The sequence below is a fragment of the Ambystoma mexicanum genome, chromosome 3q (assembly GCF_040938575.1).
Source record: "Ambystoma mexicanum isolate Mex_15411 chromosome 3q, UKY_AmexF1_1, whole genome shotgun sequence".
Taxonomy (NCBI): Eukaryota; Metazoa; Chordata; class Amphibia; order Caudata; family Ambystomatidae; genus Ambystoma; species Ambystoma mexicanum.
Genome location: NC_090926.1, coordinates 172,808,388 through 172,952,566, shown reverse-complemented (window position 1 = coordinate 172,952,566; position 144,179 = coordinate 172,808,388). Strand labels below are relative to the sequence as shown.

The window sequence follows — 144,179 nt, the reverse complement described above, 5'->3', positions numbered from 1 at the left end:
GTTCAGTAGTATACAGGCAGTCATGTGACTCTTCGTCACCGCAAACAGTATTTTGCGGGAAAGGTAGGAGTTCAGCCGGATTAAGAACGCAGCACCTCCTAATTTGAATGTGGGGAACAAACAAGATTAATTCATATCTTGTCAGTCGTGCGGAATTGAGGTGTTGCGTTTGGGTTTTGTTCAATAGTATATCTACAGAGTGAGGCACCATCAGGGTTAAATCATGGCCTAGGACCATTCCCTCACTCTGTTTTACAGATGCAGCAGCAGCAGCGACAGCCCGCAAACATCTTGGCAAAGCGCATGCAACAGGATCAAAGGCGGAAGAGTAGTAACCGCATGGCCTATTCTTCCCTCCATGTTCCTGCGTTAATACAGCCAAAGCATATCCATCATATTCATGCACAAACAACACAAAGGCCTTCTCATAGTTCGGTGTGCCCAAAACTGGCGCCAAACATAATGCAGTCTTGAGCAACTCGAATGAATGTTGATGCTCCGTATTCCATGGCAATGGCGAAGAAATACCCTTCTTCGTCAAGGCCAACATCGGTTTTATCACTAGTGAGAAGTTTGGGATCCATAACCTACAGTAAGAAGCCATACCTATCAACGCTCTAACTTCCTTTTGTGTATTTGGGACAGACATGCCAGAAATGTGTTTTATTCTTTCAGGTGTCAATCTTCTTCCCTCCTTTGACAGGAGATAGCCTAAATAGGAGACCTCCTGGCAACAATATTGAAACTTTTTGAGCAAAGCTTTGTGACCATGCTTAGCTAGATGGATGAGCAACAACACAGTGCCCTCTTTACAAGAGCTCTCAGAGTCAGCGGCTAAAAGCAATTCATCAACATATTGAAGCAACGTACAAGTAGGGGGCAATCCAAGGGTATCAAGCTGCTCTTTCAAAGCCCTACTATAAATACTAGGACTCTCAGTATAACCTTGAGATGCACGAGTAAATGTGAATGAGCATCCCCCTAAGGTGAACGCGAACAAGTATCTACTATCCTCATGTATAGGAATACTGAAGAAAGCATTCTTTAGGTCCACAACACTGAAGTGAGTAGCCGTAGCTGGAATCATGGTTAATATTGTCGTCACATCAGGCACAATTGGAAATTGCGGAGCGACAACTTTATTAATGGCACGTAAATCAATTATAAAACGAAATGGAATTGCATTATCACCTTTTTTGTACATGGGTAAAATCGGACTATTGCACAAACTTCCTGCAATCTCCTCAATCACCCCACGATGCATAAAATCGGAAACAATGCTCTTCAAAGCTCGGTTGCCTTCATCTGAGATCTTATACTGTGGAATACGGGGCAGCTTAATTCCATGTTTCAAAACTATTTTAATAGGCTCAATCTGCAAAACACCGACATCATTGTCATCAACTGCCCACAAACACTCTGGTACATTACTGAATTCTGGCGGCAAAGGTCTAGTCAAGAATTGCGAAACAGAACATTGCTGTGGTGAAATCGTCAAATGCACTCCATCAGAAGAACAATGAATTACCGCATTTAATTCCTTCAACAGATTCAACCCCAGTAAATTCTCTCCACAATTAGAAGTCAAGAGAAATGGACAGTGGTCCGTAAAGGGACCCAAAGAAATAGGTACCGGTGAAGAAACCGGACAAACAACTGGTGTGCCAGAAAACCCTACAGAAACATTGGTTTGCCCTGACAGTGGAATGTTTGGAACCCGAGAATGATCAATGGAGCACTTCTGTGCTCCAGTGTCTATCAAAAATTGATGTTTCCTACTTCCCACTACCATTTCAACGTAGGGACCTTTCTGATTAACGGGAATAGGTGTAGGTTCCAAACCCTGCTTCGGGCAATCCTAACGAAACAAAATGTCATCAAAAGGAAGCTCTTCAGATAGATATGCAGCAGAAGGATGATCAAATATGTTTCTAGTATCCACACTCGAAGTCTGATTATCCTGTGAAAAAAGTTGTTGGGGATCCTGCGAAAACTGGCCTCTACCAGGGCCCCCTACACCCGGGCGACCTCTGGATCGTCTACCCATATTTCCAAATGTGTTATTCGACCTCTGTCGAAGGACGGGGCATTGTGCACGCCAATGACCCTCCTGGCGACAATAGGCACACTGGTTAATATTCACAGGACCCAAGGGCACATTCCCTTGCGGAACATACTGACCTCTAATCTGCGAACTACCCCCTCTGGGGCCCCTAACAATTTGCTGTAACAATACTTTAGTCTTCAAATCACCTTTTCTCTTCTCGACTCTATCTTTCTCATTATTGACACGGTTCTCGTAGTACTGAGCCATGTGCAGTACTTCTGATTGGGATTTCGCCTGCCAAGCGCTCTCAGAAGACATAATTTGTGACTGGATGTCAGGCAGCAATCCACGTACAAATTTGTCCACAAATAATCTTTTCCCAGACTCTGTGCCTAAGTCTTGTCCACTGAAATCCGAGAATACCTGTTCGAACCGATTAAAGAATTCGGTAGCACCCTCAGATTTTCCTTGGACACAGGCCGTAAGCTTGTCCCAAATAATTCTTTTTTCGGGGATTATAGTTTTCAGTTTTGCAATGATTCTGTCAGGCAAAGTTAGTATCACCTGAGGTGGTCTCTCACCTGCTGGCCTTTCCCCATCAAGCCCAACTATGTTAGCCCATTTATCTCACAACCCTGGTACATCGTCTATAGTTCTAACTTGTTTCCACAAATCTACAGGCAGGAGTACAGGGAATAGCAAATCAATGTCGCCTAGGGTAAACACTGAGGTCTGCAAAACGGACTCTACCTCTTTATAGAACCCTGTCGGATTTTTCCTAATGTCAGGAATAGTTTGTCTAATAGTATTCACTTCCTGTCGTGAAAACGGGACGTGAACAAACTGCGATACATAATGTGCAGGAATGTCCACAGCAGGTGTACCTGCTGCAGCATTAGCAGGAATCTCAACCTTTGGGACAAATGTCGGAGAAATCTCTCTCATAGGCAACTGAGATGTAGGCAACTCCGAACGCTTAATAAGCAACAGAGCTAAGTCGAGCGCTAAAGCAGTTGAAGAAGTGTCAAGTGAAAAAGCTCTCTTATAAATGCTCAATAACTCTGTGGGACAACTAACCTTTCTCTTTAAACATTCATCCTGCAGGTACTCTACCATTAACTGTATCACTTTCCTCTGCATTTCTAGCGTATATTGACTGTATGTGTCATATACCTCAACTGGAGTTATCGATATGTCTGAAATCCATCTAATCGCATCTTTTGTACAAATTCCCGCCTCCTCAGATGTCGATTTACGACACGGAAGAAATCGTTTCTGTACATACATACTTTCTTCTTCGTCATCCTCATTCCGTAACCTTTCCAACTCCTTTCTATACTCAAATATCCTCTCAACATGCTCATGTACCTTCTCCACAGTGTCTCTTGAAAACGCTAAAGTATTCAGGTCCCTCAACCCTTGTGGGAGGTCTGCATTATTTAATTTACCCCACATTACACATACATGAATCCCTAAACCTTCAATGAAAATATTTTTCTCAGGAAAATTATCCATATTAGAAAGTGTGGCAAGAATATTAGCTCGATCATCTTTCTCCATACAATGCTTAGCCCATGCAAACAAATCCTGTTTCTTTTCTGTAGGAACAGTACTACGAGTAACAATCCTCGACCCCGCACCCTGATCAACTACAAGCGGTACAGAACTACTTGGGAGTGAGGGTGCAGGCAAATTCAATGGAGGTACTATTACTGGTGTAATGGGAAGAGGCAGAGGAGCAGGTGGAGGAACAACAACCGGAGGAATAGGAACAACAGGTTGAGCAGGAAGAGCAGGAATAACAGCAGGAAGAGGTACAGCAGGAGGAAGAGGAACATACGGAGGTGGTGCAGAGGCACCAGGCCCTCGTTCATTTAACAATTTGTCGATAAACTCATCAGAAACATGAAGATCTTTAGAAGGATAGATTTTCTGAATACCGAGTGAGAAAGCCCTGTCCATATTCCTAACCGACTCAGACTGTTTGTCCTGATCATATAACAACGCCTTTTCAGCATTTGTTTTATGACGGCGCACATGTTTTTCCCTACTTTTAAGCTGCTGCAACGCTTCTCTTTTCCAATTTTGCAAAACATCAAATGCTGCAGGTCTGGCCTTCTTTTTTAACAAGACTGACTCTAAATATTCAATACGAGGGATCTCAAAACTACCATTGACTGGCCACTGAAGTTCGGAGGCATGTCTGGTTTGTCTGTGCCAAATTTTATTAAATACTACACTTCCAATGCCATGCTTACAGTACATAGTACATGCCGGTGACCCCTCCTGTGGTGCCGGATGGCTAAATTCCAAAGATTGTCTATCGCTGCGGAATAACCTAAAGCAGCTAGACAATTTCCCAGGCATTTCTCAAATACTCGGTGTTACCTGGTCAATAATTGTGTCTGCAGATACAATGCGCCAAATTCAAATTGTCAGGGTTGAATTAAGAGTCGGGTAACGACTCACCTGACCAAACCTAAGGAGGACCGAGCGGTTTACAAAGGACTTACCTAACGAATTTTACCTTGTGTATGGTGATTTCGGCAAATCTGCCCACCTCAAAAAATTGACCCTCGTCAAGATGGCGTCTCAGACCACACGGCTATCGTCCAGGGAACGGATCGTGCAGCGCTGTTGAGGTGTCGCGTCTCGTTCAGTCGGGCCCGTTATGTCACACCGTCCGATCCCGGTCCGATAGCGTGCGTCAACCTTCAATAATCCGGCATCAATCTTGAGGGTCCCTATTCGGGCGCCAACTGTCAAAACAAGGAAATAATATGAGGCAGGGTAACCAAAAAGGAAACACACCAAACACAGGTTACAAAGGAACATACAAAGCACTTTATTTTATACTGAATCCAGTTACAAAAGAACAGAACAAAATTCAGATAGCTATCGACCCTCAGTACAACACAGCGAACTCCGGCGTGGTTCGGTGTGCTCAGTCAGTGCAAATATTCATTGAAACAGTCCGGCTTTTATACATTTCCCCAGCCTGTTGTCCAGCCTTTCTGCAGGTTAACTATTCCATAAATAAGTTACTGCTCTAGGGTCCCTTGCCAGGTCAAATCTAGTTCATTTTAGGTTTATACATTAACAAGAAGAAATGGTAATAATGTATGCTCTAGGCCTAACATTACAATGCGGGACTTAATTTATACAATGTAGTTAAGCAGGTGTTCTCATTCAATTATAGATCAGTTTCGGTGATACAGGTAATCCATTGCACACAGGTCAGCAGAAGGACAAGGTCTCAGCTCATGACCCTAACAAGTGGCCTGCAGGCACGTTATACATTAGCTGTACAGAGGTCATGACAATCGAGTTCTGTTCTGAATAACATAGGCTACCATTTTAGCTCACATGGTGACTTTATAGAGCAAGAAAACCTAAAATGGCGGCTTGACCCAAAATGACAGTTTACATGGTTTCTAAGGTCAGGACCTTGCAATGCGAGTTTATTCACATGTAGTTTATAAGCAGCTTGTTAGCAGCTTGGCGTAGGCCAATATACATATATTCATAGCAATAGGATGCACGATATAATTTCTAGTTTGACAATAGGGCATAGTGTGGGGGTGCGGGCCATTGGGCACAGTTTTTAGTTGTGGGATTGTGTCTATGAGGCATAGTGTTCAGTTGGTGGTGGGGGCCATGGGGTATAGTGGCTGGTTGGGGGGTGGGAGCCATGGGGCATAGTGTTTAGTTGGGGGCCATGTGGCAGAGTTTGGTTCAGGGGTGGTGGCCATGGGCATAGTGTGGGGGTGCGGGCCATTAGGCATAGTTTTTAGTTGTGGGATTATGGCCATGGGGCATAGTGTTTCGTTGGGGGTGGGAGCCATGGGGCATAGTGTTTGGTTGGGGGGTGGTGGCCATGGGGCATAGTGTCTGGTTGCGGTGTGGGGGCCATTGGGGATAGTGTTTGGTTGGAAGGTGGGGGCCATGGGGCATAGTGTCACATGCAAGAGTGAACCCAATCATAAAGCTAAATTAGGCACAGTTAAGAGATGTACCTCCTTTGCCTTTTGTGGAAGCCTGACACAACAAAGGCCATACTCTCAAGAGTATGACCAACTCAAACAGCAAAGTATAGCAGTCCAAATAGCAGTCCAAAATAATGAGCTTGTGCCTTGCAAATCTAAAGCGGCATAATGCGTGAAATGTTTGAGCACAGTGTTTTTCCTCCGGAATGATTTATCTACTTTGTCTACTATTGCCAATATATCCTTATGAAAGAAATGAATTATAAAAATGGAAAATCTGTAGTACAAAATGTACGTTTGAAATACACAAAGACCGGCACACCTAAAAATGTATTTTTTCCATGTGTTTAATAATAATTGAGGGTTGAAGAACACTCCTGCCACTCCTTCACCTGCCGCTCTTCCCGCATTTAGTTTTCGGCCCACTATAGGCAGCATGTAGGATACATTCGGCCCTCTGGCATAATCAGCTGGACACCCCTGCTCTAAACATTCAGCAGCAACTTCAGAGACATCATTCTGAGAGGCTGAATTGCAGGAGGACTGGCCAGGATTTGTGTTCTTACCCTAGACAATGATTTATGCCCCACAGCCATGAAAGTACAAACGACCAGGGAGATGGAGGGCCATTCACACCTCTAAGTTAGGTAGCACACTTATTCAAGCAGGCTGCCTACAACCATTTTCTGAAACCTAAAATCACAATTTTGGTTCCGTAATTTAAAGTATGTTTTATTTTGTGGGAATGTAGTGGTTTTTCACATCATGCTTAATAAAATGGTTAACTATATCAAACAATAAATGACAGGTAAAGTTGCTTTAACACAGATCCCTGCAGAAGGTGCGTCAACTGACAGGGGGGCCTTACAAATGACATTCAAAGTATATATTCTGCTACATTAACTACTTGAGTATAAGTGAAAAGATAAGGTTGGTAGTGACAAAAATGTAATTCTGGAGGGGAGTGTAGTAAGATCAAAAAGTGATAGATGCAAATCAATGTTTGAATTAAACATTATCACTACCGTTGCTCTGCGCAACATTCCATGCCATCATTCTGTAGTATGTCTGTGCAATTAGAGCAAATGACCTTTGGTGCTGCCACCGAAAGGTGCAGTTCAATCTCAATTGCTAGGTAGTGTTGCATCTGCACTGGAACACAAGCAACCACATGAATGTTTAGGCCCTGTGGTTTAGCAGTTTTGGAAGGGCTTCTGACATTAGTGACAGGGCCAAGGCTGATATGTAAACAATGCAATGGAAGGCTGGCCAGAGCAATGACGGTGGTTCTAATTGATTCAGAGACTTTTTACCTATTAGGTACAAACAGAACTCACGCTGTGGAACACAGATTCAATGGCAATAAACTGTCAGGAGAAACACACATTCTATGGGCGTGTCTGGTCATTTACCCACATAATGACTAGCCATGGCAATAATAATGCCTCACCACCAAAACATAACCTTTGCAGAGCTCTTTGAGCAAGCTCTATCACAAAGTAAGAACAAACGTGTTACTGTACAGGGCCTGTCAGTGTTATATCTAAGCATTCTTTTGAGTGTTTAATTACTTAATTGCCTCTATAAATGATCTCCTATTGTAGTAAAATTCTCTTAATGTGTGTCTTCAGCAAGTTGATTTTATAAGCAATATATTTGTCAAGGCCTCTGACTTGCACTGAAGTCCTGTCTTAAACAAGCAATCACAAAGCCAGCAGTTTTGCCTTGCTTGTAGGTATTAGCAGACGTTTGCCAGGCAGTGCCATCATATGCCCAGTTACTGGCAGCATTTTCCAGCTGTTCCCATTTTATAGCCAGGTGGTACCCTTATGGCAGTACCTGGCAAATGCCTATCCATGCCTAATCAAAAGCCCAAGCTGTTGGCTAGGCCAATGCATGTTGCCTTGAGTTAGTCTCCCTAAGTGAACGTGTATATGCCCAGATGTGGGTGTCTTGCTTGCTATGCCTAGGGAATCAAGCTGCACCTCACTGAGCTGGTCCAACAAGGCCGTACCTGAAAATGATAAGGCTAGGTTGGCAAGTATTGACCAATTTCAGATCTTCTCATGCATACTTACCAGTGGGGCTCTGACCTAAATAGAATGTATCTTTGTTTGGAAGCCTAGTCTATTCTGCCAGAACGTTTCATGATTCAAAATGATAAGTACTGACTTGATAACCTCATTCTGTTTGAGTAAATTTACAGAGTAATGTTACAGACAAAGAATAAAAAGTGTACATCTTTTATACCTATAAAGCAGTTTTTAAATATTTTCTAAAGAGTGCAATCAGAGGTGGATTTAACATTTGGACAAGGGACAAATGCCAATGCCAACCCCCCCCCCCCCCGCCCTGCTCTATTCCCTCCCCTCGAATAAGAACAGCAGGGCTAAACAGGCCCTACCAGTGAGATCTTATCTTTTTAACGTGTCTCATAGGCAGATTATTTACAACAGGAAGTGATTAGAGATGGGAAAAGGTAAAAAGATAGTGACCATTGCTGTGGCACTTTAAAAAAAGTTATATAGGATTTTAAGAAGGTATTTAAGTGTGATTGTTGGGTGATTAGTAATTAAGGTGATACAGAACAAGCTGTGTGAAACAGTAACTTTTTTCATGCATTTCATTTCACTTTGTGTCTGTATGAGATTTTGTGTAGGTTCTCATTAATTGCTATGCTGGAGCTTGTAGGCTTCCATTCAGGATGGGGAAAATAAAGCTACAGTCATAGGGGATAATTTTCCAGATCAAGTGGTGTGGAAGAAGTGGCGCTAAATGCATTTAGCTCCATTTTTATTGAGCTGCAGGATTTTGTATGATTTGACAGGCGAAGTTGGAGAGCAGATCGGACTTAACAAGGTCCCCCTGCCAAAACCGATTGGTGTTCCACCAGCATTTATTTTTATGTTGGCGGAAAACCAATGGATTCCTATGGGATCTGCCTGACATTTACACCTCGTATAAGTGGGCAGAGTCCAAAGGGATAAGATGTGGATGGCTCCCACAATCGTTCATTGTGGAAGTGATTTACACTTTCCAGACATGTAGTGGTAAAGTAAGGAGCAAAGGCAATTTTTGCCTGTGTTTTACTCTTTACTTTTCCAGTACTTGGTGGAAACAATTAAAATTAATGAATGTGCAAAAAGGAGTATAACGCTCTGTGCAATATAGGATTCAAAACAAAATGCCTCCCTTAATCTTTTCATCAACATGTTTCTACAATGATGAATACATTGTGAGGTTGGTTTATCATGTGACTTGTGCATTTCTAAAGTAATCTGAATAACATTTAGTATTATTTTAGGTATACAAAGCCAAACTTCAACACGTATTTGTACCAGCCTGAGCTCGGAAGATGTGTGATCAAGTATCTAAATTTCAGGCTAGACTCAAATTATAGCTTTACCACTTGATCAAAGTGTGTGATCCTTGGCATATTTTTAATTTCACTATGCCTTACCTGTTAAAATTAGGTGCCCCTAGAAGTGATTCAGTTCGCATTATAAGCTATTCCAAAAAGCCTCACTCATGGTTTAATAGATGGACAGCAAAGGCATTAGGACACACACACGCACATCTAACTTTGAAAATGTCTGGGCCACATTTATTGAACAAAATTGTGTCATTCAATAGCAAATCAAAGGAAACGCATCAAACAAAGAGTCATCATGGACAATTGCATTTATAACCAGTGTGTAAACAGTATGTACCAGACAATGATGTACAGGGTCACCCCCCCCCCCACCAGGAGCGATACCAGGAGGCCTAGCACCCCCTTGCACTCTCAACTCAATTAAATAACATTTTGTGTTTAAAATGTAATTTTGGACATGAACCATTGATAGGCGACATTCAGAATGGGACTACTGTAGTGTTTCAGTTGGAAAGGAGGGGCGGGGGAGGTTGTGGAATGGGTGGGTGAAGGGAGGATTGTATATACATGTGTATGTTATTGGAGGATATGTAGTTGTGCTCAAAATATTCTTAAGATCAAAAGACTACCTGTGTTGATTGGACATTGGACAAATTCTGTTCTTGAAATTAAAAGAAGTTTGAAAAAAAATGTAATTTTGTAGGAAACAAAATCTCCTATTCCTTGCTTCAGTATTCTGGGGGGGCTCTATCTTTCACAACAAGTTGGAGGGAGCACAAGCATCGACTCCGGGGAATGCTGGGAGTAGCCACAGTTCTCAGGAAGGTATTGTTGGACAGACACCATCTGAGATGGTACAAAGACTGGGGGCCTCACTGCTCAGCCCTCTCAGAGGAGGAAAAGGAGGCATCACCCTCAATTCTCCGAAGCCATGCAAGGAAAGGCATGCTGGGTGCTGGTGTGAATAGGTGGGAGGGGAGGTAAATGGGAACGGTGGTTTTGGCAGCTAAGGGAAGGTGACTGGATGGTGAAAGGTGAAGGAGGATCAGATATAACAAAAAGGGGAGAGCAGATGGGAAGGGAAAATAGGTAGATTGATGTTGCAACACTATTTACCTTGCTTCTCTTTTGCTATGTACTGTTTTTTAGAGAGGGGTGCAAACATATTTTTGCAGATCTGGGAAGAAATGTTTTGCTGGATCACGGATCTAGGAAATCTGGATCAACGCCAGCAATTTGTTTAGGGTACTCCTAGACCCACACCCAATGGAATGTGGGCCCCCCGATCACAACCCTGGCCCACCCAGATGAAAATTCCTGGAGCCGGGCCTGGTTCTGCTTGTCAATTGCTGCACAGTTGGTATTCGGTAGCTGGCTAGGGATGCTGGGGATCCTAGTCCCAAACAGTGGGAATAAAGTGGTAGTTGAGGCGAGAGACACCACTTTTTGGGTGGAGGGGTTGCTACTCTGCTGTGCCTTCCTCATTGTTTTCTTTTTGGAGGCTAGCAATTCATACATCAAGGCCTGGCCCTGTGTTTTCCGCTGTTTTCTCCCAGTGACCGTATGGCGTACACCAATAGCCATGAACATTGGTTGTGAGGTGGCAGCTTCTGGGTGATAGATGGCGAATTAACCAGTGCTGAGGATTCGTTGCTGGAGGGGTTCATTGAGATGGTAGATTGATAGACCAAAGAACAGACATCTTCCAAGACTCACATCTGGGCAGCCAACTGGTTGTGTAGAGTCACAGTCAAAGCACTATTTTCCATGAATTGTTCCCCATATGCGCTCATCTTGTCCTCAATGGACTTACTGTCATGAGACAGGGACACCGGTGGTCTCTATTGTAATGCTGGAAGCAGATTGCATTGGTTTCTCTATTCCACCCCAAGCTGGCAACCAGCAGTGTTTGTACCGCTCCAGTCTTCCGGCTGCCTTGTATGCATTGGGCTCCGTCCCCTAGATCTGCAGGAATGCATATGGAGAAACGAACCAAGAGATGCTGCATAACTGCTCTCTTTAGCAAGCACACCGTAAATTCATTTCTGCCTTTCTGACATCGTACCTTTGTAGAATTGCCCTGTTCTTCCTAACCGGACCTGCACGGTTTTGTGGGTGTATTTGGCAGCGGGGGACCCCCAGTGTCAGTCCTGGGAAGGTTGTCGATCGGCTCTGCTGCCGAGTTGTGGGTGGAGGGGTGAATCAGGACTGCCAATCTGTATCCTTGGGGTTCATGGGCCAGGCGGGTTCTCCCCCTGGGTTGCCTCCAGTGATGTGGGGGGCAGTTGGCCGGACTGTAGATTATTTGGTGGGGCCCCTCTTCAGGTGGGGGGAATCGCGCATGCGCTGGAGGGCAGAGACGTGTCGGGTATTGTTGATGACCAGGTCAGAATCTGTAAGTGGGGCCCGCGACCCTGCTTCTGTATGTGGGGGTCGGGTGGTGGGTTAGGCCGATGGTGCGGTTTGGGCCCCCCCCCGTGGTGGGTGCTCCCCAGCTTCATGGTGCCTGCCCCCTCACCGCAGCAGCCAGCCACCACCCCTCTTCCCACTTTCACTTGGAGGACCGCTGGCTGCCTGAATGGGGGTTCCTGCTTGCTGCTGTGGATGTGCTCATCCCCTCCAGCGGATGTGAGAGCCACGGGGTCTCCTCTCCTCGTTGTTGGCCTGCGGCCCCCTGGGCCCGAGTGTCTTGGGGCTCCTAGGTGTTGGGTGAAGTTCAGTCAGTGGCTTCAGGCAAATGTGGCCGAGTGCTGGCTGATCCCTCGTGTCCCTGTATTCTCTTTGCTGCGGTGCCTCCTGGGTCTCCAGTTGCGTCGCAGCCCCTCAGCTGCGCGACGAGAAGGGGTAGGAGCCGAATGTGACATGTGGCACATGCCACAGCGTGCCACAGCATGCCACCAATCTCTGGACTGGCTGATGGAAAATGTGTAGTTTTAAGGACTTCAAACATATTGTACAAGTGAAAAATACCCTCTCAATCATTGTGGGATTGTTTTATATTGAAACACTTTCAGCAAATGCAGTTTAAGTACTTATCATGCCACGGCATGTCACCAATCTCGGTACTAGCTGATGTCAAATTTACTGTTTAAATGACTTTTAAGACATTAAACAAGTGAGTAAAAAGCCTCACAATCATTTTGCGATGTTAATAAATAAAAAATAAAAAAGTGGATTCTGAAAGCTGCCTAGAACTTTCAACCTCATGCACTGTAGTATGCACTTCTACAGTTGCACCAACGCTCTACATTGAACATCTCTGGTGCTAGTTCGTATGACCTATTCAAACAGCAGGGCCCAACAGTCCCTTTTCAGTGTCAATTCTAACATTGCATGCCACCTAGATATGTCTTATATCTCCTTCAAATCAGTGTTTTCATTGCTTCAAAATTACTTCAGGCATCTCACCTCTTAGTCTCTTGTCTTATGTTTCATACCTTTCAGCAATTTAATATTTGGAAGCACTTGGAACTCCAGCATGCCACAGCATGTCACCCCTCTTGGGACTAGCTGATGTCAAATGTACTGTTTAAATGACTTTTAAGACATTAAACAAGTGAGTAAAAAGCCTCACAATCCTTTTGCGATGTTAATAAATCAAATAAAAAAAATGTGGTTTCTGACAGCTGCTTTGAACTTTCAACCTCATGCACTGTAGTATGCACTCCTACAGTTGCACCAACGGTTTGTATTGAAAATCTCTGGTGCTAGTTCTTATGACCTATTCAAATAGCAGGGCCCGACAGTCCCTTTTCAGTGTCAATTCTAAGTGGCATGCCACCTAGATATGTCTTATATCTCCTTCAAATCAGTGTTTTCATTGCTTCAAAATTACTTCAGGCATCTCACCTCTTAGTCTCTTGTCTTATGTTTCATACCTTTCAGCAATTTAATATTTGGAAGCACTTGGAACTCCAGCATGCCACAGCATGTCACCCCTCTCGGGACTAGCTGATGTCAAATTTACTGTGTAAATTACTTTAACGACATTAAACAAGTGAGTAAAAAGCCTCACAATCATTGGGAGATGTTATAAATTAAATTTTTTTAAAAAAATGAACTTTGACAGCATCCTAGAGCTTTCTACCTTGTGCACTGTAGTCTGAAGTTCTACCATTGCACAAATGCTTTAGATGGGAAATTTCTGGTGCTAGTTCTTATGACCTATTTAAACACCAGGGCCTGAAAGTTCCTTTTCAGTGTTCATTTTAACGTGGCATGCCACCTAAATATTTCTTTATATCTGCTTCAAATCAGTTTTTTCATTGCTTCAAAATTACTTCAGGCATCTTACCTCTTAGCCTCTTGTGTTATATTTCATAACTTTCAGCCACTTGGAACTTCAGCATGCCACAGCATGTCATCAATCTCTGGACTAGCTGATGTAAACTGTACTGTTTAAATGACTTCAAAGACATTAAACAAGTGAAGAAATAGTCTCAAGACCATTGAGAGATGTTATAAATTAAATTTAATAACAAAAAGCCTGTACGTCACCTTGCGGCTGCTAGCTGTCTGTCTCCTGTGCATTACACAATATGGCCTGGGTATAGGTAGAATCCTCTGACAGCGAGTAAAGCAGAGAAGGGCCTTCAAACATTCTGCAGGACCCCTCTCTGGGACAGCTGAAGTACAAAGCAGCATGGGCAGGCATAGGGCCGCTATCCCATAAGCTGGACTGTCTCCTGGGCTGGGTCGCCTCCTTGCAAGGGCCGACAGCTGTGAGGCCCAAAGCCTGCAAGAGACAATGGCAGGAGGAATATAAGGCCAGTGGCGAACCACTGTCCGAATCACGCAAAGGACACACAAAAGAGAGGCATGCTAAGGGAAAGGTGTGATGGAAGGGACAAGGTGACATACTCCTTGCCCACAGGAAGACCAAGAGGGCACTGAATGGGATTCCAGCAGCACTGAGAGTTCTCACCTTTCTGTGAGCTTGGCCACTCCTCAGGAAGGAGAACCATGCAAAAGGCACAATAAGAGCGTTTAGAAATGCAGAGATAGTTCCCTGGTCGACCCCTTTCATCCAGACCTGCTACTCCACCCGAGATCCTCGGAAGGGAAGCTCTCACTTAAGGCCAATGGGTACTTGAGCAAGTGACTGTGCACGCCTTTAAATAAGGAGGTGAGAGGCTAATTGAAGGCACAATATTCCAGACCTTCTCTGCTGGATAAAGTAGCGGACACTCTGGAGGTGGACTCATTCATGGTGAAGCACATCAAGGACCTGAAAAGGGCATTGACCGCTCATGGATAGCATGCCAGGAAACACTCCCCGATTCCATAGGTCCATTGGCCAAGATCATTAAAATGGTGGAAGAGACCAAAGAGGCCCTGCCTATGGATGTGCATATTCTGGCTAATTGGGCACAAAGAGCAGTTTGTTTAATAAGTAATACCAACTGTACAATAGCAGCGGAGTGCAGACGATCGATTGTAGTAAAGATCGACCTGAAACTCAGGGAGTTGGCATCCTCTGAGGCCACTGCAGCAGCTAAAGGGCTTTTATTTAGAGAAGCATTTGTCAAAGACATGTCCAGATTTGTTAACACCTTTGCTGCTCTGGACAAAGGTCAGACATTGTTAAAAAAGAGTGTTTGTGCCCTGTGTATCTGCCAGGGCGGCAGAAGCAGAGGCGTCTCCGCTAGCCACTGAGGAGGCCAGAGGCCCTATAGAGGAAACAACTAGTGACAGCAGGAAGACAGAAGGCTGAATCCTTCCTTCCCCTCCCGTGGAAGAGGCAGGGGTCGGGGTTGGCACTGCAGCAGCATGTGAGAGTACAGTCGTATGCACACAGCGCAGCAGCAAGCAATGATATGATATGATATGGCATTTGTGACATGCCTATACACAAGTGTTTCAAGGCGCAATTGCCGCGATAGTTGGTAGGCTAGCGATGCACCTAAGCGCTTGGGAGGAGTTTACCGTGGACTCTTGGGTCGCAGAGACTGTGCAGGGGTGTTGTCTCTAATTTTTAAAGAGCACAAACTAAACTGCAGCACCCTTTCGAAATTTCAGAGTGTTAGGCAGAATCACATGCAGTACCCTTTGGGAACACTACATGCAATTAAGACTACAAGTGTCAGTACCATTTCACCTTTGGTACAAGCCTGTACTACTCAGTTATGTGGTAGCATTGGCTGAGCAGCCAGACTTATCTCAAGAGTTGAAGTGAGCAGTAGAACAAGTTACACAAAGGGACCAACAAATACAGTGGTTCAACTCAAGGTTTCTTGGTAAAAGAATACACATTTATTTACACAGTCAATTAGAAAACATTACACTAGCAAAAACAGCTTAATATCATACACTAATACACCACAATACACAACCAATAAGTGGGAGCAAAATGGCACTTCAGTTACTTTAAAAAGGGGTAAAAAGACAAGGTTACAAGAAATGCAGCCCAAATACATTCATAGGTAGGGCAAAGGGTTTCAGTTAACTACAACCAGCAATTAAATTCGATAGGCCTGGGTCAAAATCAATGGTTCAGAGTCTTTGTATAGGATAGCACAGTTCTGGTAGATAACAGTTAAGTCTTTGCCACGGTTTTTAGAAGAATTCGGCCAGGTGAAAAGTTAGACAAATTTTTAGGGAAGGACCAGCCTTCAAAGAGGGGAAAGTTTCACAAACTTTCTCTGTGGTCGAAAAGATTTCCGGACCGGGTTTGCACAGTACCTTTAAAGTGAAGAAGAGCTGTAGCTGAGGCAGTTGTTCCTGGCAGTTCGAGCAGACCTTGCTGGTCCTGTGCTTCAGTCGTGGGGACAAGAAGGAGGACGTCGGGAGGTTCCTGCACTGCCCAGGGACGAGGCCACAAGCTCGGCTAAACGTCGGTTTAAGGTATGAGTGCCTTAAAGAACACAAACTGGTATCCTTCCCACTGGCTATCAAGTTTTCCACAGCACTCTGTAGAAAATTCGACCAGGTGGGGACGGTTTCCAGGCGGCTTGTGAGTTGGTTGGTTCCACCAAATTCGAGGGAAAAAGTTAACCTTGAAGGGCTTCTCTGTCGATGGAGTTTCAGGCAATTTGGACCTGCAGCAGGGCTTCACCGGTCGTCCAGGAGTTGCAGCAGTCCTCTTCCTTCAGCTCGTCTTCGGTTCTTTCGTTCCAGTGGTCGACTCTGCTTTCCAAGTCCCAGAGACCTGCTTTTAAACAGTTTTCCCCCATTCATTCCAGCCTGGCTGTCACTCACACAGCAGGGTGGCTGTCGTTGCCGGACAGCCAGCCAGCCAATCACGCCAGAGTGCATTCAGGTCTCCTAAGAGACTAAGCACAGGGAGTTTCGGGCACCTCCCTCACATCCTGTCCACCCCAGACACTGAGGCGCCAGAGGAGGGCTTCAGCACTGAATCCCGCCAAAGGACAATGAACAAAGGGACCAAACCTGGTTAAACACAAGAAGGACCTTTCCTAAAAGAAACGGCGAAAAAAGTCGACCGGAGTCTGTTTTTACAGATACGTCTTCGGCGCCATCTTGAAAAACATGACTGACCCAATTTTTTGCTACCATTGTTCGCGGTCTGGTAAAATCATGGTAGTTTGATCTAAACCACTGCCACCAGCCATGGTAGGAAAGGGTAACATTTCACTGTTACATGACTGTTTTGATTCAGGGATGCTAGGCAACCCCTCCAGTACTCTATAGGAAGATAGTGCGTGCTGGGTCAGTAAATATAAAGAGACTAGTAAAGTCAATTTAACTTTACATGCTCTGGAGACAATAGTCAGTCCCAGAGAAAGTGTTTAAACCTTGGGGAGTCTGAAAGACACCCCTTTGCCACTACACTGAAGGTGTTGTGTGACACAAAGAAAAAGATGATGCCTATGGAGTTGTTTTAAAACACCATAACCAAAGAACACAAAAGTAAAACACACATCAAAATACATGGAAGAGTGGGAAAAAAGGCTCACACTCTTCCCAGGTAGAAAAATCAAATCCTAGAAATCAAGCAAAGTTGCTGGGGGTCTCAAAAGGTAAGGGAAATTAGCACATTTTGAGAATTCTCCCTAAACACAGAGGAGGAACAAAGCCTCATGGACAAGGAAGTAGGAGAGTTTCTAAAGAAAATGGCGATAAGGCCAGCGCAGCAGGTGGCGCAACGCTTCCTAAGCAATGTCTTACTGGTGAAACAGAAGCAAAAGGTCAGGCCGGTGATAATCTCACACAATTTAACGCCTTTCTCGTGTACCGACACTGCAAGATGGAGGAAATCCATCTCTTCAGGGACATTTTGCAGAAAGGGCACTGGCTAACCTGCATAGATTTGAGGGATGCCTATCTAGCAGTACCCATTCCTGAGATGCACCAGCAATTTTTAGAATTCCTCTGGTGATGGCAAAGGTGAGAGTTTATGTGTCTCCCTTTTCGGACTAACTTCAGCACATTGGTGCTTCACAAAGCTACTCAGGAGTCAGACTGATTTTATACATCCAGGATATTTGTCTCATGCATGGCGCAGGATCCGATGCGGCTACCAGAGCAAATGGTCCCAATGACGAGTCTCCTAGAGAAACTGGGGTTTCTCAACAATTGGGAGAAATCCGAGACCAGGCCACAGCAGAGAATGGAGTTCCTGCGGTTTATCACAGACTCAAAGCTGGGGCACTGTCTCTGTCCCTGTAGAAAATGAACGACCCTTTGAAACATCACAGCATTGACTTTCCATTAAAGACTAAACTTTACTTGACAGTCTTATGTTTGCTCAATCACCTCTTCTGTTTAAACGTTCTTTTAACTAACTGATCAATTTCCCATCAATCATATGTCACAAGTTGCATTTGTCAGTAATTTTACAGTCACTTATCTAAGAAGGAATCTGCTGAACCTCCAAGGGAACCTGACAGCAGGTGCGGACACTAAACAGGCAGACAACACACGGCAGATCCCTGCTGGAGTTGGAGGCGGTTCATTACAGGTTTTGTTCTTCGCTATACCCTGTTCGAGATGGAGTCATTCATTAGGAAGCTACAGCGAGACAGTGAAAGAAAGAGGAATTGGGGATGAGTAATTGTGAGGTGATAGGACCATAACGCTGTGATTCCTAAGTGTCATGCCTGAGGGCAATAGAGTTTCAAACTGCAAAGACTACATTGACACAGAAAATGTTTTTTTCTTTGATTTTTGTTTAATGTTTTTTTTCTTTTTAAGATTGCTGCTTGAGTTTTAATAAAGAAGAGTATGCATAATAATACGAGCCTCTGTGTCTTTAATAGAATCATGACTTTCCTGAAAGAAAGTATTGACAATCTGGACTCTACCACAGTACCAACTGCCTCAATGGAGTTTACCATCAGACAGCATTTCTGGCTAGTCCCTTTTTTCTGGCAATGTATTCCATATCGTGTCATGGAGTGCCCCCTACGTTATTATAATTTTTTTTTTATTTGTATTGGATAATAAAATCATCCTTTCAAATTTTTACATCATTGTAATTTCATTACTATACACATTTATGACATCATACAAGTCAAAATTCATACTATTCAAAACATAATTCATACTATTCATAATTCATACAAGTATAAGTCATAATTCATAATTCATGCAAGGAAAACACCAAATAAAATTTCAACAGCACAAAGCAATCACCCTCTAAAATCAAGGATGAATCAAAATTATATTATATTTGGAAAAATGGTCAATAAAAAATGAATGATTGCTATACGAACCGTTAGCTTTCCATTATTGAATAAAAGGTGCCACACTGTCTCTGGTTCCATGTTACTACATGAACTTACAAATTATTTACTGAAGTGTCTACTCCTCAGCTCTAGGTTAGGGCACTTAGGTAAAACATGTTCTAAATTTTCCTTGCTGAATTTGTTACTACAGAAGCGACAATATTCCAAATCTCTGGAAATCATCCTTCTTCTCACCAGGATTTCACGTGTTGGCCACAGATTCAGCGTGAACCTTTGGTATAGGTTACGCATTTGAGGGTTAGGGAATTTGGAGAGATAGTCTGCCATACTTCGAAAATGCTTATGTACAAATGGATTGGACTTAAAGTCAATATATCGAAAACATAAATTCCGATTTACAATCCAATCATTTTGATATATTTTGGCTTTTGCTCGATCAGGATTCTCAAGCAATAAATCCAATGTTATTGATGCATCGGCCAACGGGTGCAATACATATTCACACCATTCTTTGGTAAAAGCCTGATCACGAGCAAGCAGATGTTTTGCCATAATTCCCAAAAGATTAGAGGTTTTTAGACCTAAAATGCCTTTTCTCAGTGTGGCAGCCATTTTCCACTTCACTTGTACTTCGAGGGATAATAAGCCCAATTCATGCCTAATCAATGGCAGCGGGACGGATTTTGGTAACATCAGTAGCTCTTTCCAAAACCGGGATTCACATTTTTGCCAGCTTATGCTTGCCACAATTAGACACTCAGTTCCATATATCGTAGGGATGATCTTTTGTTGGTAAAAAGTCATTATATGACTTATAGTAAATTTCCCAAATTTCCCTTTTAACATTTTCGCTTGTTGTATTAGCGTCTGAAGTTTATTATATCTCTCAAGTTCATTAATTTTATTTGACACTGGGACCGCAAAAATTAGACCCAAGTATCGATACTGCTCTACCTTAGAAAGACTTCTGTTTTGTAGCTGCCACTTGTAATTTTTGACTTTAGTCTTAGGACGTGGACGACAAACCATAATCTGTGTTTTAGGTAAATTAATGATTAGATTGTTTTTCATCACAAAGTCATTCAACTTATCAAGCAACCGCTGTAACCCTGCTGGAGTTTGGGATAAGAGAATAAGATCATCCGCATACAATAAGGGCGAGATTTTTTCTGTCCCTAATTTCGGTTGGTCACATTTCAGAGATCTTATCTCCGTGCCTAATTCTAACAAGAAAAAGTTAAAGACTGATGAGCCCAATATACAACCTTGTTTTACCCCTCGGAATGGATTCAATTTGTCAGACAGTTTTCCATCCAAGGTTAATCTTACTTGTACTGTGGTGTTATTGTGAAAGCGCATAATCAGCAACCGTAAAGACTGAGGGCAATTGTGTTGTACTAGTTTTTGATACAAGATGTTCCTATCAATCGAATCAAAAGCAGATTGAAAGTCTATGTACGCTATATACAGCACTTGGTTCTTTTGAGCATATTTATTTTTTAGCATATTTAGTGCCATAAGATTTGGGATTGTACCCAACGTAGCTACAAAGCCCGTTTGAAAGGGGTCATGTAGCTCATTCTTCAATGTCCATTCTCTGAAGTCTCTCAACACCAATCTAGTAAAAATCTTGCCAGGCGCATCAAGTAACGCAATGGGTCTATAACTTGACGGGCTCGAGCGCTCACCTTTTTTATATATAGGGTTGATTCATATTGATTAACCTGAATATTTCAAAGAGTATCCTGGCCCATAGCTCAGGATGCATTTTGAAGGTCCTATTTGATAACTCATCAGGTCCACAGGCACCTGAGTTAATGATTTTATTTATGAAGAATTTAATATCTTCCAGATCATACTTTTGGAAAAAAGGACCCAGATCCTGCGGAATAGTCACTATCGAGTTGGAAGGGGCTGCATAATACTCCAATATATGGGCACACCACACCTGCTCGGTAACATTATTTTCTTGCATGATGTTTTGTGAGTAATGCGTTGACTTACTCAATAAGGCCCAGATTTGTGCTAGGTTTTTCGACTGTATTTTCGCCAGCATATTTTCACCATCCTGCTGCAGTCTAAGTCCTATAGTAGCTCTGAGCCAATTTGATTTTCAAGTTGATCTTTGAGCCATTTTAACGATCTCTCCGACCATCATAGCCTATTACCATTATTATTTACAACAAGATTTACTCTCATTAGATTTTTTTTGTCCGGTTGTTGGTTCGCCACTGACTGTCCATTGCATCACAAGTTGGTTGTGATCACTCTGTGTATTTTCCACAATGCAAAACTTATTGATCCCCTCAAACATATTCATATTCACATAAATAAAGTCAATTATGGAAACACTACCACCACGATGCCAAGTTGGATGAGGGGGAATATCGGAAGGAAAAGCACCATTAAACCGTATCAAATTATTTGATGAGACAATTCAGCCCATTTATTCAGTCTTGGATTATACTTTAAGGGCTGGTCATTGGTGCAATCCAAATTAAAATCTCCAGCAATTATAATTCGTGAAATTGATGAGTCCATTGCAATAAGACTACATAGGTCTCCAAATGATTTGATAAAGGGCCCTTCCGATATTCCCACTGGATTCCAGTAGACATTTATCAGGCCATACGATTCATTGTTGACTTTTACTTTAACCAGTTGGAGAAATTCATTCGGCGTTTCCCATGCCTACGCGCAGATCCCCCCTTTAGATTTAATGGCTATGAGTAGGCCAGACATCGGTCTTCCGTGCAAAGCCTGTGATGCAGGATTTAAAAAAAGATCAAAGCCATCCCACACAGGTACCGACATTAGCCTTGTTTCCTGTAACATAATTATGTTGAATTGCACTAGATCATTGTTGTCATTATTTAACAGATGGACAAAGCCCCTTGTATTCCAACTAATTAATGCCAGATTTTTATTTGCGGCTGATCGTACTAGTTAGGCTCGATCTTTTCTTTGATTACAATTACAATTACACACTTCACCCTGTTTAGTATTTCTTTTCTGCGAGGCAAGGTTAGAACCATTGAGATTGTAATTCAGCAGTACCTCATTTTTGATTTCGACATTTGCAGTTGTTTCAGTGAATACTGTAAATCCCAACAATGTCAAATCAGTTTTAGCAAGCCAGATTGTATTTTGCACCAACCTCGAATTCATCCATATTCTTACACATTGGCGATTCCCTTTGTCCGGGAATTCCTCAGCTCCAAGTCTGTGGAACAAATGTCCTCAAGACTTGGTATATCCGAGAATATGGCTAAAATAGCTCTTCTATTTAGTTCATATTGCACTGCCGGAGAGGCGTTACAAGACAGCGTCAATGAATAATTTGCCAGCGATTTTCTCTTAATGGTCGCGGGTTTAGTCACCGACCCAACTTTTGTAACCGCTGCCATTGAGGGCATGGAACTTCTTTGTCTGCCACCGGTACTCAAAGCATTTTGTATAATGTTTAAAAATTCTGGCGTAATCTGTGAGATCAAGGAATTCTGAGGTATTACAGGACTTATGTACTCTTTGGCCTTTTGGCAGATTTCTGGATTTACCATATGGTCCTCTCCCAGTCCCAAAGGCAAATTATTTAACTCTATTGTTGTAGGTATGTTTATGGGTGGGACAAAATTTGTTTCCACCCTTTGTTCTTTAAAACTAACACTTTTAATCTTTTTACATGAGGGCATTGGCTCCGGCTTATCCATGTTAACCACCAATTTGCTACTCATGTAGGCATCTACCGCCTTTCTTATCTACTGGCGATGGAAATCTCTTATATTGAGGCCCGGCACAGTGGTTCTCACTTTCCCAGAATTAGAGGATTTCTCAACTGGAGCTTTATCCCTCTTGGACCCAGTCCGGAGATTCTGATCTGTTACCTCATCAACCAGAGCATCAACTGGGGCATGTGCTAGTACTGGTTGCAATTAACCACTTCCCGTTCGATCAACCTTTGAGTAAGTATGCATGTGATATTTTTTTGCAATAGCTTGAGCAGTTGTGATTGTATTGTTAGTTGGAATGCTTAACCTTTTGATAAATGTTCGTATTTTAGCCCCCTTCTTATTTGTTGGCATTGGTTGATTCTTTGGTAGCTTTTTACTCATATGGTTACTCTGCTTTGTACCACTTTTTGCCTGTTTGGTGAAGACTGTATAGGCAACTTTGTCTTCCTTCATCACAGTGTCACTAGCGAATCACCTCCCTACAACTTCATTCTCTGTACACTTACCCTCCTGCGTAGCTATTTTGTCAGGCACATTACATTCCAACACCTCACCTATAATACAATCCATTTGTGGGATAAGTTTGTACCCCGCCCCAACACCCATGTTCCCTGCTATTGAACATGTAGTTAGATCAGGGCGTGTTATACTTGGATTATCACTTTTCAATTTCAATTTGTGCATAGCTTTCTTTTGCCATGAAAGCAAATGCTCAATTTGAAGGGCTTGCTTACGGACCTGTTCAGCCAAGGTATCATATAATTTAAACAGCACAGCCAATGAAAATTGAGTAGCTTTTGGCACAATTTCCATGAGTACAACAGTATTTGGGACCTGGTTGCCTATTTCTATTTTCTGCAATGGTTCCACATCATTGGGTACTGTTGTTTCCTGCCCTACCTCCCCACAGCTTGGTGCCTCCTCATCTACACACACATATGGAGTAACACATTTCCTCGGAGTTGGAGCACAATATGACACATTTACACTCGAATAACCAGAACCAATAGTAGAAAACATATCAGGTGTTTTCGATAAATTATCTGTGAGCAATTGTGCAGAAAACCCAGAATTAAGCAAGTTCTAATCAATTATGGCATCATCTTTTTCACCACCATCCACTACCACTTTAGGGGCATTATCAACGGCTGTACATTGCACCGAATTCAGCAAACTAGTGTCCGTTATTGAAATATTCAGATTTGCCATTATGGTCCTCGGGACTGTGCCCAACGTGATTTTATTTTACTTACATTTGTTTCCTGCTGTTGTGGTTTACCATGATTCCCATTTCTCCTAGACAAGGCATCAATCACATTTACATTGGAGTCATTAATAGTAATTGGCTGAGTACCTACACCCGCCCCCCCCCCGGCCAAGGGCGGTTGGATCCTTGGCGGTAATGGATCTTTGCAGAATTTTCTAATATCCGTCCCATGACTTAAGACGGTTTTCACCTTATTTGCCTTTCGCAAAACCTTTGGCGTGGATGTATTACTTAAAAGACAGTTTATGACATTATTACTCATCTGACTCGCCACACACGGTGCGCTAAGCGGACATATGCCCTTTGGCATGCCTGCCGTCAAAGACATGACCATGAAACCACATGCACCCTCACCCGCGCAAGTCAAGAAAAATGAAAGGATGGACGAAATACACCTCTCCCACCTCTCTGCTCCACTCTGCTCCGAGGCAAAGAGGGAACGATGGGCCTGACGGAACTTGCTCGGAGCGTTCCAATCTATTACAGAGATCCCAAATCAATAATCACATAGGCTTGGGGATAGGCACCTCGCACCGAGAACCGCAAACAGCCAACAGTACTTAGCTTGTACTTTGCGGTGCGCGGGTGCGCCAAGGTGCCGGTATTTATTGGAGTAGGCAGATCGTTGCACAAAACCAAGGGCGGGGCCAACCTCCCAAACACACACCCTAGGAAATAAATAAATAAATAAATAAATAAATAAATAAGAGGTTTTAGATATATGACTTCAAAAAAATAAGAACATTAATTCTCAGTTTTAACCCATCCCAAGGCTATACAGATTTCAATGGGCTCCAAGTATGGATATGATTGCGGGCACACAGTTTTCAAATGGGCTCCTAATATAAATGGCAATGCGGCCACACAGTTTTCAATGGACTCCACTATGAGCCCTACGTGCAAGTACAAAAGTCACCTCCTACTTCCTGAATGGAGTGTCTCCAGCAAAGATGTCCTCCAGGGCTGAAATAAACAGAACGCCGATCCGGATTCAATGCATCTGAAATGCGTAGGCAATCAGAAACGTTAGTCCGGGATAGTGTCACAAACAGCCAACAGTACTTAGCTTGTACTTTGCGGTGCCTGTCAACAGAGCTGCCAAGTGTCCCTAAAATCGTGGGAGTCTCTAGCAAAAGGAGGCGGACACCTGCACTCTCATATTTGAGCAGGATTTTCTTTATACATCTGCAAAGATCTTCAGCTGTGCCTCAGACAGTCCCTTTGTTTGTGACAACACTGGGTTGAAGTAAGTAACACACTGCTGAACACAGCACTCAACAGCACATGCGGATCTGACTGGGGCTAAGCTGTGTCCTGTACACCTCGACTGCTGAATTTCCAGCTGATCTCAGTGGCAACTTTGGATAAAGAGGGATAAATGGTATAGATAAGATGATCATGTGTGTAAATTCAGCACAGGTGGTGTGCGAGAGGCTACACAGCCCATGTGATGGTCTGACATGCATATTCTGGCACACAAACATGACTGTAGTGTCTGACAGGACATATTCTTGCTTTGCTTCTAAATATGATTAGAAACCACATCCTGCAGTCTCATTTGAAGCACAGTTTAGGGTTTCTAAGCCAGTACTTTCGTTTTTTAATGTTACATAAGTAAAGGAGAGGACCTTGCAATTCGCTTATTGATTTCATGTGCAAGTTCATCACTACCAGGTCGGTGCTGCGGGCCCCGGTCAATGTCAAGAGATAGGCTTCACGGAGGGACTACTTCACCTTAATGTCTACTTTCCTTAAGCCTCAGCCTGAGGAAAATCCAGACACTTCCAACAGACTGGTCCCTCTGAATGTCGCTGTGGCTCATATGTCTCACACTCTGCCCGAGCTCTATTGTCCTTCGAAGGCATGCATGAAATGGACATCTGCCATCAGGGCCACAGCTTTATGGAAGAAATGGCAGCAATTATATGGCTTTTCCCCTAGTCCATGTTGGCAAGAGAGTAACAATATTCTTATACTGCAGGCCCATGTGAAATATAGCTTTCTCTTAAAATCTATTTATCATATGTTTGTCCTTCTGTAGGTCATAGATGTGTGTGATCTGTTGCATTTTGATAAGTTGTTCATTTTGTGAGGCCCATTGCTTCCAAGTCACATTTTACATGTTACTCTGTGTGATCTCAGCAGTGGGACAAAGAATAGAAGAAAAGCATGACAGGGTTTAGTTAAAAACAATATTTCCAGAGACACATGGGCTAGATGGAGCCTGGGGTCCCCTGGTATATTAAACAGGCCAGGCATTTCAGGAGCCACATAAGGAAAGAAGGAAGGCCCTTTACCCTGGAATAGGGGGTGCAGAGAGTGGGGGCTCTCAAAGCATTGATACAAACAGAAATGCGACATTCATAAATAGAGTGTGAGGTGTTCCTTGGTCTGTTGTGGTGTCGTCATGTCCACCTTTACATTTTTCATCATCCTAACATGATCGTGATGGACCCAAAACCCCTACTGCCAATTTTCCAAGGGTCATTTCTTCGCACACCACTCCCATTAGAGCACTTGATTGCAACTGTCAGATTACATGGTAACTGTCCATTTCGATGCAGTGGCTGGCAACCCCATGGACTACCTGCTGGGTTATCCAGGTCTTCGGGCGTCGACATCGGAGGCAGTGGAAGTTGAGGCAAAAGCTCTGGTTAGCATGGTCAGATCGATGACTCCTCTAAAATATTTATCACTTTGATTGTCCTGCTGCTTTTTAAATTCGTTTTCAGGTGTGTGCCATCTTGATTGTCCTACTCCTGTTTACATTTGTTTTTAGCTGTGTGCATAACCTGCTTTTCATGAGAATGTATTAACAAATCCACCCCTCTGTACTCTGTCTAGTCTGCTACCGGTTCCCTCACCCTTCCTCAGTCCCATTGTCCCTTTGTGCTGTTATTCCCCTCAGCCATACACCCACTACATCCCCTTCCTCTGCGTGTTCACTGTTTTTCTGTGCATATTACCTCCCCCAGCTCCCATTGTTTTTCTCCCAGTCTTGTTCCCTGTCTCCCCCCCTCTACCTTCTGCTCTCGCTGGGCCTCTGTGGCCTCAGCCTGGTTAAGTGTACCTCACTCTTTGCAGTTTGCTACGGCGCTATCTATCTCTCCTATCTTCTCAAACTGCTTCTCTATCTCTTATCCTTCACCCCTTTCTAGGTCTGTCAGGAAGAACCTCAAGAAGGACATACTGAGCTCTAACCTAGGCCTTCCAATTGCAGGCACCTACGTCATTTCCTCTGCCAGAGAGACTCTCACAGACATACTCTGTCGTTCCCTCACCCATCCTATGGACTCTCCATATGATTGCTCTTCTCTCTCCTTTCTCTTCTTTGCCCATCAATGGTGGCACCCGCTGCAAGGTCATTCTTGCCCTCTCCAATTCCAGGGTCATCATCAATGTCTACTGCAATGGTACCATCATGGTCCAGGGTCCTCAAACCAATCTTCTACTCTTTCATAGGCTCCTCCCCCGCCTTATCAACCTCGCTCCACCTTTTGCACCAGCTCCTTTAGCTGCCCTGGCTCCCATGCCAGCTGTGCCCACCTTGGCACCCTTGCCACCTCCTAACCACCATTCTACCCTCGCCATGGCCTTCTTGCCACCACCCCAAACATTGACAATCCCATCTGCCTTCTCCTCTTGGGTGAACCAGTCACCCACTAACACTGTATCTGGGGCTCCCTTGCCCCCTGTGGTGCCTCCCACACCGGCTCCCTCCTCACCCATTATGGTCCCGTCTCCCTTACCGGCCTTGGCTCCTCTGCCCCCTTCTACCTCTGTCCCTCAGGTACTATCGTTACTTAGGGGGGCCCACTGTCCCCTGCTCCCCCCATAAGTCTTTCACTGATTGCAAGCTGCTCCACATTGCCATGGTAAGCACTCGCTCAGCTGTCAAACACTCCTCTGACATCTGCAACCTCCTTGAACTCCTGGATTGTGATGTTCTTGCCATCACTGAAACCTGGTTCAAGGATTGCTCTGTCACAAGTTTTGACACACTTCTCCCAGAAGGCTACACAATACTCTCTCTTCCTAGACCAAACAGACCAGGTGGGGGAGTTGCATTGATCTTCCCTGAGTGTATCTCTGTGTCTGTCATTCACACTCAGGCCTACTCATCCTTTGAGTGCCTGATCTGCAGGCTGTCCCTCTCTCCAAGCTCTTCACTGCTGCTGTCCACCTTCTATCAGCCACCTGGTCAGCCCTCCCTCTTCCTTTCGTAATGGGCTGACCTGGCCTCCTCTCTCCTTTCCTCCTCTTCTCATCGCCTCCTACTGGGTGATCCCAACATCCATCTCGACTCACCTGATTCCTTAAGACCTTTATGCAACCTTTGCGACTCTCCCTTTCTTTCCATCTTACCGTCTGGCCCAATGCACAGCGCTGGCCACACCCTGGATGCTCTCTTCTCAACTGACATTCCGCTATCTATCCCTCTCACTACTTCTCTCTCCTGGACTGATCATTTTCTCCTCTCTTCTCACTTGAAGCTCTCTTCTCCCGTTGCATAGGTAAGCCCGGCACTGCCTCCCGTCTACAAGGTCATCTGACCCATGAAAAGAGTCTCAGTAGCTGCCTTTGCCTCCACCTATTATACTCCTTCCACTCCTGCGACTGACTCCCACCCTGCCACAGCCCTCTCAAACTTTAACCTCTCTGTTTCCAATACTCTTTATATTCTTGCCTCTGTCATGAGGGTGCGATTGAAGCCTACCAAAAAGTGCAACTCTTGGTATGACTCCAAATCAGGTTCTGTTAAACACAAGTGCAGGGCAGCCAAATAGAAATGGGATTCCTCTGGCGCACCCTCTGACAAACTGGCCTGCCGCCTCCTCCAAAGGCAGTATAGACTCTGCATCTGCTCCCAGAAAAGAGTCTTTATACAAGCCCGCATCTCTGCGGTATCCAATAACACGGACACACTTTTCAAAGTCTGCAAGGAATTAGCCAACCCTACCGCAGCCTCTTCCACCACCTCGCACCACCACCTCGCACCATCCACCACACATGACACAAAGTCAGGCACGCACGCAGTGTCAATGAAAGGGAAGGGGTGCCTGAAAGCAGACATGGATGTTTGTCAAAGGGTAAAATAACACATATACTGCATAGCACCTGCATCACACACAAGCATGTGACTGGCATAGTCCTTCCACAAACATGACTGATGCCAATGCACAGATGGCACGTAGTATAGCCATGCCAGAATTGTCTACTAGCCTCAGATGGAAGTTGAATACTCCTGACCATGAGCCATGTACAATGCATGTCAGATGACATTTCATGGAATTCACTATTAGAAAACACACATGTGTCACACGGTGCAACAGCGCTAGGGTGTTGTAATACATTGAGGGCAGGCATACGGATTCAATAATGCTAGGTCACATTGACATCACGCAAGTGAATAGGCATATTGAAGGGGACAACAGGGTTTAGAAGTGTGTGGGTGCAGTGCAGTAAATGGGTACGGCCTCAACTATGAATAATAACACAGATCCAGTAATACAATGTCGTGGCCTGATGGCAGTGTAAGGGTAAGTGCCGTCATCATGTGTAAAGTGTTGGTAGTGGGTTGTAGGGATACAGTAAACCCCACCCCCAAGGGCGGGGGTGGCCGGGAGGCAGTGCATGGGTTAAAATGGTTGCTCAGAGTACCGTGTCGTAGCAGACAGTGTGGGCAGGTGGCAAGTGCATTCTCTCAGTCTACAACAGGGGAGAGGAGGACAGAAAGGCAGTGCATGGGTTAAAATGGTTGCTCAGAGTACCGTGTCGTAGCAGACAGTGTGGGCAGGTGGCAAGTGCATTCTCTCAGTCTACAACAGGGGAGAGGTGGCAAGTGCATTCTCTCAGTCTACAACAGGGGAGAGGAGGACAGAAAGCACAACACATGAGGAAGCATCAGAAGTGCCTGCAGACCCGGAGAGGCTACACCTCCAGTTACATAGAGGCAGGGAGGCTGTACCAGAGGGAGGCCCCAGCTCAACACAGATGTGAACCACAAACTAATTTCCATGCGGAGCAACTTACCCTGAGGGAGTAAGAAAGGGATGATCAAAGACCATGAGAATGAAGTAAATACTGGAGGTGGAGTTGAAGGAATTGCTGGCCCAGGACCCATAGGGACTTGCTAAGAATGCACAGGGTTCAGGAATGAACAGTTATAGCCACTGTGAGCCTGTGCCATCATCACAGTCCTAGGGAGATACCTTGCACCAAGCCTAAAGGACTTTTCACACAGTCCAGGACTGGCAGAGATGCAGAGGGAAGAGTGTAGAATCATAGAAATCCTTGTAAAGCCTGTTGCAGTAGTCCATCATAGGAATTACCAGTCCTCTGGAGACAGTGAGCTGCTGGGGGGATGGAGAGGAAAGGACGAATGCCTCTGAGGATGAGCAACTTGCAGGGTGACCTCACAGATACGTCACTCATGTGATGATAGAAGGCGACTGATGAGTGGAAGATCATCACAGGCTATCCGCGACCACATGTTGGAGCAAGAATAGGGCCAAGAAAGGCTGGACAGAGAGTGTCATGGAAGGAGGGAGCAGGTGTGGTGATGAGGATTGCCTCTGTGTGCAGCATATGGTTTGTATGCAGTCTGCATGATAACAAGCACGGATCAGTCCAACATCACATGGGTCACACATGGCAGTCATTACAATGTAGCCTGAACTGGCAGACAATCATAACACATCACCCAAGCAACATACACATGGCCTGTACACACACGCATCACCACTCACCGGACATTCCCTCATACATTGGCAGGTCTCCCACGCCTTGGATCTGCTCCACTGCAATGAAATCACTAGTGATCTCCTCATGTCCAGTGAGTTCATCGTCAGTCACCAGAGTAGAGGCAAACTTTGAAGCCAGCTTGTCTTTTGCTCGGTTTTGGAAGTCATTCCAATGCTTCACAACATCACCAGCTGTGCGCCTCTCATAGCCCAAGACGCTAATACAGTCAGCGAGGCACTGCCAGGGGGTCATACGCTGAGCAGGTGTATGTGTGCTCCCTGCCTGCACCAGCATGTCACGGCCATGTTCCAACATGTAGTCCACGAGTATCTTCAGTTCCTCATCACAGAAACTCCTCATTCTCGATGTGTGGGACTCCTGTGCCGTGTCTGGGGTCTTAGCCTGTACTGCTGGAGCATGCTTCTGCTTCTTGTGAGGTGGTGCAGACCCTGAGTGGCGTGTACTGCTCTGGTCAGTAGGGGCAGGAGTACAGGTGGACTGGCCTATGGAATCAGCCACCAATGTAACTACAGAAGGTCAGCTTGCAGGTATCAGTAGCTGGGTGCTGTTGCCAGGACTCTGCGCCACACGTGCTTGGCATTAGTGACAAGGGACTTGGGCCAGGACCAATCCATTCCTGGCTGGGTGACCCTGAGACAGGGTGCTGGTTGCTACAGCTGCCCTTGCAGCTTCAAGACCCTGGCCGGTGTGAACAGCAGATGACACCGCTGCTCCAGATCCCCGGGTGCCGGTGCCTGGAACTTGCACCGCACGTGTCTTGGCCTTCGGGACATGGAAATCGGCCATTGAGTCACCCTGTGCCGGGACCACTACCGTCCGGGCTGGCTGACCCTGAGCCTGGGTAGTGATAGCAGCAGCTGCCCCTGCAGCTTCCACACTCTGGACAGCAGATGGCACTGGTTGTCCAGGACCACGGGTGCTGGGTATGTGAGCAGCTGCTGCATCTCCCTGGCCCGGTTGGGTGTGGGGAATAGTTCTGCCTGCATGGTCCTGCACACCTTGCCCACGTGGACCACCTTGGCCACCCTGGCCACATCGCCCACCTTGGCCAGCTTGGCCACCCTGGCCACGTCGCCCACCTTGGCCACCTCTGGCAAGTCGCCCACCTTTGCCTCCCTTCCCACTTGTTGCCCTCCCAATCATGGCACTGATGGACTAGCGCAATGGGAGGTGCAGCCAACAAATGTCCTGGGAAATTGGAGTGAGGGGCCAGGGTACGTGATGGAAAACGTACCACTGTGCTCCAGAAAAGCTCTGTGACCCCTGGTGAAAAAATAACAGGTTGCGCAATGCTCAGGCACCCGAAAAACAAAAATCAACGTGTACGTGACCCCTCGGTAGCCCACCTTGAGTAAAAAACAGCCTGCAGTACACTGTGTCACCCAGCAACACATAAAATGTGTACGTGAGGAACACATAGGCTACTATGACCTCGAAAATGGTGTACGCGTCACACAGGGACAACCACAGTGGGAAGAATGTGTGCACGACTCACTGTCTGTCTCTTAGAATGAAAAAAATCACACGTGTGTCTGCGCGTAGGCAACTCCTGCGCCAAAACAAGAAGTATGCACTGCCACAATAGTGAACTATTTGCGTGTGAACCCACAAAAATATGAAGTTCACGCATCTGCCCCACGAAAAGCATATACAGTGCGCTGATGTCCTACCCAGACCTTTAACCCGATACTGAATGACAACGCTCAACGTCCAGCGCATGTCACGTAACTTACGCGCTTAGGGCCTTTCCTCTGATTACACACTAACGTGCTGTTTACGCATGTGCAGAGTCACTCTGTTTCCGGCTGGCCACGCAAAAGAATATGGAAAAACCATGCTCCTGCCTACAAGGCCATTTACCTGCCTCCAACTGCCCAAGCTGCCTCTTACGAGCCATCTGCTGATGCCAGCCCACTCAGTGTGCCTGCTGCCCACATGCCCTGCATTTTGGTGCCTGCTCATCAGCCATTGCCAGTGATCCTGTCATTGTGACCACCTCTGCTGATCCTGAAGACTCCTGACTGCCATTCCACCGCTCCACAGCCCAGCCCCAGGACCACCTTGCCCACCCACACCTGCCTCAGGGGTTGCCTTGTCTGACACCACACCATCTGAGGCAAGTGGCAACCCCCTGGCAAAGAGCCAGAGGGCTGTCAGCTTCTCACCCAGGGAAGTTGGCATCCTGGTAGAGCAAGTCCTGGGGCATCATGATGCCCTCTTCCATGGCCCATCGCAAGTTGGCAATGAAGGACGGAAGAAGATCTAGGGGGACATAGTGGGTGCCATCAATGTAGAGGGGCTGGCACCCCGCCACTACCATCATGTCCACAAGTGCTGGGAAGACTTCAAGTCCAGGACCCACAACAAGGCCCGGTGCCTCATTAAGGCTGGTGATGATCGAGTGAGGTGCCAGGGCCGGTTGACCACCGACGAGATGTGGGTCCTGGGGCCTACCCAGTGCTGTACCCCCAGGTCTTGGAGTTGGTGCTCCTTCTGGAGTCGAATGGTTCATGTGTTCTTGTCCACCATTGAGCATGTGCATGTTGACATGTGGCTGGAGTGTGCACCTTGGCCTTATGTCTGGCATGCCTCCTGTACAGATGTCTGTGTGCATGTCCCTGACAGTGCTGCATGAGAGTCCATTCAAGCATGTCCCACATCACTGGTGTCTGTGTTGCGCACCGGCATGTAACGATGCACACATGTTTGCATACCTGTGTCTGGTCTGGGGCATGCGAGAGGTTTGACGCATAGGTGCTTATGTCATCATCATGGACATACATGGTGTACATGTGCGTGTGTCTGAGTAGTGAGTGTGTAACTGCCCAACACTCTGCACGTATGTTACTTGAGTTCTTGATTTGTGATTGCCTCACGCTGCCAATTTGCCCTTGAGTGCACTGTGACGTGATAGCTCCATGGCCTGCCTCATGACTGTCAGGTGATGTGTGTGAATGAGATGTGTATGTCCCATGATGTGTGTGAGCTGAATACAGAATTATGATCTTGTGTCAGTGCCTTGTCCATGGATGTGAATGTCTGTTGTGAATGATAGAAATGTTTGTGAATGTTTCTGAATGGCACTTCCCTGTGTGCAGTGGAGGGTTATGATGGTTGTGACCTTTGACAGTACCACTGATGTACATTTGCATTGTGACAAACACACATACACACATATGTTCAGTAGCCTGATGTTTGTGTTCTATGTTTCCCTATCCACAGTGACGATGGAATAAGAGGGCAGAGAAGGCGCTGTGGAGCACCGTAGCAGGGATGCCTCCACCAGACACAGACGCAGGGCCCAGTCCTCCTCCCAGGTACAGTCATCTTCCGAGAGCGAGGAGACTGGTGCCGCGTCCATGACAATGGCCTCAGCTGCTGAGGGGAGGCCCAAGAGGGTGAAGTTGGTTGTGTGCACCTCAGCAGTGGGAGGGACAGATGAACCCACACAGGGGCAATCCTATGCAGAAGACAGTGGGGAGTCATCCAGGTTGGTGGTGGTGGAGGAGGAGGAGGAGGAGGCCATATCAGCCCAGCACATGGGGCCCAGCAGGGGTGATGAGGTAGGTGTGAGTGGTGCTGTCCAGGATCAGGGGCCGGAGGCACTGCAGGTCACCGTGGAGGGGCATGTGACTGATCTTGTCCCTGGAACTGCGACTGCCCCAGTATGCACCTGCGGGCATGCCTCAGGCCGGACCCCTCCGCAGGTGGCAGATGTATCCACGCAAACAGATCCTCCACTACCTGTGGATGAATCAATTTGTCACAGGGTGGAACCGTTGCTAGCCGTTGCTAGCCGGTATTGCGAGGCGTACAGGCACCATTTGTGATGATGTGCAGGCTTCCAATCGGGGGGTTGCACATCATCACGATGAGGTCTATCACCTCATTAACTGGCTAGCTCAGTTCCTGGTCACAAATCTGGTACATGTGATGGCCACTGCTGCAAACCCCTCTTCCTTTTCCTCCTTTGTGCGCCAGTCCTCCTGCCTGCCGTCTTCCGGCCCAGATACCAACAGGGCCCCCTATGTACATGCCCCAACCCCGGCAGCCAGTCTGGTGGAGATCACATCCCTGCCACAGTCGGGAGTCGAAGGAGGATCAGCAGAGGTTGTCAATGCAGCTACAGGAGCTATGGCAAGGGAGGAAGTGCAGGCACCAAGAAGGAGGGCATGTGCATGGCAGCCCCGGGTTGTATCATCATCCCGGAGGCTGTCCTTGTGGCGCAGACACCAGGCATTTTGGCAGCAGCAGGCTCAGGAAAGGAGGCAACAGGACTTAGTGCGTGCATCATCAGAGGGGCAGGTATCGGCCATCGGGCAGGAGACAAACCTTACGACAAGGATGTCTTCCGTGTTGGAGCGTTTGGACTGCCAAAACAGGTAAGAGCGGCAGCGGGCACAGGAGAAGCAACTCACCATGGCCAGGGCAGAGAATTCACTGCGTCGGGCAGAGAGGCGGGTGGAGGTCCTCGAGGAGACTCGCAGGGAGTTTGAGAGGAGCATGAAGGAGTCCCTGCAATCCCTCGAGGGCGAAGCCGAGGCCCGCCTACTGGAAGTGGACGCAGTGTTCGATGACACCCTGGCGGAGACTATGAGAGAGCATGGTGAGGAGATGGACTAGCCTGCTGCCTTTGTATATAGTTCTTTAGGAGTAGGTTTCATTTGTTTTTTTTTTCTTTTTATTTGGAGTTCCTGGACTTTGCATCTTGTATATAGTTATTTTTGTATTGTATTTTTAGGATTTTTCTACATGTTCTGGGACCATGGACCCTGGATCTTTGTAAATATTTGGATTTTAATTTGGAATGGTTTTCACATGATATGTGATTTCATTTGCACATACATTAATGGACAAGGACCACATTTTTGACTCTTTCATTTTTTACATCACATTGATTTTGGTTTTCACTTTATTTTGATTTTTCATTTGGTTCATGCATGTTTAATTTGTTGTTTTTACTGTGGGTGACTTAGATACACGTTTTATAATATATTTTTTTTTTTACATTGAAATCGAAGTGGTATCTGGTCTCAATGGTTTAGTGCATGTTTCACTCCTCCTTGATGCATTTGCGTGTCTCTGCTGTTCACCAATGTTGTTCATGTGTGTGCACATGCATGCATGTGTGATGTTAAGATTCACATAACATAGGGACTTTGACTAATGGATGGGTGTTGAGGTGCACCAGGGGGATGCAGCGTGTGGTGGCATTTTAGTTTGCATGTGCTGCGTGGTTGTATGTTGGTCCAATGTGTTTTGGGGTGGAGGGCGGGGACATGTGGCAGGGCCTGCCTGCAGGTTGCCGTCACTGGTGGGGGGTGGGGACATGAGGCGGGCCTGCCTGCAGGTTGCTGTCACTGGTGGGGACATGTGGGGGGCCTGCCTGCAGGTTGCCGTCTCTGTTGGGGGGTGGGGACATGAGGCATGGCCTGCCTGCAGGTTGCCGTCACTGGTGGGGGGTGGGGACATGAGGCGGGGCCTGCCCGAAGGTTGCCATCACAGGTGGGGGCATGAGGCGGGGCCTGCCTGCAGGCTATGGTCACGGGTGAAGGGGTGCCTGTGTGGTGTGGGCTGCCTGCGGGGTATGTTCATGGTAATGGTGCTGTCCCATGTGGTGTGGGCTACCTGCGGAGTATGTTCACTAGTGATGGTGTGGGTCCCATGTAGTGTGGACTGCCTGCGGGGTATGGTCATGGGTGATGGTGGGGGTCCCATGTGGTGTGGGCTGCCTGCAGGGTGTGGTGATGGGGGAGCCCATGTGGTGTGTGCTACCTGCGGGTATGTTCACAGGTGATGGTGGGGGTCCCATGTGGTGTGGGCTGCCTGCGGGGTATGGTCGTGGGTGATGGTGGGGGTTCCATGTGGTGTGGGCTGCCTGTAGGGTGTGGTCACAGGTGATGGGTTGGCCATGTGGTGTGGGCTGCCTGCAGGGTATGTTCACGGGTGATGGTGGAGATCCCATTTGGTGTAGGCTGCCTGCGGGGTGTGGTCACGGGTGATGGGGGGCCATGTGGTATGGGCTGCCTGCGGGGTATGGCCCACTGCTGGAGTCTGGCTGTCCCGTGAGGAGGCGTCTGCTTCCAGGGGAGTTGTGCATGTATCACAGGGTCACGCAGGCCTTTCCATGTGATTTGGCTGGTGCGAGCGGGGTACACAATTTCGCTGGGGCGCAGACGGGGTACAGGCGGGCCTTCCCACGTGATTTAGCGAGTGGGGTACATGATTTTGCTGGGGTGTGGATGGGGTACGTGCGGGCCTTCCCACGCGATTTGGCTGGTGCGAGCGGGGTATGCGATTTTGCTGGGGTGCGGACGGGGTACGCATGGGCCTTTTCACGCGATTTGGCTGGTGCAAGTGGGTTATGCTCTGATTTTTCATGCAATTACAATGGGGGGATGTGTGCTGGGTCACGGATGGTGCGGGGCGTTGCGCCGTATTGGGCATTTCACTGTCTTTTCCCTACGCATGGGGATGTGTTGGGGGCGTTTCTGGCGCTACTTGATGTTCATTGCGCCACGGTTACTGATGCCTCAGAAAATCCATGAATACGCGTGCCGTGCAAATGCTGGTTTGTGCCACAGCTGGTGCACGCATGGCACATGCTCCTTCTCGGCGTGCAGCACTTGTGCTGCTTCTGCGCTGGATTCTATGAATTGGGCCCTAAATCTGAAGATTTAGCAACATTTGTAAATTATGTTTTCATGATCGTGTATATACTCTGATATATAAGTTATACATATTATCAGTAGGATATGGTTGTACTGTATCTATCACAGTTTGTACAGTCAAGTGTGAAACGCATGAATTAATGTACAAACACACACACTTTAATATTGCGAGCATACTGTTTTGGAAAACATGTACACAATACATGATTGACATTTAAAGCATTACACAGTAACAGGTTTTGGATTGAACTGTTTTTTACATTTAGTATTATGCAAGAAAAGCACAAGATGCAAAAACTTTCAGTAAATTGTTTATATATCCTACAAACTTTCAGAATTGTACATGCAGTTTGTTTTAAGATGTAACTTAAAATAAGAAAATGAGCAGCTTTGAACCATGTAAGACTTCACATTAGAGGTAGAATTTGAACTTTTAATATCGTGAGACATAATTGTGCAGTGGTTAATGGACCTGTGCGCTAAATATGAGGTCATGAGTTCGAATCTTTCTTAGAGCCGTTTTTTATTTTTTAAAAAAGGGAATAATATTGGCGTTTCGTATTTTTATTTTTAAAAAAGGAGGATTATAATTTGAAAAACGAAGAGACAGATTTACCGTGACACGTGAAACCTTTTTTTGGGTCATGGCATGTGACACCTGCTAGTGGCACGTGTCACTTGTAGTGGTGACATGCAGTGGCAGGTGTCACTGGCATATGACACATGCCATATTCGGCTCCAACCCCTACTGAGTGCAGTGGGAGAGGAGATGCTGACACTTTTATGTACGGTGGGCGTTCCGAGCCGTGATCTGGTGGGCTCCGGTGTCCAAGCCGACTGTTGAGTCCGCTGCTTTGTAGGATGGCTGGAAGGTCTGGGGAGGGGCGGTCCCCCATTCGTCTGCTGGCTGTGAGTCTTGGGCTATGTGCTGCTCCGAGGTGTCTGAGTCTGGGAAGCCACAACCCGGCAGTGGCGGGTCGGGGGTCCTCCCGCATCCTCGTCCTTGGGGGCGTTCTGTGCCTCCACAACTGCGCCCCCTCGGGCGGATCGCAGCTGAGGACCCGCTGCTAAGCATTCACGGGTCTCTTTTGGGGGGCAGTGAGGCCCCGAACCAAGTCTGCGCTGCCCGCTGCTGTTCTTCCCATGCAAGGGGGCTCTGGGCAGCCTCGCCGGGCCACAGTGTCCCGTTGAGTTGGTCTGCTGCAGAGTTAGAGAGCACTGGGGGCTGGCGCCGCTTCCCTTGCCTTTGTCTCGAGTCATGTGCTGGTGGTTCAGAATGGTGGTTCCTGGGGAGGGGTTGTCTGCGATGTTTTATGCCATTTGCTATCCTTTTGATGCGGGAGCTCGGGGGACGTGGTGCTTACCCCCCCGATGGCCATCTTGGAATCGGTGAGTTATTTTTTGGTGAACTTCCGAGTGCTTGCCTGTTGGACTAAATCTCTTGCCATATTCAACCTCCAAAACACAACATTCATAACCCAAGCGATTCAACCATTCTACATGTTCCAAAATGTATGCTAGGGTACTACTTGCATAGAGATATACTATCAACATGGGATCAGATACATCCTCGCAAATGTCTACAATTCTGATGTCATTATTATGGATGTGTTTTAGAGGAATGATACTGTGAAATAAAGTCAGCAAACAGGATCGATTTAGAGGCAAGCCATTGTTGTCGCTAAATAAACTCTTAATTTGGAGAGCCTGTGTGCTGCAAGTTCGTTTCCCGGTTGACTGCCTGGGATCACAAGGCCAGGTCGTAAGAGGATTGGCCACTGCTGCTTCCCCAAAGAGTGGAGGCGTCGTACCAGGTCCCAGTGGCTGCTGAAGAGATGAAATAAGCTGGGCTACAATGTTCCCTCCTTGGTTTCCTGGAGGCATTTGGGGTAGAGATTCAGATATATAGGTACAGTACTGTGGGGTCGCCCCCGAGGCAAAACATGAGCTCCTATGTGCTGCATATGGGGCCCATGTCCTTTGGCGCGGGGTTCTTGCTAAAGGCATCTAGCGTACTTCTGATTGATGTACTGGATGCAGTCCGGAGGAGGCAGTAGGGTCACAGGTTCGAAGGGGCTATTAAATGCTTCCACGTTCTGCTCAGGCCCGGCTCCAGCAGGGGGGCCAGTCCCCCCCAGAGCCAGCCTCTGCCCCCCCTAGAAAGGAGGCCATGTCAGTGATGTTTATGACCACCAGGTAGACGAGGGAGTGGGGTGGGGGGTGGATGTCACTCTTAACCAGGGGTGCACAACATGGGGCCCAAGTGCGGCCCAGCATGTTGATTTTCCCGCAAGCAGCTACAGCCGTCCTCTATTAGGAAAGTCTTTTTTTTGACTTGCCAATGGGAAATGCTGACCCTCTATTGGTGGACTGCATTTACTACGTGGCTCTTGCGAGTCACGTAGTGCATGGGCTATACCAACAGAGGGCCAGCACTGTGGCTGGCATGGCGTGGAATGTTGCCGGAAGGCATTTCAGCCTCGCCACGTCAGCTGCAGCGCAAGCACATCCACAGTGCTGGTAAGTGGGGGCGCTCTGATATTCTTTATCGGTGTATTTTTGCTGGGAGTTTGGGGTGTGTGCAGGGGAGTATCCAGCATTGCAACAGTGTGTCGGGTGAAGCGCAAAAAAAGTCCTGCTACTTTCCCCCCCAAATGCAGTGTGCGCAATTCCATACATACAGCCTCATTCACGCAGCTTCCCCTCCCATCAACTTTTTTTTGGTAACATTAGTGGCAGATGGCATTTTAACACCTACACTTGCATATGGATTGCACCAACAGAAGGGGCCTCACAGAAAAGGACTTTGCAAGGAGCATCATCAGTTTTTAGTACTTGCAGGTACAATGGAAGTGACTTTAGAAAAGGTTGCCATAAGTAAGCCAAGTGGCACATAACTTTGTGGTGCAAAATGCCTAAATTGCACTGTTATTATATAACAACTCTATAGTCATTAGGATTTGTTTTTCTTAATGGCTTTATAACAGCATGATATGCTAACATAAACTATGAAGTGAATCACTGCAGATAAGGCACAGTGCGATTACATGATTTGCCCAGGATCACACACTTTGGTTCGTAGTGAAACCGGGATGCAGACAGAGTCATTTGTTGATGCCAATTCTATTTAGCTCACTGTCTTTGTGAAAGGCTCTTGCGATGATGCAATCCACTGGTCACTCTGTTGTTTGGGGCTGTGTGGGCATAGTGTTTGGTTGGGGGTGGTGGCCATGGGGCATAGTGTGGGGGTGCAGGTCATGGGACACAGTTTTTAGTTGTGGGATTGTGGCCATGGGGTATAGTGTTTGGTTGGAGGGTCGGGGCCATTGGTCATAGAGTTTGGTTGGTGGGTGGGGGCCATTGAGCATAGTGTTTGGTTGGGGTAGGGGCCATGGGGCATAATGTTTGGTTGGGGGTGGGACCAATGTGGCAAAGTTTGGTTGGGGTGGTGGAGGCCATGGGGCATAGTGTGGGGGTGCAGGCCATGGGGCACAGTTTTTAATTGTGGGATTGTGGCCATGGGGCATAGTGTGTGTTTGGGGGTGAGGGCCATGGGGCATAGTGTTTGGTTGGGGGTGGTAGCACTCTCAACTCAATTAAATAACATTTTGTGTTTAAAATGTAATTTTGGACATGAACCATTGATAGGCGACATTCAGAATGGGACTACTGTAGTGTTTCAGTTGGAAAGGAGGGGCGGGGGAGGTTGTGGAATGGGTGGGTGAAGGGAGGATTGTATATACATGTGTATGTTATTGGAGGATATGTAGTTGTGATCAAAATATTCTTAAGAACAAAAGACTACCTGTGTTGATTGGACATGGTATGTTCTGTTCTTGAAATTAAAAGAAGTTTGAAAAAAAATGTAATTTTGTAGGAAACAAAATCTCCTATTCCTTGCTTCAGTATTCTGGGGGGGCTCTATCTTTCACAACAAGTTGGAGGGAGCACAAGCATCTACTCCGGGGAATGCTGGGAGTAGCCACAGTTCTCAGGAAGGTATTGTTGGGCAGACACCATCTGAGATGGTACAAAGACTGGGGGCCTCACTGCTCAGCCCTCTCAGAGGAGGAAAAGGATGCATCACCCTCAATTCTCCGAAGCCAGGCAAGGAAAGGCATGCTGGGTGCTGGTGTGAATAGGTGGGAGGGGAGGTAAATGGGAACGGTGGTTAGGGCAGCTAAGGGAAGGTGACTGGACGGTGAAAGGTGAAGGAGGATCAGATATAACAAAAAGGCGAGAGCAGATGGGAAGGGAAGATAGGTAGATTGATGTTGCAACACTATTTACCTTGCTTCTCTTTTGCTATGTACTGTTTTTTAGAGAGGGGTGCAAACATATTTTTGCAGATCTGGGAAGAAATGTTTTGCTGGATCACGGATCTAGGAAATCTGGATGAACGCCAGCAATTTGTTTAGGGTACTCCTAGACCCACACCCAATGGAATGTGGGCCCCCCTTATCACAACCCTGGCCCACCCAGATGAAAATTCCTGGAGCCGGGCCTGGTTCTGCTTGTCAATTGCTGCACAGTTGGTATTCGGTAGCAGGCTAGGGATGCTGGGGATCCTAGTCCCAAACAGTGGGAATAAAGTGGTAGTTGAGGCGAGAGACACCACTTTTTGGGTGGAGGGGTTGCTACTCTGCTGTGCCTTCCTCATTGTTTTCTTTTTGGAGGCTAGCAATTCATACATCAAGGCCTGGCCCTGTGTTTTCCGCTGTTTTCTCCCAGTGACCGTATGGCGTACACCAATAGCCATGAACATTGGTTGTGAGGTGGCAGCTTCTGGATGATAGATGGCGAATTAACCAGTGCTGAGGATTCGTAACTGGAGGGGTTCATTGAGCTGGTAGATTGATAGACCAAAGAACAGACATCTTCCAAGACTCACATCTGGGCAGCCAACTGGTTGTGTAGAGTCGCAGTCAAAGCACTATTTTCCATGAATTGTTCCCCATATGCGCTCATCTTGTCCTCAATGGATTTACTGTCATGAGACAGGGACACCGGTGGTCTCTATCGTAATGCTGGAAGCAGATTGCATTGGTTTCTCTATTCCACCCCAAGCTGGCAACCAGCAGTGTTTGTACCGCTCCAGTCTTCCGGCTGCCTTGTATGCATGGGGCTCCGTCCCCTAGATCTGCAGGAATGCATATGGAGAAACAAACCAAGAGATGTTGCATAACTGCTCTCTTTAGCAAGCACACCGTAAATTCATTTCTGCCTTTCTGACATCGTACCTTTGTAGAATTGCCCTGTCCTTCCTAACCGTGTCTTTCTTTCTTTAGATTTACACACGTTTCCCAGTCCTCCCTGCTGGCTTCGACTGATGCCCTTGTTCCGGGTAGGAGTCTGAGTCTTGGTTTCCTAGGCAACCCGCGTTGCACTGGCTACCATTAATCTCTCCTTCCTGTTTCTCTCGCTTGACAGCTGTATCTCCACGCTTACGAAAATCTTGCACAGTCACTACGGAGGCTTCACACTGCCTTAATTTCCTGGACAAAACCGTCTCGAACACCCACCAGCCCCACGGTCAGCGCTTGACAGGAACACAATCACAATTGGCCTCCCTGACAACCAGCATTACTCCGCATAATGCTCTCCCCTTACCCCCTTCCTCTTGGGAAGTAACGATCATTGTGATTCTCCGTAACTTCTCAGAAGGCAGACTCCTGGCTTCATGTGACACTCGACCCACATTCCTCAGAATCCTTGAACTCTGGAACCCCAGAATTCTCTCGCCACACTAGAAGAAAGCACGGATAATCACTGTTGGGGGCTGCTCCGGTCCACCGGGCAGCCCCATGTTATCGTCGGGTGGCAGCCGACCAGGCACACATAGGCAGCGCTCACGCTGCAAGTACAAGGGGTGGGGGTTCATCCCATCGGCTCCGGGGACACTGGAGCTTCACACACGGGCCGGATGGCCACCGGCTTACTGCGGCCCCGGCTCTGGGGGCACCCAGGCCAGGGTCGCCATCCTGGCCCGACTCACAGGGCCAGGGCGACACACAGGGATGGCGTTGCCCGGCAGGGGCACGGTCCTGGAGCTGGGCCCCATACTTGGGCCCAGCGCACGTGGTGGGGCACCCGTATGGTGCCCCCAAACACACACACGTGGAGTCAGTTGGGTCTCGACTGCCGAGCCGGAAGCGGCTCGTTCTCTTTATTAACTTGGTCACGTGGTTCCCCACGTGACCAAGACAACACCCGGGAAGATACCATGTCTCCCAACAGGGGAGACATGTAACACTCCTCCTTTTTCATAACAATAAAGCAAAAACCCCAAAGTCCCAACATAACCACCACTACTACTACTTGAGCCACTCTCCTACTTTACACACCCTTTATTAACCTGGGTGAGTGGCTCTCACGTCACTAAAATGCACCACTGAGAACTACTGGCACAACATAAAACACTCCATGTGTACGGGTGTGCACCACCTTACAGTGCCCACTAACTGGGCCATTTTAAGCAAGTCCGTGTCAGCCGGCTCACAGTCTTCATGGGGATGTCAATGATGGTGTCCATCTTCCACACTTGTGGAGTCGCAGGAAACCAGCTTGCGTCCTCACCAATGTCTATTTTAGGACAGTCACACCATGATTAACAAAACCGGCAAAGCCGCACCTGGGGAGGCCCAGGGGCCACATTGGCCAAGGTCCACTTGTATTGGGGAAACCCACGGCCAGGCACCGGTGATGAACAACAGGCCACTTCACCCACCTCCCCCATGCCTGCTGCCCTCATTTCCAAGCTGTTATAAGGGCCAGTTGAATGTTGGCCGGCATCCCAGTTTTTATTTCCTCCGCCGCGGGCCCAGTTGAGAAGTTCGGCCCGCCCGCAGTGTGGGCAGAAAGGGGGCAGCCAGCCACGGGGCTGGCACCACTCTGGTGCAAATTTTCCACACGGGTGGAGGTGGTAGTGGGCCCGCCTCCTGTTTTGGAACACTTCCGCTGGTGGGCCGGGCATGTCTTGTGACCTGCAGGAGTAGGCTTCTGGGGAGGGCAGCAACGGCATCCTTCCTCTCCCCATCTTCGCCAGACATGGCCACAGTTGTCCGTTGCGGCTGGGCCGCCATGTTTCTTGCGGCGGCTCGGGCCGCCAGCATGCCTTCTTTTGTTGAGGCGAGCGCGTGGGCGCGGGGCAGCTTTCCCCCTTTTTCATGTTTCTGCCTTGGCATGCCCTTGGCATGTGGGGGCTGCCGCGGACTTCCTCCCGGCTTTTGGGCCCCAATGGATGTGGGCCCCACTTCAATTAGGGGCGGTGTGCAGGATCACCTTCATGTCGCGGTTGGGGTAAAGGGGGGCAGGCAGCTCTCTGCCCGCTCCTCGGGGCGAGCACTCTATTGTTCCTTGTGCAGGCCCTGCTGGATTCGGGCCTGCAACATCTTTTTTTTTTTTTTTCCGCTGGCCCAGCTGATGATGGGCCCGCCTTCCGTTGGGGGCCGCGTCAGCTGTTGGGCGGCCCCTGCCCCATCCCCGTGCCGCGGCCAGTGCCGCTCCTCTGTCGGGGCCGCCTCAGCTGTTCTGCGGCCCCTCGTTTCCCTCCTCCTCCTTCACGGGTGGGGAGCGGCTCCTTATTGCCTTGCGGGCCCAGTTGGAGTTGGGCCCGCATCGTTGTTTTTCCTGCAGCGAAGTTGGCCGCTCCCTGTCTCCGCGGTTTACGGGTGGGGGGAAGGGGCAGTGCCTCTGCCTCTTGCGGCCGACGCCGCAGGCGTCTCTCCTTGGAGGGGCAGCTTCCCTCCTGGTGGTGACGGGGGCCGACCACCTCCTTCGTGCAGGCGGGCAGCACCTATGCGGGCCCAGTTGGGGATGGGCCCGCATCACTTCCTCATGCGGCCGACGCCGCAAATCAACCCTCCCCCACAAGACCGGGGGCAGCAGGCAAGAATCATTACTCCTCCGCAGGCCCCGTTGGTGTCGGGCCGCCATCCTTTATTTGCCACTGCTCCCCTCCGTGGCTTGCGGGTGAGGGAGGGGCAGCACCTCCTCTGTGGCCGCCGCCGCAGAAACTTCTCTCCCCCACGGGGATACGGGGGAAAACAGCCTCCGCTCCTCCACCTCGCGGGCCCAGTTGGAGATGGGCCCGCACCATATCTTCTTCGGGGCACGCGGGGTCCCTCGCCTCGTCGCCATTGTTGGGGGCTGCTCCGGTCCACCGGGCAGCCCCATGTTATCGTCGGGTGGCAGCCGACCAGGCACACATAGGCAGCGTTCACGCTGCAAGTACAAGGGGTGGGGGTTCATCCCACCGGCTCCGGGGACACCGGAGCTCCACACACGGGCCGGATGGCCACCGGCTTACTGCGGCCCCGGCACTGGGGGCACCCAGGCCGGGGTCGCCATCCTGGCCCGACTCACAGGGCCAGGGCGACACACAGGGACGGCGTTGCCCGGCAGGGGCACCGTCCGGACGGCGTTGCCCGGCAGGGGCACCGTCCTGGAGCTGAGCCCCATCCTTGGGCCCAGCGCATGTGGTGGGGCACCCGCATGGTGCCCCCAAGCACACACACACGCGGAGTCAGTTGGGTCTCGACTGCCGGGCCGGAAGCGGCTCGTTCTCTTTATTAACTTGGTCACTTGGTTCCCCACTTGACCAAGACAACACCCGGGAAGATACCATGTCTCCCAACAGGGGAGACATGTAACAATCACGTCCACAGCATTGCTTATACCGGGGAAGGGTGTTTACCTCTATCACTAACTCCCTTCTCTGTTGCAGTTCTATGACTCCATCTGCATACTTAAATTCGCTCCTGGATAGACGATGCCTCCAGACAGCCGTAGACCCAACTGTTGATACATCGAAACACCCGTTGGTAGAGGCGCTGCAGGGTTTTATTCCCCAAAGGGTTTCCCTGGAAACCCTGTCCATTCTTTACCATCTTGGCAGGAGGCGGCCGGGTGACCAGGAGGATTCTCCAATCTTCTACTACTGCATCTCTCCAGGTCAGTGGTGTAACCTTTTGCGATTTATGGTCAGTTGATGTACAGGTATTACACTCACACTTGGTAAGAAGTACCGTGAGCGTAGTTTCTAAAATGTTAAACATTGCTACAGAACAGGTACTTGCTTCTCTTAAGTCCAGGTCGATCGAGTTGTCATTAGAGGATACCGAGGGGAGGTCATTTTGATGAAAGAGTTTCACTGGGAGTTGGCTCAGAGAGACAGTCAAACCGTCCGGGTCTGAGGGTGTAGTCACTGGCTGCCCTTTTTGATCCGGTTCTGATGGAAGCTTAACAGGGTATGCAGCACATTGTTGTTGATGCAAAGTTAGTACCACTGTTGCTTCAAAACGATCAGCCGGCTCAAAGCCATGCATCAAGGCCTCCACTACAGTGACTATAGTTTTAGAGCCAAGGCAGGAAAATTCCACCGTCATCTCCTTGTTTAAGGTTTTAAGCGTGTTCACATAATCCTCCTTGATTAAGATGGTGTTTGCACCTTTTGAATCATTAGCCAAAGGGAATAAATCAGTCATTGGCTTCGAATTTAACGTTCCCCTTGGTGTCAGGAGGCTTTTCCCCAATTTGACTGTGTGCTGAGGGCAAGTGCGAGCTGTCTGCCTGGTGTTTATGGCAGGATAGTCTTTACCAGATAACAGAAGTCCATCATTCTTGTCACCTTCTTCCGAGGCCTTTTCAAATGAACGCTCATGTCCCCCCTCCGGCAAAGGGCAGAGTACACCCATCGAAGCGGAGGGAGCTGAGGCGCAAAATGAGGCAGGTAGGGAGGGCTGGAGTGGAATGCTGGAAAATCTGATACCACTGTTACGACTGGAGGTATTGAAATGCCTACAGGAGAATCTGTTGTACTGGCAGAGTCAACCCTCACGCTATGTATATGCATGGTCGCCCACTTGTTATGCCACACTGAGGGGCTCCCTGCACAGTGTTTACGTTTATATGGCTACGTAGTTGGACAGTAGTACTGATGGCATACAATGAAAGGGAGGGCAGCTGCAATCAACCGGACAAGCTGGTCGCACTAATCAGACTACGGACTAGAGGCGGTCAGACGATCAGGCAAACAGTAGGGAGTGGGGAGTGGAGAGAAAGGTCCAGACACAAAGGTTTCCAACAGGCAGTTTAAGCAATGAAAGCTGTGAAACTGTGTAACTGCACACAGGCGCACACCACACACGTAACTTTCCGGGTGCAGGCTGTGTACTAAACACGCCTCCAGGAAGAAGAAGCAGCAAACAGACTCCAGGTAGGACTCCGTGCACCACCAGGCTGCTCGAGGCTCTGTGTAACTGCACACAGCCGCACACCGCGCACGTAACGTTCCGGGTGCAGGCTGTGTACTAAACACGCCTCCAGGAAGAAGAAGCATCAAACAGACTGCAGGCAGTACTCCAGGCACTACCAGGCGCTTCCAGGCTCTGTGTAACTGCACACAGCCGCACACTGGCATTAATTCCAGACAGGCAAAACTGTGACCTGCTATTAAAATGTGCCTACTGGCTGTGTTCATAATAATCAAACCAGTGTGCATTTGCATTCACAACATTAACAGTTTAGCATTTTATGTGCACCTCTTCAGATAACATTCACATTACTTCTAAGTGCTACCATCATGCTGAATGCAAGGTTTTGCTGTTTGCATGAGATATTTATGGGGGATAAATGCTCACATCTGGCTTGGTGCTAAGGACTTCATAACAGCAAAGGGAGGAGTGAGGTGGTACAACCAGCTCCCAAGAACACTAAAACATGAGTTGAAGAAGAATAGCATGAACGATTGGGTGTTAACTGTAATATCTGTCAAACAGGGTATCTTTGTATACCAACAATAAACACGAGTATATGACACAGGTTTAGAGAGTACAGAAAGACTGAGAATGATGTACTGTTCACTTCTTGAGTTTTTGTTGTGTTATATATGTACAAGAATAATATATTTTCTCTACATAGAAAAATGCATCCATTTGTGCTGTGATTCACTCTGTACAATCATATTTTTTGGACATTCGACTGGAGTTAATCAAATGAGTCTCATTGTGACCCCTTCCCTTGTTAGCAAGACTATTGCATTTTTGGATGCATTGTAATATCCATCCTGCTATCCCTGACTTACACATAGGATATCCCATTTGTACAATCCTGAAAGCTAGAAAGAATTGGTTTCTTGGTAATGGATTTTGCTATTTACATGTAAAACATGAACACTAGGGTTTTGTCTAGTATATGTAGGCTCTTCTTTCCATTAGAATGTGCTTCTCTAAAGAATTCGGGCAATTCAATTGTTTGGTTGAGATGACAGTCAGAGATTAATTTTGGTTAGAATCCTAGGTGTCCTAAAGACCACATAATCCTTGTGTATTGCAAGGAAAGTCTCTTCCACTAACATGGCCTATAGTTCTCTTACATTTCTTAAGCAAGAGACATGTGTCTGGGGTTGCTGTTGGTACTCTTGTTCAGAGGAGAATTGCCTCGCATTCCGGTGCTGGACTGCCCCTGGGCAGGACAAAGACTGATATGCAGGGAAATCTCTCCTCTGTGAAAGGGACAGTGAGCTAAATACTTGGTAGATTCTCTCCCAGGGGCCATCCACCCTAGAAGAGGTCAATGGGCTATGTTTATGCTGGTAGAGGTACTCCCAGAACCCCCTTGTTTTGCATATTAAGTAACTTTGGGTCTCACCCTAAGTTACCTGGGGAATCCAGACGTTGACCCCTTGCTCACTGTTCTTAGAGAGGCACAGCTCCACCTCACTGATGAGGCCCGACTAGGCCGAAACATGTCTGGGGTTGCTGTTGGTACTCTTGTTCAGAGGAGAATTGCCTATCATTTCGGTGTTGGACTGCCCCTGGGCAGGACACAGACTGATATTAAGGGAAATATCTGCTCTGTGAAAGGGGCAGTGAGCTAAAGACTTGGTAGATTCTCTCCCAGGGGCCATCCACCCAAGAAGAGGTCAATGGGCTATGTTTGTGCTGGTAGAGGTACTCCCAGAACCCCCTTGTTTTGCATATTAAGAAACTTTGGGTCTCACCCTAAGTTACCTGGGGAATCCAGACGTTGACCCCTTGCTCAGTGTTCTTAGAGAGGCACAGCTCCACCTCACTGATGAGGCCCGACTAGGCCGAAACATGTCTGGGGTTGCTGTTGGTACTCTTGTTCAGAGGAGAATTGCCTATCATTTCGGTGTTGGACTGCCCCTAGGCAGGACAAAGACTGAAATGAAGGGTAATTTCTCCTCTGTGAAAGCGGCAGTGAGCTAAAGACTTGGTACAATCTCTCCCAGGGGCCATCCACCCAAGAACAGGTCAATGGGCTGTGTTTGTGCTTGTAGAGGGACTCCCAGAACCCCCTTGTTTTGCATATTAAGTAACTTTGGGTCTCACCCTAAGTTAACTGGGGAATCCAGACGTGGATCCCTTGCTCACTGTTCTTAGGGAGGCACAGCTCCACCTCACTGATGGGGCCCGACTAGGCTGAAACATGTGCCTGGAGTTGCTGTTGGTACCCTTGTTCAGAGCAGAATTGCCAAGCATTTCGGTGCTGGACTGCTCCTGGGCCGGACAAAGACTGATATGCAGGGACATTTCTCCTCGGTGAAAGGGACAGTGAGCTAAAGACTTGGTAGAGTCTCTCCCAGGGGCCATCCACCCAAGAACAGGTCAATGGGCTGTGTTCGTGCTGGTAGAGGGACTCCCAGAACCCCCTTGTTTTGCATATTAAGTAACTTTGGGTCTCACCCTAAGTTACCAGGGGAATCCAGATGTGGATCGCTTGCTCACTGTTCTTAGAAAGGGACAGCTCCACCTCACTGATGAGGCCCGACTAGGCTGAAACATGTGTCTGGGGTTGCTGTTGGTACCCTTGTTCAGAGCAGAATTGCCTAGCATTTCGGTGCTGGACTGCTCCTGGGCCGGACAAAGACTGATATGCAGGGAAATTTCTCCTCGGTGAAAGGGACAGTGAGCTAAAGACTTGGTAGAGTCTCTCCCAGGAGCCATCCACCCAAGAACAGGTAAATGGGCTGTGTTTGTGCTGGTAGAGGGACTCCCAGAACCCCTTGTTTTGCATATTAAGTAACTTTGGGTCTCACCCTAAGTTACCTGGGGAATCCAGACGTTGACCCCTTGCTCACTGTTCTTAGAGAGGCACAGCACCTCACTGATGAGGCCCGACTATGCTGAAATATGTGTCTGGGGTTGCTGTTGGTACTCTTGTTCAGAGGAGAATCCTATAATTTCGGTGGTGGACTGCCCCTGGGTAGGACAAAGTCTGATATGCAGGGACATTTCTCCTCTGTGAAAGGGACAGTGAGCTAAAGACATGGTAGAATCTCTCCCAGGGGCCATCCACCCAAGAACAGGTCAATGGGCTGTGTTCGTGCTTGTAGAGGGACTCCCAGAACCCCCTTGTTTTGCATATTAAGTAACTTTGGGTCTCACCCTAAGTTAACTGGGGAATCCGGACGTGGACCCCTTGGTCACTGTTCATAGGCAGGCACAGCTCCACCTCACTGATGAGGCCCGACTAGGCTGAAACATGTGTCTGGGGTTGCTGTTGGTACTCTTGTTCAGAGGAGAATTGCCTATCATTTTCGTGGTGGACTGCCCCTGGGCACACAAAGTCTGATATGCAGGGACATTTCTCCTCTATGAAAGGGACAGTGAGCTAAAGACTTGGTAGAGTCTCTCCCAGGAGCCATCCACCCAGGAACAGGTCAATGGGCTGTGTTCGTGCTGGTAGAGGGACTCCCAGAACCCCTTGTTTTGCATATTAAGTAACCTTGGGTCTCACACTAAGTTACATGGGGAATCCATACGTTGACCCCTTGCTCACTGTTCTTAGAGAGGCATAGCACCTCACTGATGAGGCCCGACTATGCTGAAATATGTGTCTCGGGTTGCTGTTGGTACTCTTGTTCAGAGGAGAATTGCCTATCATTTCGGTGGTGGACTGCCCCTGGCAGGACAAAGTCTGATATGCAGGGACATTTCTCCTCTCGAAAGGGACAGTGAGCTAAAGACATGGTAGAGTCTCTCCCAGGGGCCATCCACCCAAGAACAGGTCAATGGGCTGACTCCCAGAACCCCCTTATTTTGCATATTTAGTAACTTTGGGTCTCACCCTAAGTTACCTGGGAATCCAGACGTGGATCCCTTACTCACTGTTCTTAGAGAGGGACAGCTCCACCTCACTGATGAGGCCCAACAGGCCGGCCCATGTATCTGGGGTTGCTGTTGGTACTCTTGTTCAGAGGAGAATTGCCTAGTATTTCGGTGCTGGACTGCCCCTGTGCAGGACAAAGACTGATATGCAGGGAAATGTCTCCTCTGTGAAAGGGACAGTGAGCTAAAGACTTGGTAGGGTCTCTCCCAGTGGCCATCCCCCCCAAGAACAGGTCAATGGGCTGTGTTCATGGTGGTAGATGAACTCCCAGAACCCCCTTGTTTTGGAAAAACATACAGGACTGCAGCTGTGAGTACAGTGACAAAGTCTAATGTTTTGGACTCGATGATGGGCCTTGGGTGACCAAGGGTGCCAATTTCCCCCACGCACTATATGATGTAGGCCCCAGAGTAGGTAAAGGGTAAAAGGAGGATCATCCACGCTCATCACCATCCTAGGCAGATCATAGGAAAACATAACTCACTGGATTCTGGGACAGGGGAAACTGGCACCCCAGGAGAGAGAGGGAGCAGGAGAAGTGAAAAGACAGGGACCATGCCAAGGGAAAAGGGTACTACCTTTGAAAAGAAGAAGCAAGAACAATTCCCAAGTCACCTCTTTCCCATGTTCAGGTCCCTTAAAAGCATTGATCGCTGTCAGCAAAACAGTCAACTGGCAGCCATAGAGCCGGTAGCCTGCCACAGCGAATTCCGAAACCTTGTGAGATTCAAGAGGGTGGTCATCCATCTTCAGATTCGGTCCGTGCGCTGCACCAACTTTGAAGGAAATTTTGAAATCTGATAACCCATCTCTATAATCATCTTGTGCACCATTACAGAAGAATGCAGCTTGGACTTCACTGCCCCTGAAGGTGGGTCTGTGCTATTATTTAGGCAACCTTCATTCAATGCTGGGTGTAGGTGTTGGAAGGGGGAAAGTGGTCGCGATTCAGAGCAGAGAGGAATTGCGTACAATCAGAAGAGTAGAATGCTGGTTGGAAGAAAGCAAATATGGAGATGCAGGAGCAGACAGAGGAGAAGGGTACGAGAAAACGATATGAGGGAGAGGAGATTGGAAAGACCTGGACGAGGAATAAAAGTGCTAGAAAGTTTGGAGGAGACCAGAAACATCTGAAAATGGAACAGGAAAGGAAATTGGAAAGACCTGGACGAGGGATAAAAGTGGAGGACGTAGACATTTGAGAGAGCAGAAAGAGGTAGAGAGGGTAATAAGAAGAAAGGAGGTAGAAACGCAACTGAACAGTGGAAAGGCCTGCAGAGGTCAGTAAAATGCAGAGGAAGTGGAAAGTTGACAGGTGGATGAAAGAGCTAGAGAAGGGACTAGTAAACAGTGGAGGTGGACAATTAGAAGGAGAGTAAAAAGGCGAGACGAGAAGAATGTGAAAAGATCTAGAGAGAAGTACAATGAATGGAGGATATATAGTGGAGAAATGTAAGGGGGAAAGAGTAGGGAAAGGTAAGGAAGTAAAAACAAAAGTGGAACAAGGAGAGAAAGAGAGAGAGAGTAAGTAAAGATGGATGAAAGATAACCCACAAACCTTAGAACAACAGATTAGGACAGGAGAAAGAGAGAGAAGGAAGGAGAACCAGGCATAGTGATGGAGGCCAGAAAGGCTGACTTGCCATAGGCTCTAAGAGAGGAAGAGGTGAGCAATTATGTGACAAAGTAAAAGGAGCTAACAAACCTTGCTGACAGAAGAGACCCGCTATAAACTCAGTATCATATCCAAGACAAAGCTAGAGAAAAGCATCATCCAAACCAAGAAAGTAGTGCAGTGGACACTTGAAACCCAAATGACTTTGAGTGACTGCCAGGAGGTGACACCGAAGGAATGGTTGGACCGATGGACTATTGTCTTTAGGAAAGCTGAAATTGCTCCCTTTTCATTTCTTTAAAAACATATGGGTTTCACTTCATTTGACACCAATTCAATGCATGATATAATCATTCTGAAGATGTTTATCACATTCCTCACCAGCAGACCATGTGATGTCTTGGTAAAGGCAATCCATTGCATCTTCTTTTACTATGGAAAAGCTAGTGCCTGTTGGGAATTCAACCTGGCTACCAGGAATATTGTGTTTTGTGTCTGGAGGTAAACGAGACATTTCCACAGTCATCATAAATCCCAAGTGATGTAGTTAATGTACTGAAAGGCCACAGTGCACCTTGAACTCAGAGGCAGTGTATGGATGAGGATGCATTGCTTTTCTTGGTCGATGTTTTCTTTACTCTTGCACTTTGACCCCAGATCCTCTCTGTGATACGTTATGCTATATACTATTGTAGTATTGACGATCTCACAGTAGATACGATCTCACAAAAGAAACCAATCAAATGCCACGAGTTCTCACTGTTGCTATCATCACAGAGTACACTAATGATACAGTTACGGATATCACTATCTCACTGCTGATGACATCACAGGACACACTATAAAAGCAATTGAATGCATCATTGAGTGCCGGATAGCCCCATGAAGCACACCATTTTACTGTACATGGTATCACAGAGCACACCCTCTTACTAATGGTGAGGTCACAGGAAGGGCTATCGCGCAACTGATAGCATTTCACCCGAGAACGTACTAATCGCTCTCCCTATGTCAGTACATAGTGCAAGAACATCCGGTAGCCACACACAAGAACATCCGGTAGCCACACACAATAATAACCAGTAGCACGTATCTGAATGTTTCATGTTATAATTTGGAATTCTTTGTAGCTCTGTGGTTCAACAAAGTGTGTGCCTATTTCTTTCTGGGGCAGGTTGCTGCTGTTTTCATCATTGTCAAACCAATTCCTAAATGTGCAGCCGAAAGCATGTCGAATGATGCTTTCACAAGGTCGCCACGTGGATCTCAGGATTCAGCTAATCTCATGTCTGCCCAGCCTGGAGATCCAGACGAACACCGTTATAGAAGCTCACTGGCCCAATATCGCTCAGTGGACCTGGCGGATAAGACGCTAGTCATAAATTGGCTGCAGTTATCCGGTGATCGCAGCCACAAAATAGAATTCCATGCCGGTGGCGCTAAGATCAGACCCCTCCCTCTGGTCCTTCCGTAAAGGCCTTAAAACCTGGATCTTTGCCCAAGACTTTGAGTTGATTCACCTACCTGTACCCGCTCACCCTCTCACCACCACCATTTTCATAATAGCCTTCTCCCAACCAACCTTCACACAGAAAAACTCTATCAGCAGACAATGCAACATATATAAGGTAACAAATTCACCCACTATGCATCCATGATTAACATGGCAACTCAATGCACAATCATATAGACCCTAGCCTAATGCATTCTATACTCAATGTTACTACATTCTGTAATTTATGCAAACAACATCTGTAATCTATGTAAGCTATGTCTGTATTCCAACAGTACCAATGTTATCCCAAGTGCAAGTACTGATAAGGGAGAGCGGCCACCTTGAATCAGAAATAATTTTGATGCTTGTCATGCACTGACAAATAAAAATAAGACTCTTTCATGTTGATTGTGGTCCTATAGCATCTGTGCTGTATTAAGGATTTGATCTACAAAAGTGTTGTCATTTTTGTGACCCAACAAATCAGTCGAGTGGCCTGACATTAATTATTGGTCTTAATGCTCTGTCTTTCTTTGGAACGAGGAAGTGGAATAGAAACCTCTGTTTCTTTTTTCTCTGGGACCTTAAGCTATTTCCCTCTTCTACGGGAGGATTTTCACCTCTACTAGCAGAAGAGCTTGATGGCGTAGTCTTGTTCTCTCTGGCCTGGGTGGTAAATGCCATGGTTTCCTTCTCTCTGGCTTGGGTGGTAAATGGCCTGGTTTCCTGTTGAACTAGATGCAGTACCCTTGGCTTATAGGACACTTCTCACACACTTGCTTGTGGTGATACCACTCCATCATGTTGCTATAAGCTGTAATGCTTCCCCTGTGCGGGGAAAGTGTGAGAGAGCACTGTTTTAGGGAGAGTGTTCCCATATAGGGGCCTCCCTGTCCTCTGTTTCAGTCTATCTGACAATGTATAAAGTTTAGTCAGTATGGTCCTTGCGTGTATTGTGGTTGGTATTGTTGCCATCATAGTGCGGGGTAAGAAATGAGTGTTGATAAGCTGGTGTTGCCTGGCCTCTATACCCTATCCTAGCAGCTGGAACACCCGTTTTGTGAAATGGTATAGTATAAACTCCACCCAATGACTGTGCATTCTCAGTCTCCTTTTTGGAACTCTAGATTGGCTCATCGAAATGATTTTTATCAGAGATTTTCCCATCAGTACTATATTGATGACAGCTGCTTCTGTTTCAGATTAAAAACCTATAAAAACAGTGTTCACTGTGTGTGGAACACTCGCACACATAGGTAATTCGTACACAAATTCACTTGTAAGTGTGTGACTCAATAATCATAGGCAGTCATATAAAATATAATAATAAAGGCTCTACAATACTTCAATCATATTGTCCATAACACATATATCCATGTAATTCCTTTACCAAACTAATAACAATGAGCTCTACGCGTTTCGGGATCCCTTCGTCAGGAGCAATATTTCAAATAATTTTCATAATTCGTATTCCTTTTTTGAGTTCAAACTGCATAATCAGCATAACATGGTGGGAGAAAATGATAAACTAAGTGCATATTAGCTACACTCCATTTGCTGCTGGCTCTTTACATTGAATATTCCCTGGTAAACTAGTATCATATCTCTCATGAGTGCCGCCTGGACAACCCTCTGTGTTAACGTCTGTAGGTTTGTGAAACAAATTTGTCGTTACCTCGCCATCTCTCAGCTCCAGTTCCACATCCAAGTAATGTATTGCATTGTGAATACGGTCCTTCACAGAGTTTAAATGTGACAGAAAACTATCTAGTTTTCCCCTCTGGCCTCTCCAGATCATAAAGACATCATTGATGTACCAAGTTATTCATTTCTGGCCTCAATGTTGGTGGTTAATTATGAATTGTGTTTCCAGATGATGCATAAAGAAATTTGCATAAGCCGGAGACATGGCTGAACCCATGGAGGTGCCAGATGCCTGTATGCAGAATTGCTGCCCAAATCTAAAAAAATATTTCATAGAATTATCTTAGTCAAATCCAATATGAAGAGCTTGGAGGCTTTGCAGTGTTGCTTCCTCAGTAGAGCCCATTCTAATGCTTCGAGACCCCCCTCATGTGGGATGCATGTATAAAGACTCTGGACATGAAATGTCACCAAAAGATCACCTTGCTGGAGGCCCTTGATTTCTTACAGTGTATTCAAGAAATGTGTTGTGTCTCTCAAGTAAGTACTTGATTTCTGTACCATATGTTGAGGGACTTGGTCCACATAGATTGCCAGAGGATCAAATATTCTTTCAGTCCCGGCTGCTATTGGTCTGAGAGGTGGGTTGTGAAGCTGTTTGTGGATTTTTGGAAGTCCATAGAAGACAGTAGTCATGGGATTGATTTAATGAAAAAATCTCGGTGTCTTTTGGGTAATCCAACCATTGTCCAACACCTTTTCAAGTGTGGTTTTGATTATTGTCATGATCACCAGTATTGGGTCTCCATCGATGTCATTGAGGAGTGTCAAACACTGGACGTTATGAAAGGTAGTATCCATAATGACAATTGCTCCCCCTTTATCAGCCAGTTTTAGTGTGATGGTATGATCATCTGCAAGGTCTCTGACTATTTGACTCTGATGTTTTCTGATGTTATATCTGTTTGCCTTGCTGTAGTTGATCTTTGTAAGTTCACTGAGCATCTGTGACTCAAAGAGTTTCAATGCTGTGTTGTTTATCTGAGGATCAAAGGTACTTTAAGGTTTCATCTCCAAGTACTCGCAGACGGGTGGTTCTTCAAAGGGGGTTGTATTTAAAAAAAGATCGTAAGTCACATCTTTCTGATGTGTCTAAACAAATTGGTTCTTTCCTCCAGATGTGTTGAGTTCTGTGTTGAGGTGAAAGATTATCCAAAATTGAGGACTTCTAATTGACTTTTAGGTACACTAGGTGTTTCCTTGCCTGTTCCTTGATCTTAACTTTCTTGTGGACTCTTCTTGTCATTTTTGTCTAAAAAAGAGACCTGGACTGTATTCGATGTGGAAGCCGGTTGTTAGTTGTGGAAAATAGAGTTAGGTAAATTAGGAGCGACTGTTGATTCCAAGTTCTTTGTGCCTCGAGTTATGGAGTGTTCTCCGCTCATGGGGGTCTCGCTACCGATGGCACTTCTGTCTTGTCTATGTGCACATGATGGACAGGTATTTTTCTAATATTCTGCCAAGAATAGACTATATTTTGAGAGTAGTCCAGAGTTTATCGTCTGAACTTGTGTACCATACGTTGTTCTATGTCTTTTTTGTAGTGGTCCAATGATTTATTGATATCCTCAAATATGTTTTTTAGTTCCTCACTACTCTTCAGGGCCCCTAGTTGCTAACAAAGTTCATTTGTCTCAATGTCCAGTTTCAATAGGATCAGGTCCAATGAGCACTTGTTTAGGATTTGTTCCCACCTTTTTACTAAATCAGGCACCTCCTTACATAGGGTTGGTCGGAGATAAACTCTAAGCCCTCTAGGAATTCTTTGTGTGCAAAAATATTGCGCTAAGGTGGTTGTGTGAAGTTTTTGGGCGATCTCCCTTTGTATTAATTTCTCCAGTTGGGAAATAATGCGTTCTGGATTGGTTGCAGTTGGTGTGGTAGTTTCAATATCCTTAATTAGCCCCAATATACAGGTAGCTTCTTCTTTATTAAATGCAAAGGTAGTTGCATGCTTATCTCTGATAGTATTGATCCTGGAGAAAGACATATTCTATCTATGCAGGTAAATGGTGGGGTGCTGTCCATATGTTTGTGTCACACCTATTTTTTAACCTTCACTTTTAGGACAAGATTTCTTGGGAGACAGGCTACTGCCCTCCACCCTTAAACCTTAGAAGACTCAGTCACATGTTCACAGAGGTTGTCCAGGCGGCACTCATGAGAGGTATGATACTAGTATACCAGGGAATATTCAATGTAAAGAGCCATCTGCAAAAGGAGTGTAGCTAATATGCACTTTGTTTATCATTTTCTCCCACCTTTTTATGCAGATTATGCAGATTGAACTCAGAAAAGGAATGCGAATTATGAAAATTATATGAACTATTGCTCATGACAAAGGGCTCTTTATCCTGAAATGCGTGGAGCTCATTGTTATTAGTTTGGAAAATGAAATAATGGATATATGTGTTATGGACTATATGATTGAAATATTGTAAAGGATTTATTATTATATTTTATATGACAGCCTACGATTATTGATAAAAATACTTACAAGTGAATTTGTAAAATTATTTGTGTACGAATGACCTTTGTGGACACTTCACATCCTCAAATTACCTGACAAATTCAGATTATTTTGTACTAAGCATTGTTTGGTTTGACAAAGACTCGGAGTGTGCAGGGGATGTGTGTGTTCCACAGACAGTGGACACCGTTTTTCTCTGTTTTGAATAACCGCAACCTAGCGTCAGGGTTGCTACACACTCCTCAGCACCTCACTATAGCCTTAAATAAATTACGCTTATACAGTAATCAGGTGTGCGCCTGCATAATTACTTCCTCAGATTAAAAACCTGCCACTCTGAGCCATGAGTATCTTTTTAACACTCACCATGTGGCTGCTTGTCTCCCTTGCATCTCTGATGGACCTACCCTGCATCATATGATCGCCTGCAATGCAATTGGAATCTCTTGTAAAATGGTCTGTCTGTGCACTTGCTTCCTCTGGTAGCATATTTATAAAAGGTTGCATCTTGTACCATTTGGAATAGTCATACCTTACTAGTAATGATGTGACATTCGAATGCATATGCTGTACATATCTGTAATAGCCGTCATCTTTTGCAGTGCATGAATGTGCCTGCTTTCTATGTCAATGGGTGCCTGCAATGTAGATGATTGGGTGCTGCATCACCTGATGACTTGAAATTGCTCGATGTAAAAGGCCAGAAGCCCCAGTTACACAGCATTAAAATAGTCCAAACCCAAACGAGGCTGGATTTTAGCTGTAACCAAAGAAACCCACAAGAATGAGTGAGGAAGGGAAGGGTTTGTCTGAGCACATGCAGTTAAAATAAATTACCTGTTTGATTTGGGGTCAAAATTCAAAGTATGGATTAATCTTGAACGCATGGTTTTAGACCACAGAGACCAGGCGCCTACATTGGCCCACGGTGTCAGGCCACATCTGAGGCTGGCAGCACCATGGATTGCTGGTAACCAAGAGGACCTCGGCTTTATCAAGGCTCAATTTCAGACTGTTGCAGGAGTTGCCATTCAGAGACTGTTGGAACTTACTTGAGATGGTGTTCATGTCACTGCCGAGCCGAGGGAAAAGCTGCGTCATCAGCACAGGTGTAGAAAATAAATCCAAAAGAGTGAATATGTTTTCCCAGTGAGGAAGATAGAAAGTAAAGAATAGAGGGGAATGGGAACATTGCTGGAGACCCCCACAAGGTGTGGACTGAAACTTAGATGCAAAGGGGATAGGAGGAATCGCCTGCTTTCTGTGAGAGGAAAAGAATGACCCACTGCAAAGCACTGCGGGTACAACAGTAAAAGTGGAGGCAGCAAATAAGCACCATATGTTTGATTGTCTGGAAGGCAACTGAGAGATTTAATATGGCCATCACCCAAACACTGCCAATGTATGACAAAAGGTGGATGCCACTGACCGGAGCCACAATAACCTATTCAGTGCTACATCCAGGGTGATACAGGATGGCCTGGACAGGATGGAGAAGAAAAGGCACCTAATGTTATTTGCAAATACTTCAGCAACCCATCCTAGTTCATGCACTAGTCTGTCCTCCTCATGGCTTCTAGCACTTATGTTTTGTGAGATATTGAATTGTTGTTCTACTTCGTGGGATTATCATTTTCTTGGGAATTTGCTGTAATACTTCAGCAGTCCTTCTCCTGGAACTGGCATCTTGAGGTTTATTGTAATGCTCCTCATAAGGGTGCACAGAGCTGATCATTTCGAGTAAAGAACTGACTTTCGTGTCTTTTTTTACTCGCATTTGGTTCTTTTAGTAAGAGATCGTTGCAGCAGATCTACCTTGACATGATTTGAATGTAAGAAAGATTCCTAATTTCAGTGATACTGGTTTATTCAGACAATGGCACATAAGCTACTAAATGCTGAATCCTAGGTGCAAATAACCAGATGCATCTTATGCGGTTACTGCTGATAACTGTCCATAAACCCATATTCACTTCATTCTGTGTAGGTAAAAGTGATTATATTTATCCTTTCTTCATACATTTCCAGTTCCTAATCTCAAGTTAAAGGGGGGCTTTTTTTTTTTACAATTAATGAACTGGCCCATTTCCAAGCCCTGCAAAGTCAGAGTATTCCTATACATTTCACTGATTTGAAAAAAATATATTTTTACAATCTCTTTATTTCATAGTTCAAATGACATATTTTGTTTTTTCTTTCAGACAAACAAAGCAGCAACAGTAATAGTGTACAGAAACTCCCAGCAAATTACACATATCCAATCCGAAGTGACACTCCAGGAGGAAGCCACATCTCCCCCAGTGACTCATGAGGAGAAGAGGTCTGGTGGCTGTGTTGCTGACTTTGGAACCTGGATACCTGCGCTCTGTTTCCAGATGTGGAACTTGACCAACAAGTTGTGTGATTCTCGGCAAATCAACTTCCTGAACCTGAAATTGAAAACATGTTCATGTAAATATTCGGAAACCAACTGTGCAGTGTCTAGAACTATTCCACTAACATGCCCTCACCCACTGATCACACTATGGTTTCTGTAACCCAGTCTCAACCTGACCCATCAGACTGTCATGTTCTATGTGCAGCATCTCATGGTTGAGACTCTCCTTCTACAGTAAATCGTTCCCTGAAAGTGATTGGCTGTCATTTGACCTAGGGACACCATTTTTCAACTACTAGCACAAAATTCAGTAACTTAGGTGGAACAAACCTTAGTAAATAGTGCATGGAAGGGCGGTTATTTGATTGCATATCCAATAATGTGAAGTGCAGTAGGTCGCAAAGGAAGTGGAGCCCTGATGTGCTGCAGCTTCATCTCTGAGAATGGGGCCTTCTCCAGGTCTTTCCAGGTCTCTCTGCAGAGGTTGCACCCAGCGAAGACGCATTTCCAGGAGGGATCATATATTTTTTGGAAAATATAGGTCCAGGTGGAAGGATCTGCACATACGTGCTCCATAAAGAAGAATGCTCCGCCCTGAAAACAACAATTCGGAAAAACTGTAAATAATGTTCTTTTATCAATACAACAAATGTGTAAAATAAGGCAAGACGGGAGTTATACAAGAGACCAACACGTCTCCTATAAGGAGCGCATAAGAAAGAAAGCCCAGACTGCGAGGCACCAACTAAGCCTTACTCTGGAAGATCAAATCTTGCCACTCAGCTATTTGTGATCTACAGTCGGGCACTTGCCCTCTTCCACATTAACAATGGCAATGCCAATGGCAGCTGGTCCAGAGATGGTTGCAGGTCACTGCTCCTCCACTTTTTGGGACTCTTTGTGTTGTGCTAAGCACTATATTCATATGCACTATGGAAAAGTACCTTTCACTCACTCCATGATCTTAATTTCCCTTTCTTCCATGCACACTTTCTGTAACTCAGCCCTTATCAGTGCAAAAAAACTATACTTTTCTAAATTTATTGTCTCATATTCCCCTCACCGTCTGCTTCTTTTTCAGCTTCTTAATAGTATTCTCTCCCCATCTCCTGACCTCCCCCCTTTCTTCTTCACTCACTTCTACTGACTTTGAAAACCTCTTCATCTCAGAAGTTGCACACCTACGTTCCTCTTCATCGGCCATTAGCAGCACCTCATCCTTTATCCCTCCTCATCGTTTGTCATCCTTCTCCTCCTACTCTCCTATATGCAAGCCTGATACTGCTTCTAACTTTGCTCGCATTCACCCTACCGCTTCTCCCCTCGATTCTATTCCTTCCCCTCTTTTTACTAAGCTCTTTCCTTTCCTGTTGCCTTATCTAACTTCTCTTATCAATCTATCCGTTTTGTATGCAGCTTTCCCTCACTGAGTATAAGAATGCAGTCAAAAAACTTGTCTGGCCACTTCTGCACCTTCATGCTACCACCCCATCTCTGTTCTACCCTATCTTTCTAAAATCTTGGAACATGTGGTCTATACTAAAGTCTCATCCTACTTTGATCACAACTCTCTTCTGCCACCAACTCAATCAGGCTTACATCTGTTTTACTCCACACAAACAACCCTCCTCTCAGTTTCCGATCCTCTTTTATTTGCCAGGCCCTCTAAACTCTCTTCAATTCTTATTTTACTTGATCTATCAGCTGCTTTTGATACAGTTGATCATTTTACACTCCTTTCCACACCACAGTCTTTAAGATTCTCTGGTAATGTTCGTTCTTGGTTTCAGTTGTATCTGTCTGGCTGTTCTTCTGTTGCTTAGAGTGGCTCAAAGTCCTCCTCTTTTCCCCTTTGTCATGGAATTCCCCAAGGCTCAGTCCTAGAACCTCTGCTTTTTTCATTGTACACTTCCCCTCTGCCGTCTATTATTTCTTCCTTTAGGATTGTGTTGCATTTCTATGCTGACGAGTCTCAACTCTATGGGCCTCATTACACGGTAGGCGGTGAGCCATGGCGCTATTAGCGCCATGGCTCATGCCGGTAAAATACCGGCACCGCCTTGGCGGAAAGGGGATTTACCGCCCCATTCCAAGGTTGGAGGGGCGGTAAATCCCCTTTCCGCCATTGCCCTTCCCCATTCCCATTTCTGCCCCATAGGGCTCTATGGGAATGGGGAAGGCGCTAATTACGGCACCGCAATTTTGCGGTGCCGTAATTAGCTCCGAGGTCCCTTAGCGGGTTGGATTTTAATGCCTGCAAGAAGCAGGCGTTAAATCCTCCAACCCGCAAAGGGACCTCGTAGTACGGCGGTAAGGGTTAACGGTCACCGTTGCCATTAACGGTGACCGTTAACCCTTACCGCCGTCCGTGTAATGAGGCCCTATATCTCTTTCTCCTCCTTTTCTGGTACTCTTCAACCTCCTATTTCTGATTGTCTTCTCTAAATTCAATCTTGGATGCACTCACATTATTTACACCTCAGTCCCACAAAGGCACATATTCTATTATTTCCTGCCTCTACTGTCCCTACTCCTGTTCCCCCCTGGTATTCATTTTACTCCAGCCTCTCTTCTCGTCATGTCTTCCACCTGTAATTAAGGTGTCCTTTTTGACTCTTTACTTTCCTTTCACTCACATATTTCTAATGCTTCTCGTTCCTGCCTTTTAAAGGTTTTTAATGTTCGCAAAGCTCAGCATTTCCTCACATTCCATGTCAACAAGCTTCTTTTCACTGCATTGGTCTTCTCTCGTCTTGATTACTGTTCCTGTCATCTTGTTGGTCTCCGTGCTTCCCATCTTGCTCCTCTGCATTCCATCTATAACTCGGCCATTCGCACTATTTGAGGAATTCCCCCGGGTTCTTCTATTTCTTTCATTCTTCACTCTCTTTGGTGGTTATCTTTTGAATTCGGATTGCAGTTTTGCGTTCTCCGTATTACGTTAAAATGTCTCCATGGGCTGGCCCCTGCTTACCATTGCTCACTCGTTTGTTTGCTCCCTCTTGTACCCTTTGTTCCCAGTCCCAGTTTCTTCTAACTGTCCCTAGACCACCCTGCTCCTAATCTCGTTTTCGCACTTTTGTCTCCCTAGTCTTTGGAATGCTTTATCACTATATATTAGATCTATTGCCTCATACTCTCTCTTTCGCACACATCTTAAAAATCATTTGTTATCCATCATGTCTTAACTGCTACATTTGCAGAGAATCTGAAAATATTTAGAAAAGATTGGAGTCCCTGTCTCCCTGCAAAGTGTAATATATAGGACATTGATTGGGCCATCAGCAGCCCAGACCGTGATGCACGCACAGCAGTGTTCAGGGTATTACAGAGACTAATGACTGAAAAGTCACTGCCTTCATTCAGTGGGCACTGAAACTTGCAGCTCAGTGAACACAATAAAGGACTTTTCAGCCACCATCTCCCTGCTTGGCCTACGCCTGTGGTGGGGTCAGAATGCTGACCCACCACCCTGCCTGCCTGTGTGCTGTCCTCAAGACTGTGCCGCTTGATCCAAAGGAGAAAGAGAGAAGGACACCATCAGCTCCTTAGGCCATCCAATGTACGTGTTAAAAAATGTTTTGCGTGTTACTGCAAAGTTGTGTGAATTTGTGTGTGTATGAGATTTTGTGTGTGTGCATGTATGTAGTATGTGTGTGTTTCTGTGTGTATGTAGGCGGGAGATTGAGTTTGTGTCAGTGTGTGTGTTCATACTTGGTGAGTGAGGAGTGCCTGGCGTTGACTTCAGTAAGAGTAAGAGGGGTTAGTGACTGTGCCGGTTGTGCCAGAACGATGAAAATATTTGTTCTGGCCAATACTGACATATATCGAGCAGAGCAACTCAAGGGAGGTTAGAATTAATCTTAAACCTCTGGCAACTGCTCTGGGCAACCGTCCAGACCATCATTCTTCAGCCTGCCAAGCCATTAGAGAAAGTGGAAAGACTGTATGTAAATCAGGCACGTTACCACCCGAAAAGGGACAGTCCAGATCAAAATGCTAGGTCACATCCCTACTGGAGGAGACCACAAGCAAACCCAGGCATGCCTCATCCATACTGGGTGTGACCAGAGAAGTGTAGCTTGTGTTTCTACACCCAGCAGGCTTGGGACCCACATCTGAGGACACCCACACCACTTGGGATGACAAAACAAAACAAAAGAGCTGATAGGTGGGGTTGCTTGTCGTCTTGTGCAGAAGGAATGTGACCAAGCAGTTCGAGCTAGTATTCACTTAGACACTTTGCGGTCCACTTCGCGGGGCACGCAAGGTTTAGTACAAACAGGGAGCTGAGTCTCCAGTAACTCCAAAGCAGTAAAGTAGAGCACAAGCAAAGCACTGTCAGCAGGTTCAGCAGGTACTGCAGACTGTATTCACTTAACAGTTACTTCACAGTCCGCTTTACGGAGTACACAGAGTTTAGTAGAAACAGGGGGCGGATCCTCCAGTAACTCCACGGCAGGAAAGTAGAACACAAGCAAAGCACTGGCAGCAGGTTCAGCAGGTACTGCAGACTGTATTCACTTAACAGTCACTTTGCGGTCTGCTTTGTGGAGCATGCAAGGTTTAGTAGAAACAAGGGGCGGAGCCTCCAGTAACTCCACGGCAGGAATGTAGAGCACAAGCAAAGGGAGACTATACAGAAGAAAGCTAGACATGGAGGTGGGGAAAAATAGACCATAGAGCTATTGGGGAGGAAAGTCGGAGGGGCACAAGAACAAGGAGAGGGGGAAGAGGACATAGCAGAGGAGCAGGAGTTGCACAAGACAAGGGCTAGTAAGCTAGAGGCATGTCTGAAAACTTTGTGCTTGGAGAGACTGCGTCAAGGTCTGAGAATGGCACAAAGGGGGTTAACCCTGGCATCCCCAGGGCCCATTGCCATGTTTGCTAAGATCTTAAAGAGAGTGACACCTGGCGCACGTTCAGACAAACAGTAGCACCAGGGGTGGTGGTGCCAATAACACATCAAGGAAAGAAATACATCCTGGCAACTTCTCCGAAAGCAAATAATCCAACTTCAAAAGCCAAGAAAGAAGTGCTGGATCCCTTAATCCTCAAAATACTGTGAGTGATTGTTCAACAAACCGGTGGCAAAGACTAAGTAAAAAATAGAAGGACTGAATGACAAAACGAGCAACAGAGAAAGAAAGCCTGATTACTTTGTATTCTTTGATTCCCCACAGTGCAAACTAATCTCTTAAACGTACTTGACCCTTAGAGTTCGTTGTGGACCCATCAGCCGTGACAGGCTTTAGCAATAACTTCCAAAGGAATATACAACTGGAAAGCGAATAGCCGCCTTTGCACACACACATGCGCACGAGTTCATTTTAGAGGATAAAGCTTTTGAAGTGAATAATCCCAGAGTATGCAGCAACAACCCATTGTGTGATAATAACCTTACAGGCTTTCTTACCTTGAAAAGCACCTCCTCAGGTAATAAAGAGCCTGCCTGTTACTTAGCTGTGGCCAAATAAAATGTAATTGCTCTGTAAAAATCTAAAGATTGAAAAGCAATCTGCGTCAATGATAAATGGTTTGTAAGAAACATTGTTAAGTAAAACAGCTGATTAAAATAAAATGCTTTTTTCAGAACACATGAGGGTTTAATCACAATACAAAAGGTAGCAAAAGATGGTTTAGCCCCTCAGTGTGTCTTTAGGCTTTAGAATGAACAAGAAGAGCCTTCTGAATTTCTAGCAGCCAGGGTTCTGCCCAGGTAGGTGCAACACAAGTCGTTTTGGATGCTAGATTTGGCCACGTTGGGAATAAAAGAGAGCTCATTGTCTAGCGTGAGGGATAGATGCACTTGTTGCAAATGCTAGTCCACATATGTTTGTACTGCAAACACGATTAATCCTTCCTACCACCCCTGATAATGCACATGTTCTCCTCTGAGATACCAATATGCCCAAACGTCAACTCCTCAGGTACAAGGCCGCTGAGTTCAGGGACTGAGAGGATGGATGCAGGCACATCCCTGCTTCTGAATGCAAATGTTCTCCCTGACCAAAAGACCAACTGCATGGACCCGCTCCAATATCATCATGTCTGAGGAGCAGAACCTCGACATCCACCACTGGGCAATCAGAATAACTGAGCAAAGGTTTCTCTTGAAACTTATAATGTTCCTGTGGCAATGCCACTATCCTCTTTCAAGAAATCTTTAATGCAACCCCCAAAGAGTGGCGCACCTGGGCCATCCAGAAGGTGAAAAGGGGGTATCTCCTGTTCAGATGGCTGACAAAAATTCCCACCATGGGAAAATCCCCACCATCGAAGAAAGGCAGATCGGACAGCTGGATGCTGTTCTCATTCATGAATGATGGCAGACAGAAGGCTGAGGAGATCTCCTCAACATTGAGAGACCCAGGCAGATGCAGAGCCTAGAGGAGAATATTGTCAATTAATGGCATATTCCCACAATGCCATAGCATAATTCACAGACTTTGTACTGCCCTCTTTGTTCTGACCAAACATTGCTTTAGTGTTGTCTGCTAGGATCAACACCACAAGGCTGGTAACATTTGGAAGGAATGCCTTCAAGACAATTGCTCTAATCACTGGAGCATTTTCTCAGAGGAATAAATAAAATTCAGAGTATTAAAGAGGAAAACCTTTTACCATTGGAAAGATTCTAAGTAGGATGAAGACAGACTTACCTACGTAGGCGCGGCTAATAAATTCAAAATGGCAGTTATAAAAGCCAAAAAGGATTCATACAAAAGGCGTATCCAAAAAGTCCAACATGACCCAAAGAAAATATTCGCTATTCTCAGGGAATTGTAAAAACCTGATATCAATGATTAGGAACCCATTTTTAAAGATCAGTAGTGGTGTAAACAAATACAAAATGCCATGATTGATAAAACTACGAAAATAAAAAATTGTAGTACCCAAATCATAAACTCACGAGCTATAGACCCTTATAAGGCGGTCCAAGGTCAACCACCCATTGTTTTGCCCGCCATACCCGAGTTTGACTTCAGAAGTATAACATAGGACGAAATGCGCATCACTTTGGCTAAACTTAAGCTCTCTGTAAAGGTGATAATTTCCCAGCTACTGCTATCGAGGCCTGCTCAGAACTTCTACTTCTCATTAGCCCCATAACAAGAATTGTTAATGCCTCATTTAAGGAGGGCAAGATTCCCACAAGATTGAAGGGTTCCTGGGTCACCCCATTGTTGATAAAATCCAACCTGGATCCTAAAGTTGCTACTAACTATAGACCCATGTCTAACTCACCTTTTATTCTAAAGATCATGGACAGAGTAGCCTATGATCAACTCTTACAGCACATAAAATACCAACCTATCCTGAACGAAGCACAATCAGGATTTCAGCCAGATTTTAGCAGGGAATCAGTTCAACTAGAACTAAAATCGAACATGATGACCAACATTAATGAGGGGAAAACTATGTTATTAATGTCCCTGGATTTGTCATCAGCGTTCGATTTAGTGGACCATCCTCTTCTTTTGGACAGATTACAAAAACGAGCTAATTTGAGTACACTAGCTAAAGACTGGATGCAGTCCTTCTTGGGGCTCAGTACTAAAAATGTTTGCAGTAAACAAGCAGAAGCCAAACCCATTTTAGTCAGCTATGGGGTTCCCCAAGGTGCGGCACTCTCCCCAGTCTTATATAATCTTTTCACAGCCCCCTTCTTCCATCTGCTGGAGGCAAAGAAGATCTGCTTCTCAAACTATGTAGACGATTCCCAATGTCTCATTCCACTCGAGGCGATTACGTTAATGATGCCAATTAAGTCTCGGAAAGATATAATCTCATTCACAACTGGGTGGACAAGAATGGTATGGCTCTGAACCATGGTAAAAAAAAACTTATGCTGATCCTGACTAGACCTAGACTAGCTAAGCTCTCGACAGAATACAAATTCTTCCATATTTCGGATTGTCATTTTCCAACAAAAGACAAAATAAAAATCTTAGGTGTAACATTCGATCAGAATCTGAGTATGTCTGACCATGTTAACAGCCTGGTGTCAGCATCAGCCTACTATTGTAGGCGCTTCTTGCACATATCCGTCCATTCCTAACCCAAAAGAATTGGGAAACCATTGGCAGAGCCATCATCTCTGCTAAAATCGACTATAGCGGCTCCCTGTTTATTGGAGTGGGAAAAACTGAACTAGCAAAACTCCAAGTGGTACAGATTAGCACCATCAGAGAAATTATGGGTTTACGTAAATTCACCCACGTTTCAGACCTAAGGAGAAAACTACACTGGCTGCCGATTGCTGAGAGAATTTACTTTAGACTACTTGTCATTACCTATTAATCGCTGCTAGATCTCTTCCCAGCATATATAGCCAAAAGACTTAAAACCAACCATGTGGTACGCAGCTTGCGATCAAACAAAGATAGAAAATTGCACATACCAAAACCTCCTTGGAATTAGTAAAAAGGGGTTCTTTTTGGGTGGCAGCCCCAACTAAATGGAACCCCCTCCCTCTGGCCTTAAGAAACTGCCCTACAGTTGAGATTTTTAAGAACAAACTTAAAACTCATTTATTTAAATGGAGCTGTGGCTGCCTCTGACAGATAACCATATGACTGCCCACTTTATAGGTTTTGACACCCGCTTGCCTCTGGGCCACCTGTTCGCACCTTATAAATAATATAAAGTAAAGTGACTTGCCTGTAATTCGAGGTTGTGGACTTGGGGATCAACTCCAACTGAAGAAAGTATAATTTGTATTTATTATCATGGAAGGGGCATTTTGAAGAATGCAACCCTTATCATAAAGTTGTCACGGTGGCAACACCAGAGACCATCTAATCGCCAGATAACCAGAGAATACCTAAGAACGTTTGTTTCATTTTGAAACCACTACCACTGTAATGATTTATGTCAGCAATAAGGGTGTTACTGCAGTCGATAAATTATGACAATAAAATATTCCAGATTAAGATTCAGTGCTACTGAATTAAACAAAGGTGTTTGATAATTTCAAATTAAAATCCCTTATCGGCTAAAATGGCATAATCCTACTCTCCATCTATGAAAGAGTGTGATATTTAAAAGAACAACAAAATTGTTTCCCAAACTCTAAGGCTTCATCACATCATACGCATAGCGGGATACAGACTAGACTCTGAGTAGGAAAGAGATGAGCAGTCAATTTGTTTGGGAATATAAAGCAACAGTAGGAACATTCCCCACTCTAATTCTTTGAAGGAGTTTAGCTGTAGGAAGTTTTCTTTCAATACTGAAATTGGATACAGGTCTCTGTGTTGATAGAAAAAGAGACCTCCAAAAATGAAAATGTTGCTTTAGCAGAATAACTGATGGCAAATAAGGAAAATCCCTCATGAAGGCAGAAGTTTAATTTATCTTTTGACAATTGATTGTGAGGAGTATTCATGAAACAATTCAAAACAAAGGCCTAAAAAAGTGATCCATATTAAGATAGTATTAGGAGATCATGACTGGTGTAATACAAGGGATGCAATATGCAAATATTGTCTTTTCTATACCATTGCCACTGAAGAAAAAATATGTAATATAATGAATAAACTATCTGAAAGAACATTCCCATGTCAGAAATGGAGATCACGCACCCTCCAATGAGAGAATAGGGACAATATCTAACGTCATATGGAGTAAGCGATATTTTTAAGATATGTGATGGACATTTTAAACTTGAAAGCTGCAGAATGTGTACATGAATTGCATTTTTTAAAAAATTTGCTGTGATGATATTTATGGAATGGGAAGTGGAGTGTAAGTAGTCCTACAGTGAGCTACAGCGGTGGAGTGTGTAAGTGTTTTTCCCTGCCTGTTGCTGGAGGTGTGGCAATTCAGCTGCAGGTACTGTGAAGCCCTTCAAAAACCTCACTTACGCCCAGTACATGGAGCGGGAAGTGGCGTGGAAGTGGTCTTGCAGTGGTAAGGCAAAGTGGCCGGCTAAGGGTGCTCTGGAACACAAATTGTTCTTCTGCAAACAAACGGCCGGTTGAAGTAAGTTCCCTTTTCTATGTTGACTGGAGTATAATATGCCTGCGGCCACTAAATATTCCTTTGGCAATAATGCACACCTCACAAAGAAAGATATACAGCCTGCAGGTAATAGAATAAAAAAACAAAATGATTAAAAAAATGCTAAACAATTATAATATAACTGATGAAGTGGTGAATTAATTAACACGTTGTTAGGAGTCAAATGCAGCTAGTAAAGTGAATATATATTGCTGCTTTTTTGAAACGGCAAGCTTCTTTACAAATTGAAAAAGATCTTTGGGAAGTACACATAAGTAACAATGAAGCCGAAGTACAGACACAAGCAGACCTTTCAGCCATCAACCCAATAGATAATAACTCCCTTTTAAATCTTTGGTAGAGTCTCCAGAAAGAGACCATGCCCGCACTGGACTTAGAGCGAACTGACGATGGTGAGCCAGTGGACGTTCCTGCAACGTTGGGCAGCATATATAAAACACCAGACTCAGAATAAATTACAGAATATGTTCAGACCTTCTGTCTCCTATTTACTTCTACAGTTTCCTCGATTGATACAAATGAGAAAGCGCCCGATATCCAGGTAGAAATGATGGTTATGATGAAAGCCTTGTTCCCACTCTGCAATTTCTTGTACCGTGAACAGCAGAGTATTAAGAACTGATTAATATGTCTAGTTGATACAGTGATGGAAGCTATCACCCAGAAGGGTTTAACAGAAGTAGAAGTGGACAATACAAAATCGAAAATGTTGGAAGGAAAGAACGAGATACATTAAAGATGGCCGCGGCTCTGGACCATGGGAGAAGCGGCTGTCTAGTTTCCTCACGCTTTCCATGGATGTTGTCAGTGGGTCACGTGATTCCATTTAAGGACTGAAGACGCTCAGCTCGAAGCGTCGCCACTGTGTTGTGTGGCGCTCCGTCAGTTTGCATCTAGGGCTTTGCCTGAACTCTGAATCGTTCATGTTATTCTGTCCTCATTTCCTTTTCCTTCCAATTTTCTCCTTAGAAATCCTCAGCAAATTCCTTTTTCCACGAGACCCCTGAACCGCCCATTGCTTCCGAATCACATCATCTCCCTCGCTCCTTACCCCTCAGTCACGTGATCTACGAGTAGTAGGAATCACATCATTCTTGACAATGTGAGCCCCCCTTCCTTACTGATCATTAGCTTCCTTTCCCCTTCTGGTACTAATTCCTGTTCGTCTTCTAGGGATCTACCGAATCTTCCGGTCCAAGACTACGGACCGACATTCAAGGTGAGTCGAGCCCGCTCGCTTGTTCAAAGCCACACCCCTTTAGGAGTCCATTGTAAGAACAAAACCCCTTCCTCTCTTTTTCTGACACCCGACTTACCTCCTTTTTGATACTTACCTGTCTTTCCGTTACTCTGTAGAAGTGGTGATCCATCATTCCTGTGAATAACCGACCGACGGAGTTCCATCCATTGAAGAAGTTCGCCCATCTACATCGCCCAGGGTTTTTCCCCCAGAGGGTTTCCCTGGGGTTTGTGCTTCTCCCTTGCTGGTTGTTCATTTCCTGTGGGGGGGAGCAGGATCCTCCAGGAGGTCCTTGCGCACTGCACTTTCTGCTCTCGTCTCTGCTGCCGGACCAGGTTAGTGCTTATTATTTTTTGACATCTGATTAGTTCAGATTTACCAATCGTTGTCAATAACATTACAGTTATTAACAGTTAGCGACGCTCTAAAAGAAAAAGTTTACCCTGGTCAGACGGCATTGGCATGGAGCAGCAAATGCAACAGCTAATGGCAGCAATGCAATCGATGTCTTTGGAAATGCAGACCCTTAAACAGGACAATGCCCAGTTGAGACAACAGGTTGCCCGAGCATTCTCAGAGACCCCCCCTGTAGCCTTGCCCACAGGCAAGTTTGACGGGGATCCACATAAACTAAAAGAATTCTTGGACAGCTGCACTGTTCAGTTTACTTTTAAATCCCGGTTCTTCCCTTCAGATAAGGACATGGTGGGATTTCTAATTTCTTATTTATCGGGACCTGCCCTTACTTGTGCTACCCCATTGGTCACCTCAGGTAACGCCATTTTAGAATCTTATCCGGCGTTCACCAATAGCCTAAAAACCATGTTCAGCCGGCAAGAGATTTCTGTAACTATGCAGGAGAGACTCCTGGACCTTAGACAGGGCAATAAGGACCTCATGGCATATATTACCCAATTTAAACAATTGTCCTCTGAAACAGGGTGGCCCGATGATGGATTACTGACCCTCTTTCAACGGGGCCTTGCGGAGGATCTTAAAGATGAGGTTTCTAAGGTTCCACGACCAGCCAATTTGGCAGAGATGATACCCCTTACCATGCAGATAGACTATCGCCTTCAAGAGCATTATCAAGAGAAAAAGAAGAGCAAAGGGCTTCGTTCACATCTAGACCCTCTTCCAGTCCCAGGTAAACAAACTCCTGTTGAAGAACCCATGCAGATAGGATCCGTTAGGGGACCCATCTCAGCTGCAGAAAGAGAACGGCGGAAGTCGTTAGGTCTGTGTATGTACTGTGGATCTTCCTCCCATATTTTACGAGACTGCCCGATTGTTCCTCCTCGACGGTCCCAAGCTCCGGTATTGGGAAATGCCAAATCCCTGCCGTAGGGGGAACCACGGCAGGAGACCAGAATCAGGGTTCCCCTCATAGACTCAGTTTCTCACTTGACCCATCTGCTACCAATCAATCTATGATAGTTCTTTCCTTAACCATCATATTACCGGATCAGGTACTGCAGGGGATTCCTGCATTACTTGATTGTGGAGCGGCTGGAAATTTCTTGGACGATCAATGGGCAGCTAAATATGAGATAGCTAGAATTTCTAAGTCTTGCACAACCCCCATTCAAGGGGTTGACGGGAGTCCCTTAAGTTCAGGACCCATTCGAGAACAAACTAAACCTGTGACATGTTTGATTGCTTCTCATAAAGAAACATTGGTCTTCGATTTGATAAGAACCGCCCCTTTGCCGGTAATACTGGGCCTTCTGTGGTTACATACTCATAGCCCCTTTATAAACTGGAAGGCAGGTACTCTTTTTTTAGGCTCTGAATATTGTGTTTCCCACTGTCTATCTCAAAATTCTGAAGGAATTCAGATTCCTTCGGAGAAATCCGACATTCCCGAGGTGTGTTCCATTGGCCAGCTAGGAATGATCCCTGAATGTCACCAGCATTACCACAGAGTCTTTTCCACTCCTTAAATTCCTACATTACCTCCACACCGGAGGGACGACTGTCATATAGATCTTCTCCCGGACAAACCTATACCATTTGGACGGATGTACGTATTGTCTCAACGAGAAAAGACAGCCCTTAAAGATCTCCATGCCAGGCTTCAGAATGGCCTAATAACGGAATCTAAATCTCCTGCGGGAGCCTCTCTGTTTTTTGTACCTAAGAAGGACTCGGAAGAACTGAGACCCTGCATTGATTACAGAGGACTCAAAAAGGTCACTATCTCGGATAAATACCCCATGCCCTTGATCAAGGATATTCTTGAAGCAGTTTGTGGAGCTGTCCTGTACACCAAATTAGATCTTAGAGGGGCTTATCACCTAATCAGAATTCCGCCTGGTGACGAGTGGAAGACTGCCTTTCGGACTCCCTTTGTCCATTTCCAATACCAGGTAATGCCTTTCGGTCTAGTAAATGCGCCCGCAGTCTTCCAACGATTTATGGATCACCTCTTTGCCGACCTTCTCCTTCACAGTGTCATCATTTATCTAGATGACATTTTGATTTTTTCTGCGAATAAAGATGACCACATCCATCATGTCAACACCGTCCTAGATCGGCTACAGGCCAACCAATTATACTGCAAAGCAGAAAAATGTGAGTTTCACCAACCACAAATTACTTACCTTGGATTCGTCTTATCTGCTCATGGCATTTCCATGGACCCCAAGAAGGTTTCTGCAGTCTTAGACTGGCCATCCCCGACTACCATCAAAGAAGTCCAAAGATTTCTGGGATTTGCAAACTTTTATCGCAAATGTATTCCCTGCTACTCAGAGATAATTCTACCTATTACCCGACTACTAAAGAAAGGGATATCATTCTCGTGGGATCCACTAGCTCAACAAGCTTTCGAGACTTTGAAAAGTTTGTTTACATCCGCTTCGATATTAATCACTCCCGACCAGTCATGACCGTTTATTGTCGAAACAGACGCCTCTCATCATGCGCTAGGAGCGGTACTACTGCAAAAGTCAGATCAGGGGGAGGAAAGACCCGTCGCCTATCTGTCAAAAACATTTAACTCCTCAGAAGAACATTATTCTGTACTTGAAAAGGAATTATTAGCTATTAAAAAGGCTTTTGAAGAATGGAGGCATCTATTGTTAGGCTCCACCTTTTCAGTGGAAGTCCATACAGACAATCAGAATCTTAAAGTCCTTCAACAAGCTCAAACAACCAACAGGAGACAGGCACGGTGGGCTAATTTTTTTTGCCGTACCGGATCGAATTCACTTTCCTGCCAGGAAACCAAAATCAACGAGCAGATGCTCTATCTCGCAAGAATCTGCGAACCACCAGATTCTGCTTGGAAAAGATGTTCCCTAAGGCGAAGTTCGTTGCAGTAATCACTGACTTTCTTCAACTTCTCAAACAGGAAACTTTCCAGCAACGACATTTGTGCGAGGATCTTGTTTCTACTCATAACCTCACAAAGAATCTCCATCTCTCCAACTGGAAGTGCTCCGGATGTGTCATGACTCCCGAGCCGCCGGACATCGAGGTATTCAGACCACCCTCGATCTTGTCAGACGACATTTCTGGTGGCCCAATATCCAATCGGATGTACGAGACTATGTAAGCGCTTGTAGTACGTGTATTCAATCCAAAACTATGCGAGCTCTCCCGTTTGGTCTACTGGCTCATATGGCTATACCGGAAAGACCCTGGCAAATAATTTCTACAGACTTTATTGTGGAACTTCCACCTTCATCTCAATACACCACCATTAGGGTCACCATAGATTTCTTCACGAGTTCGCTCATTTCACCCCTTTATTTAAGATCCCAGGGGGAGCCCAGATGACCGAAGTATTAATCTCAGAAGTGTTTTCCTGACACGGTCTTCCCGATACTATCGTATCAGACAGAGGGCCCCAATACACATCTCAATATTGGAAAAGGGTTTGCCCCGTTCTGGGAATCAAGAGGGCTCTTAGTTCAGGATATCATCCCCAAACCAACGGGCAGACTGAACGCCTCAATCAGAACCTGGAAGGCTATCTACGCTGCTTTGTGTCTGCAGCACAAGATAATTGGTTGGATCTATTACCATTAGCAGAATATGCTTACAACAACGCCAGACATTCAGCTCTCAAGACTAGTCCCTTTCATTGTTCCTATGGGTATCATCCTTCTTTCATCCCTACAGTGTCTCCACCTCCCTCAAGTTCTCCCGGGGTGGACAGTCTCATAGGTAACATCCAGGCTAGACATCGGTTAGCCCGCTTAGCTCTACAAACAGCACAAGACTGAGTCAAACGATATGCTGATAAACATCGTCGGGAGGTGCCAGCTTTAGATGTGGGGGACAGCGTCTGGTTGTCCTCCCGATTTCTCCCAGAACATCTGGTTCCTTCCAAACTATCTCCCAGGTTTTTTGGTCCATTCAAGGTGTTATCCTGGGTAGGATCTGCTGATGGCCGCTTAGCCTTGCCTCCTTCCTGGTCTTGTATCCACCCAGTCTTTCATCTTTCCCAGATAAAATTAACTGTGAAAGATAGGTTTCAACGGTCTACCAAGGCCTTACCCCCTCCGGTGGTAACTGCTACTGGAATTGAGTATGAAGTGGCCAACATTTGTGACTCTCATTATCACAGAGGCCGACTCCAATTTCTCATAGATTGGAAGGGTTATTCTCCGGCTGAAAGAACTTGGGAACCTGCCTCTGGAGTCCATGCTCCCCATCTGGTGAGATGATTCTTCCATCTCCACCGGGGAAGCCGGGTTCTCCACCCATGAGGAGGGGGCATACTGTTACACCCTTCCGACGTTGGTCCTTTTTACAGAGAAGGAGGTTGTGTGGATCGATACAACAAGATACATTAAAGATGGCCGTGGCTCTGGACCATAGGAGTAGCGACTGTCTAGTTTCCTCACGCTTTCCGCGGACGTTGTCAGTGGGTCACGTGATTCCATTTAAGGACCGAAGACACTCAGCTCGAAGCGTCGCTACTGTGTTGTGTGGCTCTCCGTAAATTTGCATCTAGGTCTTTGCCTGAATCTCTGAATCATTCATGTTATGCTGTCCTCATTTACTTTTCCTTCCAATTTTCTCCTTAGAAATCCTCAGCAAATTACTTTTTCCACGAGACCCTCGAACCGCCCATTGCTTCCGAATCACATCATCTCTCTCACTCCTTACCCCTCAGTCACGTGATCTACGAGTAGTAGGAATCACGTCTTTCTTGAGAAAGTGAGTCACCCTTCCTTACTGATCATAAGCTTCCTTTCCTCTTCTGGTACTAATTCCTGTTCGTCTTCTAGGGATCTACAGAATCTTCCGGTCCAAGACTATGGACCGACATTCACGGTGAGTCGAGCCCGCTCGCTTGTTCAAACCCACACCCTGTTAGGAGTCCATAGTAAGAACAAAACCCCTTCCTCTCTTTTTCTGACACCCGACTTACCACCTTTTTTGATACTTACCTATCTTTCCGTTACTCTGTAGAAGTGGTGATCCATCATTCCTGTGAATCACCGCCCGGCGGAGTTCCATCCATTGAAGAAGTTCGCCCATCTACATCGCCCAGGGTTTTTTCCCCCAGAGGGTTTCCCTGGGGTTCGTGCTTCTCCCTCGCTGGTCGTTCATTTCCGGTGGGGGGGAGCAGGATCCTCCGGGAGGTCCTTGCCCACTGCACTTGCTGCTCTCGTCTCTGCTGCCGGACCAGGTTAGTGCTTATTATTTTTCGACATCTGATTAGTTCAGATTTACCAATCGTTGTCAATAACATTAACAGTTATTAACAGCAGAAAAAATCACACTCTTAATATACTACACACCACCCAATAGATTCTGGACAAGTTAAGCTCAAAATGAAGTGAGAGCAAAATGGCACTCCAGCAATTTAAAAGGGAGGGAAAGACAAGGTTAGGCAAAAATTAAGCAGCACCAACAAGTAAGTAAGCGGGGCAATCTAGAAAAGACTACTACGGTGAGGAAATCAAATCAAGGGGCCTGAGCCAAAGTCAATGCACCAGAGCCTTTGCAGAGGATCACACAGTTCAGAGTAGTTTGCGGTTAAGTCTTTGTCATGAGTCCAAAATGAGTTTGGTCAGAAGAAAAGTTACTTAAAAGAGTAGAGAAGGACAAGCCCTCAGATTGGCAAAAGATTTAAAACACTTTCATCGGGGTCGGACGAAATGAACAACCGGGTTTGCACTGTACCTTAGCAGAAGAATAATGCTGTAGCTGAGTCAGATGTTACTGGCAGATCCTGTAGGCTCACGGTTCCTGAAGCGACTGTCGGACTGACATGAAGAAGGAAGACTTGAGGGTCCTGCACTGCCCAGGGAAGAAACCAGCAACAGAGCAAAGCAACAAATACAGGGTGCGCTCCTTAAAACCCAAACAGAATCCGGTCCTCCTGGCTATCCGGTTCACTGCAGCTGTGCACAGCAAATTCGACCAGGGGAGGGAGACCTTGCTTGGTGTTTGGCAAACTGGTTGGTCCCACCAGCTCAAGGGAAGAAGATTCCTTGCAGATCTTCTCTGTCACCGAAGTTTGGAGATTCAGACCCGCAGCAGGGCTTCACCAAGAGGTTTAGTCATGGTAGTGGTCCTCTTCTTTCAGCTTCTCTTCGATTCTCTTGATCCAGTGGCGACTCTGCCTTCCAAGTCCCAGAGACCTGCTTTTTATGTAGTTTTCCCCCATTCACACAGCCTGGCTGTCAATCACACAGCAGGGTGGCTGTCCTAGCGGGACAGTCACCTCAGCCAATCATACAGAGTGCAACATGGGTCTCCAAGGAGACCCTGTGCAGGGAGTCTCAAAACCCTCCCTCACCTCCTGTCCCCCTCAGACATTCAAGCACCTAAGGAGGCCTTCTGTGCAGAAGCCCGCCAAAGGACGGCGAACAAAGGAACCAAGCCTGGTTTGGCGTGCAGAGTAAAACACGAGAAAGACATTTACAAAAAGAAATGGCGAATAAACCCAGCCAGAACCGAAATAAAATAAAAGAGGTCCAGCGGGTTTAAGTTTGAGGCTACTCACTTAGCCTAAAACAATACGAAGGCTATTTCCATAGTCCGCGGTAGGGAAAAAATGATAGATACCACTGCCACCAGCCTCTTAAAGAAAGAGAAACGAAATAATGTTCCATGAGAAACAGACAAAAAGGGATAACTATTAACCCTTTCCGGTACTCTATGAAAGATAGTTTGTACTGGGTCTCTGAATTTAAAAAGACTAATAAAGTCAATGGCAACTTTACATGTTCTGGGAGACAGTAGTCAGTTCCAGAAAATTGAGTTTGAAGTGGGAAGTCTGAAAAAGACAACCCTGTGTCACTGCACTAAAGGTGCTGTGTGACACATAGTAAAAAGATGATGCCTATGGGTAGGTGAGGCTCCACAGTCCATGAACACATAAAAATGTACAACACATAGCCAAAAACACGGTTTAGGTGCATTTTAACGTGAACAAATAGTCGTAATGACCAAAAGTTCTAAAAAATGCTACCACCAAAGGTTGGAACACCAAAACTTTGTACCTTTGGTGGTAGCATTGCAGGTAAGTATAATTAAAAAAAAGACTGCAGGGGCTGCGGGGGTGTCCCCTTCAACACCCCGCTCACTATACTGTGTGGTATAGTGAGCGGGTGTTGTGAGGCACACCCTCGCAGCACACCCGTAAAAATAAATAAATAAATAAATAATGAAAAAAAGGGGGCTGCGGGGATATCCCCCGCAACACCCGTAGTACGTGTGTTCGCATGAGAAAGGTGCAACCTTTTGGTAATTCGCAGCTTTCTCATGCGGACGTTCTGACCACGGACAAATCAGCCGCGGTCGGATCACTCGGATTCAAAAACACATGTAAGAGTGGGAAAAAAGGCTCACACTCTTACCAGGTAAAATAAAAACTAGAAATCCAGCAAAGCTGCTGAGGGACTCAGTAGGTAAGGGAAATTAGCCATTCTGGAGAATTCTCCCTAACACTCACCCACCCAGTCCCTCCATTAAGGGACAGGAGGATTTAATCCACTCCTAGATGAATCTCTTCACTCTAGTCGGTTATAAACATCCTAGAGAGACTATCATCATTTTTGGTGGTGACATCCTGATCTCTGCTCAATGATGAAATCAAACTCTTGCAGGTAGATTGACCATCTTAGTAGGTTTGGGTTTCCCCCTTTCATTTGCATTAACCATCGCAAGGGTTGGTGGTCTGTCTGAATCAAAAAAGTATATCCATACAAGTATGGTCTAAACTTCTTCAGAGACCACACAATGGCAAAACATTCACACTCTATGGTTGCTCACCTTGTTTCTGGTTCCTTCAGTTTCCTACTGAAGAAGCAAATGAGGTGCTCCCTTCCTTTCTCATCCAGTTGACTAAGGACTGCACCTATACCTGTACTGGATGCATCTGTCTGCACAATGAAGGGTTGGTGATAATCAGGAGCTCTTAGGACTGGAGCCTGACAAAGGGCTTTCTTCAGGTTTTCAAAGGCTTGAGTGCACTTCTCATTCTATCTAACCTTTTTAGGGACTTTTGGAGAGGATACTACATTCAAAGGAGAAGCTATGGTCCCATAGTTCTCAATTAAATTCCTGTAGTACCCTGTGAGACCTAGGAAGGCCCTCTCTTTGGTTTGCGTAGTATGGATGGCCCTGTTTTGTTTAGCTTGTACTTTGCTAGGCAATTGCCTTACTTCACCTCCTCCTACCGCATGGCCAAGGTAGACCACTTTGCTCTGACCAATTTGACATTTTCTTACCTTTATGGCAGATGGGCCTGCTCAAGAGCCTGCAAAACCTATCCTAAGTGATCAATATGTTCTTTCGAAGTAGGGCTGAACACTGCAATGTCATCCAAGTATGCCGTGCAGATGTCCTCCATCCCATTCAGAACTTGATTGATCATCCTTTGGAATGTAGCAGAAGCATTCTTTAATCCAAAAGGCATAACCTTAAACTGGTAGAGACCTGCTGGAGTTGAAAATGCAGTTTTCTCCTTGGCATGGTCTGTCAGGGCTATTTGCCAATAGCCTGACGGCAGATCAAATGTACTAAGGTACTTGGCTGCACCAAGTTTTTCCACCAGTTCATCTGTCCTTAGTAAAGGATGGGCATCAGTCTTAGTGACTGCATTTAGAGCTCTATAGTCCACACAGACTCTCAACTCCTTGGATACTGCCTTTGGTACTAGAACAACTGGATTAGACCATCGACTTGCAGATGGCTCTATAACCCTGAGATCAAGCATCTTGTTGACCTCTTCCTTTATGTGGGATCTCACATGTTCTGACATTCTATAAGCTCTGCTTTTCACAGGTAAACAGTCACCAGTGTGGATATCATGCTGGGCACAAGGGGTCAAGCCTGGTGAAAGTGAAAACAGGGAGGCAAACTGATTTAACAGAAATGTGCACTCATCCTGTTGTTCAGATGTCAGATTAGAAGAGAGATTAACTCCTTCTATGTTATCATCCAAAGGTTGGCCTCTGAGTAGGTCAGGTAGAGGTTTACTATCCTCCTCCTCTTGAGCTGAAGCTAGAAGCAAAGCTCCCACTTCTGGTCTCGAGACATATGCCTTCAAACGGTTGGTGTGAAAGACTCTGGGAGCCTCCTTAGGTCTGCTTAAGTCCACCAGATAGTTCACCTCTCCAAGTTTGCCCACAACCATGAAGGGTCCTATCCATTTATCCTGCAAGGCCCTCTGCCTTGTTGGTACCATAACTAGTACAAACTGGTCTTGAGTAAACTCAACCATGCTGGCCTTCTGGTCATGCCTATGTTTGACCAGAGCCTGACCTGTTTTTAAGTTATCACTAGCTTCTGCCATCATGTGGGACATTCGCCTCTGGAGACCTATCACATAGTCAGTCACTCTAACTGGCTTTGGGGAAGGAGCACTCTCCAACCACTCCTTAATCAGGGCCTACGGACCTCTGACTGGATGACCATAGAGAAGTTCAAAGGGACTGTAAGCAACTCCCTCCTGAGGGACTTCTCTATAAGCAAAGAGAAGACATGGCAGTAGAAGGTCCCACTTTCTTTTAAGGGGTTCCTCTAAAGCACCTATCATGCTCTTCATAGTATGATTAAAACTCTCTACCAGTCCATTTGTCTGTGGATGGTAAGCTGTAGAGAACTTGTAAGTGACACCACCGTTTTTCCACATGGCTTGCATGCAGTGGAACATAAAATTGGACCCTCTGTTGGATATCACTTCCTTAGGAAACCCTACTATGGTACAAATACCAAGTAGAGCCTTAGCCACAGCCTGAGCCATAACAGTCCTCATAAGTATTGCTTCAGGATACCTAGTAGCATGGTCTACTACAACCAGGATAAACCTGTTTCCTGAAGATGTGGGAGGGTGAAGGGGACCAACAATGTCGATGCCCACCCTCTCAAAAGGAACTCCCACCACTGGGAGAGGCACCAAGGGTGCCACATTCTTGGCTCTACTCTTGCCAGAGGTTTGGGAAGTGTTATAGCTCCTACAGATTTTGTCAACTTCTGAACCCATTTTAGGCCAGTAGAAGTATAAAGAGAGCCTTTCCTTGGTCTTTTTGAAATTCAAATGATCAGCCAAAGGTATCTCATGGGCCAACTGTAGGAACTTGGATCTGTTTTCGAGGGGCACTACAAGTCTTTTGCAGTCCCCAGGGATAGACTCAGTCGTTTCACTGTATAAGAGGCCATCTTCCCAGTGCAACCTATGCTTCCCAGGCTCTTGCCCTTTGAGCTGAGAAGCTGCCTGTAGGCGAAGACCTTAGAGAGTAGGACACTCTTTGTCCTCTGCTGAAGTCTGCGCTGTTGGGTTCACCTTCTACCAGTAAAAACTGCAGCTCAGGATGGTCAACAGGGTCCAGATCTCCAAATAAAACAATGTCTTCTTCCAGATCTGATTCCTCCGAAACTGGTTCAACCACAAAGGGTTGTACCTCAAACTCAGCCTCAGCAGGTGGAGGAGTCACAGGTGTGACTTTGGACAACCTTGGGGATGTCCTTGGTGGTAGCACAGGGATGCTATCTGTCTTTTTCTTGGAGGTCTTGGGTTACCCCTTTGCCTCTTTCTTTCCAGAAATAGCAGTGAGCAACTCCTGTGGACTGGGGGTGATATCTTCCTCTATCTCTTCCCCTGGAGAGCCTATCAAGGTCCTCTTCCTTGCAGGCCTAGTCCCAATAAAGCATAAACAGTCCTTCTTCCCTTTCCACTATCTTCTTTCCAACACACCCTCATTGGGTACTGTTAAATAGTCACACACGCAACCACCAATCACATTGAAGAACTCTCCATGTAACACTAAGAGTTCTGTACAACAGTCCTCTGCGTAGACACCACACCCAGAAATGTAATTGTGCAATCCCTTAGCCTCCCCAAAGCCCCTTTCCATGCACACCATCCTCAAAAGCCCCAGATGTGGCTTTCGTACTGTGTGCAGGTGTGGGGGAATAAATTGCAAACAGGGTAGGGGGTTTCGTCTTTAGAGGTGGCTCTGAAAAGAGCCTTTTTTAGGTGCTCCTAGAGAAACACCTTTAATTTCAGTTTTCATAGGGTTTCCTGTTTTCTTCTCCTCCTCACATTCTTACAGTAAACTTTTCAACGCCTCCTGTAGATGGGCACACAAAAGAGCATTACCAATGCTGGACAAAGAAATGCCATTTGCATGGAAAAACTCTAATTAATGATGTCATTGTTGCAGAAGAACATCCCACGAGCGGATAAGAAAATCATACATTCTTCTGTTGATGAGACCCCTTCCAGCATCTGGCTGGGAATAACATACATTAGGATAGTCCCATACTCTTCTTGGTGGTATGGCTGATAAAACCACCTTGGCAGTGGGAAAAAGCCTCTTCACTGCATTCATCAACCTCTTCAGTTGATGGAACAAACATGAACAAGCCATGTAACACAAATGCATGCCACCATAATGCACAACGACTACATGAACAGTAGCGAAACTGGCCACTTGTCTGCAAAGTGAAAGCATATTGCCGAAACTGCAAACATGGACAGCCCACCACAATGCGTCCACTCCTACCAAACCGAAATCACCATCAAAGTGTCTTTCCTGGGCATACTTGATCTATCACAAAGGCATCACTCAAAAGCAACACAATGCGTTTCTCCATGTCAGCCCGCCTCACTACGCACAGTAATGAAAAACAGTATTACCGCCCCTTCCTGTGAACCACACCCTTTGTACCTGATTGGATAATCCCCACAGTCCCATTTCCATTGGCCAACATGGTGAGAAGCGAATAATGTGGTACGTGCACATCCCCAAGTACTGCAAGGGCCACGCCCCAGTAAAGCAGGAGCAGTCCTTTTTCCCTTTCCATTATATTTTGTCCAGCACTACCTCATTGGGTAATGTTAAATAGTCACACACGCATCCACCAATCCCATCCAAGATGTCAGCATCTAACACTGTCAGTTCTGTACAACACTTCATGTGTACCGTTTCACATTCAGACTGTAAGTGTTGTGTCATTAGAAAGCACGTCCAGTAGAAAGTTCAGTAAAACTATGCAAGATTTCTGCATCCACATACATCCACATGGCCAACGATCACCACAAAGTAGAGGTATGAATAATTTTTTACAGTATGTTTACAACTCTGTTATAAGTGCCTCTAAGCACGTTATCTGCCATTGAACGTCCATTACATACTTAAAAAACCTACTGTTTTTTCTCCCATCACCTACCATCAAGTGGCACTTTGATGGTATATGCTTTCAACGTTTTCATTTACCCATATCACCCATTCTAATATCCAAACAGGAACTCTCTTCTTTCCTTCCGACAATGCTATGAATTTATTTCCACACTAACCCATCTCCTACATAAATCGTAAAAATATTGCACCAAAACCAGCACTGAATGTATCTTACCAACCTAAACCAAGTTCCTAGAAGCTCACTGTCTTCACAGCTGTGCTTCTCTCTAGGTTGGACTATTGCAACAGCCTCTTTATAAATCTGCCTGCTTCTACTCTCCACACTCGGCAACTCATCTAGAACAGGACTGCGAGACTTGTCCTTGGCCTCAAGCCCAGGGATCATATCTCTCCGGGACTGAAATCTCTGCACTAGCTCTCAGTGTCTGTGAGGATTAAGGTCAAAACCATCTGCATTATCCACAAGGCCTTCTGGGCCCTTGGGCCTCAATACCTTCAACTCTCACTTCCTACATATCTCCGTTCTTGAGCTCTTCGCTTATCTGCCTCCAACTCCCTCAGGGTCAGTCACTTCTCCAAGCAACCAGTTGGTTGTAGATCTCTTTCTTCGGCGGGGGCCTCCCTCTGGAATAGCCTGCCTGCCTCCCTGAAACTTGAGAACCATCTGGTAGGAAAAAGTTTAAAAAGGACATCCTGGTCTCCAACCCAGACCTCCCTATCGCTGACACCTACACTAGTGCCTGCTCCAAGGAAACTCTTACTGACATCCTCTTTTTTGTGCCTTCGCCTGACCTATGGACCCTTCATATGGTCTCTGTGCTCTCTCCTTTCTCCTCTTCTCCCATTAATGGTGGCACCCGTTGGGATGTCCTCTTGGCCCCCTTCCGCTCCTCTAAGGCCATCATTAATGTCTACGCTAATGGGACCGTCTTGGTCCAAGGCCCTCAGGCCAACCTTCACCTCTTTGATAGACGCTTCCCACGCCTCAACAACTTCCTTTCCTCTCCTGCTGTCCCCCCTCCTCTGTCCTCGGCTACCTTGCCTCTACCCTCCCTCCCTGCTCCCTCTCTTGCTCCTTCTTCACTTCCCTCTTCTACACCTCCGCAGGGCGTACCTCTGATCTGTACCCCTCCCCGGAAGTCCTTCAAGGATGGCAACCTTCTCCACATTGCCACTCTTAACTCTCACTCTCCCATCAAACATTCCTCTGATATCTGTCGCTTTCTTGAGGAACTGGACCTGGATGTCCTCGGTCGCACTGAGACATGGTTCACGGCCAGCTCTGTCACCAGCTTTGACACACTCCTACCTGACGGTTACAAGATCATCTCCGTGCCCAGGCCCAACCGTGCAGGGGGGGGTTTGGCCCTTATCTTCCCTGAGTGGATTCCTGCCACTGTCAGTCCTACGCAGACCTACTCCTCTTTTGAGTGTCTTGTCTGCCGGCTCTCTCTCTCTCCTAGCCATTCCCTTACAGTGGCTACTATCTATCGGCCACCTGCTCAACTTTCCTCCTTCCTCTCTGAGTGGGCTGACCTCTCCTCCTCACTCCTGGCCTCAACCACTCAACTCCTCTTCCTTGGTGACTTCAACATCCACCTGGATGCCTCCTGTCCCCCCTCTGGACTCTTTTGTGACCTCTGCGACTCTCTCTCACTCTCTATTCTCCCGTATGGGCCTACCCATTCTGCAGGGCACACTCTTGATGCTCTGATCTCTTCTGACCTTCCCCTCTCCGTCCCTCTCTCCACTCCTCTCTCCTGGAGTGATCACTTTCTCCTATCCTCCCACCTCACCCTCCCTACCCCTCAGGCAAAGCCACCCTCTTCACTGCCACCCACCTTCTCGGTCATCCGACCCATGAAGCGCGTGTCAGTTGAGGCTTTCGCTGCCACCTTCTCGCCCCCCCTCCCCCTTCGGCTGACACCCACCCTGACACAGCCCTCTCCACGCTCCACTCTGCTATATCTGATACTCTTGATATCCTTGCCCCTGTCATGAGAATCCGCCTGAAGCCCAAAGCCAAATGTAACTCCTGGTATGACTCGGATCTCGTCACCCTAAAACGCAAGTACAGGGTGGCAGAGCGGAATGGCGTGCTTCAAGTACATCCTCTGACAAACTGGCCTGCCACCTGCTCCAAAGGCAATACTGTCTCTCTGTTCTCACCAAGAAGAGAGCCCTTATCCAAGCCCGCCTCTCTGCTGCATCTAACAACTCGGCCAAACTCTTTAAAATCTGCAAGGAGCTTGCCAACCCAGCTGCAGTCTCTACCTCTCCTGTCCCCTCCCAGGCCCTCTGCACTGCACTGGCCTCTCACTTCATCTCTAAAACTCAGGACATCCTGTCCACACTCTCCTCCTATCACCTCTCTCCATCTCTTCCTGGATCCTCCTCTGGCCCTTCTGCAGCCACCCCTCCTGCCTCCTTCTCTGCCTTTCTCCTTTTTTCTGCTGATGAGGTTTCCAGACAAGTCCGATCTATGAAAGTCTCGTCTAAACAGGTTCACCCCTGCTCTTCCAAAACTATCAAGGACCACATCGACTCCCTGGCTCCTGCCCTGGCTGACTTTTGCAACCACTCCTTCGCCTCTGGAGTCTTCCCATCCCCCCTTAAGCACTCCCTTGTGCACCCTCTTCTTAAGAAACCTTCATCCGACCCCTCCTGCCCGGCTAACTATCGCCCAATCTCCATCACTCCCTTCCTGGGCAAGCTCCTGGAGAAACTGGCCATCTCCCAGCCTAAACTCCATGCTGAATCTGTTGGTAGTCTTCATGACCATCAATCTGGCTTCAGAGCTGCCAGAAGCACGGAAACTGCTCTCCTGAACATCCGTGAGGACCTGCTCTCGAACCTCGACTCCAACACTCCATGTGTTCTCATTCGGCTCAATCTCTCTTCTGCCTTTGACACTGTCAACCATGCCATCCTGCTCAACCGTCTCCGTGATAACCTGGGTATCACTGGTCAGGCTCTGGTGTGGCTGACCTCTTTCCTTTCCAATCGACCCTCCCAGGTCCAACTGGGGTCTTTCCTCTCTGACATCTTTTTCTCTACCTGTGGTGTCCCCCAGGGATCTAATCTCTCTCCCTGGCTTTTCAACCAGTATCTGGCACTCCTTGCCCACCGCATCGCCACTCTCTGCCCCAACTTTCAGAGCTATGCGGACGATACCCAGCTCATTTTCAGGCTACCCTCGTCCTCCTCCTCTCCTTCCCTCATCTCCGACTGTCTGTCTGCTATCCAGGAATGGTGTGCCGCCAATGACCTCTGCCTTAATGCCAGTAAGACTGAGATTCTACTCATCGGCACACCCACTCCCTCCTTCCCTGCAGCGCTCTGGCCATCCTCTCTTGGCCCGTCTCCTGCTCCTACTTGCAAGGCAAAAAACCTCGGGGTCATCTTCGACTCAACACTCTCCTTCTCTCCTCATATATCTGACGTCTCCAAGAAGTCACACTACCAGCTGCACCTCCTCAGAGGTATTCTTCCCATCCTCTCCTTCCCCCAGAAGCTCACGGTCTCCAGAGCCCTGGTTCTCTCGAAGCTAGACTACTGTAACAGCCTCTATCTTAATCTGCCTGCCTCCACTCTCCGCCCTCTGCAACTCATCCAGAACAGGACTGCGAGACTTGTCCTTGGCCTCAAGCCCAGGGACCATATCTCCCCAGGACTGAAATCTCTACACTGGCTCCCAGTGGCTGCGAGGATTAAGTTCAAAACCCTCTGCATTGTCCACAAGGCCTTCTGGGGCCTGGGGCCTAAATACCTTCAACTCTCTCTTCCTAAATATCTTCCTTCCCGAGCCCTTCGCTCATCTGTCTCCAACTCCCTCAGGGTCAGCCGTTTCTCGAAGCTACGAGCTGGGGGTAGATCTCTCTCTGCGGCAGGGGCCTCCCTCTGGAACAGTCTTCCTGCCTCCCTGAAACTTGAGGAGAACCATTGTCGGTTCCGGAAGCACCTCAAAACCTTCCTCTTTGCTTCTGCTTTCTCTCTCCCTCTCCCCTGCTAAATTCTTCACTGAAACTGCACTGAACCTGCACCTGGGCCACTCTCACCGACCTCGGTCCTTGGCCCAGCCACTCTCCACTTGCACTGCCTCCCTGGCAAACCCTGCACTGCGGGACTGTCTCTGCATCCCTACAGCGCCCCCCTCCCAGCACCTGTCTGCACTTACCTTGCACTTGCCACCAGCTGGCCCTATTTATTTATTTATTTATTTTTATTCTACTTACCCTGTTCAGCACTTCCTCCCCCTCCCCTTCCCCTGGCACTTTTTCCCTTCCCCCCTACCCCTGCACTTGCGCGATCTGAATGACACCTGGCCTAGTAGGATCGTTGTCTGTCTTCCCCTTGTTCCCCCTCCCTGCCTCGTCACGCTTTGAAACACTTGTGTATAGGCGCGTTACAAATGCCATATCATATCATATCATATCATATCTCCGGTTCTGGAAGCACCTCAAAACCTTTCTCTTTGCTTCAGCTTTTTCTCCTCCTCTCCACTGCTGACTTTCTGGCTGCAACTGATTCTGCACTGGTTACCTGGCCACCCTCTGATCTTGGGCCCAGGCCCCCTCCCCCCACAAGTCACACCCCTGCACTGCCTTTCTGGAAACCCCCACACTTGGGGACTGTTTTCTGTATCCCTAAAAGTCCCACAACCACCTGATGTCTGCACTTATCCTTGCCACTAGCGGGCCGTATTGTTACTTGTTGTTAATGATTATTTTCCCATGTACTGTACTTTCCCCTCCCCCTACCCATGCACAGGATCGTTCTCTCTGTCTCCCCTCTGTTTCCCTCCCTTTCTTTGTCGCGCCTTGAAACACTTGTGCATAGGTGCATTATAAATGTCATATCATACCATATCATACACACATTGTATGCATAAAAGCAGGATGCCTGCCACTTACCTTGCACACTTCACAGAATTGTTTTCTGCAGTAACCCATTTTCTACACAATTTGCAAAAATATCGCACAAAAGCAACACTGATTGTATTTTAGCAACTTGAAACAAGTACATACAGTGCATGCATACAAAAAGGATACCCGCCCTTTAACTTGCACACTTCAACCACAGCCTTATGCATTTCTCTGTACAAATAGACCTTCTGCCACAGTGTTTGCGCATACACCACAACCAGAAACCTTATTGAGCAATGCCTTATCCTCCACAGTCCCATTTCCATGCCTGCCATCCTGAAAAGGCCCGGATGAGGCATGTGTAATCCTGAAACTACAGCGAAATCCACAGATTTATCGTGCTAGGAACAGGAGGGGGGAAGCAATTTCAAACACGGTAGGGGATTGGGTCTTTACTGGTGGCTCAGAAAAGATTTTGTGTTTTTTTAACGTGCTTGCAAACAACCTTTTTTGTTTTTTCTCTTTATATGACTCTGTTTGCTTCTCGTCCTTACATTTTTAACGAATTCTGGTCAACGCTTCTTGTACAGTGTAAAAGAAAATAGCATTGCCAATGGCGGTCAAAGAAATGCCATTTGCATGGAAACAGTGCATAATTTGCGACTTCATGATCTCATAGTGGGTGGAGAACATCCCATCAGTGCAGATAAATTCACACATGCTTCTGTTTATAAGACACCTTCCGGGCTTTGGCTGAGGACAAATTATACCAGCATGATCCCATACTCCTCTTGGTGGTATGCATGAGGAAGCGACCTAGGCAGTGGGAAAAATCTGCATCACTGCATTCATCAACTTCTTCAGGTGATGTAGCAAACGTCCACACGACATGTAATCCAAATGTAGACTACCATCATTTTTTTATACACTTTATTACAAACATTTAAAAACAAGAAGAAAAAAAAAATAATTGACATTTAAAAAAGAGTCAATGAGGAGAATTCACAAATTCGTCAAAAGTGTCCGTCTACTCAGCATGGAGCATGCAGGTCCAGAACCTCTATTTAAATCAAATTGTCCCTTCATAAAAACACTCTTCATTACTTTAATTAACTGTCATAATCAATTAGCCAACCAATTGAGTATATAGTACTAGGTTAACATTAAACAGAAGAGGTCGTAGATAGTGTTGCCTCATCCTCCATTCCTAAGGCTTTAGGTCTTCTAACATAACACATTTCTAATATATTCTAAAAAATAGACCAAAGCAAATGCCAATCTGTTATTTGATCCTTCAAATAAGCCTGCCCACCAGTCTTCACAATCCCAAGTAGTCTTTTTTCAATTTTCTCTCCAAAAAACAGTAATCTTTTTCCACAAAGCACAGGGCAGAAAGCAACCAAATGTTTTAAGGTTTCGGCATCGTTTTTACATAACCTACACATTGCATCATCAGATGGTATTTTCTTTCTGTACCTTAAGATTTCTTTGGTTTCAAATTGATTTAACTTGAATCTTATAAACACATCACAAAGATTTTTACTTGGAAACTTTACCATATAACTCGACAATTTGTTATAAGGTTTCGCTTCAATCGGGACAAGTTCCATACATTTAGGTTGCAATCTCTGGTGGCAGGTTAGCATCCAGTCCCATTGCCACACTTGATTTTGACCTTTTTCGGATTCAGCCACAACATTTCTTCCGCAACGTTCAGTATCTCCAGCATAATTTTACAGTTTGCCAACCACAGCTTTTGTATCGATTGACCACAGCTTCGTGGATCTGGTTTCAGAATGCGGAATTGAGAAGCACAATTTGGGTCTGTTATTTTCCCAAACAAGGATAACGAATTCCATATTATTTTTGCTGTAATAGATGTTAAACCTAGCTCATATCTAATATAGGCTTTTGGGACTCCTATTCCTAAGCACAATATTTTTGTCCAAAAAATATGTTCACAGGTTTCCCACACCTTATAAGAACAACCAAATGAAGTCACTGCGCCATAGATGAAAGAGGGCACAACGTTCATCTTGTAGAAATTCATTACTGGTTCTAGACTGAATTTGCCATATTTCTTATTGATAAGTGAGCCTTGAGCTGTCAGTAGTGTAACTTTTGCCTTTACAACTCTCATCATAGGCTCATCATTAATTTTTGCGCTTATCGTCGCTCCAAGATATCCTATTTGTGTGGATTTTTTAAAACTGTTCGAAAGTATCTTCCATTGAAAATTCACTTTTTTTGTTGTTCTTTGGCCCTGTAAGTTCTTCAATTCAAGTATCTCAGTCTTAGTGCTGTTAATCACCAATCCATTCTCCATGATGTATGATTGTAGGGCCGTTAATTTACGTTGTAGGCCTATCTCCGTTGGGTCCAACAACACCATATCGCCCGCGTACATCATCCACTCTATTTTAGAGTTGTTAATTTTAGGTAGGCACGATCTAATATCTTCGAACGTGGTTCCTATGTCCGCAATGAAAAAGTTAAACAGGATTGCACCTAATGGGCACCCCTGTTTCACACCCCTTTCTGTTGTTATTGATCTTGATATTGATGTTTATAAGACACCTTCCGAGCTTTGGCTCAGGACAAATTGAACCACACCCTCCACACCTGATTGGATAATCCCCACAGTTCCAGTTCCATGTCCACCATGCTCAGAATGGCAGGAGTGGCATATGCACTTTCCCAGCTACAGCGAGGGCCATGCCCCAGTAAAGCAGGGACAGTCCATCTTCCCTTTCCACTATTGTTTTCGTAACACTCCCTCATTAGGTACTATTAAATAGTCACACAGGAATGCAGCAATCACATCCAAGACCTCTGCATCAAACATTATAATTTCTGTACAGCTCTTAATATGTACCGTTTCACACTCAGAGTACACGTCTCGTGTGATTTGAAAGCACCGCCAGTTAAAAGTTCTCCAAAAGAATCCACTCTTTCAGCATCCAGATTCACCCAGAGCGGCACCCATCACCACTAAGTAGAGGTAGCAATATTTATTCTCCTCCCAGCACTCCAGTTAGTGCAAAGAACCAATACTTCAAAGTGCAGTACAGTAGTCAGTAATCTGCGCAAAGCACACTACCCAAGCACATAAAATATCTATTTCAACGCTATCCACTTCTCTAGACACAGTATTTCAACAGCACTCAGTGGACACACTGCAGGAGTTTTCACTCCATAAACTCCAGCCATGGACTAAAAACTGTAGGATGTGCTAACAATCACCACACCCATGGAATCAATAATGTATGCAATTCTCACAAACCACACATAAAATGCAACAATGGCAAACCTACTTGCAAGCAGGCCACATAGTTGTCAGTGCAAGGGCTGCAGCCATGCATCCAAGATGCTAGGGTCTCCGCACACATCACACCATAGTACACCCTATGTTTAAATGCTCATGGCATGTGCAATGCACTCCCCATCTGCAATTGAGCCTGCCAACTTTCACTCTGGCCACATGTTTGCATGCATGGCTGCATGACCTTGCGTCGGGTGTGGTGAACGGTATGTGGGTGGCTGTGTACATTTTCCATATTTTAAATGTGTGATGCTGAAGACTTCCTTTCATGGCGCAATATCTTAAAACACTTCCTACAGCAAGGGTCTTATAAGGGGCAAACCATAGCAAACGCAAATGCTCACATGTGGCTCCCTAATGTGCAACACGTGCAATGACCTACACTATATGCTAATGTACGCATATCAGCTCACTTCGGGTGTTCTACCAAGTCTAAAATGTCCTCCACAACTATTCTTTAAAGGTCACCACCATCGCAGGGATGCAAAGTTAAACCTGCATGGCTGCATTATGTCGTGGTGGCTATCATCAAAGCCTAGACTCTTGGGTTCATGGCCTACAGCCTTTGGCCATGCATCCAAGAGTGTAGGCCTTGTCCACACCCACCACAACATAATAGAGCCATGAATTCGAGCATGTGCCCACGTACCACAATCCACAAACATAACATAGGAAGGGTGTTATAAAGGGCAAACCATAGCAAATGCAAATGGTCACATATGGTTCCCTAATGTGCAACACGTGCAATAACCTACACCATATGGTAATGTACGCATATCAGCTCACTTCTGCTGTTCTACCACATTTAAAATGTCCTCCACAACCATTCTTTAAAGGTCACCACCCTCAGAGAGATGCAGCCTTAAAACTACATGGCTGCATTATGTTGTGATGGCTGTGGCGAAGGCCTCGGCTCTTGGGTGCATGGCCTACAGCCTATGGCCTTTCGCCATGCACCAAACAGTGTAGGCCTTGCCCAAACCCAGCAAAACATAACAGAGCCATGCTGGCGAACATGTGGCCTGGTACCACAATCCACAAACGTACCATAGGCAGCGACACTTCTACCCAACCCCCGCATCATAATACAGCGATGCATGCACACATATAACAGATACCAGAATCCACGAGCATACCACAGTGTCCGGCACCCCTACCCACTTCTATTCACATAGCATTGTATTACTGCCAACCCAACCCCAAAATCTTGTCTATTAATCCACTCTATTAAGTGCACAAAATGAATACTTCATGGTGCAGTACAGTAGTCAGCACTCCGCGCAATGGACGTTACCCATGTTGATAAAATATGCAGTTCAACCCTATCCACTTCTATGCACACAGTACTTCAACACTGCACCCAGTGGACACACTGCAGGACTGTTCACTCCATCAGGTTCATCCATGGACTACACACTGTAGGATGTGCTAACTATCCCCACACCCATGGAACCAACAGCGTATGCAATGTTGACAAACCACATACACAAGGCAACAATGTGAAACCTACTTGTTCCCAGGGCACATAGTTGTCGGTGCAAGGCCTCCACCTATGCATCAAAGGTGCTACTGCCTTACCACACGCAACACACCATAGTACACTGTATGTTAAAATGTTCATGTCATGTGCAATGCACCCCCCTTCTGCCATTGATCTGCCATCAGTCACCACGGAAAGAGGTTGCCGCACCAGCTATCGTGCCGTAACGCAGGCTACCTGCATTCACCACACTAGGTAGTCGCCTGTGGAGGTACCTGTGAATTGGTGCAATTTGCATGGATACTGCAGGCACACCACCGTATTCTTCCACCAAATGAGATATATAAAATGACCCACTTGTCACAACCCCACCCTTTCCATTCCTCCTTCTCACCATCACATGGCGTAAAGTATGTTTTCCAGGCCCTTCCGGTGTCGCACTGTCCTCCGATTCACCATGGCAGTGTTTCCCAAAAATGTAGACGCACAGCACGCTTCCCTCCAGCCAACCACCAGCCGTGTCCAATGTTCGCCGACATCACAGCGTACTGCAAGCCAATGAGACTTTTGTCCGCGAAGCGAACAGGGAAATGGGTTCGCAGAAGCAGAGCCAGATATCACTAATTTTTTGAGATGTACATTTCAGTTCTTTGCATCAAAAGTACTTGTCGGATTTCCACCCAACACACAAAAGCATACTTTCGGAACCAAGACCCCGTTCCTGCCGCACATTTGATTAAAATCCATCCAGCTGTTGGACCTGTAGGCGTGCGCAAAGATTTTGCCCATTTGTCTATGGAAAAAAATAATGTTGGGATCCCCCTATAACTTTGCCCGGGCCAAGTTTGGTAAGGATTGGTCCAGGGGGAGCAAAGTTATAAGCCGCCCAAAAAGTGATCTTCCTATAGGTTTAGCAACTCAACCATAACTACATGCCAGCTACCGCAGGCTATGTAATATATATATATTATGGGTTTTCCCACATATACAGAGCTCCCAACATTGCTATCCTGCCTCACTAAATTGTATTTGAGGAACGTCACATATACATCGTGAATTCTTGAAATGTGAGTGACCCTTCCTCAGCCATACTGGCCTTTTTGAGGTAATTTGCATGTAGCAATGGACTATACGTAATATTAAATAAATGACCTCAGTACTCCTCATTTCAGACAACTCCGCAGTATGAAACGTCATGTACCCCTAATGAATGACTGACTCTTCCCCAGCCCTATAGGCTTTTCCGAGGTCCATGTCTGTTGTGAATTCCCTAAATTGTAATATTGTAAACCTAAATAATGCACAGTGTGTCGACCTCTGAATGAAGAAACGCAGACTTAGGCATGCCTCACATGTGACTGACTGTGCTGGTCTGGCATGCAATCTTGCAGTTCCCCACTTACACTTTACTAATTTGATGAACTTCAGAAGGCTGAAAGGCTTTGTTTTAAAGCAGATTCAAACCTTGGACCTGCTGGTTACAAATAGATCTCGGCAGTAGGTTCATTAATTTACAAGAAATATTCCAGAAGGGTTTAATTTGCTGCCCTACTAGTACCTGAGTAACATCACAGATGGACAGGACTCAATTTCTTCTGAAAATCCACTCACCTACCTTCACCCAACCCCTCTCTTTCCCCTAACTTTTGTCTCCCTTCCCGCTGCATTTAAAGCTATTTTGTGTATATTGTTTCCCACGAATAACCTAAACTTGCCTTAACTTCTCCTGGGGGCTGTGAGTCTTAAAGGAGATTGAAGCTGGAGGAACAATCTGCGGGAACTCACACACCTACTCAAATCTAACGAGGAGATTTGTGGAAGACCACAGATCACTTTTGAGAAGGTTCGGCCAACCAGGCTTACTCATTACACATAACTCATAACACATTACTCATAACACATGCCCTAGTACCTGTGCCTTCTTGCTTATGTTCAATCTGAGGTCTGGACTAAGAATGGGGTATGTGTGCCTTTTTCAAAAAAATAACCCGACACTGCGAATGCCCAACACTAGCGACATAGTGCCGACAATGTGCAAATGACCAGCCGTGCAAGTGTCGTAACAGTGTAAAAAGCAGACAATACATCTTGCAAACACCCAGCTGAATGAATGTCCAAAGGTTCAAATGCAGATCCTTTGATTTTCAAATAGCACTGCAAACCAGACATTACAATGAAAATCCTACAACATACAGATTATGGATCAAACCTTTAAAAAGAATATACTCACGGGTTAGAGTATTCGCAAAACTTCTTTAAGTGCCTTTTCCACGCTGTTCACCGAGCACAACACAGCAGTGGAGACCACCACGTCAACCGAGGCATCGTCCACCTCAGACAAATTCTCAGCAGGTGCCATCAAATTGGACTGGAAGTGCAGGTGGTCGTTTTCAGCCTGGCTCTTTCTCAAAAACTCCTTGAAATGGGGGTTTGCATCAGTGCAGGTGACTTTGGCTCCTCGTGGATAAAATGGAAAATTGCAGCCTGGTCCACACCCGAGCTCCAGCACTTTTAGCGGCCCCGAGGGACCTGCGAAATCGGGCAGGCGGGTAAAGAGCTCCTTCTTACAGGAATGCATCACTGCGTGGTAATCTACAGAGACCTTGGCATAGAAGTGTGGGAACAGCTGCATAGCCAGTGGCTCCCACAGTCCTAGAAAGCCCAGAAGGTGAGCTGGCAGGGCCAGCAGCCATAAAGAGAGGTGGGTGGCTACGTCACTGAAGAACCCCATCCCCAGAAACACGATTGTGGCTTTCTGTTTCTGAGCAGTTCAGCAGCTTTATAACTGACGGGAGGTCATGTGATTTGTAGTTGTTTAGCACCACCCAGTGGCCGCTCTGTGACCTTTGCTGTCTCTTTACTACATTTTACTTTCTCTGAGCTTCTTTTTGCACTTTATTTGGACCCACAATAACCAAGAGCTTTGTGTATCACCGCAGAGGTGTCAATGCAATTTTCTGTCTCTCTTGAATCATGACCAGCTTCGCGTTTTTAGTTTGGGCTAATAGGTGTTGCATGCATTTGCGACTGATTCAAGTACAGATAGGAAGGAATGGCGTGTGCTGACGGACACAGATAAATGCCATTTGAGGAGGGACACACAGTGTATAGGTGTTGTTTGGTTATGAGCCCAACCATTGCCTGCCTCGCGCCTTGAAACACTCGTGTATAGGCGCGTTATAAATGCCATATCATTTCATATCACAGCCATGCTAATCCCTATTGCCATTCCCATCCATTCTTGCCCCTCCCACTGTCCTAACCTACTCCTCTTGGGAATTGTATGAGCTTGCTTTAAGGAAGGTTTTACGGCTTCAGATTCTGTGATAGATGGGGGAGGAAGGAGGCGGGGATTATGGAGGAGTGCAGCTGCAGCATTGCGTTTCTTGATCAGCTCAAGTTAAAGTTTCTGAGATTTTCAGAGTACCTGGCAAGTGCATTTGGCAAGTGCCTTTACCATGCCTACACAAAAGTCCAAACTGTTGGCATTGACGATGTTTGTTTTCTTTTACAGCCTGCACATCATGTTCTACTGGGGTGAGTAATTGAACAGCTGACAAATGGTCTCATGTCACGCACTTATATTTTGTACGAAACCAAACTGTCTCCACGTGTAGAGTTGGAGTGGAGCTCCCGGGAATCAGTCCCAGGTTTTCACATTATATACTGGCAGCTGGACTGGTTCAGGGTACCAGGGCTGGCTGAAAAAGTGTGAGGGGTGAGGGGGCATTTCAGATTGATATTTGGGGGTCCCATTGCCTGCAGCTGGGAACATCTGCCTGCATACATTAATAACAAAAATGCATTGATGTGGTGTAGTTTAATATCTCGCTAAAACAAAGGGATACTACATTTGTACATGCGGCTTTACATGCTAGGCAGTGGAAAAAGGGAAATACATTTTTGGGGACAGAAAGCAGTTTCCATTGGTGCATTATTGTGCTCCTCGTTCAGCATATATCTGATCACACTATCAATATATTATTAGGTATGGGAAGAATGAACCTAAGGAAAGGATTTTGGGCAGCAGTGTGGTGGTGGATTCTAGTGAAAAGTGTGTCCTAATGCACATTTCCTTGGTTTTATTCGTGAGGTTGAATAACATAAGGCCCCCCTCCTCACCCAGTCACATGCATTACTCTCCAAGCATATTCACTGCTCTACACCAAAGAGCTGAAAGCAAGGTGAAACACATCTATGATTATTAAACACGTTTTGGAGATGTCTGTCTTTGGCCAGCAAATGCACATTCATTGTGGCACAGCCTTCCCGTTGTGAATGCTGGTGCTTCTTTGGGGAATATGTGCATACCATTAGCCCCACCTTGTTGCTTCTTTTTGTTGTATAATCCTAGATAATGCAGTGGAGGGAGGGCGTTAATAGTGGCAGATTATTACAGACAGGCTTATTGGATTTTTCACAGCAGAACAAAGAAAGGCAGACAGCCGGGGCATGGAACACCTGAATTACCACTTAAGAAAAACTATTAAGCTTTCATCCTTGGAGTCAGCTGCCCCCACCAAAAGTGGAGGATGCCTTACAAATGGAAAAGAGATGGGGCCCTTACACCTGGCCTGGGTATAAGGCATGCAAATGGACAGTTGTGTAGCCCTCCCCAGTAATGGGGTGTAGTCTGGTACTTGTGCTTCTGCTTGTACTTGTGTTATTTTATCTTGCATTTCAATAGCGCCTCTGGCCATAATTTATGGTGTTGAAGTGCTTTTGTCCATCAGAGAGATAAAGGAGGAGTATGATAGAACATTCGGTAGTAGGAGGGAGAAATAAAGTTGGGTAGATAGTTGGGTTGAGGGCGAAGGGTCGACAAGATGCTCAGAAAGGCATGAGAAGAAAAAAGTGAAAGGGTTATGTGTACAATTGGATCGAATTCATCATGGGACTCAACTGTATTCTATGGGGGACAGACCTGAAAGGACAGATAGCTCGAAAAGAGGTGTTCACTGTGCTAGGGGTTATGTCTGAATGTACTCACTTCATGTTGCTCCTGAGCATGTTGAAGCTATACCCATGATAGCACAGATAGCAAAGACCTAAAACTTACTTCCCGAGGCTCCCAACACATTTTGAGATGGGTTGTATGTCAGAATTCCGAATTTGTCAAGTTTGAAAAAAGCTCCCTGAAAAGCAAGCAAAAAAAAACTAACGTTTCTGGTTTCGTCATATATGTCATGGTTACCAAACTCAAGGCTTGTGCTTGTGTGCAAAGTGCTTAGGGAGACAAAGCCAGTCTATGGCTTAGCCATGTTCAGACTTTTGAGTCTTCCACAGTGTCATGTGAGCCAAAACATGTAGAAGTGATGCTCAAGAAAACACAGCGTGCAAAGCCCCTCTGCTACTCCCCTAAACCAAGAACGGCAAGTTTCTTTAGATGGGAAAGCTGGAAGGAAATATGGGCACATTTAACTGAGGGTGGGATTTCGACCACAGCTTCATTGGCAGTAGAAGCCCCAGTCTGGCCTTCCTGGAGGTTTTCTGGGTCCTGCTAGGAACTATAAGTTAATGGTTATATTGGTATGTGAAGCAGGAATCCGCTGAGGCTGCAAGGTTATAGAAGTTAATTTACACAATCAAGCCTTTGACTAGCTTTCTCACCATGGGCTGCAGTTATTGTGTCCTGTTAATAGAATGCATAATGCAAATGTTAACAGAATAGAGTTCCAAGTCTAACCTTCTTTCTTTTTTGTTGTGTATTTAGGGTGTTGCTACATGCAGTCTCATGGCTGCTTCAAAGGTGCTTAACATTTTTACATGTAAAGCAAAACATTGTAATAAAACCTCAACATAATGTAACATGACCTAACAAACTTGTATAAACGGAAACCAACATCATATTCTCCCCCTTCTCCCAAAAGGAGTGAATAGTGAATAAGCACATGCAGTAGCACTCAGGTAGATTGTAGTTCACATGCATTTAGCTTTAGGAAAAGTACACATTGATCCTGGCCGAACAAGACATTACACAATATGTTTCTAGAGCTTAAAATGTGACATGGCATAGCACAACATAACACAATGTAGCGTACCAAACCTAAATGAGTGTAGCACTTCTCGACCGGGCAGGGCCTGGACAATATGGCTTAGTGCAGGCACATACAAGACAATAAGTAACATATGTGCTCATGCAACCACAAACAAACGGTTGTCATCATCGTCAAGTTCCACAACAACAAGATAATTCAACCCAGATCTAAGAGCAGGTACCATTTCCCATAGAGGCCAAAGGTGAGGAGGGGATGGCAGCCCTAGAAAAGTCATAAATATAGCCAAACAACCAGGACATTTTTTGCATCTGCGTCAACATGCATTTACCCAACAAGGCTACCACACAAAAAAACAGATTATGTAGAAAGTATATGACATCATCACACACCATCTTCTTCAAACTGGGCCTGGGAATCTGGCTGGCACTGAAGATGACAGGGATCAGAGATCCTCTATCGCCCTGCAGAGCCCGGAAGTGAAAAACCGACTTGAAATGGAAAACTATACCAGGTTCCAGAAATGAATTGATGTCCACAGAAATGTAAACCCCAGGACAAGGACAATGACACCTACTGCTTGCATCGCTTGACATACCCAGCAACATACAAACCTGCACCCACGCTCATTGCTGCAGTCAAAGACTCATTCAACTACAATCATACAAAGAAATACCAGCACCATGCAAACTAAATAAACTCGATAGCCTTTCACTTTTAGCTAGGTGCCTGGCTTTGTAGAAGTGCAGGAGTTGGTCTTGGTGTAGTTGGATGGTTTGATCAGACTAATTTGACCAATCCAAAATTCATCTTCTGTCTTTTGCAAAATGGCCGCCATTACCCATCCTGAGTCTTGGAATCTTCACGGCATTTGGGAGAGAAAGGGCCTCTAAGTGATAACCCCCGGGACCTCAAGGGAATGCAGACTTTTCCCGGTCTGTGCTGATGTGTAATCTCTGTTTTCTTTAATCCGGTGAACAAACTGTATGCCTTGCAAAGCCTTCTGGGGTCATGTCTGATTTGCTGAATTCCATCCCATACAATCAGGAAAAGCAGATTGTATAGATAGAATGGCTTCTGGGGCAGAGTAGGCAGAGACAGCACAATAACGTCTGCATGCACCGCTTCCACTGCAGGATGAGCCACAACTTCAGAAGGCGAGCCACTCTGCTCAGAGTGGGGATCGCTGCTTGAATGACAACTGCAGAGTCATAGCCTTAGAAGAACCAGATGGTAACACCCCACCAGAGATTACTTTATGGATGGGCAAACGGGGCATGTGCCCTGGGCTCTCATACTCGGGGGCCCCATACTGTCCCCCACCTTTTAGGGGTGCTGCAGGACACCTGCTTATTTAGGTGTACATTTTGTATGCTTGAATGCTTGCATGGTCACTAGGCTACAATAAAAATGTTTTGATTTGTTCCTAGTAATTGTTTAAAATTTACTTGGACACATAACGTGCTTGGCGCCTGGGAAAATAGAGACATATACGTGCCTGTGTGCAGTTCAGGCAAGGGCACCAGTGACAAGAAAAAATGCTTCATAAAGGATCATGATTTAACAGGTTTCTGGCTCTGCTCCCCAGCGCTGCTCCCACCAGCATTACAAAAGATAAACCAATCACAGCCCTTCTCTTCCAAACTTTCAGGGGCCAAATGTCACATAATCACTTCTGCTGCCAGTGTGGCTGGCTGGAGCCCAGGAAAATATTTACAAGAAATAAACAAGTTTGTTTGATGAGTCTCATGTACTGCACTGGCTCTGCCCTGATAATTTGCAGCTCTGCCACTCTACCTCACAGCAACCAACCAGGAACAATAAACCTGTTGACAATGCAGCTTCCAGCTTTCAGTCAGCCATTGCTCTCCGTTCAGCTGCTAACTTGTTCTCGGCGGGCCTACTTTTTCCTTTGACTCCTGGGGTGCACCAGACTCGAACTCAGCACGAGGCACCATGTGCTTGTCAGTCTTGTTCTAAGAAGAGTCCTCTGCGTTTGTGACATACCTTACCTACCCTGCCTCCTTTCTCTGTTGCCCTCAATGCCCTAAACCCTTCCTTGCTGCCAGACCTGCAGGCCGCAGCTACCTGCTTGGATGATATTTTCCAGCCATGCCTTCCAATAGTGGCCGCTGGAGAATTTTTTTTAAATGGAGGGGTGTAAACAAGGGATTTCAAAGGTAGTTTGGGTGGGTCCCCCTCATCTACCTCTGCAATCGGCCACCCCTTCCCTCCAGAGAATGGTTTTTGAATAATTTGTTAAAATGGTGCATTATACAGCACACTTTCTGTGAATAATTGGGTTAAAAGCCAGACAATTTACTGTTGGTTTTGTAAGGTAACCTTTATCCAAAAACACAATAGACGCAAGTCACCAACCATCCACATATATGGCAGAATCCCTATGATGCTGGAAATGCCTTTTGAAGGGACAGGGCCTTCTAGTCTTTGTCCTACCACTTCTCTGTATATGTTTTCTCTCTGTGTTCTGCCATGAGGGTCCAGTCTGGACCCCTGTCAGTGAAACTCTTTGTTTTATCTTTTGGTGAACAACACCGTAGGGCTACCCTTTTGGACCCTTGGGTGGGGGTACAACCTTGTGCCCCTTGTGTGTGTTTCTGGGCACCGGTGTGTTGCCCACAGTGCAGGGTATGTATTATAGTCTCTTGGTTTTGTAGAGAATCCCCTCAACGCTCACACCAGAACAAATGCAACCCACTAAGGAAAAAGGCCTAGCACACCTCGTTCAAGGAGAACAAGGTTTTTTCTCACAAAAATAATGATGCGCCAGCAAAGAGCTCTGCTGCGGTAGAACGTTCTGGCAGAATTAGTAATAGCAGCACATTAAAAAAGCACACCACGCCATCAGTGACGTAATCTATGTAAGTTACAAATCCAAATGGCTGGTTGGCACAACCCTATGCATAGGCAAATGAAGGCATGCACTTGCATGCTCACACCAGAAAAAAATACAACCCACTAGGGAAAAAAGGCCCAAGATACTCTTCCAAGGATAACAAAGGTTTATTTTCATACAAAAGAAAAGCACCAACAAAGAACTATGCTGCCGCAGAACGTTCTGAGGTTCTTTGGCATGTGAGGTACGTTATAAGCACAATAAGCATCACTAATGAGGTCAACATATAAAGTACAATTCTACAACACGGAATGGCAGAGGCCTATAGATGTAGGGCCTACTCCATATGGGATGCCAGGCCATTGGTCCATCTTCATCTGTCCATCTGTGTTTATGTGGGTACTGCTGGGCTCCTCAACCGCGGTGAGCTGACCTAACAATTAATTAGCTACTCTGACACAAAATGTTATTCTTACAATTGTAACAATGCACCTTACTGATACAGGGATTGGTTTGGGGGAGAACTGAGGTCACACTAACTCACACACACTTAACTCCCAAGGTCCTCCACCTCAGTTTTAGGATATAATTCGGATGTCACCCTGCACTTCTCTGCACAAATCAAGTGACCCATTTCTGAAGGTGGATAGCCTTGCCTTCTGATCTGAGTGATATATCGAGTGGTGTAAAGGTCTTATGGTCGGTGGTCTGTGTTTGGACGGTGCCATGAAATGCGGGGGGGTTAAGGGATGAAAGCATGACAAAGCTGTATTTTTCATGTGGGGATCATTGGGGGCAGGAGGAACTTGCTATCTGCTTCGTGGGATGGTACTGCCGAGAGACGCTCAGGTCCCTTCTCATGACCTTGCCTGGAGCATTCTTCCCAGGGCGCGATGCTCAGTAACTTTCTGAACAATGGAGGAGGTTGTGGATCTTGCAAACCTGGCTGGGGTGAGGGTGGCTTTCATGCTCATGCAAGGAGCCTAATACTAATCCACAAAATATTAAGATGGCTGCCGCTTGCCATGATGGTGTTGACACCCTCATCTACCATATAGCTTACAATGCATGCACTAAGGTAATCGCACACCCACCTATATCTGCACCCCCTACCAACCTGCTCCCTGGATCTGCTCTATTAGTATCTAGTTCTCATTCGGTATTGCCTAGGGGGGGTGGGAAGACCCTCTCTCCTTCCAAACATTCCCCCTTTCGTAAATTCTATATTAACAATTTCCCCCGCAGTGTTATTGACAACTAAATTCCAATATATGTTTTCCTCCCCAATTTGTACTCTCTCTAACCTATCAGGTTCCAGAAATGTTGCGACCCATTCTTTGGAACCCATGCTCTACAAACATCTTGTAAACTCACTCTAGACTTGGCAAATCCTTCTGGGCTACATGTCATTTAAATACAACCGCCATCCCCTGCTAAATCCACCCAGTGCTCGTTATAATTCTCGGGGTCTGGTGGGGGTGTTGTTACGGTGTCACAGGGGTGGTAAAATTCTACCATGCAGTGTTTGCTTGGGTCATCTGTTTGGGTACCGTGTTCTGTGGTACCATGAAGTCCTTTGGGTGCCACCCCGATTGAGACTATCTTCATTGCGCTACTGGGCCATGCTTTGGCACAACATTGAAGTCCGATTTGAGACATACAAAAAATGACGAGGATAAGGATGATGACGGGTAGCAGCAACTTTATAATCGCCCCCAGCCAGGATGGAGCCCAAGAAAAAGTCAGATCGAACCAGTCCTCATTTTGTATTCCAACTTCTTTCTTCATGTGCACTCTGAAGTTGTGCAGAGCTTCGATTATGTGTGACAGGAAGCCATTCTCAGCATCCTTGAGAGGCACAAATGTGCAACATGAGTCCCCAATTTGTTTGCACAGGCCTCCCTCCATCGAAGTCAGCATATTGAGGACATAGCGTTTCTGCATAGTCATCAGCCTCAAAGCACAGAGTACCAACTTTATGATGTTGAATCCTTGCTCTGTGTCATTGGCCAACAGGGTCAATTCCCAGCTGAAAATCTGCAACCATTTAGCGTTGGCCGCAGCTTGTACACCAGGCAGTAACAATGAGGCAAAGAAGGTCTCTGCTTTGGTTAAGAGACAGTATTCACCTGGAATTTCCTCAAGCAAGTTTGAAGAGTCAATTGATAGATAGTTTGATCATTTTCTTCTTTGCAGGATTGTAGTTTTTTCTTTCCCAGGAAGGGTGTGGAGCTCTGGTGCTGGCAAAAGGTTTCTTGTTTCTTCTTCAGGGGTTGAAAGGGAGGTAGGGGCAAAAGTGGTGGTTTTGTGATGTGTTCAGTCCAGAATGGTGCACATGAATTTGCACCCTTGCCAGAAGCCCTTCTTCATACCTTATGCAGACCACTGCCATACCGCTCACTGTTGTTTCTTGCTATTTGTTGTTTATATATTTTAGTCCTTGTATCACCAGGTAGGGTCTCTTTTGGCTATGGCTGCTTTTTGGATTGTCGTTGCATTTCTGGAGATCTGGCTCTACAACTTAGAGCCTGAAAAGTGCCTCTGAGCCTACATAGCACAAAATGTATTAGGCATTGTGCCTCTAGAATTGGTACTTTCTGTGGCACTAGGACCTTGGGTCCCCCTGATGCATGCATTATCAATGAACACACATGACAGCTACCATTCACTTTATTTCTCCCCACTGAGCTCACGTCTGTATACCAACTATTGGGCATTTCTGGGTGATGCACCTCTTCTATGGCATCAAGACTGAGCCCATGGTAAGCATCATACCTTGGCCTTCGTGCTTATCCTTGTATGTTTTGGGGGTGCCTATGTATCGATTTATAACATCAGCATTATTATTTACGGTGATAGGAGTTATGTTATGAAAAGAAGCGTAAACTTTAGGAAATAGTAGGGACCTAGCAACATATTCTAACACTCCAGTGTGGGATTTAGCAACATATTCTAACAATTCAGTACAATAATTTACCATTCTCAGAATTGTTGACCTGTTGATGCATAAAGTTGGACCTTGTGGACACTATGGCCTCATCACAAGTTTGGCGGTAACCCTTAAATGTGGAGGTAGCGCTATTACCACTGCATTTAAGGGTCTGACAGATCATGGCCTTGGCTGATTTCCCCCAGCTCTGAGCTGGGGACAAATTTGCAGCAAATTTGCCAATTTTCAGCACTATTACCGCCGGCAGAAACTTCGCCAGCGGTAATAGCACAAAAATTCCCCATTGGGCCCAATGGGGAATGAGGAATTCCCGAATGGGCACAATGGGGAATGGGAACCAACCGTTCCGCCAAACCCGTGATCCGGCGCTATTAGCACTGGGTGGTTTGGCGGTAGCACTAATAGCCCCAGCTCTAATAGTGCCGGGGCTGCCGCCCAACTTGTGATGAGGCCCTATGTATTTATTTTCATGTAGGTGGTGTTCAGTTTCATTCACAGGAACATTTGACCCATTATTTACAGTGATACTGAAATGTCCCTCTCTACCCCCACTACTTCCATATGTCCTATCAACAAAAAAGACATCCCTAAATAAATCCCTAAAAAAAACATTGACAAAGCAAATAAACCCACTATATAATGCATTGCACACATATAAGAATACAAAAACCTAGACACAATACTGTAACTACCATCTTTTCTAATATATAATGAGTGATTTGGGAGCGCTGGTTACATTTTCTTGAGAACCTGAAAGGCAAAATGAATGCATAAAAAAAGACTGGTAGTGGGAAAGGAAATGAGGTAGATGCACACTCCCAGTCTTTTAAAGTGCTGCCGCGATGTTTGGAGGTGCCTTCTGAACGTCGGACAGGTGGATCCAGTAACCGAGAACCATGCATTTTACCGCCAGAGGAGTGCAATAAACTACCTCAAACAGTCAATTGAATATGGGGTTGTTCCACCTGTGGACAAAAGATAGTATGTAGAAAAAGTCTCCTGGCAGTAGTTGTTGGGTGGGCAGGGAATCAGTCGTGGAGACAGCTGTGGTGCCTGGGACGTCCTCTGATCGTGGTGGTGTGATCAGTCAGGAAATACATTTGAGGGCTTGTGTTAGTGTTGTCAAATAGTCTTTGAACTCATCCCCTAAAACAGCTGCTGCCATATGTGCATCTGATGCTCTCCTAATGGGAGATTTTGGTGTGTGTTAATGCGGCGACATGTTACCACCTCATGGCGTGATAAATGGTGGTCCTTACGTCCTTACTGTTCGAAAACTAAACAGGGCCAAGGGTAAGGAGTGCACCCAGTTCTTCATCAAGGTGGTGCAAATTGGATAGTTTACTTTTGAGGAGTCTGTTGATCCTCTCCACATTGACCTGGGGGTAGTAAATCATACACATCCGTTGTTTAATGCCAAGCAGTGCAGTAATCTCCTTAAACAATTAATTAAAAAAGCGTGTGCCATAATCTGACCTTAACATGTCACACACGCCCGATCAGGGGAATACTTCGCGGACTAGGAATTTTGCCGCTCATTTGCCTTCCAGATGTGCACAAGGACCCGCCTCCACCAAACGTGAGAAGGGGCAGAGGACAATGATTAGATACCAGGACCCACTGCACCTCTCACCATATCCATGAAGTCGATATGCAACTGGCAGAATGGCACAATGGGGTGGGGAAGAGTGCCTCTCAGTGTGCGCAATGTCATGTCTGTTCTGAAGCGTTGGCAGGTGATGCATCTAATCACTAAAATTATCAAGCGTTCCTGGATATTTGGAATGAACCAATCCTCTTGAATGTTGGCAGCAATTTGAAGCTTGGAGCTGTGGGAGCTGTGATGGAGCTGATCAAATGCTGTTACTGTCATGACCCATAGAACTTGCCCTTTCTGGACCTCCTGGTCCTTATCGCGCCGGGGCTTGTATTCCTTGTTACTCCCAACATGGCCGCAACATGTGACTTGCCTCACACCAACTTTCACGTCGCACACGGCACGTCCTATAAATTGGCCATGCCCCCGCAGCCCTGCGCGTCTCAACGTTATCATTAGGTAGTGACGTGACATGTGTGTGCTGTTCGGCGATTCTTTTATCCAAGATCCTGGTTTTCTTCCTCCTTCCTTCTCCCTTTCCCTCTATTTGACTCCTGGAATCCCCATTCTTAATGACCGCTACCTACTTTCCTGGACATCCTGCAACAGCGGCCTTCCCGGAACTCTGAACGCGCTCTGCAGCCGGACGAGACTCGAGCGAGTCTATACAAGACCCGATCCGTCCACAAGAGGAATCCTCCCGCGGAACAGAGCAAGAAGCGATCCCAGGTGAGACGGGGGGAGATTTACGACAGTTTGAGACGCCAAACAACCGACACTGATACTGCTATGGAGAAAGCAGTCCTGGAACTTATGCGTGGCATGCAAGAGCTTACAACTGAAGTACAGAACTTAAAGGCTGAGAATGCTGCGCTAAAGCAGCTAGTTTGTCTCGCGACCCCGGTAACAAGGACATTGTGTTACTTGGTGGAGTGGTGGACAAATATGATGGATCGGCAAAATCCTTACGTGGATTCATGGATTCCTGCTTGGTGCATTTTACCTTTAAGCCCTATTATTTTTCAACTTCTAGGGCGAAGGTGGGCTTCATTATCTCGCACCTCACAGGGAATGCGTTAACCTGGGCTACGCCCTTAGTGAACTCAGGGGATGCCCTCCTGGATGATTATGATGGATTCATTCAGGCACTCAAGACTATGTTCGACCGCCCAGAACAGGTTTTTAGTGCTCAAGAACGCTTACTTGATTTCCGACAGGGTACCCAGGATATGCTAACATATGTTACTAGATTCAAACAACTGGTCAAGGAAGCGGATTGGTCCTCTGAAGCAAGTTTCAATCTATTTCGCAGGGGTCTGAACGAGAACATTAACGATGAATTAGCCCGGGTGGCTCGTCCTAGTTCCTTCCAGGCTCTTATGGATCTAGCCCTGCAGATAGACTTTTGAATCCAGGAAAGAAAGGCTGAAAGAAGAAAGACCAAGACACCTTTTCAAAAGAATTCCCTTGAGACCTCTGTTAAAACCGATTCTGACCCAACCCCTGACACAGATCTGGAACCCATGCAAATTGGAGCCTTCTGTGGGCCTATTTCCCCTCAAGAAAGGATGAGAAGGATCCACACAGGCCCGTGCATGTATTGTGCCTCGGATAAACATCTTGTTAGAGAATGCCCTCTAGCGCCTCCACGGCGTTCGGGAAACGCCAGCTCCCGATCCTAGATGGAGCGAGGTGTCGGGAGAGAGATGTTTGCTCCACATCAATTCCATCCTTGAACTCTCCTGGACAAAATAGTTTGGTGATACTACAGGCCTTCCTCTCGCCCTCCAAAGACAAGACCTATCCCATTGTGGCCTTGGTGGACTGCGGAGCTATGGGAATTTTCATTGATCAAGACTGGGTTGTTAGTCATCATATTCCGTACGAGACACGAAACACCATGCAGCTGGTGGAAGCAATTGACGGAAGACCCCTCTCTTCAGGACCCATAAACCTGCAGACTAAAGAGATCCAACTTTCCAGTAATCATCATCAAGAGCGTATTACATTCGACATCATTAAGTCAGCCCATTACCCCATGGTTTTGGGTATGCCCTGGTTACAAAAGCACAATCCGTATATCAATTGGACAGCAGGATCATTATTCCTGGGCTCAGAGTTCTGTATGTCCCACTGTATTTCCCTGTACCCTTCCTCGATAACTCCTAAAGAACCTCCAAGAGACCAAGAAACACCATTCATGGTTTCCAATATCATACAAGTTCCAGTGTCCTATCAGGAGTATGCTAATGTATTTTCTACCGCCATAGTCCAAGCCTTACCCCCTCACAGGCCTGAAGACTGTGCCATAGATACAAATCCCTCAGCTGTAATTCCCTTCGGCCGAATGTTCATCCTTTCCGAACCTGAGAAAAAGGCCCTTCGGGAATACCTCGACACCAATCTTGAAAACGGCACCACAAGACCCTCGAAATCTCCAGCGGGTGCTTCGTTGTTCTTCGTTCCCAAGGACACCAAGGAACTCAGACCTTGCCTCGACTATCGAGGCTTAAACCAATGCACCCTCAAAGATCGATACCCACTGCCCCTGATTTCGGATATCCTGGAAGCTGTGAGAGGAGTCGTAATTTTCACAAAGCTGGATCTCCGGGGTGCCTACCATTTAATTCAAATCCGGGAAGGGAATGAATGGAAGACAGCCTTTAGAACACCCTTTGGTCCCTTTGAATACCTAGTCATGCCTTTTGGACTAGCCAATGCTCCCGCAGTCTTTCAGCGTTTTATGGACAGGGTGTTCTCTGATATGTTGTTCCTCTTCGTCATTGTCTATCTGGATGACATATTGATTTTTTCCAAAGATCCTCTAAAACATGAAGAACATGTAAAGGCAGTACTACAACGACTTTGTGAAAACAAACTGTTAGCCAAACCCGAAAAATGCTTCTTCCACGTTACTTCTGTTCACTACCTAGGATTCATCCTTAACCCAGAAGGAATTGGCATGGACCCTTCGAAGGTAAAGGCCATACTGGCTTGGCCCGCTCCCACTTCTGTGAAACAGGTGCAATCCTTCCTGGGGCTCGCCAACTTCTACCAGAAGTTTATTTCTACCTTTTCCGAGATTGTTCAGCCGATCGTAGCTCTATTGAAGAAGGACACCCCCTTTATCTGGTCTACATCGCAAGATAAAGCATTCCAACGATTGAAGACAGAGTTCACGCAAGCCCCCATCCTGACCCAGTCCGACACAAATCGCCCATTTCTAGTGGAAACGGATGCCTCTAACTACGCCATAGGGGCGGCCTTGAAACAGGAACTTGAGGATGGACTAGAACACCCCATTGCTTACCTTTCACGAACCCTGACCCCCAGTGAGACTCACTATTCCGTCCTGGAAAAGGAACTCTTGGCCATCCGCCAAGCCTTCACTGAATGGCGACACCTACTTCTGGGTTCTAGATATTCAGTTCAGGTCCGCACAGATCATCGGAATCTCCAAATACTACAGTCATTGGAGTGCAGGAACAGTCGTCAGGCCCGTTGGGCCTACTTCTTTGGCCAATAGCAGTTTCAAATTACTCACGTTCCCGGATCACAAAACATGATTGCTGACGTCGTATCTCGAAGTCCAGACTACGCAGCCACTGAGGACAAGGCCTATCCTAAGATGTTTCCCCAAACTATCTTTTTAGCTCAAGCAATCAACCTACTGGAAGAAATCTGAGTGCAAACCCAGTCCTCTGACCTCTGGAAGGTAATTTCAAGCAAGAATCCATGGAATCTAAGAGTCAAGGAAGAATATCTATTCAAGGACAATGCACTGGTCATTCCTACGCAGAAATTACAACACAAGGTAATAAACCTCTGCCATGATACCCCTCACTCCGGTCATCGTGGTATAACTAACACCCTCTGTCTTATACAAAGACAGTTTTGGTGGCCTCAAATGAAGACCGACGTACAACAGTATGGCAAGTCTTGTACTGTCTGCAGTCAAAACAAACATGATAACAAGAGACCGGCGGGTCTTCTACTGCAACCATCGCTGCCAACAAGACCATGGGAGTTTATTGCTACAGACTTCATTGTGGAGTTACCACCTTCCCGAGGCTACACGACCATCATGGTAACCATAGACTTGTTCACCCATATGGCTCATTTCACACCTTTGTATAAAGTATCATCCTCCTCAGAACTTACTGGAATCTTCCTGGAACATATTTTCCGTCTCCATGGACTTCCTTCCAAGATCATATCGGACCGAGGACCTCAATATGTCTCACAATTCTGGAAACATCTCTGTCGTATTCTAGGGATCTAACGCGCTCTCTCATCAGGTTATCACCCACAAACCAACGGAACCACGGAACGTGTAAATTAAACTCTGGAGCAATATCTTCGTTGTTTTGCCACCAAGGTTCAGGATTACTGGTCTCTCCTCATACCCCTGGCCGAGTTTGCCTACAACAATTCAGATCACTCAGCACTCAGGGTCAGCCCTTTCTATTGCAGTCAAGGTTTTCACCCGTCCGTTTTACCTTCTGTTCTTCCACATCCCACTCCAGTACCTACTCTCAACTCTTGGATACAGACTCTCATCAACATTCACAAGGAAGCCAAGGAACAATTGAAAGAGGCTCAAACATGCACTAAGCTCTATGCGGATTCCAAGAGAAGACCAGCGCCCTCTTATTCTGGTCGTGATCAAGTCTGGTTGTCCTCAAAACTATTATCCCGACATCTACGGCCAAACAAATTAGCTCCTCGGTACTATGGACCATTTTCCATAAAGGAAGTCGTCAATCCTGTCTGATTCCGACTCAAGCTACCCGATTCCTGGAAGAAAATACACCCAGTCTTTCACACCTCCCTATTGAAACCTTACATCCAATCCTCCCAAAAATCCTGCAGACCCAGTCCTGTTGTTGTGAATGATCAGCTAGAATATGAAGTGTCCCGAATATGCGATTCCAGGTACAAACGGGGTCGACTTCAATAACTGCATGAATGGAAAGGATACCCTCCTAGCGAGAGAACCTGGGAACCAGTTTCTAACTTAAATACCCCTTCACTGCTTAGAAGATTCCATCTCATACACCCGGGCAAACCTGGTGGAACAGGTCTTCGGAGGAGGCATGCTGTCATGACCCATAGAACTTGCCCTTTCTGGACCTCCTGGTCCTTATCGTGCCGAGGCTTGTATTCCTTGTTACTCCCAACATGGCTGCAACAAGCGACTTGCCTCACACCAGCTTTCATGTCGCACACGGCACGTCCTATAAATTGGCCACGCCCCCGCGGCCCCGCACGTCTCAACGCTATCATTAGGTAGTGACTTGACGTGTCTGTGCTGTTCGGCGATTCTTCTATCCAAGATCCTGGTTTTCTTCCTCCTTCCTTCTCCCTTTCCCTCTATTCGACTCCTGGAATCCCCATTCTTAGCGACCGCTACCTACTTTCCTGGACATCCTGGAACAGCGGCCTTCCCGGAACTCTGAATGCGCTCTGCAGCCGGACGAGACTCAAGCAAGTCTATGCAAGACCCGATCCGTCCACAAAAGAAATCCTCCCGCGGAACAGAGCAAGAAGCGATCCCAGGTGAGACGGGGGAGATTTACGACAGTTACTTAAAGTTTATACGGCCTTACCACTGTCCCTGTACATTCCTGCCTCCATAAGAAATCATTGGGGGGCTGTGTGCACCCCCTTTTGATCCACAATTTGTTTTCCTCTTCTGGGGCCCTCCCTTGCAACTCGATAATCTGTGCTATGGGCAGGGCACTGTATGAGGCAGGTGGCAGGTCAGGGGCGGGGGTTGTGAGGACATACTCTGCTACAGTTGGTACTGGGAGATATGTTACTGTTTTGGCCACGCGGTCTGCAGAAGTGTTCCCTAGTGACACGTTGTCTGCGTTGTTTGTATGGGCGGCACATTTGACTACCGCCACTACAGAAGGCTGTGATAATGCAAAAATTAGCTTATTTAATAACACAGCATCTTATACTGGGGACCCTTCTGCCCTCCTGAAGCCACTACTTTTCCACCTTGAAAGACTGGTGAGCACTGTTGTGGTGACATATGCAGAATCTGAAGAAATTGTCACGTGGCACCCCTGGGATGATTACAATGCTTCATGAGTGCAATGAGTTCAGCTGCCTGTGCTGAATAATGCATGGGTAGTCTTCTTAGAATTAATGTCTCATATTCATACAACAGTCACACCACTGCTGCTACAATATGCCTGACACCTGCATCTTGATCAATTGCCACTGACCCATAAACGAAAAGGACCTCCCCCCTCTAGTGGTCTGTCCTTTGCTTTGGGAATGTCGTGTTTGGTTACATCAGTGCACATTTCTGTTATGAACGTTGCGGGGTTCACCGTTTTGCATCTTACAATGTGGATATTTGGTCTCGAGAGAATGATCTCGTATGCAGAGGCTCTTTGAGTGGTCAGGGTAGATTTTGATCTTTCTAGGCCGGCATAAACAGCATGTTGCATGTAGAGCATTATTGAACAGCCCATGACAATTGGCAAGCTTTTCTGAAAAGCAAAATCCGCAGCTGCAAGTGTTTGTTTGCAAGCGAATTGCCCTTGCATCACAGAGTCTAACGTGGCACTTTAATAGGCCAATGGCTTCTGGCCCATTGTGCTTTTTTGGGTCAATACGGCAGTCATGAGCAGGCCATTGGAGTGCGAAAACAAGTAAAATTCCTGTGTAATATCTGGGGTCACCAACATGGGCGCAGTTGAGATCACCTTTTTGAGTTTGTCAAAATTCTGTAACATCTCTCCAGTCTATGCAATTTTGTTGTCAGTCTTTTGTGCTTCTTTGAGACCCTGTAAAAGTGGCCTTGTGTATGCTGCGTAATCAAGGATTCATGGCATGCAGTAATTGCACAACCCTACAAACTTCTGCATCTCTTTCACTGTTTTGGAGTGGGGTGGGCGGGCCCTGCCCGGAGGCAGCTCAATCAGGTATTATTTGTTTGCCATGCGCTGATACCAACTGTCCGAGATATAGAACCTCTTGAAGGCAGAACTTTATCTTTACCTCATCAACCCTGTACCCCTTATTGGCCAGAAGCTGTAATAGTGTTATTGAGTCGTATCTGCATGGTTTTTGCATACCAGCAAGTCGTCCACGTATTGGATGATTGCGCTGGACACTTAAATGTTTCCTAAATCTGCATGTAGTATTCTGTTAAAGATACTAGGGTTCTCACCATACCCCTGGGGTAATCTTGTATGTTCGCATCTCATCCCCCGATGAGAAAAGGTGGTGAGGAACTGTGAGTCTGAGTGCAATGATATTTAAAAGAAGGGATTCTTGAGGTCTAACCACTGAAAAATGTGTCGCCTCTTTGGAGATGCTACACAGAATCATAGCCGGGTTAGGAACCACAGGAAACTCTTGCTGCACCATATCAGTTAGGGGGCGAAAATCCTGAATCATCCTCCAATTGTCCCCCATTGTCTTTTTCACTGGGTAGATAGCCGTGTTGCATGGGGAGGTGGATGGCACAATTATCCCTTGGTTGAGCAGTACAGTAATGGTGTCTTTAATTCCCTGCTCTGCTTCCCTAGAAAGTGGGAGTTGTTTCACTCAGGGTGGTGTTGCTCCAGGTTTCAATGTGATGTGTACTGGGTCACTCCATGTAGCAGCCCTACGTCATGGGGGTTTGTTGGCCATAGCCTCTCAGGCATTTGTTCCAAATCTGCCTCAATGAACTGGGGTGGGGCCATAAGGGCCTCCACGGAACACTGAACTCTTCTGTAGTGTACCATTATGTCACAGGGTATACATATTATTAGTACAATCTCTCCGTCATCTGGCCTGTCTTCAAACAATTCTGCATCAGTCACCTCCTTCAGGGGTATTGTAGGGTCAATACAAAGTGTTGTGTGCCACTTGCACCCGTCCTGGTCATTCCCTATCACAACTTTGTTAAAACCACAAGTCCTTCCAAATCTAGGGACAGTATTTGCCTGCCACCATTTCAAGGGCCACAACAGGGCGAAAGACAAAGTCTGTGGGCACTCGCCAACACCCTTTGCCAATCTGAGGCACCACCTACACAAGCACTGATAGTCCAGGCACAAACATGTCTGGATCTATGGAAACACCACAAACCACCACTTCTCTTCCCATTGCATGAATAATCAACATTGCCCTGATTGCGCACATCACTAGCATTGCACAAACTATGCCACTGTCTGTTAACAAGATCATCATATTGAGCTTGCTGAGCAGATCCCTGCCCAACAAGTTCATTGGTGAAGTTTCTGAATCCAATAGTGGAGCCCGCACCAACTTCCCCCCTATTTTGATGTCAACCTCTTTAGTGTATGGAACCATGGAGACAGCCATAGAGAAGCCCTGTGTGTCAAGAGTTTGGCCCGATAGTGGAAAGTTTCCCTCCCTGATGCTAGATTTTTTGGCACCCGTGTCGAACAAAAAAATGAAGTGTTCATTTCCTGTCGCTGCATCCACCAAGAGTTCCTCATCAGGATGAACTGTCATAGATAGAACTAGGCACGCAAGCGCTCTCTGTGGGCTGATCCTAGTCAGGATATGTGTTGGACCCGGGGAACATAAAAGGACTGTTTCCTACCACACTCACCCCTTCGTAAGGCACTATTGTTCTTTTGGGCACTTCGCTCTGTGTGTGTATGTTTCCATTGCCTTACTGGGGCATGGCTTGTTGTGGGTACTGTTGCTGTGGGCGCTGCTGTGTATACTGGTGTTGTGGTTGCTGTTGTTGAGGGTATGCTCCGGGGGGCTCGGGTGGGCTGTGGTGGGGTGGGAGTTGTGCATATGCTTGGTGTATTTTGTAGGGTATGGAAGTCCTTCTCGGAGGTGGTAGTTGTGTATTCTGCAGTGGTGGGTGATAATTGTTGTATGCCGTGTACCCATGTCCTGGCCTACTTCTGCACTCCCTTGAAAAGTGTCACCACTTCCCGAAGTTACAACACTGTGAAGAACCCATACCTGTCCCTCTCTGACCAGGTCCTCTAAAGCCCCCTCTTTCCCCTCCCCTACCACGCTGCTAACATCCTTGCTGCCACTCCCGGGTGGGTGCTGTCCTCCTCCCCACTGCCCTTGTCCTCCTTCTGGCCAACACGCCGCTATTCGAACATCCGCAGTACCCCGCGCACTCCCTGGCGCCTCTGTCTGTGCAGGTGTTGACACCACCCCTTCTACTACTATTTTAGCCAACTTCCTCTGTACCAGTTTTGCCTCATTTGCCTGTAATTGTTGGGCTGATTCCTTCTCACGTTTCCTTATTTGCTTGCAATGGTGTACTATTATACTCTGAACTTACAGCCACCCCTTTGCTTCAATGCCCACAATTTTGTCTAGTGCCTTCTGCACTTCCTTCGGTAAGCCCCTTATGATTACGAAATAAAAAAAGAGGAACTATTCGGTCCCAATGGTCTCCCGTCTCTGCTCTCCACAGCTCCTGAACCTTAGTAATGTACTGCGACGGGTCTTCGTCCTCGCCCAAAACATACTGTATGATCAACTGCATGTCTGGAGTGTCTGAGTAGGTGTGCCAAAGTGCATCCCACACTTGTGCTCTAATGTTGTTGAACGGTGCAATATCATGTGCATTGTCATCTAACCTCACTCCAGGCTACCCAGCTTTAATCCACACATCTCCCGCTTGGTCCCCACTATTGATACTAGTAAACTTTTCATATCACCCACGGCGAGGGGCACACCTGTAGTCTGTTTTTCAAATGCGTATCTCAATTTTCCCGCCCCGGCCATTAACTGTGGGAGCGTCTTGATAAGATTGTTCTTATCCATTTGCGCCCAGGGTACATACTGTGCTCTGCCCACGCCCTTGTGTATTGGCAGCCTTAGTAACCTTACTTTTTTTTTCCCTTCGCTTTGTATGTCCCTTTCTCCTTGCTGCTGCCATCCAGCTAAACCTCCTAATCCTCTCGTCCCATAAACTCTCCACCCAGGGTGTCCTCACCGGTGCCTGCTGTAGTTCTACTTCACCATCATCCTCAGATTCACCCACTGTATTCCACCCCTCTTCACCTGAGTATCTACCTAAACCTTTGTCCGACCTCATATCTTCATTCCCTGTACTGGCTGCTCACCCGTGCTCTTCTTTCTCTATACGTACATCCTTTATTGCTGTGCTGTCCAGTCTAAACAAAATGTCCCCCGCTTTTCACTCATCTAAACCATTCCCCTTAGCCTCACTTTGTGTTGCTCGTAATCACACTAGTTCTGCACATGCCAATTCTAGTGCTACTTCTAACTCCTTCTGTCCTGCACACTGTGAGGGAGGAGCGGTTGCTGGAGTGGGTATATATGGTGGTGGTGGGACACAGGCCCGGGTGAATACTTATGTTGGGTTAGAGTACCCTGTCCCTGGGAGTGTGGCCAATGGATACTCTCCCTTGTGTGTTGGTCGTGCCTCACCCCCTCCTCTGGTTTGTCCTCCTCGTGGGTATTCTGTGCCTCCCTTTCAGTGGTATGTTCCACTTCCTCGATCACCTTACATAAATCTAGAATCTCTTTTTGTTTCTGTAGCTGCTTCCCTTTTACTTAGCAGCTAGAAATGTTGTGATATGTTCCAAAATTCCCTTATTGTGGCTGCCCAGCTCTGGCCATGAACGGGGCATCCCCCCTTTTGTCCCTGTTACCTATTGTTTCTGATACCTCTCTATGTTGGTTCTGTACAGGGTTAAAACCCCTTACATGTACTTTAGAGGAGTCTCCCATTGCAGCGATGTATGCACTGGAAGGCGTCCCTACACTCCTAGTCGCACACTGCGCACGCTGCAAAAATCACAACCAAAAATAATCAATTTATCGTTACCCCTCCCTGTCTGCCCTTGGTAACTTCCCTTCCCCCTCACTCACACCCACTCTCACACTCCACGCACCCAAAACACACTGCCATATTCACAATGCCCCTCCTTCAGCTTCCATCTTGCATGATAAAACACAAAAACATTAAGATAAAATAACAAGCTAAAATAACAATCACTACTATTCCCTAATATACTAATTATGCAGGGCTACTATTATTTACCTTTATTTCTCCGTTGCACGATAAAAGTGGTACCACCATCTCCCCTCACTCAGGAAGGATCCCTACAGTCCTGTTTCCTTTCCGTAATAAACTCCTTAAAAACCCAATAATAATTGTAAAAAACACAAAAACACACTCACACTATACCATCAACCTTGTTCTCCACTTGCTCACAATCCACACTCTTTCTCTAGTTACCCTTCCCCTGCTTGTTATCCCTTGCAAGGGTATACTCACATAAGCGGGTTCACCCAAACTCCTCTGTCACAGGGTTCGAACACCGGCCTGCACTCTCTCAGGAGCTGCGTCCCACTTCAAAGAGTAGACAGGAATTCTGCAAAGACAGCTCCTGCAAACTACTGAGAATTATACATTTTTATGGACTGGTCACTGCAGGTGGGCACGGCACCCTTGCAGCAGCGTCCTGGAAGCCTTTGTCAGTGCAGGGGTCGCTGGGACCACTTCAGGGTCACCAAATGAAGGCACGCCCTACACACTCACACCAGAAAAAATACAACCCGCTAGGGAAAAAAGGCCCAGGATACTTGTGCAAGTATAACAAGGGTTTATTTCCATACAAAAGAAAAGCGACAACAAAGAACTCTGCTGCTGCAGAACATTCCGAGGTTCTTTGGCATGTGTGGTACGTTATAAGCACAAAAAGTGTCACTAATGATGTCAGCATATATAGTACAATTCTACAACATGGAATGGCGGAGGCCCATAGATGAAGGGCCTGCTCCATTTGGGATGCCAGGCCATTGGTCCATCTTCATCTGTCCATCTGTGTTCACGTGGGTGCTGCTAGACTCATCATCCGCTGTGAGCTGAGCTAACAATTAATTAGCTACTCTGACACACAATGTTATTCTTACGATTGTAAAAATGCACCTGGCTGATGAAGGGATGGGCTCGGGGTAGAACCAAGGTCACACTAACTCACACACACTTCACTCGCTCCCAGACAGATCAACAACTCCCAAGGTCCTCCACCTCAGTTTTAGGCTATAATTCTGATGTCACCCTGCACTTCTTAGCACAAATCATGTGACCCATTCCTTAAGGTGCGATAGCCTTGCCTTCTGATCTTAGTTATCGGTCGAGAGGTGTAAACGTTTTATGGTCAGTGGTCTGTGTTTGGACAGTGCCATGGCATGCAGGGGGGTCAAGGGATGAAATCATGGCAAAGCTGTATTTCTCATGTCGGGATCATTGGGGGCAGGAGAGCCTTGCTATCTGCTTCATGGGATGGTACTGCCAAGAGGCACTCAGCTCCCTTCTCATAACCTTTCAGGGCGCATTCTTCACAGGGCGCAATGGCTTGTAACTTTCTGAACAATGGAGGAGGTTGTAGATGTATCAGACCTGGCCGTGGTGAGGGTGGCGTTCATGCTCATGCAAGGGACCTTATACTAATGCACAAAATATTTCTAAGATGGCTGCCACGTGCCAAGATGGCGTTCACACCCTCATCTACCATATAGTTTATAATGCATGCACTAAGGAGATTGCGCATCACCCCATATGTGCACACCACTCCCCCCTGCTCCCTGGATGTGTACTATCAGCATCTAGTTCTCGGTCGGTATCTCCTAGGGGGGTGTGAAGACCCTCTCTCCCTCCTAACATTACCTGCTCCATAAGGGATGCCAGGCTATTGGTCCCAGCCCCTTCTGTCCATCTCCTTCCACTTGGGCTACTTCTTGCACATCATCGGCCACAAAGCTACAGTTAATTGCTAATTATAAGCAGAAGCACAATACATTCTCTATCTCTAACCTAATATGCACCTGGTACTGCAGACATGGGTACACAGGATACATCCAAGGTCACTATGACTTACAACCCCAGCCTGATCCCAGACACATCAGCGCCTTTCCAAAGCTCTCCACCCTCGTTTTAGGTTTATTGTTTTGCCCGTCCGGGCACCTCACAGGACAAATCATGTGCCCTATCGGTTGAGGCTGCATGTTCCTGCTTTCTGATCTTTACTGAACAATTGGGGGTCTAACAGCTTTAGGGCCGGTGGTCTGGGATGGGCTGGTACCTTGTAATGCTGAGGTCTTGGGACAGGGGCATCTGGGCGATATATCTTAAAGATAGGACTGGAGAAGGGCAGTGGCACGGGCCCCACTTTTTGCAGGGAGCTTGCAGCCCCCTCATGGCCTTGCAGGGCTCATTCCTCCTGGGATATGAATGCTGGCAACATAAGACAATGAAAGATCTATGAATCTCTGTGGCTCTGGCCTTTCTCACCGCTGCCCATGTTACAACCTATTCACGCATACATACCCTTTCTACGTTAATGGCGTGGGCCTGCTGCCCTGGCTGCCATGTAGCATTAGGCCTCAATTTCAATATAACTGCTGCTTTCTAAGACAGCGTTTCATTTCCACTGTGATCCATACCCAAAGCCTGTGCTAACCTACCAAAACTGTGGTCCCTGTTGCCACCCCCCCTCCTGTAACATCCCCAACCCATTAGACCACGCTTCCAGGCCTATGCCTCATCTGAAACCATTTGGGGGCCTGGGACAATCGTCCCCTCTTCCCAACATTCCCCCATTTCATTAATACTACATTAACAAACTCCCAGGTGAGTCGATTCATTCTCCTCCTACTCTATTTTCTCCCTTTCCAGCCTTTCAGCTTCCCAATATGATGGTGTCTGCTCCTTAGGCACCCATACCTTGCACACAGACTGCAAACTTTCCCCTCCCTGTGCATATTGTTCTGGGTTACATGTCATGCATATACACCCACTGTCCCCTGCTAGATCTACCCAGTGTTCTGTGTAATTTTCAGGGTCTGGTGGGGGAGTCGTGGTAGTACCTGGGGGGTAGTGGCATTGCTCTATTGCAACCATGAGGGGCCTACTCGGGTCATCAGTTTGAACATAGCTGTCTTTTACACCACAAGGTGTACCCTGGAACCCCAATTGAAACCATCATCCTTGCACTGCTAGGCATTGCTTTGGCACAGCATCGAAGTCCCAACTGGCAGGTGCAGAAGATCACCAGCACAAACACTACCACGGGAACCAAGATTTTCACGATCGCCCCCATCCATGATGGTGCCCAGGAAAAATAAACATCTTCGAACCAGTCACTTTTCTGTATAACAGCTTCTGTTTGCATATGTGCGCCAAGAGCGTGCAGTGCCCCTATTATTTGCATACGGGTCCCATTCTCTGCATCGTTTGGAGGAATAAATGTACATTAGGAATCACCTATCTTGTGGCGAACTGTCATGATGCCTACCTCCAAGGAGCCAGGTCCGACCCAGCAACCCCAGAGGCAGGCATCATTTCCCCCAGGGGAGTGCCAGCGGGCCCAAGCTGGGGCCCTTTGGACGCAGTCCTGGTGCCTTAGGTGCCAGGCTCATGTTGGACGCCTGTCCTGGCGTCTTAGGCGCCAGGCTCATAAAGCTAGACATGTGTTCAAGTGTTTTAATGTGCACTTACCTGATGCAGACCATGCTGCCACATCCAGGCCCTCTTGAGGCCTGAATGGAACTACTTTACCTGTGGGATTACTTTCCACCCGGGTGTGGTCGGGGAAGGATACATACCTGATCGGAGGAAGGATACACCCTTGGAACTTCTTCCAAAGCTATTTAAACCACACCCGATCAGCAACTCACGCTTCGCGTTGTTCTGCTCCTCGCAGCTGGACGCTCACCGTGTCAGCTCCTGCATCTGGACCTCAGCCACGCCTGTCAGTATCCTGGGTCACCTGCAAAGGGAGACAAAAGACCTTACCTGCTAAATCAGCACCACAGAGGCATCACACCGACGATCCTGAAAAGGAAGACATCATTTTAAAAGCCTTTCGCTACGATGGCTGCAGCGCTGCATTTCACTCACCTTTCCTGGACGCCACCATCTTCAGCAGCGATCATCCGGATCCACAGCCACTTCCCAGAACCTAGAAAGAAAGACAAGAACAAGGTGAGAAGGAAGGGAATAGGAAAAGCTCAGTTTCCTTCTAAGTCTTACCTGTTGGGTCATTCCCATTTCATTTCGGGTCTTGCCGCTTCCAGGCAGCCGGACCCCGGCCCCCGTGGGGAAAAAAGACAAAGACATTGAATGAGTGAATGCAAAGACATTACCCGAGCGCTCATCCAGAACTTACCTGTTATTTACTGGAACTGAACGTATCACTTCGGGTCGGCGCCATATCTCCGGCATTCCGAACCCCGGCCCCTAAGGGGAAAAAGATAATGAACATTATTATTAAGCTTGGACTTTTGAACTTGCAACAGAACTTTCACAGAGCCTTACCTGAATAGTCAAGCTTACCTGAACTCCCATAATCCTCAATCCAGTGAAGTAACTGGGTTTCAACGCGCCCCTGCATCAGAAGCAGGATGGAGAGCTCATCCTTCCTGACCCTAAGGTGAGACTTCACGGGGAATTGTGGAAGGGTATCGTGGAGGGTTGGAAGAGAGTGGGAGGCTTGAGCATAACTCAGTCAGTAGGTAATACTCCCTTTTCACGCACAGGGGAATATTCCTGCGAGCCGGAGAAGCCAGAGTAGAGGAGCCCTTCCTGTCCATCTTCAGAGTCCTGCGCTTCACCATTGAAGAAGCATCAGCACTCGAAGCCAGACCTGCGCCTCTGTGGGAATCAGGTGAGCGTTACAGAACGCGAAGCCTACCCACAATTTCCCACCCGGGCGCTATGGAGACTCCCGAGACTGACCAGCTGGCCCAGCTTTTGGGGGAATTATGGGCGGAGGTGCACTCAGCGCGCCAGGAGACTAACGCTCTCAAAAGAGAACTGATCTTATCCAAGGAAAGAACAGATGACCTAGCCAAAAGGTTATTACAGGCCCAGGCAGGGCACACTCCTTTACCTAATTCCGGAGACATTTCCACATCAATGGGTTTGAGTAACCCGGTACAAATTAATCTACCTGGACACATGCCTTTGGCCCCGCCTGAACGTTTTGCGGGGGATCCCAAGAAATATGCCGTCTTTATGAACCAATGTCGTTTACACTTTCTGTGCAGACCCGGAGCCTTCCCTAACGATCAGACCAAGGTAGCCTTTATACTATCTTACCTCAGTGGCAGTGCTGCCGATTGGTCTATTCCATTGGTAAATCAGGATGATCCCATTCTCCAGGATTTTCAGGGCTTCCAGGCCAGCATGGAAAGATTGTTCGCTCGACACTCTCAAGGACAGGCCCTTGATAACGAACTGCTATCCTTACGACAAGGTAATCAGGATCTTCTGTCCTACATTGCCACCTTTAACAGACTGGTTGTGGAAACTGGATGGCCAGAAAACAAAAGGATCACATTGTTTCATCAAGGCCTGCGCGGAGAGCTAAAGGATGTTCTAGCTCAGATAGTAAACCCACCCCAGGTCTGCGCAGACTACATAGACTTGGTGGTTCAACTTGATCACAGACTTCAAAATAGAAAAGCAGATCGGTTCAAGTATGAAAACCGAGTACCGATCAAAACCCACGCTAACTCCAAGAGTACCGACGTATCTGAACCTATGCAAATCGGTGGCGTTAAAGGACCATTAACGCAGAAAGAACGAGAGAGAAGGCGGCAAATGCAACTTTGTCTGTATTGCGGGACTTCCGGTCACTTTCTTCGAAATTGTCCAGTTAAACCACTTAAGAAGGTGGTTGGAGCTACTGATAACGAATTATTGACACCTGATTCGGGAAACGACCTAGCCCGACAAGCGTAGGGGTCCGCTTGCCGAGCTTGAAAACTAACTCTTTGACCTCGCATTTTGTCATGCCAATGGTGCTCGTGAACCCAAAACAGCCTCAGCAGTTGCATGCTATAAAAGCATACATTGACAGTGGAGCTATTGGAAATTACATAGACCGTGAATTGGCTTCCAGGATCAAGCTTCCTCTCTGCCCGAAAGTAACCCAAGATGTCATTACTACAGTAGATGGAACCGAAATAGCCTCAGGGCCAGTAACGCATTCCACTGTTGAAGTGACTCTGGTGGGTCAGGATGGACATGTAACGCTCACCTGATTCCCACGGAAGCGCAGGTCGTGGCAGGAAGGTGTCTGTGACTCGAAAGGTGATGTGCAGGACTCGATGGGCTTCTGGGGTCGAACCTCTTCGCACTGTGTGACGAACTCGTAGGGTGAGGTTTCTGCAGGTGAAAGAATATAGGGGTTAATGGTCTGGGTTGTTTAATGTCTCTCTTCCTCTCTCTCCCAAGCTTCTCCGTAGAGCCCCCAGGTCAACGTGCTCACCTTAGATAGGTGAATGCTGGACTCTCCATCTGCGTCTGATGCAGGGCGCTGTTGCCAGTTCCTTCACTGGTGAAACATAGGCCTCTTGGACTCAGAGGACCTTTACCGTCGTTAATCGCACGAGCGGTGAGTTTCCAGACACCTTTTTAGTCTTTATAGTCTTTAGAGTCTTTAGGTGCAAGGCACGTTAACTTTGAACAGGACTTCGTATGATGCTTTTCTCCCCTTTTGCTTGCAGGACTCTTGAGGAAGATGAAATAAAGCGCCTGGAAATGCGTGAGTAAATGCAAGCGCTCTAACTGTTTTTTCCCTTGCAGCGTAGTTCGTGCTGAAGAGGCACCGGAGTATTTGCAGGCGTTCTACTGTGAAGAGCGCGATGGGCGTAAGTAAATACCTGTCTAATGTCTCTTCTTTTGTCTTTCAGAAGCTTGTTTGCAGCGCCGGAGTCCGCGGAAGGCCCGTAAGTAAATACGATGCTTTTATCTCCGCAGGTGGCGATGCAGCGTGAAGAATTTCAGAGTTCACGGAGTGCCGGTAAGTAATGACAATGCTTTTGTCTTCACAGGCGAAGTACAGCGTGCCGAAATGACCGCAGCCGATGGATCAGGTGAGTAAGCACTGCGAGTTAAGACTGCCTTGCTAACCTGCTGTTTCTTGTCTCTGCAGACGCTGCTGTCGACTGGATTCAGGAATGGTGAGTATGATTCTTGCAGATTGAGGAAGAAAGGCTGGAACAGACTCGGTGAGCGTTCTGCTGCAGATGCAGAATAACGCGAAGCACGTTTCATCAATCGGGTGTGGTTTAAATAGCCTTGGAGTGATGAGGCATCTTCTTCCACGGCCCCGCCTAGGTAAGAAAAGAGTTCCAGTTCCAGAAGCTTTCCCCATGCTGAATCCAGGGAATGGAGCTGCCCCACCCAGGTAAGAAAGTAGTTCCTGTTTACAGAGGACTTCTAAGTGGCTGGTAAGTAAGCAGCATGGTCTGCTGCAGGTAAGTCCACCCAAACATCTGCACACATATTATGAGCCCGGCGCTTCCAGTGCCGGGACCGATGATTCTGATGAGCCTGGTGCCACCGGTGCCAGGACAAGGTCCAAAAGGTCCCCGTGGGGACCGGCTGGTGCCTAGGATTAGGGTTAGGGGCCTGCTTCCAAGGAAGTTGGGCTGGTCCTGGCTCCTTGGAAGCAGTGATCATGACAGGACATCGGGAAGCAATCGTGTTTGATGTGATCAAGGCCCCACAATTTCAAGTAATTCTTGGAATTCCTTGGTTAGAAACACATAATCCCAGAATTGACTGGCGAGCAAAGAAGATAAGTTTTCCTGATTGTGAACCAACTTGTTATTCAAGAAATCCAGCTATGGGTCTAGCCTCAGCAACTTCCACCCCTGTACAGCTACCATCAGAATACCAAGAATTCCAAGACGTTTTTCCGAAAGAACAGGCTAACACGTTACCTCCCCATCGGTCTTATGATTGCCAAATCGATCTGGTACCCAATGCTCAACTACCTTGTAGTAGGATTTATGCTCTTACGGAACCTGAGAACCTGCATTTGCGTCAGTATTTAGATCAGTACCTAGCCAATGGTTTTATTCGCCCGTCCAAGTCTCCTGTCTCTTCAGCTCTGTTCTTCGTGCCGAAAAAAGAAGGCGACCTTAGAACGTGTATAGACTATTCCGCCCTAAATCAAATGACGATTAAGAATCGTTATCCTCTGCCCTTGATCCCTGAGCTTATCGACCAGGTGAAAGACGCTTGTGTGTACACCAAGTTAGATCTCCGAGGAGCTTATCACCTGGTGCGCATAAAAGAAGGCGACGAATGGAAGACTGCATTCCGCACCAAATTTGGGCTCTTCGAGTATCAGGTGATGCCCTTCGGGTTGTGCAATGCACCTGCCGCCTTTCAGTACTTTATGAATGATGTTCTTCGGGAACTTATCGATGTCTGTGTCATTGTTTACATTGACGACATCCTGGTGTACTCTTCTTCAGAATCTGATCACAGAAAACATGTTAGGGCAGTTCTTGAGAAATTGCGCCAGCACAGACTATTTGCAAAACTCAAAAAATGCGTTTTTCATACCACAGAAGTTGAGTTTCTCGGATTCATCCTGACACCTCAAGGAGTCCGAATGGACTCGCGAAAGGTGGACGCCATCCTCAAATGGCCATCTCCTAGCTCGGTGAAGGGAGTTCAGAGCATGCTCGGCTTTGCCAATTTCTATCGAAGATTCATCCCGGAATTTACCCGAACAGTCCAACCCATCACCGCTCTCCTAAAGAAAAAAAACGCTTCGAATGGACTCTTGAAGCCGAACAAGCCTTCCAGGACCTGAAAACCAAATTCACCTCTGCACCTGTACTGAAACACCCGCACCCAGATCTCCCGTACATAGTGGAAACCGATGCATCCAGTTGGGCCATGGTAGCTGTCATGTTGCAAAGAGACCCAAAAACTAACCAACTACACCCAGTGGCCTATTTTCTCCTCCTGAAATCAACTACGCAATTACCGATAAAGAGTTACTGGCCATCAAATCTGCTTTCAAGGCTTGGCGTCACTATCTTCTCGGGGCAAGACACACCATTACCGTAATTACGGACCACAGAAACTTACAGTATTTAAAGACGGCCAAAGCTCAATCTTCACGACAACTCCGATGGGCTCTATTCTTTGCGGAATTTGATTTTGTAATTACCTATCGCCCTGGCTGCAAGAATGGAAAAGCGGACACCTTATCCCGGATTGGCATGGAAGAACCTAATTCGAGCTTAGAACCTGTGCCCATCATACCTGAGCAAAGAATCTTAGGCTTAACTTCATTGCACACTATTGAGGACATCCAAACGCAAGTAAAACAACTTCTAGACTCTTCAACCTTACTGGAATGGAGTCAGAAGGGTCCTCATTACACCGTTAAGGATGACTTACCCTACTTCCAGGAGCGGTTGTTTCTGCCAAGTAAAGAATTGCAAGAATTTGTTATTGCCCATCATCATGAATCTTTAATGGAAGGACATCCTGGTATCGCTAAAACGGAGGAAAAAATTAAACGTCACTTCTGGTGGCCTTCTTGGAGAAAAGACATAAAGTCTTTTGTTCTGTCTTGCGGAATTTGCGCCCAAAACATGGCTCAAAAGAAAAGGCCAGCCGGCCTACTTCAACCCTTGGATATTCCACCGGCACCATGGCACACCCTGTCAATGGACTTTATAACCGACCTGCCTCCTTGTGCTGGTTACAACACAATCCTTGTAATTGTGGACCTATTCACCAAAATGGCCCACTTTATCCCTTTAAAGGGTTTGCCTTCTGCTTCCACCTTGGCCAAGGAATTCCTGGAGAATGTAGTTCGCATACATGGTTTCCCTTCCATATTAGTCTCGGATCGTGGAAGTCAATTTATCTCCCATTTTTGGAAGAAGTGTTGCCAACTAGCACAAATAGATGTGCGGTTATCCACCAGCCACCAGCCCCAGATCGACGGACAAACCGAGAGAACCAATCAGACTCTCAAGCAATATCTTCGGTGCATGTTACACCAATCCGAGTTAAATTGGAAAGACATCCTTTGGATCGCAGAATATGCATACAACAATTCAGTGCATTCTGGAACCGGACAAACCCCCTTTTATACTTTGTATGGTCACCATCCTCGGACCTCTGACCTAGATCCACCTCTGACCCTGGAAATGCCCGCAGTAAATCATCTGCATTCCACAATAACCCGAGCCTTCAAAGAAGCTGCAACTCATTTACAGCAAGCCAAGAAAAAGTATAAAGAAAACACAGATTTGCACCGGAGTAAAACTCCACCTTACCAAGTAGGAGACCAGGTATGGCTAGCAACTAAACACTTATCCCTCAAGGGCCCGCGAACCTTCAATCCCAGATTCATAGGACCTCATTCCATCAAGGCTATAATCAACCCAGTGGCCTTTAAACTGGATCTACCGTCCAACATGCGTATACATCCAGTTTTTCATGCATCACTTTTGAAGCCCGTACAACCAGGAACCCGATGGTCCAAGCCTCCAGATCCAGTTCAAATTGAAGGGGAATTAGAATTCAAAGTTAAAGACATTTTAGACTCCAAGGTGGTAAAGTCGAAACTCTTCTATCTTGTTGACTGGAAGGGATATGGACCTCAGGAGAGATCGTGGGAGCCTAGTAACCATGTCCAGGCACCTCGATTAGTACAAAGGTTTCACCGGAGATTTCCGAATAAGCCAAAACCCCCGGAGGGAAGAACCTTGGGAGGGGCCTTGAGGGGGGGTACTGTCATGATGCTTACCTCCAAGGAACAAGGTCCGACCCAGCAACCCCAGAGGCAGGCATCATTTCCCCCAGGGGAGTGCCAGCGGGCCCAAGCTGGGGCCCTTTGGACGCAGTCCTGGCGCATTAGGCGCCAGGCTCATGTTGGACCCCTGTCCTGGCGCCTTAGGCGCCAGGCTCATAAAGCTAGACATGTGTTCAAGTGTTTTAATGTGCACTTACCTGATGCAGACCATGCTGCCACATCCAGGCCCTCTTGAGGCCTGAATGGAACTACTTTACCTGTGGGATTACTTTCCACCCGGGTGTGGTCGGGGAAGGATACATACCTGATCGGAGGAAGGATACACACTTGGAACTTCTTCCAAAGCTATTTAAACCACACCCGATCAGCAACTCACGCTTCGCGTTGTTCTGCTCCTCGCAGCTGGACGCTCACCGTGTCAGCTCCTGCACCTGGACCTCAGCCACGCCTGTCAGTATCCTGGGTCACCTGCAAAGGGAGACAAAAGACCTTACCTGCTAAATCAGCACCACAGAGGCATCACACCGACGATCCTGAAAAGGAAGACATCATTTTAAAAGCATTTCGCTACGATCGCTGCAGCGCTGCATTTCACTCACCTTTCCTGGACGCCACCATCTTCAGCAGCGATCATCCGGATCCACAGCCACTTCCCAGAACCTAGATAGAAAGACAAGAACAAGGTGAGAGAAGGAAGGGAATAGGAAAAGCTCAGTTTCCTTCTAAGTCTTACCTGTTGGGTCATTCCCATTTCATTTCGGGTCTTGCCGCTTCCAGGCATCCGGACCCCGGCCCCTATGGGGAAAAAAGACAAAGACATTGAATGAGTGAATGCAAAGACATTACCCGAGCGCTCATCCAGAACTTACCTGTTATTTACTGGAACTGAACGTATCACTTCGGGTCGGCGCCATATCTCCGGCATTCCGAACCCCGGCCCCTAAGGGGAAAAAGATAATGAACATTATTATTAAGCTTGGACTTTTGAACTTGCAACAGAACTTTCACAGAGCCTTACCTGAATAGTCAAGCTTACCTGAACTCCCATAATCCTCAATCCAGTGAAGTAACTGGGTTTCAACGCGCCCCTGCATCAGAAGCAGGATGGAGAGCTCATCCTTCCTGACCCTAAGGTGAGACTTCACGGGGAATTGTGGAAGGGTATTGTGGAGGGTTGGAAGAGAGTGGGAGACTTGAGCATAACTCAGTCAGTAGGTAATACTCCCTTTTCACGCACAGGGGAATATTCCTGCGAGCCGGAGAAGCCAGAGTTGAGGGGCCCTTCCTGTCCATCTTCAGAGTCCTGCGCTTCACCATTGAAGAAGCATCAGCACTCGAAGCCAGACCTGCGCCTCCGTGGGAATCAGGTGAGCGTTACACAAACGCCTCCCTCCATTGCGGTGAGTAAATCCAGCACATTGCGGTTCTGCAGTGTCATTAATCTGATCGCTCGCATTTCTGCCTTGATAACGTTGAGGCCCTGCTCACTGTCATTCTCCAGCTGTTTAACCTCACAGCAGACAATTTTGAGCCATTTGGCATTTGCACCTGCTTGTATGCCGGGCACTAAGAGCGATGCAAAGAATGTCTCTGCCTTGTTATACTGTCTATAATGATCTGGTATTTCTTTTGGCATCTGTGATGAGTCTTGCGCTAGATAGTTAGACGTCTGCTTTCTGCACAGCTCCTCTTTCTTTTTCTGCTCCGGCGAGATATGAAATATCGGGGGCTGCACTGGGATCGTTGTGGGGGCATCTGTCACTAATGGAGTGCAGCGTGGCCAGCGAGCAGGTGCCCCTGCATGGTGGCGGGAGGTGCACAAACACTTGCTGACCACAGACCCAGTAGTTATTCATCACCGCTGATATGCCTTTCTTGAGGAATGGGATGCATAGCGTTTTGTTGCGCTTGCCGTTGCGCCCCACATAAACGTTTTCTCAGTTGTAAAAACACTGTTCACAGTATTCCTTCTTCTACACATTCATTGGCTTTTCCATGGCATCGATCCATATGAGTTTTGCCACGTGTTCATTCCAATATTGTATGCACACTTCATTCACCCATGCAATTACCTCTTCTCTGAATCCCATGAGTCCTCCTGCCATGCAGCTCATTGTAGTTTCCTGCCACCTGTCTGCCACACACTTCACACCTTCCATCTTCAAATAGGGTCTTTGCAAACACTGCACACTTCTGGAGTTCCTAGCACATTGTTGTTCGTCAAGGTGCATCATCTCGTGTTGCACACTTCGTGCCTGAAAAGCGCTTCACAATCTACACAGCGTCAGATGGACCAACCATTGAGCCTCCAAAATCGGAGTTTCTTGTGCCATTAACACCTTGAGGGGTCCCGACACATGTGGTATCAAGGAACAGACATAAGAGCTCCCATTAACCCTCTTTTTCCCCATCAAGCTCATGTCTGCATACCAACTATTGCTTAATTCTGGATGGCGCACATCTTCTATTGTACCTAAACCGAGCCCTCAGTACTCATCGTACTTGGCCTTTCTCGTCTGTCTTTTAAAACATTTCAATGCAGTAACATGTGGACCACCAGGAGAAAAATGAAGATTTGCAATTATATCAGAAAACACATTAGCAAATAATGCTACCATAAGTAAATTAGCAAGCTTCCCCATATGTTGCTGGGCGCCAGGCAGGGTCGGACGGCGACAAGAAATAGGCCCGGACACCCAAAAAAAGTGTCCCACCCCTCGTCTCAAAAAAGCACCCCACCCCTCACCTCAAAAAAGTGACCCACCGCTTGCCTCAAAAAAAGTGGCCCTCAAACCATCATCCGTGAATCGCGTCAATTCACAACTTCACAGAAAATGCTACTTATGGAGGGTTCATGGTTCTGTTACATTACAACACAACTCATAAAATAACATAACTTTGCATACAGTACTGTGACAGGGTCCACAGCTCCAAGGCACAGGAGTGGCATGAACCAACAACCCCCACCGCGGTTTTGGGACCTGCTGCAAGTCGATGCTTATAAGGAGGGTTAGGGTGACAATTGTTGGATAGGAAGGGGGGGGCACACACGCTCGTGATTTAACTATAACTCTGGTCCCGAATCCCGACTTTAAATGTGATGAAGTACAATTGAATAAGGTAATATGGAAATGTGCCCCTCTGCCTCCTCTCTGCCTCTCTCCTTCACTCGAAGGACACCTCACTGCCATGGTGCGGGGGAGCATAAACTGGTTAATATTGCCACCCATTACTAAAGGCACTAAAAGAGGTAGGAATCAAGAATTAAGCGCTATGTACATGTCTGTACTTGTCTACCAAAAACTAGCCCCACAGTTTCCCTTTTTGTTTGATAATATCTCTTGGAGTCCAACACCAGAAGGCCATTACCACAAAAAGAATGAATCGAAAAAACCCCCAGTGATGACTGGTTCACACGCCTATGCACTATAGTATTTACAACATTAAAACAGGTATGACAATCTTGACTTCCCGGACTAATATTAGCATGTGTAGGTCATTATTAACCTCCTCTCGGACAATTAGAATGCTTAGAGTTCAGTCAATAACTACTGATATTGACAGCATTCCAAACTTTCTGACTGTAGAATCAGACATGAAAACAACAGAAAACAATCTCTGCGATCAAGAAACAGCCATGCAATGCCTAAGCAAGGTTTCTTTTCATAATGTACTCCTTCTCTGGGGGACTTTCCTTTTACTGCACCTTCATCGTGGCATGCAAAATCCAATGTAATGCACTAATGTAAAAAGTAAAAAAAACATGCGACAATACTTTCACCAGTGTGCAGTGCTGGCAATGAAATGATTCCCGTGTATATTACATCCAAGGCTCGCCCGATGTTTTAGACTAGATCTCCCTTCATCCCTATTCGGCATAGTCAATTGGGGAGTAAATGGAAACGTAGTGCGTTTGCAGACCACCGACATTATGCATGCTTATGCTACAACGTATCCATTTAGACTAAGCTTATAAATACAAAGCTTACCTTTATAAAGAAGAACACCTTCTAATTTAAATATTACAAAACAAGACATCTGTGTTCACTTTACTCAATACGTGCCAATAGTGTGCGTGTGCGCATCAGAACCTGCAAGCTGGGCAGTCAGCGAAGGCATACGGACAGGCGGTCCACTTTCGTTTCCATGTCATCATTAGTAAAGGCAACCTGCTAAGCGCTGCGCTGCCATCAGCTGGCACACATTCTACTGCCTTACGCTGACTTGCAGTGGAGTGGAGTACCTTGGGCTATGAAGGGTGCATTTGATGGAGAACAAAAGCCCTATCGTCTGTGATGATGGGCACATGACCTGCTGAAAAGCCCCTGCCCACGCCAAAGGGTATACCTAAAGTGAAGCCCTGCCCCCAAACCCTTTAACTACCGAAAATGGTTCATGGTATAGAATGTCAAATGGTGCTGCCTGTGCTGGTGGTACCGAGTAGACAAGGGTGCTGCTGGGGCATTTTCCCCTCCACCCATATGAGCTGCACATGATTCAGTACTACAAGCAGAGGTGAATGGCTGTGAAGGGTGCTGTGTCCCACAGCAGGAGGCACAAGCTCTATGAAAGCTTCTTGCCATTTATTTATTTATTTATTTACAGTTATGTACAGAATCAGTTAATACATAAATGAGCAAGTAATTACAGAATATATATAAAAAATAAATTTAAAAAACTCTTAAAAGAAGTCATTAAACACATTCCAGATCATCTCATACAAAGACAATTTATGTTTCAATTTGTAAATCAATTTTTCAGTTCTCGACAGGCAGTGCATTTCCTGGACCCAATCTTCAAATGAAGGAGGGATCCGGCTTTTCCATCCTCGAAGTACTAACCTCTTGGCCACAATGGAAGCTCTAAAAAAACATTTTTTAAGGGCGGAGCTAAGATCAGACAACCCGGAATCATCACCTAGGATCACAGTTTTGAAATCCAGGACAGACCCCCCCACCCGTTATCCTGTCACATACATCACAAACTTTGTTCCAAAAACCTCTGACCCGCACACAGCTCCACAGCATGCGTTCTAAAGACCCAACATCCTGAACCCATCCCCAACACTCGTCACTGTCTGTTATGCCTCTTTTGTGTAATATTTCCGGACCTTTCACTTAAGTTCAGCGAACACAAGGAGGCATTAACACACATATTCTGCCAGGTACCGATATGAATCTCTGAACCATCCTCTCACTCCAAACCTCCCGTAATTTGGCGTTACTTTGATAATGTGATACAATTAACTTATAAATTCTACTGGCCAGACCACCTTCATTTCCATTAGAATCGGCCAGAAAGATGTTTAAATCCAGGGTACCTGACCAGTCAACTTCACCCACAGACCTCCTTAGACGTCTATAAGCAGAATCCGATAAGTTACCAAAAGTCCATCTTTCTCTTAGCTCAGATGCAGTCAACCATCAAGCATCCTTCCCTAGATCGGAGATCTGTTTAATACCAGTCAGGAACCAATCAGGCCAAAAAATTGTTTTGGAGTTATCCCGTATCTTGGGATGCAGCCAGATAGAGGCTCTCTGGCATTTAAAAGCATGGAAGCCCAATAACAACAACACCTCACCCCAAGAAGTGCACACAAAATACGTCACTAATGTACCACCACCAGTGCTTTTCGTGTTGGTGGTCAACAAAGCTTCCGGGCCAAGCGGCCCAAAGGCATTAGATTCCGTCACCGCCCAGTCGTCTAATTCTCCATTCAGAAAGGGAACAAAAGAATGAGATGAAAAGGCTAAGTGATAGGCTTTAACATTCGGAACCCCCAAACCACCCAGGTGAACTGGAAGCTGTAATTTCCAAATACCAAGTCTCTGTGGTTTTCTGTCCCATAAAAATTCTTGAACAAGACGGGCCAGCTCTTTCCAATAACAATTTTTAATTCTCAGAGGAAGCATACTAGTCACAAAATTAATCCTGGCAGTCAAATTCATTGTTAGGGCATTTACCTCACCCCACAGCGACAGATTAAGAAGTGACCACCTGTCCAGGTCCATTTTACAATCTTGAATGATCTTGCCCATATTTTCATCGACCATAAATGAGACAGGAGACGTCAGCCAAACGCCCAAATAGCGCAAGCGCACGTCAACCATGTAAATCCCAGACCTGTGACTAGAGTTTTATCACATCTGTGGGAAAGAGGCAATACCTCTGACTTTAACCAATTAATCTTGTTACCCGAACATTCATGATAACCAGACAATATCCACATCAGACAGGGAAGGGACACATCCCAATTCCTCAGCACCAACAAGAGATCATCTGCATATAACCACACCTTTTGCATAACACCCCAGCAACCAACACTCTGCAAAACAGGTTCATTTTTGATGCAAACAGCCAATGGTTCGATCGCTAAAATGAATAAAAGAGACGAAAACGGACACCCTGACGAGTGCCCCGTTTCAAACAAAAGGGCTCTGAGACGACCCCATTTGTCTTAACGTCTGCCTTTGGATTGGCATATAAAAGTGCAATCCAAGCAATGAACTCCTCACCAAAATTCATCTCCCTCAGAACTGAATACAAGTAGTCCCAGCTAACCCTTTCAAAAGCTTTCTCAGCATCAAGGGAAAGGACAGCGGCATCATAGCCCTTCACATTAGCGATTTCCATGGTAAGCACCAATTTCCCAGTATTACTAGACGTACGTCTATTTTTCATGAATCCAGATAGTTCCTCATCAATTAAGGTAGGCAACAACTTTTCTAAACGTAAGGCTAGAACCTTAGCCAAAATCTTATTATCGGTATTGATAAGACTGATTGGACGGTAACTCGCAGGAAAAACTGAGATAGAAGCATGACTCATACTTTTAGGCAATGTCCCATCCAATTTACTGGTAATGAACATATCTCTCAAGAGTTTTAGGGCCGAGTTCGGGAGAATTCTATAAAATTCACAGGGGAGTCCATCTGGGCCTGGGGATTTACCAACATTCAGCTTTGAAATAGCATATTTGATCTCATCAATCGTCAGCACTTCACCAAGAAGGTCACGATCAGCATCCTGAATTCTAGGAAGATTTAAATTCCCAAAGAAGTCCTTCCCTCTACCAGAGATACCAGCCTCATTGCTATATAATTTCTCGTAAAAGTCACGTTTATTTTTCTAGGATCAAACGTAATCCTACCTTCCAGGTCAATCACGGAAACAATAGCAGATTCTGATACCTTCTTTTTCAACCTGTATGCGAGCCACCTATCTCATCTTTCTCCTTTTTCAAAATATGTTGAATATGCTGTTTCTGCTTTGTGCTAAAAAGTCAATTCTTGCTGTTTTTGCTTTGCTCTTAAAAGTCAAATCTTGCTGTTTCTGCTTTGTGCTAAAAAGTCAAATCTTGCTGTTTTTGCTTTGCTCTTAAAATTCAAATCTTGCTGTTTTTGCTTTGTGCTAAAAAGTAAAATCTTGCTGTTTCTGCTTTGCTCTTAAAAGTCATATCTTGCTGCCCAGTGCGTAATTCTCTGTATTCTGTTTGTATACTGTTTCTTCTCTGTAACTTGCCAGCCCAGTGACCTCACCACTCTCTTTTGTCTCACACCTACCTGCCTTAGCCCCCCCAGTATCTCCATCCTCTCCTTACTTCCACTCCAATGGCGCTTTCTGTTTCTCCTATCTTCTCCAACTGCTTCTCCATTGACTATCCTTCCCTTCTCACTAAGTCTGGTAGGAAGAAGTTCAAAAAGGATATCTTGGCCTCTAATCCTGGTCTTCCTATCGCCGACAACTACTCCAATGCTTCCGCCAGACAGACCCTTACCGACATCCTCTTTGTCTTTACTTCGCCAGATCTATGGACTCCTCACATGGTCTCTTTGCTCTGCCCTATCGCCTCCTCTCCCATTAATGGTGGCACTCGCTGGGAAGTTCTCATGGCTTCCTTCGACTCCTCTAAAGTTATCATTAATGACTACCTAAATGGAACTGTCATGGTCCAAGGCCCTCAGGCCAATCTCCTCCTCTTTGATAGGCGCTTCCCTCGCCTCATCAATTTCCTCTCATCTCCTGCTGTCCCCTCCTCTCCCCCTTGGCTACCTTGCCCTCTCTCTCCTCCTCCTCTGCCCCTCCTAGGGCTCTTTCTCCTCCGCAGGGTGTACCTCTGATCTGTACCCCTCCCCGGAAGGTCTTTAAGGCTGGCAACCTTCTTCATATTGCCACTCTCAACTCTCGCTCTCCGTCAAACACTCCTCTGACATCTGCCACCTCCTTGAAGAACTAGACCTTGATGTCCTAGGTCTTACTGAGACATGGTTCACGGCCAGCTCTGTTACGAGCTTTGACACTCTCCTCCCTGATGGCTACAAGATCCTCTCAGCACCCAGATCCTCCCGGTCCGGTAGGGGGGTAGCCCTGATCTTTCCTGAGAGGATTCCTGCCTCTATCATTCCCACTCAGACCTACTTCTCTGTTATATGCCTTGTCTGTAGGCTTTCTCTCTCGCCTACCCATTCTCTTACTGTGGTTACCATCTACCGGCCTCCTGGTCAAATCACCTCATTTCTCTCTGAGTGGGCAGACCTCTCCTCCTCCCTCCTGGCCTCTACCACTCAACTCCTCCTACTCGGTGACCTAAATATACATTTAGACTCTCCTTGCTCCTCCTCTGTACTCTTCCGTGACCTCTGCAACTCCCTCTCCCTGTCCATCCTCCCCTCTGGCCCGACTCACTCTGCAGGGAACACACTCGATGTCTTGATCTCCTCTGACCTCCCCCTCTCCATCCCTCTGACCACTCCTCTCTCCTGGAGCGAGCACTCCCTCCTCTCATCTTTCCCTCTCTTCCCCCCAAGCCAAGCCTACCCCAACACTGCCACCTACCTTCTCGGACATCCGGCCCATGAAGCGTGTGTCAGTTGAGGCTTTTGCCGCCACTTTCTCTCCCCCCTCCACCTTTGGCTGTCTCTCATCCTGATACAGCCCTGTTTCTGCTCTACTCTTCAATTTCTGATACACTTGATGTTCTTGCCCCTGTCATGAGGATCCGTTTGAAGTCCAAAGCCAAGTGCAATTCCTGGTATGACTCTGCCCTAGCTACACTTAAACGTAAGTGTAGGGCAGCTGAGAGGAAATGGAGGACTTCCTGTTCATCCTCTGACAAACTGGCCTGTCGCCTGCCACAAAGGCAATACCGACTCTCTGTCCTCACCAAGAAGAGTCCACATTCAAGCTCGTGTCTCTGCGGCATCTAACAACTCGGCCAAACTCTTCAAAATCTGCAAGGAGCTGGCCAACCCTGCTGCAGTCCCTACCCCTCCTGTTGCCTCCCAGGCTCTTTGCAATGCCCTTACCTCTCACTTCATTTAAAAAACCCAGGACATCCTGTTCACCCTCTCCACCCACACTCCTCCTCTTCCCTCTCCATCTGTGCTTGCTGACCCTCCTTTAGGCACCCTCCCACCATCTTTCTCGTCCTTTCCTCTTTTCACCCCTGATGAGGTTGCTAGACAAGTCCGATCTATGAAAGCCTCTTCAAAACAGGTTCATCCCTGTTCCTCTAAAACCACCAAGGACCACATTGACACCCTCGCTACGGCCATAGTTGATTTTTGCAACTATTCCATTGCCTCTGGATCCTTCCCCTCCCCTCTGAAGCACTCTTTTGTACATCCTCTTCTCAAGAAACCCACAGCTGATCTTTCTTGACCAGCTAACTATCACCCAATTTCCATTACTCCCTTTCTTGGAAAACTCCTGGAAAAGTTGGCCATCTCTCAGCTTAACCTTCATTCCAATTCTGTTGGCTGTCTCCATGACCACCAGTCTGGCTTCAGAGCTGCCAGAAGCACGGAAACTGCTCTCCTAAACATCCGTGAAGATCTGCTCACCAACCTTGACTCTAACATTCCCTCTGTCCTCCCTCATCCTCCTCGATCTCTCTTCTGCCTTTGACACGGTCAACCATACCATCCTGCTCAACCGTCTCCGTGAAAACTTGGGTATCACTGATCAGGCTCTGGCCTGGCTGACCTCTTTCCTCTCAGATCGACCCTCCCAGGTCCAACTTGGGTCCTTCCTTTCATCTATCTTCCTCTCTACCTGTGGTGTTACCCAGGGGTCTAACCTCTCGCCCTGGCTTTTCAACCAATACCTGGCAACTCTCGCCCACTGCACTGCCATTTTCTGCTCAAATTTCCAGTGCTACGCTGACGACACTCAACTCATTTTAAGGCTGCCCTCTGCCACCTCCTCTCCATCTCTCATCTCTGATTGCCTAACTGCCATTCAAGATTGGTGTGCTGCCAATGATCTTTGTCTGAATGCCAGCAAGACGGAGATTCTCCTCATCGGCTCACCTTCACCATCCTTTCCCCTCACTCTCTGACCAGCCTCCCTTGGACCTCCTCATACCCCCACCTGCGAGGCTAAGAACCCCGGGGTCATCTTTGACTCCACCCTTTCCTTCTCCCCCCACATCTCTGAGGTCTCTAAAAAGTCAAATTTCCGACTGCACCTCCTCAGAGGTACACTGCCTTTCCTCTCCTTCCCCCAGAAGCTCATGGTATCTCAAGCTCTGGTTCTCTCTAGCTTGGGCTATTGTAACAGCCTCTTTCTAAATCTACCTGCCTCTACTCTCCGCCCTCTGCAACTAATCCAGAACAGGACTGCAAGACTTGTCCTTGGCCTCAAGCCCTGGGATCATATCTCTCCAGCTCTGAAATATCTTCACTGGCTCCTAGTGGATGCAAGGATTAAATTCAAAACCCTCTGCATTGTCCACAAGGCTTTCTGGGACCTGGGTCCAAAATACCTTCTGCTATCCCTCCACAAATACCTCCCCTCTCGAGCTCTTCGCTCCTCTACTGCAACTCACTCAGGGTCAGTCGTTTTTCTAAGAAACAAGCTGGGGGTAGATCTCTGTCTTCGGCTGGGGCCTCCCTCTGGAACAGCCTCCCTGCCACTCTAAAACTTGAGGCGAACCATGTCGGTTCCAGAAGCACCTCAAGACCTTCCTCTTTTCTTCTGCCTTTGCTCCCCCTCTCCCCTGCTGATCTGTTCTCTTTTGGCCACCCTCTGTCTTTTGGGCCCAGGTACCTGCTCATCCTGTCATCCTCCCGCACTGCCTCCGGGCCACCCCTTGCACTGCGGTCTGTATCTGTACCCCTACAGCCCCCCCTTTTTCTACCTGCACTTATCGGACCTACCCTGTCTGCTGCCTTAAACCTTGCACTTGCAAATTACTGGCTGCATTACCACTGTTTGTTTCCTTTATTATTTATTTATTGTTATTTATCTGTTTCTCCTCTGCTTCGCACTTTCCACCTCTCCCCCCTTCCATGCACTTTTCCCCTCGCCCCTCTCCCATGCATTTGCACGTTCTCAATATCACTGGACCTAGTAAGATCGCTGTTTTGTTCTCCCTTGTTCCCCTCCCTTGCCTTGTCGCGCTCTGAAACACTTGTGTACGAGCGCGATAGAAATAAAATATTAATCAATCAATCAATGTACATCAAGAGTAGAATAAACTACATTCTGCCCTGAGCGACAAAAAATCCTCCATTTCCTTTTTAAGTTTTTTCAAAAGCCATCAATTTGACAGAATTAGATGGGTCAAGCATTAGATCGTGAGAAACCCCACTGATTTTTAGGTCAAGTTCCAATCTCTTTTTTTTCATCTTTGTTTTGTTTACCGCTAGACAGCACTAGACAGATTCCACGCATACAATATTTAAAGGCCTCCCACGTGTTTGCTACACTGATCTCGTCTGAGCGGTTCTCTTCAACAAAATAGTTAGCCTCAGAGACAATTTGTTCCAATATATCATCATCTAACAAAATAGACGTGTTCAATTTCCATGAAAAAGACCTGTCACATCGAAATTTAAGCGTCAAGCGCATCGTCACTGGGGCATGATCACTCAATAGAATATTACCAATATCACAAGAGGCAAAACCTTCCATCACCGTCCTGCCCATGAAAAGCATGTTAAGTCTACAATACACTCCATGGGCACCCGAAAAGAAACTATATTGACGTTTGTCGAGGTTCATGAGACGCCAATTGTCTTTCAAGTTGTGTTCTACTAATAGCGACCTGAGCGCCCTATGATGATGATCACTCCGTGACACCCGCCTGACTTCTGTGAAGCATAGGATCAGAAACGGTATTGAAGTCCCCCCCAAGAAGGATATTAGACATGTTCAATTCTAAAAGAGTCTGTGCAACCATTCTAAAAAAGGAGCCATCATCCACTGTTGGAGCATACACATTACAAAGAGTCAACAGTTCCCCCTGAATCTCAACCAACAAGGCAATCATTCTACCATCTTTATCAGCACACTCTCTCAAAATCTTTATGGGCAGTTTCCTCCAAATCAAAATGGCTACGCCCCTGGATCTTGATGTGAAAGAAGAGCCATAGGCGGAACCAACCCATTCTTTTTCCAACTTAGAAATTTCATCAGCTAAAATATGAGTTTCTTATAAAAAGCATATATCAGCTTGCATGTCATGTAACATGGTAAACACTTTCTTTTTCTTCAAGAGGTTATTAACCCCATTCACATTCCAAGAGACAACACTGAGATCATTGTCCATCCTTCTTGGCTGTGAAGTCATCATTACACCTTTAACAGAAAAGCAAAAAACAGTTAAAGAAAGAAAAAATAAAAACAGAAAAAAATAAAAGACAAACTAGAAAGACCAAAGAATTAAGTATACAAAAAAAAGAGAACAGTCAAGACTGTGAAGTCTGTTCAGCGGAAAAAATAATAGAAAGAACATTGAAACCATCTCTAGGACCTCTCCCAAGCCCCAATAGTATCTCAATCATAACATTTTGCAGCGAATCCATCACCACAAACCACCTCAAAGTAGTTGAAAATTTACATAACTGAAACCCAAACAAGTAAAAGAATCCTAAAATGCCCCTTTCCCCGTCAATAATACTGTGGTCCTAAAACCACAAATCTCGTGAACCAATCTAAATATAACCTGGCACCTATCTAAACAACATTGCTGCAGCATATCACCACACAACATCATTATGCAAAAAACTGCAGTAGCAGAAAACATATGTGATATGAATTGCCCCCACAAATCTAAATAATTGGAGATGAAACCAGGCACCATATAAATGTTTAGAATAGGCATATTATCCCAGATTAGGCGTGGAGCATAGGCATTCAAAGCAGTTGGGTATAAATGTTGCTTATGTAGATCCATGTGGATCTATGTCCAAGTGATGACTTTTTCCCAGCATTGCCCCTACCTAAATTAATACCATGCCACCATCTAACACTAAAACCACTTGTCCTGGTTACAATAGAGAGCACTGACCAAGATGTGCTGGGCACAGTCTCACACCACCAACTTCACTCCAGGCATCCAGGCATCAATGGACCTAAACAGTCTCACCATGTATGCAGCTCCATCCACCCCCCCCCGCCCGCAAGGCCACGTTCTGTTAGGTCCAGGCAGCGAAACCTGGCGGGGACCACTTGCATGTATGGGAACGCACCGCCCAATTTCACACATGAGGGGCGGGGGAACTGCCATCCAGAGTCAGAGGGCCTCATTACAGGTCGGGTGGTCTGGAATTAAAAGTGGCGGTAAACCCGCTGCCACTGTTAATTCCGGACCGCCCGATCCCGAGTCCTGCAGGCAGGAGGCGATGTTCCCGCCAGGTCTGGCCTGGCGGGTTTAACACCGCCCGCCTGCAGGCGGACGTGGAAACACCAGCACCATCACGAGATGGTGCCAGTGTTTCCACTAGCCCATTCCCATTGAGTCATATTGGACTCAATGGGAATGGGGATTTACCGAATTCCGCCTCTGGAATTCCTGGGACACCAGGGTCATAATGCCCTGGTATTTCCGGGAGTCACGGAGGCAGAATGGTAATACGAGTCCGGCGGTAACCAGGCGGTTTTACCGCCTCGGTTACCGCTGGACTCGTAATGAGGCCCAGAGTCATCCAAGACAGAAACACACCACAACACATGTTCCTCGACGTCTTCAGCATCTGCATCATCTTCCGGTTAACCTGAGCGCCGTGCCCCGGGCCCCGATGCCTTCTAAAATCATGGCAGAAAAAGCCTTAGTAATGTCCATGACCTACGTTCGCCGTAGCCGGAAGCGTAGGCATCGAGCACCCAATGATAGGCCTCAGGACAATAGACATAAGCCGGCACCGGGTCAACTGATCAATGCGTCACGCGTTGTGCGTTGTGGCTTGAAGGTCCTTTATTCTTAATTGGCATATGAAAACTCAATATTGCCAGAATCAACACAGAGCATGGATTAAAGACCGCAATTCCAGATTGGAATCCAGAGTGAGTCACAGGAGCCATGCGTAGTGCGCAGAGAGTCACAAAGGCATGGTGTAGCAGAAAGAGGTTCTATTTTAGATTTTCAAACTCTAG

The 144,179-nt window shown here is 46.4% G+C and overlaps 1 long non-coding RNA gene and 1 pseudogene across 1 annotated transcript; one reads left to right on the top strand and one right to left on the bottom strand.

The window, feature by feature from the left end:
- Positions 1-38,402: 38,402 nt before the first annotated feature.
- LOC138582279 (uncharacterized) lies at positions 38,403-61,533 on the top strand. The gene is made up of 2 exons (XR_011304997.1): positions 38,403-38,876; positions 61,106-61,533. It is a non-coding gene; the product is annotated as an uncharacterized lncRNA (long non-coding RNA).
- On the bottom strand, positions 60,754-97,623 carry LOC138582278 (thiol S-methyltransferase TMT1A-like; annotated as a pseudogene).
- Positions 97,624-144,179: the final 46,556 nt, after the last annotated feature.